The 138,115-nt window shown below is 54.5% G+C and overlaps 5 protein-coding genes across 10 annotated transcripts; 3 read left to right on the top strand and 2 right to left on the bottom strand.

Moving 5' to 3' along the window:
- Window positions 1–1,497: 1,497 nt before the first annotated feature.
- DLX4 (distal-less homeobox 4) lies at window positions 1,498–7,199 on the top strand. Its single transcript, XM_004434669.3, has 3 exons — window positions 1,498–1,992; window positions 5,378–5,574; window positions 5,979–7,199. The coding sequence occupies exons 1-3, from the start codon at window positions 1,728–1,730 to the stop codon at window positions 6,219–6,221; spliced, it is 705 nt and encodes a 234-aa protein (XP_004434726.1). The 5' UTR covers window positions 1,498–1,727; the 3' UTR covers window positions 6,222–7,199.
- Window positions 7,200–20,745: 13,546 nt separating this feature from the next.
- On the bottom strand, window positions 20,746–25,902 carry DLX3 (distal-less homeobox 3). The gene is made up of 3 exons (XM_004434670.3): window positions 25,389–25,902; window positions 24,127–24,317; window positions 20,746–22,582 (listed from the first exon to the last, which is right to left on the bottom strand). Exons 1-3 carry the CDS (start codon window positions 25,711–25,713, stop codon window positions 22,235–22,237), a joined length of 864 nt encoding a protein of 287 aa, XP_004434727.1. The 5' UTR covers window positions 25,714–25,902; the 3' UTR covers window positions 20,746–22,234.
- A 42,738-nt stretch (window positions 25,903–68,640) lies between these two features.
- On the top strand, window positions 68,641–97,047 carry ITGA3 (integrin subunit alpha 3). 3 transcript variants are annotated; one of them, XM_014790811.2, is made up of 26 exons: window positions 68,641–69,172; window positions 76,330–76,457; window positions 76,784–76,863; window positions 78,686–78,935; window positions 80,691–80,777; window positions 81,153–81,360; window positions 81,829–82,025; window positions 83,674–83,762; window positions 83,878–84,014; window positions 84,176–84,262; window positions 85,221–85,288; window positions 85,361–85,497; window positions 86,075–86,224; window positions 86,322–86,419; window positions 86,761–86,908; window positions 87,141–87,209; window positions 87,806–87,885; window positions 87,998–88,075; window positions 88,597–88,699; window positions 88,857–89,039; window positions 89,225–89,347; window positions 90,095–90,208; window positions 91,147–91,245; window positions 94,277–94,402; window positions 94,789–94,931; window positions 95,681–95,820. In XM_014790811.2, the coding sequence occupies exons 1-25, from the start codon at window positions 68,967–68,969 to the stop codon at window positions 94,897–94,899; spliced, it is 3,156 nt and encodes a 1,051-aa protein (XP_014646297.2). In that variant the 5' UTR covers window positions 68,641–68,966; the 3' UTR covers window positions 94,900–94,931; window positions 95,681–95,820. The 3 variants fall into 3 exon arrangements, with proteins under 3 accessions (XP_014646297.2, XP_087297137.1, XP_087297136.1); XM_087441011.1 differs by lacking the exon at window positions 94,789–94,931 and having other exon boundaries at window positions 95,681–97,047; XM_087441010.1 differs by lacking the exon at window positions 87,141–87,209.
- Window positions 97,048–100,985: 3,938 nt separating this feature from the next.
- PDK2 (pyruvate dehydrogenase kinase 2) lies at window positions 100,986–118,188 on the top strand. Of its 2 annotated transcripts, none has more exons than XM_004434673.2 (11): window positions 100,986–101,209; window positions 103,069–103,210; window positions 111,365–111,436; window positions 111,892–112,076; window positions 112,618–112,707; window positions 112,909–112,986; window positions 115,223–115,299; window positions 115,393–115,491; window positions 115,675–115,782; window positions 116,429–116,542; window positions 117,142–118,188. In XM_004434673.2, exons 1-11 carry the CDS (start codon window positions 101,092–101,094, stop codon window positions 117,280–117,282), a joined length of 1,224 nt encoding a protein of 407 aa, XP_004434730.1. In that variant the 5' UTR covers window positions 100,986–101,091; the 3' UTR covers window positions 117,283–118,188. The 2 variants fall into 2 exon arrangements, with proteins under 2 accessions (XP_004434730.1, XP_087297135.1); XM_087441009.1 differs by having other exon boundaries at window positions 101,134–101,209; window positions 103,112–103,210.
- A 1,563-nt stretch (window positions 118,189–119,751) lies between these two features.
- On the bottom strand, window positions 119,752–135,711 carry SAMD14 (sterile alpha motif domain containing 14). 3 transcript variants are annotated; one of them, XM_087441006.1, is made up of 11 exons: window positions 135,602–135,711; window positions 134,718–134,894; window positions 131,237–131,291; window positions 124,738–124,904; window positions 123,993–124,281; window positions 123,115–123,202; window positions 122,941–123,015; window positions 122,676–122,835; window positions 121,284–121,403; window positions 121,042–121,197; window positions 119,752–120,202 (listed from the first exon to the last, which is right to left on the bottom strand). In XM_087441006.1, exons 3-11 carry the CDS (start codon window positions 131,277–131,279, stop codon window positions 120,047–120,049), a joined length of 1,254 nt encoding a protein of 417 aa, XP_087297132.1. In that variant the 5' UTR covers window positions 131,280–131,291; window positions 134,718–134,894; window positions 135,602–135,711; the 3' UTR covers window positions 119,752–120,046. The 3 variants fall into 3 exon arrangements, with proteins under 3 accessions (XP_087297132.1, XP_087297133.1, XP_087297134.1); XM_087441007.1 differs by lacking the exon at window positions 135,602–135,711 and adding an exon at window positions 131,969–132,142 and having other exon boundaries at window positions 134,718–135,203; XM_087441008.1 differs by lacking the exons at window positions 134,718–134,894; window positions 135,602–135,711 and adding an exon at window positions 131,402–131,770.
- Window positions 135,712–138,115: the final 2,404 nt, after the last annotated feature.

Raw genomic sequence — 138,115 nt, 5'->3', positions numbered from 1 at the left:
GCTCTGATGAGAGCGCATGTGTGTGTACAAACATGAATATGCCCATCGGAGTTGCATACTCAGGTGGGAGAAGGTGCATGGGTATGCCGGGGAATCTGTGAGGACTGGTGGGTTTGGGGGTGTAACTATCTCTGTCCTAACATGAAGCAGCTTAGATGTGTGTGGACAGGTCTCTCTCATAGGGTGGGTACACATGCATAAGTGTTTATATGCTTGGATTTTTCTGTATTTTCGAGTGTGTACACCAGCAATTTGACTTGCGTAGTCGTGGGTCTGTGTACGAGCCAGGAATAGTGCTTTTATTCAGGGATATTGCTCTTCATCTCTGGGTCTGTAGACAGGTATACATCACAGCCTATACTCTTGTATTTGTAGATCCGTTCATGGAGGGATGCTAATGTGAACATTGGTGTAGACACCTGTGTGTTGGTATATGCGAGTGTATATGTTGTATTTAAGAATGGAGTCTCTGTGTAGTTGTGTACCTGTGGCCATAGATGCTTGTATACGTGGACACCTGCCCATCGAGGCCTTGGGTACCAATGTTTAGAGGCAGGTGTTGTACACAGACTGCAAAATGCCACCACTGAGACTGGCCTGCTGTATTTCCTGCGCCCTCCGCGGAGCCATCAAACTGGACTCGCCTCTCACTCCCGGATTTTGTCCCGGTTCGTCCAAGGCTTCAGCCTCACCAGGCGCCAGGAAAGGCGAGGCGCCACTTGGGCAAAAGCCCAGACGGCGTATCCCTCCTACGGCCTCGGGGGCCTGCAGGAGCCGCGGTGTCGCAACCAAACCCGGGCCCCCGCCGGAAGCGGAAGCCAGGACGGGGGGCGGTGAGGCGCAGTCACGGCGGTCGCGGCGTGCCAGGCCGAGGGCGCCCCGCGGGGGCGTGCGCGCCGCGCGCGTGCGTGGCAGGCTGGGCGCCGGGCGGTACCTCCCGGGACCGAGCGTCTGTTTACCAACAAACTGCCGGCGCTCGACAGCCACGCATTCCGACGCGCTGAATAAGCTGCGGGCACTGGCTGTCTGGCCTCGACTCTCCTGCAGCTCCGTGGCGGCAGGATCACAACCGCAGTGCAGATCCCCGAGAGCTGGAGTGCGCGACTGCAGGTTCCCCGCGTCCCCGAAGCCACAGCGCCTCCGCCGCGGCTCTGCTCCCCTCGCCCCTTGACCAGTCCAGCCCCGCCAACTCCCTCGCGCTTCTGCCGTTATGACCGAGGTTCTCAGACTGCCCCAATCGCCCTGCAACCTCGGCACCTCTCTCGGAGAGGACCCCAAGATAGCTGGGCCTGGAGCGTGCGCACCGCCCTCCTCCCATCTCCGGGTTCTGAATTTCCCTACCTCGGGCTGCCCCGCGGGGCGGGCCCCGGCACCAGGCCTCCGTGAGGTCACCGCGTGCGGTAGCCAATCCACAGCGTCTAAGTGGGCGGGGCCCCCGTCGGGTCCCAGGAACAGAACCCAAGAGCTAGAAGAGGGGGGCCCCATGGATTTAGGGGGGAGGGTAAAAGCCATGGGGGGCACCCCCCCGGAACCCCTTTCCCAGGCGCGCGCTCTCCACTGGAAGAGGCGCAGAGAGACATTTTCCCCCGGATCTTAAGTGTGGGGGAGGCTGGCTGGGGGGCTCATCTGGCCCCAGCGCCTGAGTCTCGGAAAAGAGAGAGTTGGCGGAGGGAACAGACTACGTGCCGGGCCATGGCCTAGGCTCTTTGGCCCCGGCCCCGGCCGCAATGACCTCTTTGCCTTGCCGCCTCCCTGGCCCGGACCCCTCCAAAGCCGTCTTCCCGAACATCGCCCCCGTCCCATCGGTAGTGGCTTCCTACCAGCTTGGCCTGTCCCCCGCAACCGCAGCCGCCTCCGATTTGCCCTACTCTGGGCCGTATGGCCACCTCCTGCCCTACCCCTACACCGGGCCGGCGACCCCCGGAGACTCCTACCTGCCCTGCCAGCAATCCGTGGCGCCCTCTCAGCCGTCTCAGCAGGAGCGGGAGGCAGGTAAGTCCGGCCACGGCAGCTCTTCCCACCTCCGGGGTCCTGCTCCTGTGCGCCCCTAAACTTCGTCCTCGTCTGGTTGGGCGCAGCTAGCGGGATTCAGACCTTACTCGGATTCCACTAGGATCTGGGGGTGGGGGGAGGGCGAAGGGATGGGGCGGGAGACAAGGGGGAGGGGCAGGGGCGAGTTGATCTAGGTCTCCTTTCTAGACAGACCTGGTTTCGATTTGCAGTTGTGTGAAGCCGGGCGGCAGGGCTCCCTACCCCACCCCCTGGAGCAGCGAGGTTGTGTGTACCTACGTGTAACGGAAAACTGAAACAATCCAGATGTGGGTGTGGATGGCTAGCCCCTTCCCAGGGATTCTCTCCATCGCGCACTCCTTCCCTTCCCCATGTCGCTTTTCTCTGCGTTTGTCTTGTCTCAGAAAGCAGTGTTCAAGCCAAACTGACAAATAGAAATCAGGTGCCAGCTGGAGGGCAGTAGAAGTGGGGCTTATTCGGGGTCCCTTCCCCTCTCCCCCAGACCGAACCCAAAAGTGCCTGATGGAGAGGGAAAGCTGGCCTGGCAGAATCTGGGGCTAGGAGCTCACCATCCACTGTTCTGAGAATGTAGCCACAGATGGGTCTGGCAATCTCTCATTGTAGACCTCCGGTGTTCCAGCCACAGAAGCAGGCCAACCCTGTCATCTCCACCCCTTGCCTTTGGGGTAGGTTAGGCCCCAGTTCCCATTGCCTGGAGCAACTTTGAGCTCCTGAGAAAGTGCTTACTGGAAGGCCTCAAAGAAGCCAAGGAGCTAGCCTGTCTTCCTGGTCCTGGTCCTTGCAGAGGCAGAACCCATGCAACCCTATACATACACCCATCTGTACTGGCTGGGGCTTAGACCTCCGGTCCCCTGCACTCCCTGCCCCCACCTAATTGCCCCCACAATTGTCTTTGGCACAGTTTCCTCCAAGGGTGCACATCCACTGAGGGACTTCTCCCTCCTTTCCCCTGTTACTCCACTGCGACACGTGACCTTATAAACATCAGAGCCAGAATTGACCCTAGAGATTTGGGAGCTCAACCTCCTTGATGTACAGATGGGCAAACTGAGGCCCAAAGAAAGGGTGTGCATGGGTCAAAGACGCAGCCTGTTTTCCAGGCTCTTGGCCCTTGCATATTGACTTTCACTGCATGGGACCAGAAAAGAGGATTTTAGGATACTTTCTCAGAGCCTCCAAAATTTAACTGCCTTCGGTGCCAGAACTGGGGCTGCCTCTCCTGGCTGCTGGGTCTATCGTTGGAGTTGGGAGGGGGGGTTTCTACAAATGATCTAGTTTCTACAAATGAATCCCTTGGACTCTTCCCTTCAGTATATGCCAGTATGGGACGTGTGTGTGTAGTGGGATGGGAATAAGATAACCTTGTCTTTGAGAGAATTGTTAAGTGGGGTTGGAATTTGCCGTTCTGTCTTCCACACTCCTTGCCTTCCCTTTGCTTGGTCTAAGGACAAGGGAGTGGAGAGTTCTTTACGGAAATTCCCCGGATCCAACGAAAACCGCTGTGTCCTTAGACTAGATTGTAGCATTTTTCTACTGAAACTGGTGGGTTTGGCCCACTCTAGGTTGAATGATGGTGGTATGAGGGCTTGGGGTCCTCCTTTTCCCCCACTCTATGTCCACCACCGCCTCAGGGAGAGGTTTGGCTCCAGGTGAGCTGGGTGCCCCCACCGCAGTGAGCCTGCGAATGCGGACGTGCCTCGAGGGAGGCCCTCAGGCTGCATAATGGGGACCAAGGCAGATCCAGTTTGACTGGCCGCACCTGGTGTGGAGAAAGACAGATGTCGGGGAAGGAACTTGGAGGGGTTTGGTGGGAGAGTTAGGGGCGGAGGGCTGGGAGAGTTCAGTCGCCCGGGCTGCCTCCCCGCTCTCTCTGCGTCACCGTCCGCAGCGCGTGGTCCACGCAGCCAGAGAGGCGCGGGTGGTCGCTCCGCTGCCAGCCCGGGGCTGTGAGCAGTAGGGTCGAAGCAGGGGAGGCCGGACAGGCGCGGGCGGGAGCGGAAACCCAACGGTTTTTCTGGGAATTGGCTGAGGCGGGGGTCGAAGGGGGTGGATCTGAGAGGCCCGAAGCGCCGGAGGCCACGGGTGAGGGATGCGGGGGAGGTGAGGGCAACTGGTCACCGCAGCCGGCCACGGGCGGGGACCCTGACATGTGTGGAGTGAGCCCCGTGAGAGGAAGAAGGCAGAGGGCAGGTGGGGGACGCGGGCCGACACCAGCCCCGTCTGGGCACCCGGGCCAAGCGCTCTCGGCTGGTGTGGCCCTGCAGACCCGTGTGGAATGCGGCGAACATTGCCCTAAACCCGGGGGCATTTCGGCCGCTTGCTCCACCTCTATCCTACCATCTGCATGGAATGGTCTCGGGTGTCCTGGTAGCGAGCGTGGCACAGGTTGGGGCTGCCCCGATTGGAAGAGAGGAACCTCTCGCACCACCCCCCCTTTGCAATCTGGGGCCAGGCTGTTCCGTGGCCGAGATTCCTTGAGAGGCTGGGCCCAGGGGCAAGAGGTGACCAGATCTCCAGCGGCGGCACCACAGCGGGATCCAGGAGCGGCCCGAGGGCCTGCGCTGCTGCTCTCCAAACCCGGGTCACCATCCCTGCTAGCCGGGGACCGCTCTGTGAGTGCGGCCGGGCGGAGGGGGCTGCCCCACACTGAGCCGGCTTTTAGGTTCCCTGAAAGCCGTCTCCCCCCGCCAGCCGGCCACGGGGGAGATAAGAGATGGTCGCTTTCCTTGCAGGGTGTGCGTCAGGAGAGGGGCGGCCCCTTAGAGTTAGCGAGGCGATGGCAAACCCTGGGGGCACTGTCCACGCTCTGACGCTGGGAGGGGTGCTCATCTTGGTGTTCAAGGCCCGCTCAGCCCGGGCCCGCCGATTCACCCCTCTTCCGGCAGCGGGGAAGCTGCCTCGCAAACACTGTCTAGGGCCTCTGAGCATTGCTTTTGAGTTCCCTGCGCCTGGAATGCCCTTCCCCCGTCACCTCCAGGCCTCTGTCCAGCCCCGGACCAAGCCTTTCTGTCCCGCCCCACCCCTAGCTGGCGCCGCCGCACCCTCCTGAACTCTGACCTCCTGCCTCAGGCGCCGCCCGTACCCTCACTCCGGCCCTTGGTGCTTCCTTCCTAGGGTCGCAGGACCCATGAGAGTGGGAGCTCCCTGAGGGCAAGAACTGCGTCTCGTACCACGTGGCGCGCGGTGGACGTGGGGTTCGAAAGGCGCGGGAGCGCGGGGTAGAGAAAGGCCGAGCCAGGTGCCTGCGCTTTTTGCTAATCCGAGGCCGCCATGCAAACGAGATGCAAATGAGCCTGTGAAACTGCGCGTCCGACCCCCTCACACGCCGTCTTGTGCCGCCCCCCAGGCTCCGAGAAGCCGCCACTGTCCCCGGAGCCCTCGGAGCGGCGCCTGCAGGCCCCGACCAAAAAGCTCCGCAAGCCGAGGACCATCTACTCGAGCCTGCAGCTGCAGCAGCTGAACCAGCGTTTCCAGCACACGCAGTACCTGGCGCTGCCCGAGAGGGCTCAGCTGGCCGCGCAGCTGGGCCTCACCCAGACGCAGGTGTGAGACCCATCCTTCCTGCCCGCTCACCGACCCCACGTGTGCTCTCTGGGAACCCACCCCCCGGTGTGAACGACTGATGAGTCCCCTAGCCCTGCTGTCACAGTTCTCCAGGGTGTGTTCATAGCTGGCCCTCAGTAAGCTGGGGGAATGTGTTAAAAGGTGTGTGTGTGTGGGGGGGGTGCAATCCAGGTAGAGGAGGGTACCCAGATTGGAAACACTGTGTCCTAGCTCAGAGGCAGGAACTGGGTGCTTCAGGGTCTCTGGAGGACCGCAGCAGATGTTCCCAACCTCTGCTCTTCTCCTGGAACTGCTCCCTACCCCTGGGTCCCTTTCCCTCCGTCATACTCTTCCACACATATACTTCTTCTGATCTTCCATTCTTTCCCCTCTTCTCCCCAAAGGTAAAGATCTGGTTTCAGAACAAACGCTCCAAATACAAGAAGCTCCTGAAGCAGAACTCTGGGGGACAGGAAGGGGACTTCCCTGGGAGGCCCCCCGCCCTGTCTCCCTGCTCCCCACCCCTTCCATCCCTCTGGGATCTACCCAAGGCAGGGGCCCTGCCCCCCGGTGGCTATGGCAACAGCTTTGGAGCCTGGTATCAGCATCACTCCCCAGATGTCCTGGCTCCACCTCAGATGATGTGAGTCTGGGGAAGGGCGAGTTGGGCCCCCAGCCCTCCTACAAAAGCCCAGGACCCAGCCCACCTGCACCCCTTCTGGGCTGGGAGGAAACCAGCTCCAGATGGGTTTTCTCAGGAGGATGAGGAGCTAGAGAAAAGGGATGGGGTGGAGTCCTGTCCGCCTTGCCCGGTAACCCAAACAGCCTAATCAATGACTTCGGTCTTAACCACTGCCCCCACCGTTACCATGGACTGGACACCTTCCCTCCAGCTGGTCAAGGCTCTGGAGAGAGAGTCATTGGCTGCACTTCAACCTGTTCCCAGGACCCCTAGCCTTGCCACCCCTTCTGTGAATGGACTGCAGTCCCACCATAGTCTGGGGTCAAACCAGCAAGAAACACTGTTTTTTTTTCTCTTCGTGTGCCTTGGGCCTTGCCCAACCCATTGGCGAGCAAAAGCAGAAGTGAAGTGGACGTCCAGAGTCTTCCAGTTGACCACCAGTGGGTCCCACCCACCGACTTTTCTTGGAGGTCAGCCCATTATCCCCATAATTGATATACCTGCTCACCGTCTTGTGAGGTAGCAGGGATGCCGAAAATGTGGAGTTTTGTGGACCTATGGGTAATTTATGCTCTCTTCCTAAAAAAGCCCTCTTTTCCCCATGTCTACACACTTTTGAGTAGATAATGGATCCAATTATCATATAATTCAACCAGTATTTATTAAGAGCCTGTTCCCCACCCCTAATACCTAACAAAACCACAAGCACAGGCTCGGAAACCCAGTAGGGTAACACTTTGGGGAGAATGGGGACAAATGGGCTTTCTGGATGAGTGTAGATGGAGACACCTCCAAATAGATAGCGTGGGCCTGGCAATTCATCTCCTAACAGCTGTCTCTGTCCAAAGGAACTGCTCATATTTATAACCAGTCTGACTAGCATCCCCCCAAGATCTTACCATCCCCCATACCATGAGCTTCCAGAGATTAAAGTTTGTACAAAAACCTGTGCCCTGGCTGTGAGGTGTGTTTCCTGACTTCTGGGGCCAGTTGCTCATCTCTCTCTTCTCTCCCGTCTGACTCTTCCAGCATTGAGCTAGAGGTACTGGACCCCAGTTTTGCCTCTACCACTAACTAGTTATCTGGTTCTAGTTCTGGAATGTTCTAAAAACATCCATGTTTTCATATGCTCCACTGTGAAACTGGAAGATGCTGATGCTGGGAATGATCCTCACCAGCAGAGTCTCTCCTGACCCAGTCCTGGAGGAGCCGGGCACCTCACAGCTCCTCTGCCTCACCTGGAGCCCAGGGAGAGCCCTTGCTCACTTTGGGAGAGGACATGACCACTGGGCCAGTCCAGTCCTCCCCTGGGAGAAGTGTGCTCCTTGGGGTGGAATGGCCCAGCCCACCTAGGGGAAGGGGAAAGGGGAGGAGAAGAAAACTCCAGAAGGAACTGGACTTCTTCTCCATCCAACAAACATTTGTAGAGCCTCTGCTTTGTGTTAGATCCTGGGGATACCAAGGTGACGGAGGCAGACCCTGCGGGCTGATGGGGGAGCCAGACAAATGGCCAGATGCTTGTGTGGTGGGTGCTGGGCTGAGGGAAGTACAGAGGGCAGTACGGGCACAGTCAGGGGCTCCATCTCAGGTTCATGGCCACTGCACCCCACCCCACCGCACACAGCACCCCATGACAGGGGTGCCGAGAACAAGGGCTGCGAATAATTCAGGAATGCAGCCCAGCGTGGCACAAGGGGTTGGGGGAGGGGCCTCCAATTCCTGGCAAAAAGCTCCCAAATGGAGCATCCCTCTTACTGCCTAAACCTCTTCCCAGGCACTGCCATCTCAGGCCTGCCCCAGTCTGAAAAGCCCACTCAGGCACTTGGAGCCAACCCCGCTGGCCAGAGAGAGGCCACAAATGGAGTGATATATAGGGCTGGGGGTGGGGTGGTGGTGGTGAAATTCAGTGGAAGCCCCCCACCTCGAAGGAGGCCTGCAATCAGTCCTTCCCAGGCCCCATTCTGGGTCAGTGGCCACACCCTCTGCCCAAAACACACAGGGAGGGTTCTCCTGGGGATGGCAAATGGCACGACGACGTGGGCCAAAGCAAAGATCCCAGAGCAGTGAAGAAGGAGGGCGCCAAGAGGAGAAACACCCTCCTCTTCCCCTTCCTCCCCTCCAGTGCCATCCCCTGCCCCTACTCCCTGACCCCCGACACCCGACCCTCTGTGGCCCAGGCCCCAGAGCTCTCCTCTGGGTCTTCTCTGAGGCCACAGGCCCTGAGGGTGGCTGTTCCCTCCCACTGCAGGTTGCACACTCCTCTTTCCACAGACCCGAGATAAGATCTACCGCCCCATCTCGGAAAGCCTCCAAAGGCGAGATTAATTGGACAGCCCAACACTAGTCGCATCGTTAAAACAACAGCCCAGGTTGTAAAGTTAAGTAGCAGGAGTGTAATTACTCTCCCAGCCAGAGGCCAGCTGAGCTGACAGCACACCCCTTCCCTACCCCCATCCCTCTGCCCTTTCCAGGGCAAACGGGAGTCCTTTTCCACTTGAGAGCTGGTCCAGTTTCCCTGGGCTCCTGGGTGAGGATGGGACTGGAACCCCAGTGGAGCAGGTGTCCCGTCCCCCTCCCTCAAACCATCTGAGCTGTAGAAGGGGAACCTGTGGTTTCGTCCCATGAGGATGCCCCTCTGGGAAAACTGGGTCAAGAAGGGAATGGTTAAGAATGGGGGCCTTGGCATCCCAAGGTAGTCCCAGCTCTGCTGTGTGACTTTTGGCAAGCTGCTTAACCTCTCTCTGAGCCTCGTTTTTCTCCTCCTAAGATGGGAATACTAATAGGACCTGCTTCACAGTGTGGTTGTGATGATGAAATGAGATAGCGCTTGTAACATGTTTGACACAGTGCCTGGAACATAGTAAGCCCTTAGTAAATGGCATTTCTGGCTTCTGTAGGATTATCCGGGGGGAGAGGTCACAGCGAGGGTGAGTTCATACTGCCACCGCCATCCATTCACCTCTGCCTCTGGCCCACCTGCCTCTGAGGGTAGGAGAAGGAATGGGGCTGGAGACTGGAGAACTCCACACTCCCCTGGGCACCACCATTTGAGAGCAGGACCTAAAGGCAAGGGGCCGCAGCCCTGGGCATCTGAAATCAGCTGAGACTGGAAAAAGGAGACGGGGTCCGGGGCACATTCTCCTCCCCACAAGGGTCTCAGCCACAGGAAAGCTCACTTGGGGCTTCCCTTCCCTCTCCCCATATGCTATTTTAAGACATGCCCCCCATTTTCTCCCCCAACAAAATGAGATTCAATTAATTCAATTAAAGCAATTTTGGGAGCAGCTCCTGAAGGCTTTCAATGTGAGATAATTACAAGTAATTTGCTGCTGTGAAGAGGAAAAGGGCGCACGGGGTCTGGGGGGAAAGGAGGTAGCCCCCTCCCCACCAAAGGCACACAGACCTAGAGGGATTCCACACTGCAATCTTAACTGCCCTCCCATTGGCCAAATTACTTGCAGGTGGGAAGAGGGAGAATGTAGTGGTGGGAGGGGGCTGGGAAGACCCTGAGTGACAGACTGCCCCTCCCCCACCCCCACCCCCAAATACACGGTGCAAGGTAGGGGTGGGGAGCTGGTTGTTCCCCCTACAAAATGTCTGCACAGCCCTAGCAGCTGATTACTCAGCTCCAAACCTCATTTGGACTTTAGATGCCTGAACTTGCCTCTGGGATTGGATCCAGAGTCAATGGAATGTTATCTGGGTAGCTGAGGCCTGTGTAGACGGGGCCTTGGAGATCAAGGATTTCCCCAAACTTATAAGGGATGTAGATAGAGAGGAGAAAGGCCAGAGAAGGTGGACACTGACTTCCTGCTTCCAAAGAGGTGGTGATACACCCACTCTCTCTCCTCCCCTGATCCCATGCTTTCTGGTTCTGCCCGATGTCTGATCTCAATTCTTCCCCTTGTAATGGTGGCAAATCTCCTCTCAGCTTTCTGTCCTCAGGGCCGCTGAAGCCTCTTCCTTCAGAAAAGCATCCTGCAGGTGTTTCCCACCCCCAATTCGCCTGAGATAAACCTTTCCTTACTGGGGCTCATTTGGCCTGAGAGGAGGGGCAGGGGGAGTGATGGTGCTGAGAGGGAGACAGGCAGAAGCTAGCAGGCAGAGGCTGAGACAGAGGTGTGGGGATGGGCTCAGACCTCTGCAAACACCCCTCCAAACCCTGCCCACAAGGCTTTCAAGGGACTAGGATCCCCCTTTGTGTGGAAGCCCCTATTCTAGGAGGTGAGTAATGTTTTAACAATTATGGTGGAAAAGAAAAAGTCACTGACCCCAAAGTATTTTTTTCATATCTTCCCTTCTCTCCCATCTGTCCTTGCATCTCCCATTCCAAGGAGGGGTGAAGAAGAGGGGCACCTTCAGCTCTGGGTTCTCCCCACTCCAGCCCTCGCCCCACCCCTTCTCTGAGTAGCATGGCTGTTGGACCTGGGAGCCAGTGAGTCCCTGGGCCACTTCCGTCTCTCTTCTTCCAAGACAGAAAGCTTAGAGAGGGAAAATTGGCCGCCTCTCCAGGCCTCCCCTTCCCCCTTTCCTGGCCAGCTCAGGTGGGTTCCAAAGAGGGAAATTAAAGACCCTTCCACCCCAAACCTCAAAATACAAAGGCCCCAGACAAATGCATGGAGGCAGGCAGATGCAGGGACCCGGGCACAGGACCCGGTAAGTGCACACACATTTCCACAGAAGAAGTTGGACGCACAGGCAGGCAGACACACACAACAGCATACACGGAGTGGGCAGAGCCGCACAGATAGACACATTTGAGCACACGTGCATGAAGCCTTCCCATGGCTGTACATGGACCTATACAGAGAAATACACTCACAGGTTATATACTCACAGAGAGGAGCACAACACACAGGAATGCACCAAGAAGATGCACAGGGACTTAAACACATGCGGAAACAGACTGAAACATACCCAGAAATACACAGACCAGCTTCCCTGTGTGTGAGTGTGTGAGTGTGTGTGTGTGTGTGTGTGTGTCAGGGGAGGACAGGTCCCTTTCTCTCTATCCCGTTCTTCTCCTGCCCCTTCTCATTCCCACCCTTTTTCCTGGCTCTCCATCTCCTATTTTCTGGGAATGTTTCCCTGGTGAGCGGTTGGGGAGGGAGACTGAATGGACACAGAAACCCGGTAATTGTGTTATGACTTTATTTTCTTTGTTCATTGAAGCCTTGCATCCTTTTCCTGGGCTCTAGCAAAAGCTCCTGTCCCAGCCTCTCCTGGCATGTCCCATGGCTCCCAGAAGTGGCCATCGATTCCAGCCCTGGCACAGGAACTTGAAGGCTGTCTTCTCAGATGTCTCCACTGATCCCTCTGCTCCCCTGCCCAGACAGCAACTCTGGCATCAGGGAGGGAGGGCGGGGGGCCTGAGATCACAGGGTAGTGAGGAGAGCACTGCTCTTCTACTGCTTGCTGTGTGACCTTGGGCAAGTTACTACCCTCTCTGAAGCTCGGATAATTTCTCTTGCCAAATCCCCTGTGTGTGTGTGTGTGTGTGTCTGTGTGTATGGGTAGGGGTTGATATGTGTCCACCACCACTATCTACTCCAGTTTTTGGCTTTGTAAGGCAGAGCCTGTCCCCCATCAGATTGGAGGCCCCCTGAGTACAGGGCTTTGCTTCCCCCATCAGGGCACATGCAGTCTGCAGCTCTTTCCAACCCCATAGCTTGATGACTCTCAGTACTCAACCCCACTGGCATCCTGGGGGACATGTCTGGCCAGCCTAAAAAAGGAAAGGGGTTGGCCCCAAGCATCCTCCAAACATGAAGGTTTCTGATTCAGCTCCTCACAGTGCCAGGCCTTCAGCCTCTGTGGCCCAAAAATGGAGCGATGACTTCATTTCCAGGGGAGGGTGCCACTCTCTGTGGAATATATGTGGAATATATTCCTCTCAGCTTCATGTGAACCATCCCCTTTCAGAGTTTGGTTGAATTTGGGGTCAGATGGAAGGAAGACCCTTTGGCCAGCCTGAGGAATGCCACTGGCCTGTGGACCCCACTCTCTTACCCTCCTCGCTTCAAGCTGACGGATAACATACAGGCCAAATCCTGAGGGCCAGAGCATGGCATCCGGACTATCCCCCTCAGATCACGAGGCTCCCCGGGGGGTGTCATTCTTCCCCGACTCTGCTCAGGAAACTGCTTGGCCAAGAAGCCAGCCTCCTTGATCACTTTCTCTGTCCTGTTTTGCCTGATCCCCTCAGGACTCGTATTCCTCCCTCAGACTGGAGGTTGCCGGAGAGCAGGGCACTGGCCTCCTCTCTCAGACTCGGGGCTCCCCCCTCAGTGGTTCCTTCCTCGGCCTGATCACCCCTCCCCCAACTCTGGGGCTCCCACTCTCTATGGGGTGGAGGGCTTCAGTGTGTGGGGTTGGACAGAGGACTAAGAGTGGATGGGGGCATGTGACCCTTGCCCAGGTCCCACCCTGCCCACTGCCCACCGTGCCCGCCACAGAGCCACTAGCCCACTCCTTTCAGGCTGGACCCAGGAGCGGCTGTCTCTGTCTCTGCAAGCTGGGGCCTGCTGCAAACTCCTCCTCCCAGCCCTGGAGCCACCGGGAATTCTTTGCTCCAACAGATCCTGGGGGAAGCCAGACTGCGGGAGGTTCCTGACATGTCTCTGCTGGGCTCCTGTCACATTCCCCAAGCCCAGGGGGATCAGCTGGATCCACCAGTGCAGGCTTCTTCCACCCCGGTGACCTCCTCAGTCCTCCTACCTCCCTCTCCAAGGCCAGAATCTGGGACTCACCCCTGGCTTTGGGTCCCTCCCACTCCCAGCCCCTTGGCAGCCCCATCTGAACAATAAGCATTATTCCCTCTGGTCCCTTGAAAAATAAAATTTGTCTCCTCCTCCAGGGAGACTCATGGAGTGTCTAGAAGGCAGACACGCAGCTGAGAGGCCTTGGGCAAGTCACTTTACCTTTCTGGGTCTTTATTTCCTCTTCTATGCCTTGGGGATAATGATTATAGTATCTCAGAAGGTCGCGGAGACAGAGAGAGTGCACCCTCGGTAAATTGTGAAAGACACTAGGTATGCCAGGGGGTGTGGTGCCTTATCCCTTCACCCTGGCCATACCAATTTGGTCCTGAAAGTGTCCCTCTTCCTCCATCCACCTAAATTCTCTTCTGACGCACCAGCTTATCACACAATGGTGAAGAGTATAGTTCCATCCTCAGGAACACAAAATAATAAAGAGCAAGATGCCTGAGTTCAAGTCCAACTCTATAACCTCAGGCAAGTTTCCTAACCTCTCTGTACCTCACCTTCCTCATCTGGGAAACAAAGATAATGATAGCATGGGCTTCACAAGGTTGTTGTAAGGACCACATGAGTTACAACGCAAAAGGCACTATAATCCAAGAAGGATTCAGCAAGGATTAGTTATTATTATTATCTATGACTGCCAAGCAAGAAAAACCTTTTCTGTCCATGAGGGATCTTGCCCAAGTATCCCTGTTCCTCTCTTCGTCTCCACCTGCGAGCAGAACCCTAGTCTGTCTGTCCTCCCCGGACACCCAGCAGTGTGAGTGATGGGCTGGATAGAAGCTGCTTTGTGAAGAGGGGAGGAAGTTGTGCAGAAGGCTGGCTAAAGGATGAGGATGTCTGATTGTGCTCCCAGGACAGCCCTCTGGGCGCCCCAGGTGAGAAGGCGCCTGAAAAGGTGAGACCATCCAGCATCTGCCTCCGTCAGAGCTAATGCAGAGGCAGACGAGGCCCTGGACTGCCACATTCATGAAAGGTTACCCCTCCTGTAACCCCAGAGTCCCTCCCCATAGGCTAAAAAGCAGAGATAAAACCATTTTTTTTTTTTTTACTGATATTAGATTGTATGCCCAGAAAATTCAAGAGACTCTAGGGGGAGAAAACAACCTTCCAGAATTAAGAAAATTTTGGTATAGTGGCTGGATATAAGATAAATATAAGACACTAGTAGCTGTTCTCTAGTCTAGCAATAAATAAGAAAAAATATTCCTTTTATAATGGAAACACAAAATAATAAAATACTGTAAGTATGTAGATGTGGAGAGCAGCTCTTTAACTGATTAGTAACTAAAGAGATTAATCCCTGCCCTCTTCCCTTCTGCTGGTGCTAAGGCCCAGCACATGGTCCATTACATCTAAAGCATGGCAGACTTAGGTTGGAATCAAGAAAGCACTTTCCCAGTAGAAGGAGGGATTCTCAGTGTGAGACATCCTCCTACAGAGAAGGAAGGGTCAACTCTGGGCCCATTGAGGGTGTGTAGAGCTCCCTAGGCCAACTGAGGAGTGTCCTGACCGCACACAGGCTGGTTTCATCTAAAACTGACAGCATAGTTTGTTGAGCTCCCATCACTGTGCCAAGCTTTGTGCTAAGCCCTTTATGTGTGTTATCTCATTTAATTTCCTCAGCAGCCCTACAAGATGAGTATGATTAGCTCCATTTTATAGATGAGGGAAAGTGAGGCTCAGAGAGGGCAAGTGACTTTCTTGAGGTTACACAGCTAGTAAGTGTCAAAGTCAGGGTTTGAGCTCAGGTGTGTGCTACCTGTGCCTGTTTGGACATGTGTGTCCTAGTCTATGGAATGACAATCCTGGTGTCTCCAAGGGCACAGGGCAAGTCTAGGAACAAGAAGAAAGGCTGAGCCTGGCCCCTCCACTCTTTCTCTTCACTTCAGTCTTGGATGCCATGGTTTGGTGAGAGGTGCCCAGGCCAGGGATTCAGAAGGCTGGACCCTGCTTCAGATTCACTGGGGGACTTTAGGGGAAGCTATTGGACCTCTCTGAGCCTCAATTATGGGATAATAATGGCACTGACCTGGCCAGGCAGTTGAGAGGATTAAATGAGACAGTGCCTGTGAAAGTTCCTGGCATAGGGCTTGGCGCACAGTAGGCGCTCAGTTAGCATCTCCCCTGCCCAAGATCTTGGGAGGATCTGAGCCTGCACTTGGGAGCAATTTTCTCCCACTTCCTTTCCTTACCAGCCAGCCTCCTGCTCCCTCTGCCCTCCTGTTTCCCTCATCTTCCCCCCCCCCCACCCTCCCTTAGCCGAGGGCACGTCTCCTCCCCTCCCCTATGGGTGATTCTTGAGCTCAGGGCAGGCCTGACTGGCCCCAGGAGTGGGCGTGGGACAGTGCCACACGCATTGCATGACGTGGCCAGGCGCCCTCAGTGCGCAGGGAAGGGCGCGCTGGTGCCGTTTGCCAGGTGTAAGGTGAACTGCGGGGTGGGGGGATGCCCCCTCCCCCGCCCCAGCTAATCCTCTGGGGTGTGGAGTCTCTGTTCCCTGCTGACTCAGCAGACATTTCCAATCCTGCTCAGATTTGCCCCAGGAGACAACCCAGGAATTTGGGCCTCAAGGCCCCGCCCCCTGCCAGCCCCCTCCCCAGGTTTGCCTCTTTCCCGGGTACCTATCTTCCTGGCTGCCCTGGGCCCCTTATCCCCTCCTTCTCCCAGACTGCCCACCTTAGGCAGAGAGCAGCCACTAGATTCCAGACCCTTCCCCAGTGCTTCCAGGGCCTCTGAGCTTCCCAGGACCCTCGGGGGCTCACCAGGCCAATTCCATACCCACCCCACCCCACCCTCAGGAAGCGTCCTAAATTCAGGAGCCCGGGGACTGGGCCAATCAAAGAGCAGCAGGGTGCTCAGATCATTGGGTCCGACCCACCTGGTGTCCAGAGGACACTCTTGGTTCCACGGTACGGTGGGTCTGGCAGGCACTCACAACTCTGCCCCTCACTTGCTGGGTGACCTTGGGCACGTCACACAGTCTCTGTGGAGCTGCTTCCTGAGGGTTACATGAGATAATGGCCAGTGAGGGCGCAGTCACTGTTAGCTCCTGCAGTGGCTCAGGAGCAGTGACTGGGTGCTGGGCTTTCCCCTTGTCGTTTCATTTAAGCCCCAACAGCCGAGACAGGGCAGCAGTTACCACTTCCTCCTCAGCCTCACCGCCCCCATCTGATGGAAGTGGGATTGTGTGAGGGGGTCCAAAGCTCTCCATCAGTTCACTGATTCATTCAGGCATTCCATGTTCACTGACGGTCCTGCTACTCCAGCCCGTGCTAGGCACGCGGGGTGGGAGGGTGCCCGAGGGAGCGTGTCAGGTCCCTCATCCCTGATGCCCCCAGTTCAGATCCTCCCCAGCTCTGCCCTCAGGGACCTTGGTAAAAAAGCCTTCCCCCAGCCTTTTGCCTTGCAGCCCACAACCCTCCCCAGCGTGAACAAAAATACTCCACGTGGTCCACGCCCAGTGCTGTGAGCTGGGGACGAGGCAGAAAAGAAGGTGAGATGCGGGCTATGCCTCCACAGAGCTTAGACTGGGGGCCTGGAAAGAGTCACCCAGTTAGTAGTGACCAGCAGGGCTGAGTGACAAAGGAGAAAGATGGGGGCTGGGGACCCAGGCTGGGTGTCGGGGAAGATTTGCCTGAGGAGCTGACTCAAAGGCTTCTGCGGGAGGGGGCTGGCCCCTTCCAAGAGCTGGAGGCTGGCCTTCCTGACTCCCTGGCCCCAGCCTTCTCCATCAGCCCCCTACCTGCTCCCTCTGCCCCAAGCCCCCCCAGGGCCCCCACCAACACTGTCCTCCCACCCCCTTCCCCGCTGCCCCAGAGGAAGCATCTACAAGCACTTTTTGGCTTCTAAGCCTTCCAGTCTCAGGCTGCTGGGTGGTTGGTAAACAGCTTATTAAGGTGATTAACGCTGCAATTAAAGCTGGAAAAACAGAGGCCCGGGTGCTGGCTGAAAGCTCCCCCTTCTCCTCCCCCCTCCCTTTTCCCCTCCCCCTCCCCTCCTCTTCCATCCCCTCTGGGCTTGGTTGATGCAACTCAGCCTGACCTAGCCTCCCAGAGCCCTCACCTAGGAGCTGGGAGGCTACGCATCTGGGGTCCTGCCTCAGCTGCCCAGCACCCCCTTCCCCACGAGGTAGGGGGCTCTTCTGACTGGGGAATAAGTGATAGCGATGGTGTGCTGCTGAGGCGGATGGTATATGGAGGCTAATCCGGGTGAGGTCTCTAGGAACCCCTGGTGCCTGGGACTCCTTAAAGAGAGGGGCCTCGGGGACATGGGTAGAGACTGTCCTTCTCATCCACTTCCCCAGGTGAGAAGGGCAAGGGCTGTCTCCTCCCAGAAGTGGGGCAAGGAGCTTCCTTTTCCCAAGCTCACCGTTTCAGGGCAGCTGCCGGCACATCTGAGGGGCTGGGAACTGCCAGACCCTGGCCCTTCTCTGAGCCCAGCATCCACGGAAGGATTCAGGAGCCTTCTGGATCCACGCCTCCCCTGCCTTCAGCATCAGCTCTAGCCAACCCACAAAGATCCACGAGGCTGCTGCTCTCAGGCTCTCCCACAGCCTCCTTTCTCTCCACCCCATGAGTACTGGAAGGGGAGTTATTCCAGAGGTGGGATCTCCGGGGAGTATGTTCTCAGACCCCCAGCTCTGCCTGTCATGCTGCCATCCTTCTTTCAAGGCACAATTCAAATGCCACCTCTTCCACGAAGCCTTTCCAGATTTCCTTCCCACCCGCCACCAGCTGCCTGTGCCCTTTCCTCTGACAGCCTGTCCAGTCTTCCCTGACTGTGTCAGGTTTGCCCAGCTGGGGGCCTCTTCAAGATGGGCCCTGCTTCTGGCCTTGGAGCTCCTAGCACAGACAGGTCTGTGCCTCCCTTCCCCAGGCTTCCATCATCTCTTGTACTAGCTCCTAGAACTGCCTGGCATATGGCAGGCGCTCCATAAATATTGGTTGACTTATTCCTTTTTGGAGTGCACCTAGAGATGGGTGGATCAACCAACGCGGCAAGTACAGCCAGGAGCCTGACTTTGAATGGAAGTATGGGAGGGTGGGATGGGGCAGGAGGCGAGTTGGGGAATAAGCCCCATCTCCCCCGTCACCATCATCGACAGCGACTTTCATTAACCGAGCAGTACTCACCTTGTGCCGGGTACCTTGTTAAGCATTTTACTCCCATTATCCCATTTAATCCTCTCAACAACCCTGCTGAGTAGGTGGCATTATCCCTACGTTACAGACGAGGAAACTGAGGCTTAGAAAGGTTAAGTGACTTGCCCAAGATCACACAGTCAGTGAAGTGGTGGAGGCAAGATTCAGTCCAGGTCAGCTGACTCCAGCGTGCATTCCTGAGCGCAGCACTAAGCTTTTCCTAGGACTGGCCCTGGGGGGAAGAAGCCCAGCCCCTTCGCCCTCCACTTCCCCTCCCAGGGAAGAACCCAGGGAGGAGGGCTGGCGGCTGGGTGGGCGGAGCCGCGGTGGTTCCAGCTCTCTGACACTCTGCCCTGGGGCGTTTTAGTAAACTGAGCTACAGAAAACCCCATTAAGACCACTCATTCCCCAAACAGACCTGGGTTCAAATCCCAGCATTGCCACCTATTAGTTATGTGACCTCGAGGGAGACCAGACCTCTCTGAGCCTCAGTTTCCCCATCTGAAAAATGGTTACTATACCACCCACCTCACAGGCCGCTGTGAGGATTACATACAAAGTGCCAGGCACAGAGGAGGAGTTTAGCAAATGCCAGCTGTTACTAAGGTTTGGAGAACAGTGACCCTCAGGGCACACTGGGGTCCCCTAGCCCCCTCCTTCTTCCCTGGAGGTTGTCACAAGGCAACGGGTGTTATCAAGAAGCACCTGGCAAAGGATGGGCTCAGCAGCCCCACCCTGGCACTCTGCCAGGTCCCCCACCCAAGCTCCTGTTCTTGTGCCTGCCCCCCCCCCCCCGCTCCACCAACCAAGGCTGGTAAAGAGGATGACCTGACTGGCCTGGAGGTGAGGAGAGGAGGAAGGGGAGGTCAGGAGTGGGGCTGACCCTCACAGGAGGTCACCCGGGCAGTTAGTCCAGCCCGACAGAGCAGAGATGAGCAGGGAGGAATTAGGGAGCTTACAACATCCTTTCATCCCGCAGCAGCCCGTCCGCCAGCCTGCCCGCCCAGCCTCCCTCCTTCCTTCCTCTCTCTTTCTGCCCTTTTTTTCCCTCTCCCTCCCTTTGCTGGCAGCCCAGCCCTAATAAAATGCAGTGTCTCCAGCAAGTCTGCCCGGCTGCCGCCTCGCTGCTCCTGCCTGCACGCAGCCCTCAAACCAAACTGCTCAGCTCAGCCCCGCCTGGCAGCTGCCACTTAACCCTTGCCAGCCCGGCTGGCTGGCGTCTGTGGGCTGAAGGCCCTCCTCCCTTCCGCCTCCCTTGGGCGCGGGAGGAGGGGAAGGCCTGCCTTCTGAGAGGGAGAGGGGTGAAGTGGGGGCTGGGGGTCCCCACCGTTCTGGAGCCCTGCCCAGAGAACCCCTTGTCCGTGTGCCTGTGACTGCTGTGTAACCAGGTCCTTCTGGGAGTGTGAGACCCGCTCCTCCTGCCTTCTCATCCTTCTGCTTTGTGCCTCATCACTGGGTGAGAGGCCGACAGGGTGGGGATTATTGTCCCCATTGACAGATGAGGCAACTGAGGGCCTGACAAGGAGGCTTCAGGCCGAGCTGGGTCACCTCAGCTGCTGAATGGTGTTGCTGATTCTTAATCTAAGACTTTTTCCAGTACAGGAAGCTGCCTCTACCCCCGTGTTTGTGCGCCTGTGTGTGACGCTGGGGTGACCTTTGCAATGCGTGTTCGCGCACCTGTGTACTGGGGGCCTCTATCTCTTGGAGTGTTGTGGCCTTGGCTTTATACATTTGTGTGATGCTAAGGTGTCTCGGGTGTGTGTTAGTGTCTATGCATGTGCCTGCAGACGACGATACGCTTGCTTCAAGTGGGAGTGCACGTACGTGTGATGATGGAGAGGTGTCACCGTGTGTCTCTGCACCTGTGTGTATGAGAGAGAGGTGGCTTCACAAGCGTGTGCATGCGTTCGTGCTGTCTCCCGTCTGCACCAAGATGTGCTGCTCACACCCACCTCCATTCATTCTACCACCCCCAGCTCTCCATCTCCAAGGTCTTGGAGCTGGGCAGCTAGAAGAGGAGGATGGCTGCAATGCCGGTCCAGGCAGTCGGTGGTAGCAGCAAGGCTCTGAGTCAGGGCCCGAACCCCCTGAGAAGGTAAACGCAGCACCCCCTCATCTGTTTGCGTCCATCATCCAGCCTGGATCCCAATGGCCTGGGGTCCCTGCCAGCTGTGGGAACAGTGGTGTTCCCCCTGCCTGAGGCTCCACCCACACCCCACGCTGGAAAGGACAGACAGCAGGGTGAGGGGCCAGGGAGTGTCTGGGCGTGGAGGCAGGGGGTTTACACTCATGTGCAAGCATGTCTGCGTGTCAGCCCAAGATCAAAGAGCAGCTCTGAGGTGACCCGGCAGCCGCGGCAGTGGCGGAGGGCAGCTGGCTGGCAGGGAACGCCAAGCCGCCAAGCAGAGTGGAGTCAGGGAGGCCACGGCTGGGAGCCTCCCACTCACCCAGACCTGCCCAGGTTGGGGGCAGCCATGGGGTCAGGAGGTCCCTCCTCACCAAACACCTTCCCCAACTCCCAGGCCCTCCCCCGAGACCTGTCTGTCTCCAGCCTCCAGTTCAAAGAGCTCAGTGGTTATTTTCGTCTTTTTTATTAACTTTATATATAAAGATGGGTCCAGTAAGAAAGGAGAAATGAGAAGGCTGGGAGGGAGTGGGAGCTGGCTTCATTCCTGTCCCTTGGGGTGGGACTCTTCGAGACCTACCGTGTCTCTCCTCTCTCCTGCGCCTCCCACCAAACCCGAACCCAGCCAGAGCCCACATCCCTGTTTCTCTGAGCTTGCGACGCACAGGCAGGTACATCCAAGAGGAAAGGGCCACATAAATAGGAAACCACAGCAGGGAGGAGGCTGCTTCTCTGTTGCTCTTAAAAAAAAATACATACTATATATATAGCTACAGTCTTCTACCTCTCCTTCTCTTCGATGTTTGACCACATCAGGGGTGGAGGAAAGTTAGCTCTGGGGGGACATCTGGGCCAAGGAGGGGCAGCGCCGCCAGCCCTCCAGATAGCCACCCCCTCACCCCTGAAGGAAGCGAGTTATAACCCTCCCCTTTCTCCCCGTGCACCTCACCCGACATTCTCCATCTCGGCAGGAGCCATCTGTTTCCAAGGCCACCAGAAAGGGGATGTTTTGGGGTTTGTCTTGCCTGGTATGTCTCCTTGGAGATTTGGGAGTTGGCGCCAAAACTATCAACTTACTGGAGGAGAGGAAGAGGTGGGGGGCGCAGAGCAGAGATGCCCGCGCAGGGGAGATGGTCCTATCTGTTAACAATGCCCTTTGTTTTCCTATATTTCAACAGCTTTTAAAACAAAAGTTGTGCAAAGTCCTGTACATGGAAGAAGAAATGGGTCCTTAGGAAACTTCAGAGACCCACTCCTCCTCTCTGACCAGAGAGGGAGAGAAGAGATGGCTCCTTGAGTTCTTCCCTCTAAAGCCACAAATATGAAAAGATTCCCTCACTTGGGGGGTTTTCTTTGGTTTAACCCTCAAATCTTAAATGAGGGCTAGAAGTGCTGGGCCGGGGCTGGCTGAGGTCCCCACCCTGAGTCCCAGTCATGATGTCCAATGTCTTTTTGGCAGAGGGGATGCTCAGGAAGTGGGGAGCCACAGGTGGTTTAGGAGGAACCAGGCCTGGCAGGTCCTGGAATCCACAGTGCCTGGTGCCCCAGCCCAGGCCTGACCCGCAAACACTCCACAGTCTCCCCAATCCCCAAGTCTGGGGAACGAGGACTAAGTTTTAGAAGCTGGAAGATGATGGGCCATTTAAAGCCAATCCAGTCTTCTGGAGCAGAAAGGGAACAGCTGTCCCAGCTGGAGTGGAGTGCCCCAACATCTGGAGGGGTACCCCAGTGTCTAGGCGGGGGGAAGGAGATTCAGGGGACATCCTTGGTCCATGCAAATTTCATCTGGAAGCTCTTAGGTCCTTGGAGGAAGGGGCAAGGGAAGGGGGAATGGGGGTGCTCTTTCTCCTGTGCTCCTCGATGATTCCTGAGTGTTGGCTAGGACGGAGGCGCCTTCTGCCTGGTCCCAGGGGTCCTTCGTGGGAGGTTCAGGCCAGGTGGGTGCTCAGTACACAGCCCCAGGGTTGGGCGGGGGCCCCGGGGAGGCGTGGTGCAGGGTGGCCGGCTGAGGCGGCTGCTGCTGTAAGTGCGGTCCACTCAGGTTCTGTGTGTGGTACCAGGAGTTGGTGGGGTCATCCAGGTAGCTGGGGGAGGCACTGTACGGGATTGGCGGGGGCAGCTGACTGCGCGCGGGGGCCGGAGTGGAGTGGGAGGAGGTGTCCCAGAGGGCAGGCGATGGCGGTGAGTTGCAGGCCATGGAGTCGCTGTTGTTGGGGCTGTGCTCCAGGGGCACCTCCCCATTCTTGTAGAGCTTCTTGAATTTGGAGCGGCGGTTCTGGAACCAGATTTTCACCTGCGCCGGAGAAGAAGCGGGGAGCCAGTTAGCCTCTCAGCGTGCTGAGTGAAAACCCTGCAGGGACCCCAGCCTAGAGAGGGCAAGGCCGGCACCCAATGTCACGCAACAAGACCCAGGCAAATCCCAGGAGTCCTGACTCCCAGGCCAGCATCTTTTTTCTATCTGGGATAGAACTGTGGCTAGGAACTTTCAACCCCCTGGGTCCAAATTCCGCTCTGCTGCTTTGGGCAAGTTACTTAACCTCTCTGTTCTTGCCTGCCTCATCTGCAAAACGGGGATGATGGTAGCACTATTACCTACCTCACAGGCTCATTAGGACACTCAAATATGTTAAGACAAAGAACTTAGAACAGCCTGGTATGCAGTAAGCACTCAATAAAAGGCAGCCCGGTGGGGGCTGGGCGGTTTATGGCATTTTGTTCACACTAGAAACCCGTAAGCAGAGGCGCCCAGATACACAGAGACAAACACACACCCACATAAGCATCTCCATGTGCAAGAACGTACCCACTCATAGCCTCACACACAGACACCGGACTATAAAGATAAACACATGCACAGATACACCCAGATAAACACCCCACAAACATGAGCACCAGTGTTCACACACTCAGGCATGGAGGAGCCCTCCGGGGCTGGCTAATGGGGGTGACCTGGGGACTCAAGAGTAGATGAGCCATGATCCCCATATTTCCCTTGGGGTATCTCCCCCTCCCCCTGCTGCTCCCCACCCCATGACTGGTACAAACAATGAATCAGCTCCTCACCAGGTGACCCAGATTCCCGGCGGACCGGGCTCCACGCAGCCGCAACCCAGGCTCGCCTGTCCACACCTGTAGGGAGCCAGGCGTCCACACTCCTCCCCTGAGAAGTGACAGGCTGCTGGGGGCTTTAGGGACAGGCTGAGGGTGGGAGTGGGGCTCCCACCTCTGAGTCCCCATCCCCCTTTGGTGGGGACTCTCTCCTCTTGGCTGGGGGCAGAGGAAGGGGTGAGCATTCGGGTGCTGAGCAGGAATGCGGTGTTTTGGTACAAACACATTTTTGTACATGCATTCACCGGTCTGCACAGTCACATACACGTGCCCTCCATCTATAAACACAATGACCCTTGAAAGGTCGCACTCCTTATGTGAGCATTCCCACACGTACACCGACCCATTAGCATGTGTGCAAACACACACGTGTATGTACACCTCTGCACACACATGCCTAGCCTCGGGGGATGACACGATGTGGACTCCTGTTAAGTGAGCGACCAGCACTGTTGGGGGTCTGTGGGAGCTGGGGATCCTGGGGCAGAGGGGAGGAGGACATCTCTCCTTGTGACAGACACCCACAGCTGCACAGGTTCACAAATATGCACGCCTGTGCACGTGCTAATGTAGAGACTTCCAACAGAAGTTGAGACGTGGGGGGCTCCCCACCCACAGGCAAGAGTTTCAAGGGCTTGCAGGAACTTCAAAAGGCCAGCCAGGCTCGGCTCAGCGGCGCCTGGAGAGCCCCCACCGAAGCCTGGTGGCCCTCGCCCGCCCAGCACTGACCTGTGTCTGCGTGAGGCCCAGCTGCGCGGCGAGCTCGGCGCGCTCGGGCAGCGCCAGGTACTGGGCCTTCTGGAAGCGGCGCTGCAGGGCGGCCAGCTGGTAGCTGGAGTAGATCGTGCGCGGCTTTCGGACTTTCTTGGGCTTCCCGTTCACCATGCGCACCTCGGCTTCCGGCTCCTCCTTCACGGAAACTGCGGGCAACGCACCGGGCGGGGGGCGGCTCAACCTCGGCCTGCGACCCCGCGCACCCCAGGCCCGGCGGGACGCCCCACCCTCCAGCCCACCGACTCGCCCCGGGATTTCCCGGCTGCGCGCCCCGCCGCCGGCGCCCCGGGAGGGAGCCACGGCGACAGAGCCGACAGAGCCGGACCGGCGGCCGCCCACGACGCGGCGCTCCCAGCTCCCAGCGCCCTGCGCCCGAAGCCCGGAGCGCGGGCCCCGGCGCCAGCAACCGCCCGGCGAGGACGGCCACGGCGCGGCTCACGACGCCTTCCCGGTCCCTCCCAGCCTCGCCACCCGTCTGCTGGCCGCCGCCTTCTCACCCCCACCTTGCCGGCGGTCTCTTTTCTGGCTCTTTCCCGCCCGTTCTTCCTTCCTTCCTTGTTTTTTTTTTTTTTTTTAAACTTTTTATTTTAGAATAGTTTTAGATTTTCAGAAAAGTTGCAAGCATAGTAGAGACTCTTTCCGTCCTTCTTTCCGTCCGATCCTCTGTTCCTTTCTTCTCTCTCTCACTTTGTCTCTCCACATTTCTCTTTCGCTGCGCCTCCACTTTTCTCTTTCAGCTTCTCTACTTCTCAGTCGCTGCTTCCCTCCGTTTTCCCGTAATTCTGGGGGTCTCTCTCCATGTCCCCCTCACCATTTCCCCCCTCCCCAGCCCAGATCCAGAGGGTCCCTGGAGCCTCCAGTCCCCGCTGCCTACCCGCGAGCCCTCTGCAACCCGATGGAGGACCCCCCGCTGCAGTGCCCGCGAAAGCACCTCGGTTAGGAAGTTCCTTGACAATCCACAGCCCTCTCCTTCCTCGCCCAGCTCATCTCGATCCTCACCCGAGACCGCGGCGCACAGCACGCAGCAAACGCCTGCAGTCTCAGGACTGGAAGGTCATTTGTCCCCTCTGGGGGTCATCTAGCCCACCTTCTGTAACTCCACACAGTACATTTCTTACCCTCGACGCGTCCCTAGATTTCAGCTTCAGTTCCCCGCCTTTCTCTCCCTCGGGAACTTTCCAGCGTCTCCCACCCTCCCGCGACCCGGTGGTCCTCACCTGGGTCCTGGGCGGGCAGCGGCTGCTCCCGGTATGCTCCGTATTGCCGGTAGGAGGCTCCGTAGGTATATTCCGACTTGGGCGAGTAGGCGCCCGTGCCTGCAAGCCCATTGAGATTGAACTGGTGGTGGTAGGTGTAGGGATTCACGGTCTGGCCGTAGGGCTGGCCCGAGTAGTAGTCGTGCTGAGGAGCGCTGTAGTAGCCCAGGTCAGTGACGGAAGACTCGGGCAGTGTGGGCGAGTCCTTGGAGCCCGCATGGCAGCTAAGCGAGCTGGAGATATCGGTGAGGATGCTGCTGAGCTTGCGATCGAAGGAGCCACTCATCCTGGCGGGCGCCGCGCCACCCCGGGGCTGGCCTCGGCCGCAGAGCGGAGCGCCGAAGCGGGCAGGAGCGCCGGGGAGGCGGAGGAGACGAGGCGGGGGCGTGCGTCCGGAGGGCGAGGGGAGGGCCCGGCAGAGTCTCGGGGGAGGGGAGGCCGAGGGGCGCTTAGACCATCGTCGGCCTTCGGGCAGTCGCTGCGCGCCTCTCGTCGCGTCCCAAGCCACAGTCAAATGCTGCCAGCTCCGCCCGGCCAGCCGGTTATAGACTCAATAGTGGAGTCGCCGAGGGAGGCTCCAACACTCTGATTGGCTGCAAGTCTTGCCTTCGAGGCAAAACATGCTCTTGCGCTCTGTCGTTCTCTCTCTCTCTCTCCCCTCTCTTCCCCCCATTCTTTGTTGTTACCCAAAACACACACACACACACACACACACAGGCGCACACACACACACACACACACACAGACCCCTCATTCCTCCTCCTGTCGCTCCCTCCCCCAGCCCAGATAAACTCCCAGTGTCTCCGAAGGAAGGGGGTGGGGGAGGGTGGTTTTGCAGAGCCCTCAGGATCTGTCAGTCTGTCTGTCTCCCTGGCTGTGGGTGGGATGTGGGCTCAGGTGCAAAGGGGAAGGAGGAGAATTTGCCCATTGGGTGTTTTTGGAGGAAGGTGGTCCAAGGTGGGATGTGTGTGTGTGTGAGCCTGCGCCCTGCAAATGACAGGCAGACAAACTCGCCCAAAGTGGGGAGGACCAGGGCCCGCAAAAATGTTTTAATTTCTTTTAAAATCAAAAGTAAGGAAAAACAAAATTTTAGATTGAAGAAAATGTTTGAAAATATGATCATATATTGTCTTCGCATCAATGCACTCAAAACAATAATTTAAATTATTATTTTTTTTTAATGGAGGAAGGGACTCAGGCAAAAGTGCCTTGGGCCTATGAAAGTCATGATTGGGCCCAGGGAGGGTCCTGTTGGAGAGGGCCTGGGAGGGAAGGTGTGTGTGGATTTAGGGGCTTCTGGGGAGGGGACGGTTGCCCAGCCTGTCAGTGGTGATACTGGAGTTATCTCTGTAGCTATGTGTGTGCGGTTTCAGAGATGACCCAGGCTTGCTGGAGAGAGCAGGGGACCTGGGGTCCCCACGAGGTTGGGTGGGACACAGGCTGGCTCTCTGACTGTGTGCTTCGGTAAGTTTGCGGGCAGAGTCTGTGCATTTGGGATGGCACTCAGGGAGTGTGGGCATTTTTAAAGATCAGGTATGTGGGACGTGTGTATTCAGGGTGTGTGATGTGAGGATTTCGTGTGTTCCACAGTATATGGAGATGTATGTGAGTGCAGGAATGCGTGTGTGAGAAAGTGCAGCGGTGTGTGGGGTGTGTAAGCAGTGTGAGTGGAGGGCCCCAGGACGGTGTGTCTGTGTGTGAATGTGTAGTTGTATGCAAATGTGTATAAAACTCTCAGTACCTTCCCAATCCCCAGTAGCTGGGAACCATGATGCTCCATTGAACCCAGTCACCCCATGAAGGCCCTGAGGAAGAGGCTCCCCTCCCTGGGGACCCCCAGCTCCTAATCCTGTGTGGCCCATAAGGCCAGGCCTCTCACTCATCCACGTTGTTCCCAACGTCTAGCCCATTTCTCCATTCTACCCCCAATTCTGCTCTCCGCCTTTCCCTTGGGGGTCAGGGAGCTCCTTCAAATCTCAGTTCCTAACCCCATACCACCTTCTCACAGGCTGCCGCGTCAATTCTCTTGTTCCCTTCCCCGGCCTGGCCTGGCTACACGAGTCCCAGGACACGCAGTGCCAGCGCGCCACCTTGTGGTCACTCCTGGGATCTGCAGCCTCCCCAAGTCTCGCCACGTCCAGAAGAGGGGTCTCCTTAGTAGACTCCGTTAGGGAGAGAAGTATGCTGGGGGCTCTGTGCCCCTTTCCAAAGCCACATCCCCGGGGCAGGCTTCCAGGGATTCCAAGAGATTTTAAGAGCTGCAGTTGGCGGAGACAGAGGACCACAGTCCGCGGGCCCAGGGGCAGGAGTGCCCTCCAGGTCTGAGCGGCTCCGGGGAGGCGCGGTGTGGGAAAGGTGGGGGCGGGGGCCGGGCGAGGGGAGCGCTATCTGTCTGTCTATCTCCGCGTCCCCCCAGCGCCTATCGCCCGCCGCTCTGAGCCCGTGGCGGGGCGAGTTGCCACCCGCCCTGGTTGCCCTCTGTTCTGTTGCCAAGAGGGCGCCTAGGGAGCCCGCGGCATTGGGGGCAGGAAGGGCACTGGGCGGGCCAGCTCCCCCTCCCAGGATGGGAGCGGGAGAGACCAGCAGGGCCTGCTTTGGGGCCCCCAGCTCCCCACAGAGAAGAGACAGCGTCGGGCAAGCCACTTCTCAGGGGTTCATTTATTCATTCATCAACTGAGACCAAGAAGAGCCAGATGATTCAGAGGTGGCTGAGTCTATCATATTCCTCATGAGGTCCTCACAGAAGCCTCACTCCTTTCCCTCCTTAACCCCACCCCAACCTGCCGCTCCTGAGTAAAGTGAATGAGCACTGGACTGGGAGTCCAGAATCCTGGAATCAGGAAAGGGTGGTGGTGGTGGTGGTGGGTTACATCAGGATAATTTCTATGCTCCATTCTGCTCTGAAAATCTAAGAGTTCTAGAAGTGGACTAAAACTGCAGCAGTAGGAACTTAAGTGAGCAATTAAACAATTGTTTGGTGATGTGAGGTTAATATCTGGCCCCCACTGCAGTGCATACTCTAAGACACCAGGAGCTGTATCTATCTAGTTCGCTACTACCTTCCAGATACCTAGGGCAAATCCTGGCACACACAACCTCAGTGCTTAGGAGATGTTTGTTGAATGAATAACTGAGACTCCCTAATACTGGAGGAGGGCTGAATCATCTTGGCTCAGTATGCTTGCAGGGTTAGGAAAAGGGGAGGCATAGAGCAGGCACCAGCATCGAGCTGCCCCACTCCAGGGTAGGAGCAGGAGCGGCGTCCCAGATGGGGCCATGAGTGGCATCCAAGGGGCCCGTCAGGCCAGCAGGACTGGAGCCACCAGCTGCTGGGCGGGCACCTGCTGGCTCAGGGCGGCGAGGTTGCCGGAGGATGCAATGGGACCAGTGCCACCCACTGCACCTTGCCTGGGCCAACAAGATGAACAGGTGTCAGTCTGGCCAGAGTCCTGCCCCTGGTGGAGGGGTGATGTAGGGCAGTATGTCAGGGGCCTCTGGGAGGCTGGCAGGAGGCAGAAGGGACAGTGCTGGCCACTGCCCAGGTCACAGTCCATTGCCCACCCTCTCCTGGCACAAGAAAAAGTGCCTTGTTGAAGCTGTTCCCTGGAGCCCAAGTGTCATGCTGGCTGGGCACGGCCACAGCAACTGTGCTCACTGAGTGCTGGGTCTGAGGGGAGGAACTGTGGAGGAGGATGGAACCAGAGGGTGAGCCAGGAGCGCTGGCTTTCTCCTTTGCCTGGGGAGCTGACGCCATCTAGTGGTCAATGTGAGGAGGCCAGAGTCCAGCCCCAGTGGGGAGACCGGGGAAGCCGGCCACATGCAGGGGGCCACCATACCCAGAAGGAATATTATCTTTGTTTATTTTAGGAGCCCTACCAGTACTAAATATTCACTTTTCATCATCACTTACTCTGCAGCTGCCACCTCTCCCTCCTCCCACCCATCCTTGTCCAGCCAGTGGCTCCTTCCCTTAGGTTTCTCATTTGTAAATCAAAAAGAGGATTATTAGATGGCCTCTGAGGGCCCTTCAAGCTCTGATGTTCTATGATCCTAAATTCTAGGACTCTTGTCTCTCAAGGGGGAACTTCCCTCTACCTTCTCACCAACTCCCTTGGAGATACACCCCAGGCCGTCAACACTTTGCAGCCTGGACTTCTTCTGGAGTCCTTCATCCATCCAACAGATCTTTCCAGAGCCTCTCCTATACTGGGTGCCGGGGATGGAGTGATGAATAAGACAGGCACCATGCCCCCCTCCGTGGATCCTAAGGTCCAGCGGGGGCAGTGGACACAAAAGCAGCCAGTTTCTCTGCAGTGTGATGTGTGCTGGGATGGGGGCGGCACGTGTTGCTGTGACAGCCCAAGGAGGCCTGAACCCTGCACAGAGGCAGGAGGATATCTGAGCTGAGGCCTGAAGGATGTGTGGGACTTGGCCAGGAAAGGTGGGGATGAGGGGAAGGAGAGAGTTCCCAGCCACGGGAAAAGCCTGTGCAAAGGCTCATGGGACTGCCAGGGGCAAAGCACTGGGGGAGGGGCAGCTAAAGGTAAAGACAGAGTGGAGTCTGTGACCCAGAACACAGAAGTAGGAGAATGGAACCCTGAAGAAGGAGAATGAGCATTATCTAGAGGCTGTGGGGAACTCCTGAAAGATTTTAATCAGGAGAGAGACATGACTGGATTTTCATCCTAGAAGGGTCCCTCTGGCTGCTGTGTGGGGATGAATCAGAGGGGACAAGATTGGAGGCTGGGAGGCTACTGCAGAAGTCCAAGCAAGAAGGGAACTGGGTCTGGGTTAAGGAAGAGGCAGCCAGGGTGGAGAGAAGTGCATGGATTTGAGAGAGAATACGGAGGTCAGAGTGATAGAGTTTGGGAATGGATTGCACGTGAACGCTAAGGAAAGGAGCACAGTGGGGAGGTACCCTGAAGCTTCTGACTTGGGTAACTGAGTGGAGAGCTGAGACCATTCTCTGAGAGGGAGAGGGGGTACTTGAAGGGGAAGAGGATGTGTCCTGTTTTGTTTTGTTTTTTTAACTTTTCATTGGAGTATAACATACATGCAGAAAAGTGTGCAAATCATAATCACTGAATTTGCACAAGCCAAACACGGCTGTGTAGCTAGCACCCAGGGTGAGTACCGCGTTGAGAAGCAACATTGCTGGCACTCAGAAGCCCCCTCATGCTCCCTTCCAGTTACTACTCCTGAAGGGTAAACACTGTCTTAACTCCTGGCGCCCCGGGTCAGTTTTGCATATTTTTGACTTTTAAATAAGTGGAGGTATCTGGGGTGTGCGTATGTTCAGCTTTAGAAGATACTGCGAATAGTCCTCCGAAGTGGTTATGCCATTAGCTCAGTTTTGATCCTGTTGAGTTGGAGTGTCTTGGAGACTCAGGAGGAGCTGTCCAGCAGGCAGTTGCTACATGGATCTGAAAAATCAATAAAGAAGCTGGAATCGGAGACGTGAATTGGGGATATTGGCGTCTTGTGGTAAGTGAAGCCACGGGTGGGGGTGAGATGGTCCAGGAAGAGAGGGAGAGAAGAGGGGACCAAGGAGGGTCCCAGGGCAGCACCAGTGAGACAGTGGCCGGAGAGGCAATGCAGAGGGAGGTGGCCCTGCCGTGAGGGGGCTGGGAGAGCGTTTGAAGGAGGAGGGAGTGGTTAGTGAGGTCAAATCCCGCTGTGGACGAGCGCTCCCGGTGGGATGAGAACTGAGATATGCCCCCTGGATGACATCTCAAGGAGGCAGGCGGTGATATCAAGAGGAGCAGGTTTGGTGGAGGGGAAGCTGGAAGGCTGTTTACAGCCCCTGAGGGGCCAGTGGGAGAGGAGGAAATGGGGAGGAAAAGTGCAGGCAACTCTGTCCCATGTTTTGGCTATGAAAGGCGGGAGGGAGCAGAGAGGGCGAGAGCTGGAGGGTGTCTGGCACATTGAGAGGGGTGTGTGTGAGTGTGTGTTACAAGGCAGCAAGCCTGTTGAGATGCCGATTATAGCGGCCAGTAGAGAGGGGTTAATCAGGAGTGCCATTCCTGAGTAGGTGGGAGGGGAAGGATCTGGAGCCCTGCCCCAGGGGTTAGCCTGACAGCAGATTCCCTCTTCTGTTGAGTCAAGAGGGAAGATGAACTGATAGGAGCTGGCTCTCACCGAGCACTCACTGTGTGCCACGCACTGTTGGAAACGTTCTACACGTATGTTCATTCACACACACCCCCTCCCTATGGGGTGGGCATCTCACTTCCGCCTTTTGACAGAGGAGGAAACTGAAGCACAGAGAGGATAAGTGGTGGATTCAAGACTTAATCCCAGGCAGTCTGACTCTTATCGTCTAGGGGGTGGGCAGGTATGCTCGCAGGTTTGGGGTCCGAAGGTAATTTGATAGCGTTGGGTACTGACCCCGTAGGTGTTTGCTCTTGCAGTCTTTTTTTGTATTTTCTGGATGTTTGAAACATTTCAGAGTAAAAAGAATTGTTCGAGATATTTGGGGGTTAGTACGAATGTGTATGCAAAGTAGGTGTGAAGTTAATAGCTGAGGAGAGAGGAGGTGGTGGGACCAGAGGTTTAAGGAGAGTGGAGAACAGTGAGCAAATCTCAAGCTAGCTGTTGCCATGGGAACCGGGAGGATGATTGCCGAGGGGACATGAGAGAATTTCTGTGTGGGAGACCATGAGGTTATAGTGACCCCAGGAGGCGTGGTGGGGGCCTCCCCGGCGGTGGGCTGCTCTCCAGCTGGGCTCAGCAGCTGGCTGTGGGCAGACAGTTGGGTTGACCAGGGTGGAGGTTGGCTTGGCAAGCGAGGGAGGAGCAGACATTAGTGAGAGTTGCTCAAGTGGTTTCTAGAGGGATCTAAGTTGAGCAAGGAAAGACGTGAAGAGTAGAGTGATTGGCAGAGAAGTGGAGAAGAGGTCCAGCCTGGAGGTCCCCATGAGGTCAGGGGGAGGCAGAAGAGGATCGTGGAGGGAGCACTTTTGGGGTCAGAGAGCAGGAAGCTGCAATTTGTTCAAACTGCAGAAAACCAAGGAAAAAGAGAAAGTCTGGAATGAAGCCAGAGGGGGGAAAAACACCTTGTTTATAGAGGAACAAATATAAGAATTACATCAGACTTCTCAGAAACCATGCAAGCAAGAACAGAGTGGAGTGAAATCTTTAAAGTGTTGAAAGAAACCCAACATAGAACTCTGTATTCAGTGAAATTATCCTTCAAAAGCAGATATAAATAAATAAAGACTTTGTCAGACAAACAAAACCTGAGTGAATTTGTTGCCAGTAGACCTGGCTTGGAAGAAATGTTAAAAGAAGTTCTTCAGAGAGAAGGAAAATGATAAAGGTCAAAAACTCAAATATATGGTTTTTTTGGTGAGTAAGATTGGCCCTGAGCTAACTTCTGTTGCTAATCCTCCTCTTTTTTTTTGCTGAGGAAGATTGGCCCTGGGCTGACATCCATTCCCATCTTCTTCTACTTTATATATGGGATGTCTGCCACAGCATGGCTTGATGAGCGGTCCATAGGTCTGCGCCCAGGATCCGAACCTCCAAAGCCTGGGCCACCGAAGCGGAGCGTGTGAACTTAACCACTATGCCACTGGGCTGGCCCTGAAAAAACTCAATTCTGTATGAAAAAAAAGAGCATCAGAGAAGGAATAAATGAAGGTAAAGCAGATGTTTTATTTTCCTTGTTCTTAATTGATCTAATATAAAACTGTTCATATAATAATAGCCACAATGTATTGGGTGATTATAGCTTAGGGACCAGTGGAATGAATTATAGCAAAATTATAAGGGATACAAGGAAAGAATAGGGAATACTCTGTTATAAGGCACCTGTACAAGCCGTGAAGCAGAATAGTGTTATTTGAAAATGGACTTAGATCAGTTTAAATGTATATCACAAACTAAGGCAACCGCTAAAAACATTTTTTTTTTTTTGTGAGGAGGACTAGCCCTGAGCTAACATCTGATGCCAATCCTCCCCTTTTTTCTTGAGGAAGACTGGCCCTGAGCTAACATCCGTGCCCATCTTCCTCTACTTTATATGGGACGCCGCCACAGCATGGCCTGACAAGCGGTGCGTCGGTGTGCACTCGGGATCCGAACCTGCGAACCCCGGGCCGCCGCAGCGGAGTGCGCTCACTCAACCACTTGCGCCACTGGGCTGCCCCCCGCTAAAAACATTTTTTAAAGAAGTATAACTGATATGCTAAGAGAGAAGAGAACATGGAATCATATAAAATGTTCAACAAAAGCCAGAGAAGGTAGAAAAAGAGGGACTTATTAAAAAAAAAAGAAAAAGAAATAAAGAACAAGTAAAATAAATAGAAAACAGGCACAAATGTGGTAGATATTAATCCAGCTGTATCAATAATCATTTAAATGCGAATGGTATAAATACACCAATTAAAAGACGGAGAAAAACAGAGTGGATAAAAAACAAGTCAAGACCCAACTATGTGTTGTTTACAAGAAACCCACTTTAAATATAAAGATACAATAGATTTAAAGTGAAGGAATGGGGGCCAGCCCGGTGGCGCAAGCAGTTAAGTGTGCACGCTCCGCTGTGGTGGCCTGGGGTTCGCCGGTTCGGATCCCGGGTGCGCACAGATGCACTGCTTGGCAAGCCATGCTGTGGAGGCGTCCCATATAAAGTGGAGGAAGATGGGCATGGATGTTAGCCCAGGGCCAGTCACCGTCAACAAAAAGAGGAGGATTGGAAGATGTTAGCTCAGGGCCGATCTTCCTCACAAAATAAATACATAAATAAATAAAGTAAAGGAATGGAGAAAGATAATACTATGCTAACACGAATTAAAAGAAAGCTAGAGTCACTATATTAATTTCAGACAAAACAGACTTTAGAACAAGGAAAATTATCAGGGATAAAGAAGGGCATTATATACTGATAAAGGGGTTAATTCTCCAGACAGAAACAACAATCCTTGATGTGTATGCACCTAACAAGAGTGTCAAAATACGTGAGGTAAAAAGTAATTGAACCATAAGGAGAAATCCACTATTATAGGTGGAGACTTCAGTATACCTTCCATTAGTAATTGAGTTTGAATCCTAATGTGTTTGAAGAACAGCAAGGAGGCCAATGTGGCTGGAGAGAGAGTGAGGGAGAATGTCAGAGATGAAGTCAGAGAGGTGAGGTGGCAGGGGTGGGGGGATTATGCAGGGACTCACAGGATATCATAAGGACTTTGAATTTTACTCTAAGTGAGATGAAGGGCCCTTGCAGAACTTTGAAAAGAGGAGTGACACAATCTGACTTGTTTTTCATTAGAATGTGTCTCAGTTTGGATCTTTTCTAGTTTATTCTATTTGGAGTTCTTTGAGCTACTTGGATGTGTAGATTCTTGTCTTTCATCAAATTTGGGATATTTTTGGCTGCTGTTTCTTCAAATATTCTTTCTGTCCCCCTTCTCCTCCTGGGACTTCCATAATGCATATGTTAGTATACTTGATAGTGTCCCACAGGTCTCTTAGGCTCTGTTCATTTTTATTCATTTTTTTTCTTTCCGTCCTTCAGGCTGGATAATTTCAACGGACTTTCTTTTTTTTTTAAATTATTTTATTGAGATCATAATGGTTTATAAAATTGTGTAATTTCGGTGTACATTATTATTTATCAGTTTCTGTATAGACTGCATTGTGATCACCACCAATAGTCTAATTTTTATCCATCACCATATATATATGTGCCCCTTTACCCCTTTCACCCACCCCCACCCCTTTCCCCTCTGGTAACCACTAATCTGTTCTCTTTATCCATGTGTTTGTTTATCTTCCACATATGAGTGATCAATTGACTTTCTTTCACTCATTGACTCTTCTGTGTGCTCAAATCTACTGTTGAACACCTCTAGTGAGTTTTTCATTTCAGGTATTGTATTCAGCTCCATAATTTCTATTTGGTTCCGTTTTATAATTCCTATGTCATGATTGATATTCTCTATTTGTTCAGACACCATTCTCTTCGTTTTCTTTAGTTCTCTGTCCATGCTTTTCTTTAGCTCTTTGGGCATATTTTAAAAAAATATTTGATTTATAGTCTTTGTCTAGTAAGTCCATTGTCTGTACTTCCTTAGGGATGGTTTCTGTCAATTTCTTTTCCTGTGAATGGGTCATATTTTCTGTTTCTTTGCATGCCTTGTAGCTTTTTTGTTGAAAACTAGACATTTTGAATTTTATAATGTGGTAACTGTGGAAATCAGATTTTTCCTCTTCCCCACTGTTTGCTGTTGTTGCATGCTGAGGAATGTAGTTATCTATTTGTTTAGTGACTTTTCCAAACTGTTTTCACAGAGACAATGTTCCTTGTCATGTGTGGTCACTGAAGCTTCCACTCTAATATCTCAGTGACCAGCCAGTGACCTGATCTTAAATGCCAAAATTTAGCAGGTCCTTTTTTCATTACGCATTCCTCTGGTAGCGGTAACTTTTTTGTTAGATTTCAGAGTTCCAAAAAAGTTGATTCTGTCAATTGCCAGCTTAATGGTTGCTTCAGTGGAAGAGCTGAGTCTTGGAGCATCCAACTCAACCACTTGGATAATGTCATCCCTGACTTGTTTTTGAAGCTCACTCTCTTCAAGATATATTGTTAAGTAAAAAAAATCAAGATGGAGAGAAATGTGTATGGTATGTTTCCAGTCATCTAAAAAAGGGGGGTATATTTGCTTCTAAATAGTGAAAGGGTAAACCACAAAATTTAAAAAGAATAGTTACCCACTACACATCTATCCCTAATGAATATAGACACAAAGATCTTTATCAAAATATTAGCAAATAGAATTCAGCACTATATAAAAACAATTATACACCATGACTAGGTGGGATTTATTCCAAGGATGTAGGGATGATTAAATATTTGAAAATAAATAAGTATAATCCACCACATTAATAGGCTAAAGAATAAAAATCACATGATCATATCAATTGATGCAGAAAAAAGCATCTGACAAAATTCAACACATTCATGATGAAAATTCTCAGCAAACTAGGAGTAGAGGAATTTCCTCAATTTGATAAAGAACATCTACCAAAAATCTGTGACTAACATCATACTTAACGATGAAAGACTGCACGTCTTATCCTTAAGATCAGGAACAAAGCAAGGATGGGCCCTCCATCACTGCTACTCAACATGTTGCTGGAAGTTCTAGCCAGCTCAGTAAGGCAAGGAAAGGAATTAAAAATAGGTACATTTCAGAAAGGAAGAAATCAAGCTGTTCCGATTTGCAGATGACATGATGTTCTACAGGAAAATCTCAAGGAATCTACAAAAAAACTCCTCAAACTAATAAGTGAGTTCGGCAAGTTTGCAGGATATAAGATCAACGTATAAAAATCAACTGTATTTCTATACACTATCCATGAACATCTGGAAACTGAAATTAAAAATACAATACCATTGGGCCAGCCCGGTGGCGCCAGCGGTTAAGTGCACGCGCTCCGCTGTGGCGGCCCAGGGTTCGCTGGTTCGGATCCTGGGCACGCACCGACGCACCACTTGTCAAGCCATGCTGTGGCAGCGTCCCATATAAAGTGGAGGAAGATGGGCACGGATGTTAGCCCAGGGCCAGTCTTCCTCAGCAAAAAAAGAAGAGGATTGGCAGATGTCAGCTCAGGGCCAATCTTCCACACAAATAAAAAAAAAATACAATACCATTTACAGTTGCTCAAGAAAAAAAGAAATACTTAGGTGTAAATCTAACAAACATGTACAGGACCGCTGATGTTGTCAGCTGTGATACGTGGTTCACACTGATGGATTGTCATTATGGCATCATCCTGAGTGACAGCACCTAAGTGCAACTTCGGTGACTTGTAATTTGAGCGTTAACAGTCTGCCTTTGACTTGGCTTGTGGATTGGGATGGCACTGGTCTAATTTTTTAACACCGTGAATATTATGACCGTGTTTTCTAAGAGTTCAGATCATGAAAATGAGAATGATTATAATACAATACCAATGACATCCTGGGGGGAAAAGGCTAAATGACTGTGTCATTTGAATGACAGATGGAAGGACACGTACAACTGGGTTGGGGAGGTCAATAACCAAAACAGAGGACTGCATAAAGAATGTGGGCTTGGGCACCATGAAGAAGGGGCTCTGAAGCATATGTAGAATCGCACAAATTCAGGATGAGATAGGCAAGTACTTCTAAATCAATCAAAAGGTTTTCGTCATCCCAAAAGACACTAATCCTCAGTCAAAAATAGTGGCTGCTGAATTAGCCTGGGCCTACCACACGAAGGAGCACGCATTAGCATTATTCCCTTGATTGCTTTATGAACCTGAGCGAAGAGACATTTCCTGATTCAGAGGTTGCAACTGAAATGTCCCGTGGGCAAACAAGAGGGGAAGTTTTGATAACACACGTCTTGGCCTCTGACAGGGGAGAGCTGGTTTGGTCAGATCTTACCAATGATCATGCTTTCTGCAGTATATCATGGCCAGATCAAGGCAACGAAAAGATGTTCCCCCAGCTTTTGGGTACTTTGATTTGAAAAATGAAGTTTCAAATGGTCATCTTGTTTCCTATGAAGATTTTAGCAAATCCGCAGAAAACACAAAACACCAGTTTGTTGATATCTTATCTAAATACAAACTAGACCTTGCTCATTTATCTCACATATTCAGCAGACAGGGAAAATGTAAATTGTAGCAAGTTCCATTCAGTCTATAAACTTCTTACCAAAAAAATAGAAAAGATCTTACCTGCTAAATGGCCTGTACATCCTGTGTGCAGTGCTGCTAAAAGGGGCGCAATTTACATATCTGTGATATTGAGGCTCTTGTAATGAATGTTTTTACTCACTTTTCATTTCCCCAAAGTGTGCAGAAGCACTTAATGAGATTACGGACTTGATATAAATGGAAGGAGACTCTCCTTAGACATGGGCCTACAAGACGGCTATCAGCGTTGCTGTCTATGGCGGAGATGATAGAATGCGGACCTGCTGTGACATCATATTTATAAAGGGTGAGATAAAAAGAATGTCCTTCTCTAATTTAGAAATACATTAGAGATGAGAATGGAGAAAGTAAAACAGAAATTTACACGCTATGTCTCTGAAACTGTTTGATGACCTTTGGAGAGGCCATAAGGAGCCTAGAAAAGGATGCAATGACTGCATCTGAGTTGTTCAATGTCTGTGTAGGTTGTGAAAAAAGGACTCATACAGCAAGAAAAAAAGACTTGTATTTTGGTAATAAGATTGCTTCAGGGGCCAGCCCTGTGGTGTACTGGTTAGGTTCGTGCGCTCTGCTTCAGCGGCCCGGGGTTCGCAGGTTCGGATCCTGAGCGCAGACCTACTCACCGCTCATCAAGCTGTGCTGAGGGGGCGTCCCACATACAGCAACTAGAAAGGATGTACAACTATGACATGCAACTATCTACTGGGGCTTTGGGGAGAAAAAAGGAGGAAGATTGGCAACAGATGTTAGCTCAGGGCCAATCTTCCTCAAAAAAAAAAAAAAGAAGACTGCTTCAGAACTCAAGAAAAAAAATGTCATCAGAAAAGGACAGCAAAGTTAAATAAGACTTTCTTAATTTCTTTACTAAAATTGTAACTTATTTGAAATCTGTATTAGTCTGGGTTCTCCAGAGAAACAGGACCAATGGTAGATAGATAGATAGATAGATAGATAGATAGATAGATAGATAGATAGATGATAGATAGACAGATATAGATATTGATATAAATTTATTCATATAAGTGATTGGCTCACGTGCTTATGGAGGTTGAGAAGTCCCAATAGCTGTGGTCAGCAAGCTGAAGGCATAAGAGAGCTGATGGTATAGTTCCAGTCTGTCTCAAGACCTGAGACCCAGGAGAGCCGATGGTGTAAGTTCCAGTCTGCTATTCAGACCTTCACAGGATTGGATGAGGCCCCCCACATTGGGGAGGGCAATCTGCTTTACTCAGTCTACCAATTCAAATGTTAATCTCATTCAGAAACAGCCTCACAGACACATCCAGAATAATGTTTAATCGAATATCTGGGCACTTCATGACCAATCTGGCTGACACATAAAATTAACCATCACAGAATCCAACTTCGATTTCACAAGTCCAAATTATCTCTGTGCTTTAAAACCATTTCCCTGAGAAAGAAGTTAAGTGTCTGATGACATCAAAGTATTTAAAAATGATGGACGATGTGCAACTATGACATACAACTATCTACTGGGGCTTTGGGGAAAAAAACGGGAGGAGGATTGGCAATAGATGTTAGCTCAGAGCCGGTCTTCTTCAGCAAAAAGAGGAGGATTAGCACGGTTGTTAGCTCAGGGCTGATCTTCCTCACAAAAAAATATATATATAAAAATAAAACATAAAAATAAAAAAAATCTTCAAAAATGATGGACGTTTTAGACATGGATAGGCTATATGATGAATTTATAGATACAAAGGACCCAATTGATAAACAGCTAGTCTACCAAAACAAGCTGTAGATGCAACGTAGATGGACATCTTTTGTGTGTATGTGTGGGGAAGATCAGCCCTGAGCTAACGTCCATGCTAATCCTCCTCTTGTTGCTGAGGAAGACCGGCTCTGAGCTAACATCTATTACCAATCCTCCTCCTTTTTTGTTCCCCAAAGCCCCGGTAGATAGTTGTACGTCATAGTCGCACATCCTTCCAGTTGCTGTATGTGGGACGCAGCCTCAGCATGGCCAGAGAAGTGGTGCGTCGGTGGGCACTCGGGATCCGAACCCCGGGCCGCCAGTAGCGGAGCACGTGCACTCAACCGCTAAGCCACGGGGCCAGCCCCTAGATGGACATTTTTGAGGAGCTGTAAACTAATTTCCACAGATCTAAAAACCTGCTGTTGCCAGTAAGTAAGATCCTAAGTATTCCATGCTCAAACGTTTTTGTGGACAGGACATTTCATTCGAGGTCATTGCGTTGGACTGACATGAGGATCAGTGGGCTTCGTAAGGGCAGACTGTAGGTCAAAGCGAATTTTCCATTTGATTCTCTGCAGTTTCACTGCTATGTAAAAGAAAAAAAAAGCTGGCCTACATAAAGGCTGCAGGCAGTTCAGAGAGTATCATTGGAATAGAAAACAGGAAGATCCAAATTATCCTACCATGTCGTGGGACAGAAAGGAACTTGTCATTGCTCTTTTTAAAAATTAAATATGGGTAATACCTGTTTAATATGTCCTATTATATTTATTTTCTCCTTTTTAAGAGTCTTACATTTATGTATCTTAAGAATACACAATAATATTGGCCCACAGAATTTAAATACCAATAGTTTTAAAGAGTTAAAATAAATTTATAAAATATCAGAGGACAAAAGGAGATGTTATAAAAATGTTGTTATATTTTTCTCACACGTATTATTTGTTTAATTGGTCCTACCATCAATTAGTACTAATTGCCTCTTTTAACTAGTCCTATTTGTTTTTTTCTTTAAATAACAGCATTTATGGGCCAGAAAAGTAAATAATAGAGAATAACATATACTTTCAAATAAATACCTATTTTCGTATTTTTATGTTAGTCATAAAACCTGTATATATTATATATGATATTACTATGTTTTTATTTTTTGTCTGATATGAGCATGTCCCAGGTTGGCCCTCTGAAAAGTTGGTCACTGCAGGTGAGGGGGGTTCGCTGCCTTCTGAAAGTCAGGGCCTGGGTGGAACTCACCTCACGGAGCTCAAATGGCCTCAACCAGGTCCTCTCTGTCTGTCTGCTATCAGTGGTCCGCCGCACCCCCTACCCCGGCCCTCACCAGCCTGCACCCAGCAAGCCCAGTCAGGAAAGCGCTTCCCCAGGCACAGTCCTGGGAATGACTCTCAGCAGGTGCCCTTGGGTCTCAAGCCTGTCCCTGAACCACTTGTGTCCACAAGGAGTGGCCGAGCCTGGGTCCTGCGCTCCCCCCAGAGTTGGGGGAGTCTGGAGGGAGCCTCTCCCAAGTCTTCAAACACAAGTTGAGAGAGTGGAGAAGTGGTTCCCTAAGGGGAAACCGAGGGGCTCTTACCAGAAGAGGGAAGAGATACAGTGCAGACAGAAGCGTCCATTACCCTGTCGGCAGGGAGCCAAAGTGCTTTCCGCTAAATCGTTTTGGGCCGGATCCCTGGAGCCAAACAAACACGCATCCGTTTTATCACTTACCACATTGCAGGGAGATGGGCTATCGATGTGTCGCACCAATTGGACAGTGAGTTTCTCAAGGACGAGGACCACGTCTGATTCCTGCTCTGTCCCCAGCACCTCTCGCTTAGCCAGGCGCGTAATAGGTGCCTTGGGTCCTGCTCTGGCCTCTGTTCTCAGCTCACAATTCACACATTCCTTGCACCATCTCTTCCACTCCTATAGCCTTCAAATCTATGGCTGGCACAGACCTTCCCCCTGAGTCCAGAGCTGGGCATCCTCCTGTCTTCCGGACACTCTAACTTGGATGTCCCACAGGTGGCTCAAACTCCATCTGTTGGAAATTGAACTTACTGTCTTCACCCCTAAACATTCTCCTCCACTGCTCCCCTTCTCAGCCACGGCACCGTCAGTCACTCGGTTTCCTACACTCTCATCTGCCATAATCGGTTAATCCCCAACTGTTACTGATCCTGCCTCCCAAATACCTTCAATCCCCCCTCCCTCCCCCATCCCACTGCCCTGCCCCGCCCAGGCCTCAGCGTCCCTCCCCTGACTGTGCAACAGGCATCCTGCTGCAGGCAACCCTCAGCTTGTCCCTCCTCTAACAGTGCTCCGGCTGGCAGCCCTTCCGTACTTCACCTTCACCTTCACGCCCACACCAGCAGCGCTTCAGCCCTGCAGGCTCTGGCCCCGCTGCTCTGCCCACGCTCAGGCTCCAGCCTGCCATGAGCCTTGCATTCCTCAGGGGCCTGCCTTGGAGCACATTGCTCTCTCGGTGTCTACTCTCCTTCTTCAGGTTCTAGATCCTTCTTGCCCTTGGGGACCAAGCCTACCGCCAAGAAGCCCTCCATGATACACAGCCCAGTCCCCCAGCTGAGAGCCCTGCCTCTGGGCTCCTATGGCCCTCTGCTCTGCTCTTCCCTAGCTTCAAGCACCTGTACTCATTCATTCCTCTTCTCAGGGGTGCCTTTGATTGTATGCCCACTATTGTACTTGACAGCAGTTTGGCTTCCTGTGGTAAAGTCCCTGTGGTTAGACAGCTGGTCTCTCTACTTACCAGTCTCTCCCTCTGGTGCCCAGAGGGTGGGGATGCTGTCCCTCATCTTGGTGACTCTAGCCAGAATTTATCACGGGCTGGCTCACAGTAGGTGCTCCTCAATTGTTCAATGAATGACTCAGCAGACCAGCCACAGCAGAGGCTGGCAAACTTTGTAAAGGGCCAGATAGAAAATATTTTAGCCTTTGCAGGCCATGTGGTCTCTGTTACAAGAAAGCAGCCATAGACGATACGTAAATAAATTCATTTACACAATCAGGTGGCAGGTTGGATGTAGCTGGGGACTGTAGTTTACCAACTTCTGAATTACAGGAATCAACTTCCCCAGCATTTGGGGACAACTTCCACCCCAACTTTCATCCCCAGTGAGACCGGCTCCTGCTTTCTGTTCTGACCGGCCTCCCGTCTCAGCCAGCCCCCGTGGCCCTTCCTCCACCCTCCAGTCTCACCCTCCCGCCCCATTCCCAGGATGCGCTCCATGCCTTGTCTCCCTTTCAGGCTCAGAGCTACCTGTGGATCAGAATCCAGCCTCCTTCAGCCCAGCCCCTGGGACTCCTCATCACTCCCCAGCCCTTTGGACAAAGGAATGACAGATATTTACTATTATTAGCACTTCCTTAGCTGATCAGAAGCACTGTCATTTGCAAAGCACGTTTATGGCATTATTCTACTCTTTTGTCTGTTCCTGCCTCTCTTGCCTTTAGCTGGGCTCTCTGAGGCCTTTCACCCAGGGGCTCGGCCCTTCTGGTCCTTGCCCTGGCAGATGCATGGGGTTTCCATCAGCAGCCTTGGTCTCCTGCAAGATGGGCACTTGGAAGGGGTTAGTTGCCTCCTTAGAAAACCAGGGAGGGGTAGGAGTAGAAAAAGCATGGGAGATTTTGTTTTATGATAGGAACCGGGGAAGAGAGAAGACGACAGCCAAGGCGTTTGCACCTGCCAGCCCCATGGCCTAGGTTTGCGCTCCTGTGGTTAGGTAGGCGGTAGAACCACTCAGGTGAGAGACTTTGAGCCTCTGAGCCCAAGGGCAGCTGCTGTGGGGCCCACATGTCTCAACTGAGCACTGCTCTCGCACCCCGGGGACTGGCGGTTTGGGGAGCATTGGGAGACAGCACTGTGGGAAGGACACTGGTGTTCAGAGGCCCTCGGCTGGGGGGCTGGAGCTGGGGGAGAGAGCGGCGTGGGGGCAGCTTGGCACCTGCTGCTAAGGGCCAAGCTTGCGATCATTCATGGGCTCCCCTTTGAGGGCTCCAGAGACCCTTGCTGCCCCCAAATAAAAGTGGGGTTTTGTGACTAAGGAGGAAGGGGAGAATGGGTGTCAGGGACAGGCGACCAGTGATTTTTACCACACCTGGGATGCTCTTTACAAGGGCACAAAGAAGGGGACATCTGAGAAGTCACCGTTTGTTCCGTGGCTGGCCCTGGAGGGAGAAGAGTAGGACAGAGGGGTGAAGAGGGTGGAGGCAGCTATGAAAACTGGGCCTGTGGAAGGAGGAAAGAAATACGGTGGACGCCAGCCAGGCGTGGAGAGGCAGAGCCACAGGCACCCCCAATTATACAAATGGGGAAACCGAGGCCCAGAGAGGGGTCACAACCTGCCCAAAGTCACACGGCAATGTCTCCTGTCTCCAGGCCAGGCATTTCCCCGTATTAGATCTGCTGAGTTCACTGCAGGCCCTGGCGGGTCCCCACAGCATCCTGCTCTGTGGGGTGAGGGGCAGAGTGTGGCTCTGGGCCCCGGGTGTCCACTGGGGCTGCCCGGGCCCCTCAGAGCAGCCTGGAGTCTGCCCTCCTTCCTCTGAGGAGAAGGAGGCCAAGTGTCCTCACATGAATTGAGAGGCAAGAGCAGACGACCCCTCCTGGCACAAACCAACTAAGTTAATATGTTCAGAAGTAGGGGAAGAGACAGATAGACAGACAGATAGAATTCCTGCTAGCCCAGGGCCTAGCCTCTCCTCAGGCTGACCTTCCTGTCTGGGGGAGGGGAGGGGAGTCCTCTCATCCTCTCTCCACCTTAAGGACAAGAAGGACTAGGCAGAAAATATGAAGGTCAGACCACAGGTACGATTTTCCAAGGAGCAAAGGTGAGGGAGGAATCTCTTTCCTCAGAGGCTTTAAAGAATAAGCGAAAACTTCATGATTGTGCTGGAAAATAAGGTGGTGTGGCCGGGAGGCAGGAGGAGGGACAAGGTGGCCTCTGGATCAGTCTTAATGGTTAGAATCCCTGGTTCTGCCTTTTGGAGAAGCACGATGCTGGGCACTGACCCTGGGCTGCAGTTAGCACAATTGCCACCAGGTGGCAGGCCTGCCCATTTCTAACTGAGGAGGCGCTGGCTGCTGGGAACTCAGATTGGATTTGTTTATTCATCCATCATTTATTCATTCATGGTTTTTATTCCCCAAGCACTTGGACTCCTCATATGTGCCAGCAGGCACTGTGCTTGGGGGGAGGAGGAAACAAAAGTGGCCAAGACAAAGTCTGTGTTTTAGGCACCTAACACAACTCCTCTCTACTCAGCAGCCCGTCAAATGCCCAGACCAGGGTCTATAATCGCGGCCAGGCGTGTGTGGGGCAGGCCTACTTCAGATCTGTTCCCACTGCCACGTGGGATGGTGCCCCTTGCCCTCTGTTCTGCAGCACGAGCCAACGGGCAGTGGGCGCTGAGCGAGGTTTGGATCGCCTCCGGCCTCCGTCTCAGGTTGCCCACAGCGGGACTCAGGTACAGCCGCACAGCAGTCCCTGGGGCTGAGGTTTTCTCCATCTCTGTTCCTCCTCCAGCCAGGCCTGACCTCAAACCACCAGTCCCTCCCCTCCCCTTCCCTCTGCTCTGTTCTGGCAGCTTTTCTCAGAAATGTCCATCCAGAGAGCAGAAGGTGGGCACCCAGACAGGCCCAGGTCCTGGGCCCTTGGGGCTGCTTGTACCGCTCTGCCTTCCTCAAACCTCGCTCCTCACCCCCTCCTCTGGGCGCCCAGTGCTGGTGTTCACGTCCAGAGCACTGGGCGCCCATGTGCTGGAAGCACCCACTTCTTGGTTCTTTACTCTGTCCCCACCTGAGGTATAGCCTCGGAAGGGCAGGGACCTTGGCTTGCTCACCGTCGAAGCCCCAGGACCTTGCACAGTGCCTGACACATAGTAGGTCTCAAGAAGTATGGCTGAATCACTCAGTGGAGGTGAGTGAATACAGCTATGCAAAGGCTTTAAGGTCTTCGGAGGGAGGCCCCACGGATCCACAGGAAGGCAGGATGGGCAGGGGTAAGCTTGGACGCTAAGAGCACTCTTGAGAGAGTCCATGTGCCCAACTAACTGCCCTGAGTTGAATCTGAGGACCCCCTGGACCCACCTCAAAGAGGACCACAGGAGTCCCAGTCTGCCCCTCGTGCACTGGGACTCCAGACCCAGCAGGGGTGCGAGGGGTAGCGTCCACTGGGGTCACTCTTTGGACAGAGCCCCAGATGGCTTCCTGGGCCATCAGCCATGGAGCCCTATCCTCTGGAGCCATGCCAGCCACTGTTCTGCCTTGCTTCCGTCTCCCCTCCGCTCCTCCCCAGCTTCCCTGGTAACTGGGAACTCCCTCCCTCAGCCCAGGCCCCGTGCCTTCTGACTCACGGAGCAGCTCAGCTGGAAAGCATCTGGCTGTGCTCATGGCCCTGGCATCTGGCCTGATGGCCCTGCGTGAGGGGCACCGCTCCCTCAGACCTTCCACATAGTTCCTCCATTAGGGTTATGTCCATTGAAACCTTCCCCACCACCAAGAAAATCCCCTCTAAGTGGGGTGGCCAAGCACCCTGCCCCCAGTACTCCATGCCAGGTAGAGTGGGAGTCCCGATCTTATCAGCTCATCACATTCCAAACATTCCCTGTGGGGGGAGCAGAAGAGGAGAATGCTGCTTGACTTCAATATCCTGTGTCTCGTTTGCTCCAGATTCTCCCTCCACCCCCACTCCTGACCCAGGGCTCAGGTCCCCCATGTGCCTCCCAGGCCCTCACAAGTCAGACCCCATGTCCAGCTCCTCATCCTTTCTGGTCTCTTCTGCTCTTCTTTTCCCTCCATTTTCCCTTCTCTCTCTCAGCCTCTCCTCTCTGTCATCCCCGGAGTTTGTGGTAGGATGTGGGGGGACCAGGCTGGGGTTTTCCGCAGGGCCTTTGTCCCTGTTCTTCTAGGCATCCGAGAACTCTGGGTTTGGTCTGGCCCCAGCTCTGCACCATCTCCCTGTGTGTCTTGAGTCCAGGACGTGCTCTCTCTGGCCATGGGCTCCTCCCACCCCTTGGAGCACTGGGGTCCTGGGGTCCGAGTCCTTGGCGTCCAAGTCCCTCCCAGGCTGATAGTCCAGGTCTGTCCTGTAGGGAGTTCCCCAAAGCCTCCTTCTGACTGCACAGGACTAGAAGTGCAGGCTGGCTCCCCATCTGCCTCTCACCTCCACCAGCCCTGGACCCCTTCCTCTCTTGCTAGAGAAGGGGCTGTCTGCCCACCTTCTTTACATCTGTGGGTATTGGGCCCAGTACTTGGACAAAGTTGTCTTGTTCCTAAAACACATGCACATCCCTCTGCCCTCTGGCCACCTCCCATATTCTGACCATAGGGCAGTGGCTGAAGGGGAGCTGGGATTCAGGAACCTCAAGTTCTAATTCTGGCTCTGCCACTAACTTGCTTTGTGACCTGAGGCTAGTCACTACCCTGCTCTGAGCCTCAGTTTCCCTGAGGAATGACAGGAATGGACTGGTGGTTTCATGTTCCAGAGCTGAAAGGGAACATCCAATGACCCCCTAGATCAGACTGAAGTTTTTGTTTGTTTGTTTTTGTTTTTATATAATTTTATTTATTTATTTTTCCCCCCAAAGCCCCAGTAGATAGTTGTATGTCATAGCTGCACATCCTTCTAGTTGCTGTATGTGGGACGCAGCCTCAGCATGGCGGGAGAAGCAGTGCGTCGGTGCACGCCCGGGATCTGAACCCGGGCCGCCAGCAGCAGAGCGCATGCACTTAACCACTAAGCCACGGGGCTGGCCCGAGACTGAAGTTTTGACCAGGTTTTGATGGAGGACATGGAGGGGAGCCATCATGGAGGTGTTCACCCTTTGGAGACAAATCTGTTTTGTTTTTCAAGTGAGGAGGAGGTTACAACCATGGGTCCTCTTGCCCCAGTGTTCCCCATCCCAGACCCTCGACCATTCTCTTATCAGAAACATGTGTCCAAAAAAGTAGGACTATAAAGAGAATCTCCAGACACATACACATACACACACACACACACACAAACACACACACACTCACACACAGAACCAACATCAAGCTTAGTGGCGAAATACTGAAAGCTCTTCACCTGAGATCAGGAACCAGACAAGTTTCTCGTTGTCACCACTTCCATCCAGCACTACACCAGAGGTCCCAGACAGAGCAATAAGGCAAGAAAAATAAAAGTTATGAGAATTGTAAAGGAAGAAATAAAATGGCCGATATTTAGATAACATAATGGTACTCAGAAAAAATCCAAAAAGTATACAAACTCTTAGAATAAACAAGTGAATTTAGCAAGGTCACTGGATAGAAGATCTGTGTGAGAAATCAGATGTTCTTCAATATACTACCAATGCACAATTAGGGAAAGGAATTAAAAGACAATACCATTTATACACCATAAAAATACCTACGTAGAAACAAATCTAACCAAAAAAGTACAAGATCACTCAATACATAGGAAACTACAAAACATTTTTGAGAGGTTAAAATACCTAAATTAATGGAGGGATATACCATGTTCATGGATTGGAAGACTCACTATGTGAAGGTGTTAATCCTCCCAAAATCAACCCGTAGATTCAATGCAATCCCAATCAAAATCCTAGCAGGAATGTGTGTGTATGTGTGTGTGTGTGTGTGTGTGTGTGTATTGACAGCTTGATTTTAAAATTTATACGGAAATGCAAAAGACCAAGAATAGCCAACACACTCTTGAAGAAGAGCAAAGATGGAGAACTTCTAGGATCAGATATTAAGACAGTGTGCAAGGATAGACCAGTAAAACAAAAAAGAGAGCCCCCAAACAGATTCACACATATATGGCTACTTGATTTTTTGACACAGATGATATTGCTATGCTATACTGGGAAAATGATAGTCTTTTCAACAAATGGTGCTGGATCAATTGGACATTCATGTGGAAAAAAAGTTATTTTGATTCCTGCTTCACAACATACCAAAAATAAATTCCAGATACATTTAGATCTAAATATAAAAGGTAAAACAACCAGAAGAAAACATAGAATATCTTCATGACTTTGGGGTAGGCAAAGACTTCTTAAACAGGACACAAAAGTACTAATCATAAAGGAAAAAAGCTTGATAAATTATCCTCCATTAAAATGAAGAACGTCTGTTTATCAAAAGTCACCATTAAGAAAGTAAAAGGCAGGCTACAGAGTTGGAGAAGATATTTGCAATACAAAAGACTTGTATCCAGCATATATAAAGAGCTCTGACAAATCAATAGGAATAAGATGGACAACCCAATAGAAAATGGGCAAGAGACTTGAACAGGCACTTCACAAATAAGGCTTTCCAAAATGGCCTGTAAACATATGGGAGGGTGCTCGATATCATCAATCACCAAGGAAATGCAAAAACCTCGATGAGCTGAAATGAAAAAGACTGATGCTACTAAATATTGGCAGGGATGCGAAGCACGTAGCACTTTCACACCCAGCTGGTGGGAGTGTAAGCTGGAAAGGCCACTTTGGAAAACTTTATGGCAGCATCAACTAAAGCTGAACATATTCAGCCCCTTTGGCCCAGCAGTGCCACATCTGGGTGTGATCCAGCAGAAAAGCAGACATTATGCTCCAAAAGACATACACAAGAATGTTCACCACAACACTACTGTCAGCAGCCCCAAACAAAAAAACACAGGTCCATCGGCAGAAGAGATAAATAAAGGGTGGTACATTCAGATAATGGCATACCACGCAGCAATGTGAAGGAAGAAACTACAGCCACAAGAAACAACACAGACGAAGCTCACAAGCTTAACGTTCAGCTAAAAAAGCCAGACATGAAACATCACATACTATCTGATTCTGTTGATCGCAAGTTCAAAAACAGGCAAAACTAACCTACGGTGGTAGAAGTCAGGATGGCGGTTACCCTGGGGGAAAGCAGAGATTCAGAGGAGGCATGAGGGGGTTGGGGGATGCTGGAAATATTCTATTTCTCCATCTGGGTTCTGATTACACAGGTGTGCTCCTTTTGTGAAAAGCCACCGACTTTTCTATCTGTTACACTTCCATAAAACATTCACGTTACCATAAAATAAAATGGTCGTCCAGAGAGACTGATGAACTTGCCCAGAGTCACACAGCTCTTAGACAGGCACTTAAAAGTCCTAGGTTGTTATTCTTACTTTTTTCCTCCCTCTGTAAGGCCCTGGGCAAGTCATTTTCTCTTCTGGGGCTCAGTTTCCACCTCTATGTGAAGTGAGAAGGAAAAAAATCACGTTTGTTATTGTAACAGCTCGCAGCAGAATTCCTCTGAGGGAGAGAGCTCTGCCTGGGGAAATACTTTGCTGGGCTCTCTCTGGACATGAAAAGAAGGCTCCCAGCTAATGGCCTGGGAGCACTCTGGGTTTCAGGAGAGAGTTCTTGAAGAGAGGTGTCGGGTGGGGGACAGGGAGAGACAGAGAGACAGAGAGAGACTGAGAACCAACAAGATAAGGAAATGTGGAGCAGCCGTGAGAGGGGAGAGCGGCTGCGGTGGCTGAAGGCCCGTGTGTCTGACATTCGGGGATGCGTGGAAAAGTCGGCCTCCTCCCTCCTCCATCACCCCCACCACTCAGGAACGGCCCCCACCCTCACTGCCTTGGTAAAGAGTATTTAGGGAGAAACTAAAGGGAGAGGGAGGCTGCATTCCACACCTGGGCTGACAAAGTGCAGAGCAGACAGCCCACAGGTGACAGGCAGAGAGAACATGGAGAATTCTGCAAAAGCCAGAAATCAGAGGGAGAGGGAAGCACCCAGGACCCTCAGGGTGGGGGCTCAACCTTAAAATCACAGGATGGTTTGTTTTTGGGTTTTTTTCCTGAGCCTGGTGTTCACATCTCTCTCTCCCCCTTTGTTTTTTTTTTGCTGGGAAAGATTCTTTGCCAATCTTCCTCTCTTTTTTTTTTCCCCCTCCCCAAAGCCCCAGTACATAGTCATATACTCTAGTTGGAAGTATTTCTAGTTCTTCTGCGTGAGCCGTTGCCACAGCAGGGCTACTGACAGATGAGTTGTGTAGGTCCACGCCCAGGAACCGAACCCGGGCCACCAAAGCGGAGTGCGAACTTTAACCATCGGGCCGTCAGGGCTGGCTCTCCAGGATGATTTTCAATGTCAGAGGGGAAGGATGGGATGGGAGTTTGGAGCACCCAAGGTCCCCGGGTGACTGACCCGTGGGTTGCATGTAAAGCGAGTGGGGAGATTAGATGTGGTGCAGGGCCTGCCCCGCTCAGTGAGCTTCCCCGGAGCCCCTTCCTGCTCTGGGGCAGGGCTGCCGAAGTCAGCCCCTCTCAGCCAGCATGACACAGACACGTGGAGAACGTCAGTGGCCAAAGGCTGAGATGGCTGGAGGAGGCCGTGGAGATTCACCTCACTGACATTCAGAGGCTTGAAGGAGAGACCCCCTTCCCAACCCCCCACCCAGGCCTGTCCTTGGGTGGAAGGACTCTGACCCCCAAAAAACAAGGGGTTAAATGCAGGCTGCAGGCCCCAAGGAGAGAGTCAGCCAGCCCTGAGGAGCTGGGAACAAGTGACCTGCTGACTTCAAATTAGGGGTCAGCTCGGGGGAGCCGAGACTGAGGACAGGGTCTTCAGCTGCCCCTGGCCAGTGGGGGAGAAGGACGGTACCCGCAATATCTCATCTGCCTCTCACGATTTGGAAACTCCAATCCTCTACACTCTTTGCTCGTGCTGCTTCCCCATGGGTCTGGTTTCTACGGAGGTGCGTCGTGCAGGACGTCACTTATCATGGAGCTGTCACCAGCATGACCTCAGCTGATCAGCAGGAAAACCGCGGGAGGCAGTGTTTTACTGTCTCTATTGCACAGACGAGGCTCCAAGAGGCTCCGTCACATACCCGAGGTGCACAGCTGGGAAGGCACGGGGGTGAGGGTGTTTGGCAGTTGGGGGCCGTGGAGAAGAGGCAGCATCCTCGTGAGTTGGCAGTGGGGCAAGGAGCATGCTTTGCTTCTCTGATTAAGGAGGCTCCAGGTCAGTGTGGGGGGAGGAGGGAGCAGGGGTGGCCATAGCCCCCAAGAGAGACAAGACCTTCCTCATCAAGGCCTATCTCCAAATGCCACCTCCTCCAGCAAGCCTTCCCAGATGCCTTCATCAGAGGCTATCCCCACCTTCATCCCCGTCCCCCCAACCTTCCAGAATATAGACCACACCAGTCCCCAAACCCAAGTGGGGGGCTTGCTCTGCCTGTCTCCCCACCTAACGTTGACTGACATCTGAGCAGCAGGGATGGGGGTTCCTCTGGGTCTCCCCAAGGTGCCCAATGTGGGCTCTGTGTGGGGTAGGTGCTCACCAGCACTTTCCCGGTCAACCAGAGAGGGGTCAGCTCCACCTGGAAGACGTCCTGAGGGAGGGAGCCCTGGAGCTCGGGAGAAGCAGGAGAACCTTCCAGAGGCTGGGGGAGAAGGGGAAAAGCAGAGAGCTGGGGAGGGGTGCTCAGATCGATGAGAACCACACTTCCCACCACACACCTGATTCTAGGGTGGACCTGCCCTCCCTGTCCTGGCTGGGAACCTCCAAAAGGTGTGGAAGGACCAGCCCATTCCCCTGACCAGTCCCAGCTAGAGGAGCCCAGGTCTGGGGGAGGAGAGGCTGTGACTGGGCAGAGGGCCCCTCCTTCGCTGGAGCCCTTTTTCCAGCAGGTCTGGAGTCTCTCAGGCCGACAGCCCCTCCCACATTGGTCATGAGGCAGAATGGGGGCTCCCCAGGGGCAGATGGGGCAGCTTCCCCCACTTTCCTCAGGGCCATTTGCTGGGAAAGGGCGGCCTTGGGGGAAAAGGGAGCAGGTGTTTACCTGGTCGAGAGAGGCTTGGCTGAGATTCAAGTCTGGCTACTTAAACCACACCAAGAGGGAGAGAGATGCTGTTTGTTCCTAGGTTGCTAGGAACCTCCCAGGGCACAGGTGGGGACTGGAAGGGACAGAGAGGGCTGAGGGTTCTGGGCCCTAACACTTCAGGAGGATCCACAGCCACTTCTGGCCTAGCCCCCCTCCTCCCACCAAACCTCCTTTAGGTGGGCGGCACCTGGATTCCTGTCCCAGCCTGTCTGTGCAGAGATGAGAGATGAGGGGAGAGGGGGCGGAGAGACAGAGGGAGACAGGACAAGGGGGCAGAAGTGGGGTGATGGAGGCAGAGGAAGGGAAAAGGTAGAAGGCTCCAGAAGGGTCTTGGGCAGGGGCTCTGGGAGTGGAGCAGGGCTGCCCCATTGTCCCGGCCCAGAGGGAGTTTGCTGCACAGGGCTGGCCCTGTACACTGCCCAGAAACCATATCTTAACTTTCTGGGGGCCTGCCCCAGCCTCTCCTTGTGTGATGTGACGGTGTGCTCTGGGAGGTGGCTGCTTGTGGGCGACAGGCCCAGGGCAGCACCCCCACCCCTGTCAAGCTCTTTGATTATTTTTTCCTGTCAGCTCTGCCTCCAGGGACTGCCTTCCGCCCAGGATGTAAGGCAGGCAGCAGCTTGTCAGACCCAGCCTGGCCCTGGGGGAGCCCCTGCTCCTGGGGGGCTAGATGATCTGAGCCAGGGAGACGAGAGGGACTGCTCCCACTCCCACCCTGGGAGCCCGGGAGGCCCCCTCGCTGCCTCCAATTTCCCAACCTCTCTGCTGAGAGCAGGCGAGCTTTGGGAAGCAGCCAGATTCCTGCCAGGCGGGTGGGCTGTGGGAGGGATCAGCAGGCAGCTACTGTTCTGCATCTCCCATCCCCCACGCAGGGTGAGCCAGGCTCCTGCCTCCTCCAGCTTCCCCTCCCTGTGTCCAGGGCCTGCTTGCCCGGGTGAGACAGGAGTAATGGACACAGCCAGGGCCTGACCCAAGGGCCTTGGCTCTGGGCCCAGCACTAGGAATACTGTCCGTAAATATTTGGGGAGTGAATGGTGCCCGTCCCTCCCCACACAGCCAACTCGTTCCCGTAGCCACAGAAGGCTTGTGGGAGAAGGAAGCCATGGTGTCACATCCTCTGCCTCCAAGCTGGGATCAGCATCAAAGATCTTGGGGTACAGCCTGCTGGGCCCTCGACCAGGTCTGGCCACAGACAGGAACACCGTCTTCATTACCCAGGGCAGCACCACTTCAGCCAGCCCCCTGCCTCGAGGCTGGCCAGTGTCAACTGCAGCCCAGGGACCCCAAGCCTTCTCCCTTGGGTACAGAATCCCTTGCTGGTGGATGTTCTTTCTGAAATCCAGCTTCAGGGGCCCCTGTACTCGTATTGAGATGGAAAGGAACCCTGTCCGACCTTTGGAAAGTTAACTGTGGTCCTCACCCTGCTCTCCTGTGCCCCCTCCTGGAGAACTGTCTGCTTGCTGTCACCTTGTCTGGAAGGGCTCAGCCCTGGGTAGATGCTCCGAAACTCCTTCAGTGTCCCCTTCCCTGCCCTACCGGGAGCCTAGAGGGGGACACACAGTCCTCGACTTTCCCCCTCTCCCGTGGCCTCAGATTGAGCCAACAAGGATATCTTCGGAAGGAAGTCTCTGGACAGTTCCCACACCAGGCAGCTGGGAATTTGAGGTAGCCACAAGCCGCCTGCTACAGGTGCTCCCTGCCCTACTCCTGCGGCCTTGGAGAGGATGGGGGGCAGGAAAGCTGGAGTCAGGGCTGGGAGGAAGGCAGTCGTTTGTGCTTTTCCAATCTTGCTCCCTTGTCAACAACTTGATATCCAACCTCATTTCATGAAACTTCCTTGTCCCACTGTCTTATTGTGCAATCTTGGGCAAGCTATTGCAATTCTCCAGGGCTCAGTTTCCTCATCTGTAAAATGGGAGTAATAATAGTACCTACTTCATAGGATTGTTTTAAGGATCAGATTAGATAACGCATGCAGGGCACTTAGCACGGGATAGAGTCTACAGTAAATACTCAATAAATGTTAACCCTTATGACTAAGACTTTTAAGACTGAAAGGCCAAGTTCCCCAAGTTCTCTCAGCCCTGAGCTCTGGGGGTGCTTCTCATGGCCGGGGGGAAGGAAGGCTGTGTAGGAAATAATGTACTCGGGACCGGACAGACCCCTGCTCCAACCTGCCTGGCCCTAATCAGGCCAACCTGCTCCCACACACTGTTGCCCTCCCCACTGAGTTCTCATGAGTCCCCGGATCTGGTGCCTTCCCCCCACCCCCTCCAGCCTTGCCAGGCTGGTGCCCATCCTGCTTCCAGGAAGAGGGACATAAACACGGCTGCGATGGATAAGAGCCCCCAGCATCCTCTCCAGAAGCACCAGTGTGGTCAGGGCTCCTGTCTGGGTCTGTGAGGGTCTGGGAATTCCTAGGGCTTGGATTAGGGAGCCAAGGGTATTTGGAAGCACCCCCCCCAACCAGGAGCTGAAGAGAGAGGGGGCAGAGTGGTCCCCCAAAGGCCATGTTCAGACTCCTGCCACCCCTGCCTGCACACCTAGTAGGGGAAGTGGTGTCTCATTGTGGTTTTGATTTGCATTTCCCTGATGACTAATGATGTTGAGCATCTTTTTAAGTACTTATTGGCCATTTGTATATCTTCTTTGGAGAAAGGTCTATTCAAATGCTTTTTAACCACCTTGCTGGCACCAAGCCACTAGGCTGTCCACCTGCTTCCATTCTCCCCACTGCAGCCTGTCCTCCCTCAGTGCAGCTCTAGCCAGGCTCTTCCCCTGCTTAAACCTTCAATGGCTCCCCACTGCCTGCAGCCAAACTTGCCAAACTGTGTTCTGTGGAAAGCGTCTTGTGAGAGGTTCCCCTGAAGTTGGTTCCATGGTCAAGCTATGGTCAAAGTTTTGGGAAATGCTGCATACTCTAACCCACTCTGGGAGTTTGCCAGTGTGTGTTGGCCCGGAGCAGTGCTGAAGCAAACAATCCCCTCCTTAACCCAACATTTCCCAAATGAATTTGATGATAGATTCAGACCCCTCCTTGTATTTTCTTTTTACAGCTTTATTGAGATATAACTCACATATCATACAACTCACTCATTTAAAGTGTACAATTCAATGGTTTTTAGTATATTCACAGAATTGTGCAACCATCACTACAATCAATTTTGGAACATTTTCATCATCCCAAAAAGAAACTCCAAACCCTTTATTTATTTATCTATTTATTTATTTATTTATTTTTTGTGAGGCGATCAGCCCTATGCTAACATTTGCCAATCTTTCTCTTTTTTTTTGCTAAGGGAGACTGGCCCTGGGCTAACATCCATGCCCATCTTCTTCCACTTTATATGGGACGCCGCCACGGCATGGCTTGACAAGCAGTGCGTTGGTGCGTGCCCAGGATCCGAACCGGCGAACCCCAGGCCGCCACGGCGGAGCGCGCACACTTAACCGCTTGCGCCACCGGGCCGGCCCCACCCAAACCCTTTAGCTATCACTCCCAACCTGCCCCCCTCATTCCTCCCTCTTAACTCTAGGCAGCTACTAATCTACTTTCTGTCTCTATATTTGTGCCTGTTCTGGACACTTCATATAAACAGAATCATACTATATGCAGCCTCTTGTGACTTGCTTCTTTTACTCAGCAGGATGTTTTCAAGGCTCATCCATATTGTAACATGTATCAGTACTTCGTTCCTTTATATGGCCAAATAATAGTCCATTGTGTGGATAAACTACATTTTGTTTATCCATTCATCAGTTGATGGACATTTGGATTGGTTTTACTTTGGAGCTGTTATGAATAATGCTGCTATGAACATTCATGTACGAGTTTTGTGTGGACATATGTTTTTATTTCTTTTGGGTATATACCTTGGAATGGAATTGCTGGGCCAAATGATAACTCTATGTTTAATTGTTTAAGGAAATTCCAGACTATTTTTCAAAGCATTTGCGTTATTTTACACTCCCACCAGCAGTGCATGAGGGCTCCAATTTTTCCACATCTTTGCCAACCCTTATCTGACTTTTTAGTTCTAGCCATCCTTGTGGGTGTGAAGTGGTATCTCATTGTGGTTTTGATTTGCATTTCCCTTATGATAAGCGATGCTGAACATTTTTCACGTGCTTGTTGGCCATTTGTACATTTTCTTTGGAGAAATATCTATTCAGAGCCTTTGCCCATTTTTAAACTGAGTTATTTGTCTTTTTATTATTGAGTTGTAAGCGTTCTTTATATATTCTAGATATAGATCCCTTATCATATATATGATTTACAAATATTTTATTGCATTCTACGGGTTATCTTTTTGCTTTCTTGAAAGTGTCCTTGGAAGCACAAAAGTGTTAAATTTTGATGAAGTTCAGTGTCTTAATCCATTTGGGCTGCTGTAACAAAATACCACACACTGGGTAGCTTATAAACAACAGAAACTTATGTCGCACAGTTCTGGAGGCTAAAGTCCAAGATGAGCGTGTCAGTATAGGCAGGTGAAGGCCCTCTTCTGGGTGGCAGATTTCTTGTTGTGCCCTCACATGACGGAAGGGGCTAGGGAGTTTGTGGGACTTCTTTTATGAGGACGCTAATCCCAATCACGAGTGCCTTGCCCTCAGGGCCTAAGAACCTCCCAGAGGCCTCCCCTCCTAAAACCATTATCTTGGATTAGGATTTCAACATATGAATTTTGGGGGGACACAAACATTCAGACCGTAGCATTTAGTTTATCTATTTTTTCTTTTGTTGCTGGTGCATTGGGTGTTTTGTCTAAGAATACATTGCGCAATCCAGGACCACAAAGAATTACTGCTATGTTTTCTTCTACGAGTTTTATAGGTTGAGCTTTCGTGTTTAGGTCTTTGATCCATTTTGAGTTAATTTTTGTATATGATCTGATGTAGGGATCCAACTTCATTCAGACACGTGGATATCCAGTCCTCCTCCCCAGCCCCCATCACCTTGTATGTTTACAAAACATAGCAGCATCTCATGGAACTCTGGTGCTCCATGGAATACCAATTCGGAAATGCCAACCTACAAGATCAGGTCCGAGTTTCTTAGCCTGGCAAAGGCCTCTCACCATCTGCCTGAAACTTGCGTTTTCCCAGTTTATCTGGACTGGCCTCTTGCTGTTCCTTAGACTTGCACTGGGTTTTCCTGCCTCTGTGTCTTAGAACATGCTCCTCTGATGCTTCCTCCCACCCCTACCCTGCCCCACCCCCCCCACACACAGAAGCACGCACACACACCACCTATCTTTGCCTGATGAAATTTACTCATCCTCTAAGAGATACTAATAGCCCTAAAAGCATAAATAATAGGACATTTATTGGGCACTTGCTATGTACCAGACATTTTCCTAAGCACCTTATTTGTATAAACTCGTTTAATTCTTACACTAGCTCTGTGAGGTATGTATTCCTATTACCCCCATTTTACAGATGAGGAAATCAACACAGTTAAGGAACTTGCCCAAAACAGTTAGCAAGTGATGGAGGGAAAATTTGAACCCAGGCCATCTGACCCCAGAGTCCCTGCTCTTAACAAATTACTACCCTCCCAACAACCTTTGCTTACCACCACCACTCTGCCCACCTCTTCACTGGTACAAAAATATATTTACTGAGCTCTACTATGTATTTCACTGAAATAACAAGTTAGCAAGTGAGTAAAAGAATTAATAGAACTGCATTGTCAGAGCTGGAAGGGACCCAAGCGGCAGTGTACACTCCAGGATAACATCTTTATCTGATGGATGGGGAGGCTCTGCGACTCTTCCTGCCTCACAGGTGGGGCAGAGACAGTGTCAGGGCGTTTCGACTCCTACCCAGCAGTTTCGACAGCACGCCTTACTGCGCCTCCATCCAACACACGTTTACTAAGTCCCCTCTCTGGGCCAGGCCCCAATCTGAGCTCCGTCTGAGGCAAGGAGAACGAGACCCAGGGACCCTGTCCTGTCTCTCTCCCCAGGTACAAGGAGGCTTCGGCCTGGCAGGGCTCCTCCCGAGCTTCAAGACCCTCCTGGTTCCTCCCCTATGCAGGGACATCCCCTGGGCTCCGGTCCAGCTTTCTCTGTTCCCTTGGAGAGAGCGCCAGGACCGGGAGGCAGCAGGCGGCCAGGGGCACAGGGCGGGCCGGGAGGAAGGGCCCTGAGTCCAGTTCATTTCCTGGCATCCTTGTTTGCCGTGTGCCCCTGGCTTCTGGTGGCTGTTTCCGGCCCGCCCACAGCCTCCCTGGCTGAGTGGGCAGCTGGCCTGGAACTGGAATTCTCCCACCATCCTCGGTTTCAGATGCCTCTCAGCTGTGCCCTCCCCTCCTAGCCCAACAGACCCAGATGAGAAGCCCGCTCCCCCACCAGCTGCGGGGCGTAGGGCATGTCACTTTGCCAGTCTAGCCCTTTGTTTCCTCTTCTGAAAAAAGGGATAATGGGACTGACCTCACAGGCTTGTTGTGAAGAATAAAGGTCATGGTATACGTAAAGGGCCTGGCACAATGATGAGACTCCCAATAAAAACTGTTATCCCTTTTCTCAGCCAGCCCTCCCCATTTTCCTCCTCCAAGAAGTCTTCCAGGATGCCCACTTTCCCCTATCTCCCCATCCCTGTGTCGGGTTCCCAGTCTGAACCTTGGGGAAGGCCAACTGGGTCCTTCTGTGATGGGGACTCTATGATGTGGTTCCCCAGGTGCTGATACTTCCGCTAGCTCTTGGGTGTCCATTTCTCTGACATACACACACTCACGTCCCACGGTGAATGGGGCCCAAGGGACCCACAGGGAGACTTCTGAGTTTTTCAATGGACCAGATTCAATTTGATACACATCATTGACCTCCATTCAAAGCAGAGCACTGTAGTAAGAGCTATTGGCAGGGTGGAGAGAGAGGGGGTCAGAGGTTGCTTTTTCTGGAGGACAGGGCTGTTGGAGAGATAGCCACTGCCACCCCCACCCCATCTGAATAAAAAATAACATTTATTGAGCTATTACTACATGGCAGGCATTGTGCAAATTCTCATTTAGTCTCTGGAATGACTCTATGATTAGAATGCAATTTTTAACTCAATTTTACAGATAGAGAAACTGAGGCACAGAGAGCTTAAGCCACTTTGCTCAAGCTAAAAAGTGACATCTGGCCTAATGTGACAAATGCTCTATTGGAGGGAAAAACAGGATTATGCTGGAGCAGAAAGCATCTGTTGAGACCCAGGGAGCCTGGGAAGATGGTGGGTTTCAGCTGGCCTTGAAGGAAGGGGAGCTGTCCATGGGCTGGAGGAAGCTGGAGCATTGCTTGTAGGCAAAGGCCTCGAGAAAGAGGTGAGCAGGCATCTGGGGGATGAAGATCCGCCTGGTGGGCTGGGGCTGTGTGGGCAGAATGTGAGTGTGGAGGGCAAGGGCCAAAGATAAGCAAGGTGGTCATGAAGGACCTCAAGCCCTGGGCCGAGGAGCTGGGCTTTGGGTTTGTTTCTGCAAGGCATACAAGGTTGGACTTTGAATGAGGTCAGATCGGAGGGGAATAAGAAGGCCTCCTGAGTGACAATTGTCTAAGGGAAGAGAAGGGAAGGGTACAGTGTACGGCCCGATGCCAGGTGTTCCCCATGTATGATCTCAGTTAACCTCTCGACAGCCCCCAGAGTTGGGCATGACCATGACCTCTTTGCAAATAAACTGAGGCTCAAAGGTGACCAGAGGTGAGTTAGAGGCTAATGTGCATTGGGGTGGAGGACCCCACTGTCTGGGGTGGGCCAGGGCCCAACTATGTATGCACACTGGTGGCAAAGGTGGGTGTACAGTGCTCTGAGGTCTTCTAAGGCTGTCTGTGATTGCAGAGAGGAGGGTAGGCATGGAATGAAGTGGGGCCCCTGGGGTTGCAACTGGGGTCACCAAAAGAGCTAGAACAACAAGGGGGTTGGAAGGAAGAAAGGGCAGAGCTCAGGGGCTGGAGCCCAGGGCCAGATGGTGAGAGGCCTGTGGGAACAGGGGCCCCAGGCGGATATCTTGGGTGAGCCTGCTGTGGGCCCAGCCTGACGGCGTGGAGCCAGGCTGGCACGGCCTGATCGTCACCAAATCCAAGGCTGGCTCTCCTGGGGAAAGACCGCTAAGAATTTCCCTCTGCTGGTGGGTTTGGGGTGCACCACCTTGGGGTCCCTCCTGGGCTATCTCCATCCCTGTTCTGGGGCCTGGGGCAGATTGCCAGCCAGTCCTGCACCTCCACCTCGGAGACCTAGAGGTCCCACAGACTCACTGGCTGTCCTTGCTGCTGACTTCTCCCATGTGCCCTGCATCGCACAGCCACCAGCTCCTGCCCATGTCCCTTGCCCAAATCTCTCTCAAGTCCATCTACACCTCTAGTTTAAGGCAGACCCTCACTCCTTCTCATTTCCATCCCCGTATCGGCCCCCAATGGGTCTCCTTGACTCCTAACCAGAGGAAGCTTTTGAATCCACAAAGGCCGTCAGCTCACTCCTGGAGGTGGGGGGGGAGGGGGTTGGGGAGTGAACCCATAAGCTCCCTTCAGTTCCAAGCCAGCAAGCTGAAGTCCAAACTCCCGGCCCAAGTGCTTTCCTGAGCATGTCCCTTCTAGCCAGCTGTGCTTGGGATCACTGCCCCACCGCCCTGCCTATTGCATCTCACTGCCCCCTTGTGCCTTCCAATGCATCTGGCTGGCCTCCCCCAATCCCCACCCCGAGTTCCCTTCTTAGCAGTCGAGGTGGGCAGTGCCCTCACTCTGCCTAGGATCTACGCCTGTCAGGGGCGCTGCCCAGAGCAGTTCTGCCACTGAGGGAATGGCCTTGACATCTCCCAAGTGCCATCAGACTCCTCCCCTCAGAGGAGTCCCTGATGCCCAGGACAAGGTGGGGATGGGACCCCCCGGGGGAAAAGACCAAGACCCTGGGGGATAATTTTACAGGAAGGTGAAATCTCCTTCATCGTTGCCCCCATCACGATAACAGTTCCCATCTGGAACCCCTGCCCACCCCACCCACCCCCACTAAGTTACTCTTTGTCCCAGCTCTTCTCCCCTCCAGCACCCTTTCCCTCCCTCCCCCCGCATTCATGGCTGCCTGAGTCATTTACACCCTAGGGCCCTGGTTTCTGTGGGTGATGCCGTAACATCCTGCCCCATCCCTGCCAGGGAGCACACGTGATACCCTGCCAGGTAGGGGTCCCTGCATCTTAATAGGAAGTTTCGGGGGAGGGTTGCCAATGGTGAGAACTTCGGTGATCAGGGCTGGAAAGGTGAGGGCCATTATGAGGAAGGGCAACTTCTGCTGCCTCCCAGGTCAGATTCCAGAAGGACGCCCTGCCTTGCACAGCAGACTCGGGGTGCTGAGAGCAGGCTTGTGTCTCCCTGCATTGTAGTTTAGCTCCTTAGCTGGCGGAAACTTGCAAGCAGAGTTCAAATCGGCAGCGGTAACTGGCTCCATTGCTTTTCTTGCCGCTGGCTGCTCAGGGGTGAGGGGCTGGAGAGGCCGGCACAGGGGCGAGAGGTGGTAGGAGGCTAAAACCTGTGTTACTCAGGGCCTGGCCGTCCAGAGCGGGCGGGGAGGAGGAAGTGAGTCAGTAGGGACAGCGATTCATGCCTCAGAATTCTGACTTTCCTTTTCAAGCCACTGAGCCAAGACGTTTGTCCCAACAGGATCCCGTGGTGGGGGAGGGGCCGGGAGCAAGAGGATATTTATGAGACAGAGCTGGCCTCTCACTCCCCTCAACTGAGCTCCCTTTTTTACGGCCACAAAGAGTATGTGGCCGACTGAATTCAGCTGGACACTCGGTGGTTGAAGACCCACTGTGTGTGAGAGACTGGCACGGGTGCTGGAAATATGGGTGTAATCAACGGTGAGTTAGCAAGCCACTCCTGGGTCCCAGTTCTGTTAGTTTTGAACAAACCTGTGAGTCTGGTATGTTAATGTCCAATTTATAGTGAGAAACTGAGGCTAAGAGAGGTGAAAGGACTTGTCCGAGGTCACAGCCCTGCCAGTCTATAATCACACTACAAGTCCAGGCTACAAGTCAGTGCAAGGCCTAGAAGATTCAAGAGTGACTACGTGTATGCATGCACACGCAGAGGTGCAGGGGGCAGGAGTGAAGGAAGAAAACTCGTGAAAGATTTCAAAGAACAAGTGGATATTTTCCAAGCAGACAAGGGGGTAAAGGGCATTCCAGGCAGAGGGACCAGCATGTGCAAAGGTCAAGTGGCATGGACTGGGCCCAGTGTGTCCATGTAATCCTGCTGGGGACGAGGCACTGAGACAGAGGCTGTTACAGGGAGCAGGCTGTGGGGACGAGGGGGAGATGCTGAGCCGGTTCTGGACACTCGGAATCTGAGGAGCCTGAGGTCGGCCAGCTGGAGGTGGCTGGTGAGAGTTGGACATCAAGGCTGGAGTGTGGAGGAGCTTAGGCGGGTGTCCCCAGCATGTAGGAGAATGCTAGTGCACAGGGGATGGTCTGGGGAGACAGAGGGATGAGGACCGTGAACAGAAGCCCAGGGAGGGCTGAGGAGTCTCACCAAGGGGGCGAGGGTGCTGGGAAGGAACAGTCAGGAAGGAGGGCCAGGAGAGGGTGCAGAGGAGTTTAAATGCAGAGGGCAGTCCACAGGGTCACTGCTGCCGCCCTAGAGAGGTCAGGGGCAAAGAACCAAAGACAGCTATTGGGTCTGCCCATCAGAGGAGGCTGGTGCCCAAAGAGAGAAGGCTTCAGTGAGACGGAGGGGGCTGAAGCCAGGTTGGGGAGCTGGAAGGGGCCACAATAACGCAAGGGAAGGATCCTTACACCAGGGACAACAGACAGGTGACTCCACTCAGCAGATGTGACTTCTAAGCTGTGGTGTCCTGGAAGACGACTGGGGTGGACGGGAGGTGGTGGGTGCCTCGTGGAGGTACTCACACCCTTGCACCTTGGGAATCTCAGTATTTTCAGCTGTAAAGTGGGGGATGTCTCCACTTCATAGGGTTACTAGAAGATAACATACATAGAAGGCCAGGCACACAGCAGGTGCTCAACAAATGTTGCTCCCTTTCCACATTCAGATGTACATAAAACATTCAGAGAGATGTCATCACACAGGCAAAAGCGTGAACGCATGCACAAACCCACGTTCCAATCCACACACATGTGGGAGCTCTCCGAGGACAACCACACATGGCCCTCCACCCCTAGTGGAGTCTTTAGGGAGTTAGTAGGGGTGGGGGGCGTAGATGAAGCCCCCCACCTGTCCAGATTTCCCACCTGAGCACAGAACCCTGCCGGTAAAAAGGAATCTCCCCAGGAAATAGCAAGGGCCCTGGGGACTGGGGACTCAGCTCAGCTGGGGCTAACACATGGGCCCCCATGGCCTCTCAACCTTGAAGGGGCCACCTTGGCATGAGATCGAGAATGCTGTAGAGCCCACCAGAGCCCTAATCTCCCAGCCAGGAGGGCAGGGCATGTGCAGCAAGGCCAGGCCATGGGTGGCAGCAAAGGGATCATGAGAGGGTTGGAGGAACTAGAAAGATGGGGGTGGGGTGGGGTTGGCTGGCAGGGAAGTTTCCTGATGTTTGGGGCCTGCCTCCTCTGCTCTTTCCCTCTCCCACCCCTGGCATGCCCCACCATACCTGTACCTGAAGTCCAAGGCAAATCAGTGCCCTGGGTCCTTCTCACTCACCCTCTCCCTCCCTCCCTCTGCCCCTGTCTCTGATCAGCCCGCCTCGCTGCTTGCTCAAATTATTGTACCCAAAATGTTCTAACGCCCCTCCTGTGGCCCCACAAGCACCAGCCCTAAAATACAATGCAATGTGGGATTAGGCTGTTTAAATTTGAGAGCTTTCAGATTGTGAGGCCAGGATGAAACCCCGGCTTCCCGAGGATGCGCTGGGTCATCTTTGACACCCCCAGGGGTTCTCAGCCCTGTGCTGGTACAAAGCAGGTTGTCAATGAATGCTTGAGGCTGACAGATTCTGAGCCAGGGAAGTTGCCTGGACCAGGCGCCTGCCTTGCCAGCCCCATGTCTGGGTCACAGGAGAAAGGAAATCTGATAAACCCATTCATGCTTCACCACTCCCCCCCCCCCGCCCTCCTCCCTCCCTCTTCAGTCATTTGCATTTTCAATTCAAGTCAGAGATAGAGACCCAAGTCTCGCTTCAATAGCAGAGCTTTGATCCACTTAGTTAAACAAATATTAGGAGCCTTGGGACACAGGGATGCTGGTTGAGGAAGAATGAGGGATTTCCTCCAGCCCTTTCATTTCACAGATGGGGAAGTTGAGGTCTGGAGGAGGAAAGTAACTTGCCCAGGATGAGAGGGCAGAACATAGCCTGCATTCGCCCCCCTGGCACCACAATTCCACTCCATCGCTCTCTCTCCAGCCGCTGCCTGTGCGCATCACGCTCACACCTGACCTTCCCGTGAGAAGTGAGTGGGCAAGTGGTGCGGCCTGGGGCTCGGGGACAGCGAGATGGGGCACGTGCCGGAGGAGACAGGCAGAGGAAGGCTGGTGCAAATACACAGAAGGTGCCTTTACAGAATATTGACGTTGTCCTTGTTGCGACTGGGAAAACTTCACCTCAAACTCAGCCCCGACTCTTCTGCTTTCCTCTCTCCCAAGGCTTCCTCTCCCTAGTCCTTTCCTTCTCCCTCGTCCAGATACTCCTCCTCCAAGGAGCCTTCCTGACCCCGCAGCAGAACCCACAGTTTGCATGTTGTCGTGGTCATCTGTGGTTTGGTTCAGTGTCAAGGCTGATGACACCACACACACACCGAGAGGGTCTGGAAAGGTTTATTATTTACATAATTGAGGTCTCTAGCGGAGCAGGGCCGGCCTCTCAAGCAGGTCCGAAATGGCTTGAGAGAGCAAGGAAAGGAGGTTGCCTGGGGTTTTATTGTGGTTAGGGAGTGAGGTCGGGTGCGTACTTGTGCGGGAAGGGGTTTACATGGTTTGAATCTCCCAGGGACGCCAAAGGAGGAAGCCCAGAACCCAGGCTTTCCTGTCGGCTTGTCCAGGTGGGAGGCACAAGGGGAAGAGGGAGAGGTGACAGCTTCAAAGCTGTCAGCTGTCAAACATCAAAAAACGGACTCAGACTCCTCATCACACATGTTATTCACATGCCCTTGTTTCTCTCTCCGTGTCTACATTTCTAGGCAGGACCCTTCTGCATCGGGAAGAGTTGACATGACAAAGTCAACTGAGGGATGAGATGAGGATGCGGATGATAATGTCACTGAAACCAGAGGATTTCGAACCTTTGACATGAACTTGGGATTTCTCTTCCTGCATCTCTCCAGCCCAGAGACCCTTCAGTCTCCATGTCTCCCTCCACCCCCCTTCCATCTCCCCCAGGTTTGAAACTCCCCCACATTCCTTAGCTTGGGTCCTCCCCCTACCAGGCACCCCTGCTCCCGCGCCCACATTCCCTCTGGACACTCCCCTGGAGTGGAAAAACCATCCCTCATCCCTTTCCTGCTCCCAGCCCCGGGATCGGACATGCTGGTCATTCCTGTTTGGGATGGCCATAGAGATAACGCCTGACATGGAGCCCATCTGTCATCACAGGACTCTCAAAGCTATTTCAGGCGGGACCCTTGCCCACAGTGTGTCCACCGTGGCCCCTGAGGTCCCGGCACTGGCTGTCTCCCTTTCTTCTGGAACAAGGTGGAGGACCCAGCAGCCGCCAGAAGGAGAGCAAGGTGACCATTCAACTTCCATCCAGATCAGCTTCCTGTTCCTTGACCTCAGACATCTCCTAACCCCTGGATGCTCTGAGCCACAAGGTGGGCCATGGAGAGAGGCTGGGTGGCTCTGGAGTCACAGTTTGGGGACAAATGCTGTTGTAAAGGCAGACAGCAATGAGTGTCCTCTCCCCAAACACCACAGAGAACGCTGTTATCGCAGCTGGTTTTGTTTAGTTATGTCTGGTTGTCTCACCAACATCTGCCTAGAGTTTCTCTCTTAAAGACACAGCTGTGGTCAGTGGCTTCCAGTCCTAGCTCTGCCTCCTGTGAGCTGCGTGACCTTGGACATCCAGGTTCCCTCATAAGTCAAGTGGGGATGATAATCCTGACCTCACAGGGAGGCCGGGAGGATGAAATGAGAGTCTGCACATGAAATGATTCATAAGCTGTAAAATTTAGCTCAAGTCCCTTCCCAGGCTCTGAATCTAAATTTGTACGCCTAATTCTTTGTTCTTTTCCTTAACAAGGGCTCCAAATTGTACAAGTTTCAGGCCTCACCAAACCTAGATCTGCGCTGAGTATTGCACAAATGTTAATTATTAGCATAAGTGGTCAAGGAGGGCCCTAGATGGGGGCTGGCCCAGTGGCGTAGCAGTTAAATTCACGCGTTCAGCTTCGGCGGCCTGGAGTTCACCGGTTCGGATCCTGGGCGCAGACCTACTCACCGCTTATCAAGCCATGCTGAGGCGTCTTCTATGTCCCACATAGAAGAGCTACAACTCTACAACTATGTACTGGGGCTTTGGGGAGAAAAAAGAAAAAAGAGGAGGATTGGCAATAGATGTTAGCACAAGGCCAATCTTCCTCAAAAAAAAAGAAAAAAGAAGAAGAAGGGCCCTGGGGTCAGATAACACAGGATTAAAATCCGAGCTGTGTGGCTTTCACCAAGTTGCTTAACCTCCCTGAGCTTCAGTTTTCTCATCTTAAAACAGAGATAACACTTCAAAGATTGTTATGAGGATTTAACTTAATATATTTGTAAAGCACTTAGCATAGTTGCTGCTGCATAAGCACTTACTAAATGGTAGTTTTCTTCTTCTTATAAACTCTCAGAGATAGGAGCTCAAAACTGAACTCCAAGGGAGTGAACGCTGAGGGCTGAACTGCTGGACCTAAATAAGAAAGCTCCTTCAGCCTAGAGAAAAGGGGAAATGAGTCTTTGTGCTACAATAAGGGAAACTTGAGGTAGAGTAAAGTAAGTACATAGTGACCTCTTGAAGGTCCCTTTCAGTTCTCGTCTTCTGCGGATAACCAGAACTTTGGGCCACGCCCACCTTCCTCCACCTGGTGCCACCGACTACACACCTGCGGGGGCTGCCGTCACCGCCCTGTCTCCAAACACTCAGTCTGAGCCTGGGTGGGAGGAGGGGACCTTTGAAATTTTGCTGTGCTGGGCCCGGAAGGCAAGAGTGGAGAAGAAATGGGTCCAGTCTGGGCCCAGCTCCCTGGCCAGGCAGTGCACTCTGAGAGGCGACTCATTTCCACATCAACAGATACCAGAAGGCACAGCCCTTTGGGAAAACCGGTGTCTTGTTGCTAATTACAATTAGCGATGCTTGATTACTACCACTGCTAAATATCAGCCTGGCTTTGCTGAGGGACCATTCCCAGCTTGGATCAGAGTGGGTTGGGGCGGGTGGTCAAGAGAAAGAAATCTCGACAAGGGCAGTGAAGGGGCCGACCGCGAGGAAAAACGCCCAGAGATGGCCAGCCGCCTCTCAGGGACTCACAGCGCGGCAGAGGCGAGTCAGGCGTTCCAGCCAGCGGCGCGCGGGTGTAGGTCCTAGATGCGCCAACGGCGGGGCTCTCCGGCGCGGCCGGCAGAAGTGGCCGCGCCTGGAACGGCCTTTCCAGCAGCAGTAGTAGCCGCAGCAAAGCGGCCGGACAAATCCCACCCACGGCCCCGCCCGTCCAATCCATCTTGCTCGAGAGGCAACGCTTCTGGGGAGAAGCAAGGGGCGGGGAGGGGAAATCCAAGCCTTTTGGGGCTCCCGGCAGGTGTTTGGGGGGGAGGGCGGAGTCGGGTTAGGGAGCATGAGGAGGGAGGGGCAGTGCTGCCCCTTTAAGAGGCGGCGGCGGAGCCGGGACCTTTTCCCTTTCCCCGGAAGGAAAGCGGAGCTTGGGCTGGGCGCGCAAGGTGGGGAGGTGCGGGTCTGGGCGTGGGGAGGCGGGGCGCGGGGGGGGGACCCCTCCCTCGCGTCCTCCTTGCGGTCTACCGGTCTGCCTGCTGAGATCCGCCGCCGAGCCCGGATCGAAGGCGGCAGTGAGGCCAAGGGGGCGCGGCCGGGACGAGCTGGGGTGCAGGGTGCCCCGGGCGGAGGGGCGGTGACCCTGCAGCAGGGCAGGCGGGAGAATAGACCGCGGACCTCCAAGGGGGGGATCTGAGAGCGCAGACCCGGAGCGGACGTGAAGCTGACTAGGGCTAGGGGCTAAAAACGGATCAGCGCGGCGGGGCTCAAAGACGCGGCCGGCCCGTGTGTTCTGCGGGGGCGCGGGGAGCAGGTGAACAGGTCCTCATTCCCAGCTCCACGCCCTCACGCGTTCTTGCCCGGGTCCCCGCTCCCGCCCGCAGCCATGGGCCCCGGCCCCCGCCACGGCTCCCGCGTGCAGCACCCGATGCTCTGCGCGCTCGCCTTGATGGTGGCCGCCGGCGGCCGCGTCACCTCCGCCTTCAACCTGGACACCCGATTCCTGGTGGTGAAGGAGGCCGGGAACCCCGGCAGCCTCTTTGGCTACTCGGTCGCCCTCCATCGGCAGACGGAGCGGCAGCAGCGCTACCTGTAAGTGTGGCTGGCGGGGTTGGGGTGGGAGACAGAGAGAATGTGTGTGCAGGGTGTGGATCCGGAGCAGAGTCGCAGCCCCGGGCCCGCTGGCTTCCGGGCCCGCTGGCTTCCAGGCCCGCGGGCCGCCGGCTCTTGTGAGCGAGGATTAAGGGGGCGGGGACCCGGGCAGCTCGCTTGCTGCCGAGGCTTGGCGGGAAGTGGAGGGATTGGGTGTGGGATGGTGGGCAGTAATCACTGGCAAGTGCTGACCCGGGCAGTACCTGTCTAGACGCAGCCTCTCAGCTCTTTAAACCTCTCTTGAGAGCAGAAGTGGGGTCGCCGTTTCCTGAGCCCCCTCCCATTCTGTGAACCCAGTGTCTACCAAACCCCTCTTCTCTCCGAGCTGGGAGCTGGAGAAAACTGTAAGATAAACACCTAGTGGGTCCGCCTTCCCCCTTTCCTGGGGAGAACCTATAGGCATATGCATTTAGCCCACCCCTGCCTTTACACCTTGAATTTAGTCTGCGGCCATGCCAGCCACACCCCATGCAGAGCCAGACTGGAGGGCCTTCTCAGCTGCTTGGCGGTTGAGGGTGAAGTGATGGGTGAGTCCCCGTGTTTGGAGCTGTCCAGGCGCCCCCTCTGACCCCTGGAGGATGAGGGAGTAGAAGAGAGAGGAGGGGCTTTCCCAACTCCTGCCCCAGCAGCCCCCAGCAGTGCAGCCCTCCCACCAGTCTTCTTCCCTGCATTCCACAGATTCATGTTGAATCTTCGACCCTGAGTGTGTTTGTTTTGGTTTGAAGAGGGAAATGGTGTTTTGTTCTGTTCTCCTTCCCCAACAGCTGCAAGAAGGAAGGGGAAGAGCTAGGCACAGGGGGAGAGGGGAAGGAGATTGCATCCAGCTGCTGTGTCCCTGCCCCCCTGCCCCATACACACTCATGCCCAGAGGGGCATGTCCAGGTTTCAGAGGTTTCTCTGCTAGGGGCTCAGTGTGCTGAGGTTGGCAGTTGGGGGAAGAGGGCAGCTGGGGGAGGTGAGGCTGCCCCAGGAGGGAAGGTGGTTAGGACAGGTTAGGCAGGCTCCATCTACCTCTTTGGGCTGAGTGAACTACCAGACATCAACCCCCACCTGGTGTCTAACCCTGCCTAGCAAGAGGACGTGGTCAGATAAATGGTGTGTTGAAACCTTTCCCAACTCTGGCTGGGGCCTGCAGAAACTTGAGGAAGCTTGGAATGTCCAAAGTCCAAACTCTGCCCCAGCCTTGGCCCCTGCTCCGCTGGCCCAGCCCCTGCCCAGTCTACCTACCTACTTGGCCTCAGTTCCATCTAGCTTCCACAGAGGCTAGGGCCACCACACTCTTGCCAGCCTGACCCATCAGCTGGCGTCTGGCCTTGGTCAACCCTGCATCTTTTGGAGACCCTAGGTGACCACCAGCACAAGTTTCTATACTGGTGCTCTTTCTGCCCCATTCCAGAAAAAGATCTTCAGATTTTCAGTGCTGAATCTGCATGATATAAGGCAACATAGTGTAAAGAGATCAGAAAAGCAGAGTAAATAGTGGAAAGCTGGAGTAAATAATGGATTCTGCAATCCCCCCGCTCCCCGCCTTTGCTATGTGACCTTGAGCAAGATATTTCCTTTCTCTTGGCCAGTTTTCTCCGAAGGGTTGGACCTGGATCTATATGCTCCTTCCCACCTCTGGTGGCCTATGAGAGGCAACTTGGCATCGTGGAGAGAGAAGAGGCTCCAGAGTCCCATTGCTAGTCTCCCATCTTGGATCTGTCACTAATACTTGCGTCTTAATTGCCTCACATGTCGGGGAGTGCAACACGCCTTCTTCATGTGGCGGCAGTGGGGCTTGAATAAGTAATGTGTGTAAAATGCTCTGCATGTGCCTACTTCTCCAAGGAGCAGCTGAGGGCTCTGGTGCTAAAGCCAGGACCTGGATCCACTCTCGCTACCCATGGGCCTCCCCCAAGATGGCTGAGCAGAGGAGTTCTACTTTTCTTCCTGGGCAGCTAGAGATGGCATTAGGCCTGCTAAGAGCCCAGAAGGTTCTAAAACTACTGAACCTCAGAGAGGCAGGTAGTTCTAGATGGAGTTCTGGGTCATTCTCTTGGGTATCATCAGTCTTTCCCAGGGATGGTTCTATATCTTATCTCCTCATCTCACTGAATCCTGCCCCTTGGCCCTTTGGGAGAGCCAGCTGGGCCAGCTGGGCTTAGCTGCAGCCAGCTGTGTAGCCAGATGTGAACAGCTGCCTGAGTACACAGCTCGGGGGAACCAGCAAGTCAAGTTGTGGTCTTATATTCTGTTAGCCTCAAAGTCTCTCTGGAAAAGGTAGAGGGTTCATGGTGCTGAACAAACTCTGAGCCTGGAGTTCACAGAAGGTTGTCAGGAGATGCAGGGCCCCCTGAAACTACATGCAAAATCTTGTTTGTTTGTGCATTGTTCTGGGGGAGAGGGGAGGAGAGCATAGCTTTCATCATATTGTCAAAGAAGGCCTTATTCCAGAAATGGTTAAAAACCCAGGTGTGGACCCTCTTTGTTCCCCATCCCCTACATCTCTGGACTGGGGTTCCCTGCCCACAATATCGGAGGCTCACTCTAACCCAGGCCCCAATTTCCCGGTCTTTATAAGTGAGGGGTGAGGAGCAGGGCAGAGGACCAAGGTGCTTTGGGCTTCTTGATGAGATGCATGAGGACCCCTGGGGAAGAGAGGGACTGTTTCTCTGGGAGATGGTCACCGACCCCCCGGCCCCCAGCACCTGCTCTGTCATTCCCTCCTGGGACTTCAGGTGTCCTGGTCTGGCCTGACCTTGTGGGCTATGGGAGACACCTCTGGGGCCCCCTCTCCCTTTCACCCTTACCTGGAAATGAGGGTGTCTGGAAGCCTGGGGCGGAGGTGGCTGCGGCTCCTGGAAGATGAGGTCATATCTGAGGTAGGCAGGAACCAGGCTTACCTGCTGTGCTCTCCTAAAACATGTTTCCCTGGGCAGGGCAGGCGCCTGGCAGCCTCCAAGGCTCGTGCCAGAGGAAATGGGCATAGCAGTTGTGGCTGCAGGCGGAAGGCCTGCATGTGTAGTGTCCTTTTCCTCTGGCTCTCTCCAATGACCAGTCCAGGCCAAGGAGCTTTAAGTTGGGCAGGAGGTAGGAGAAGCCTGATCTTGTAGAAAAAGAAGTGAAAGGGACTTGTTCAGAACTAAACAAAGGGGGAAGAGGATGTCCATTGCAGTAAGAGGGAGTGAGGTTAGATAACATGAAGAACACCCTAAGGGATCAAATATGAAAAAAATACTAAGGAGCCAGGGAGAGGGAGAAGAAATAAGAAAAACAGCCTTTTTCTTTTGTATCGCAAGCTTGGGCCAAGGCCTCTTTCTCTCGCCCTCTCTCATTCTCTCGCTTCCTCCAGCTTGTTGCTCTGCTTCTAGGGCTGAGTCACCAAGGGGAGAGGGGGCTGGGTGGGCAGCGTGAGAAGTAGGGAGGACGGAGAGGGCTGCAGTTTCAGCTACCACAGGAGCAGCCTCTGGGGAGATGGCTAGTTTGGGCAGCAGGATTGGCACAGAGCTAGGATCCAGGCATCTGAGAGGGGCCCCCACCAGCACCCCGAGGCTCAGAGCTGGAGCGGCCCCTCCCCAACCTGCTTCCCAGCCTGAGGTGGGGGAGTAAGGCATGGGGGCCCGCTGGCCTGAGCGCTGGGCCCTCTGGGCCCAACCAAGTTAACTGAAATCTTCCCGCTGGAGCCACCCCAGCACCTCCCTGAGGAGTCTGGGAAGTTGAATCTTACAGGCTGTTTCTCTGAGCATTAACCCACCCCAGGGGGCCTCTTCTCTTTGGGGTGAGCCAACCTGGTGCCCTGACACCCCTGGCCCCCATTCCCACCCTCCTCCGACTACTGCTTTCTACTTGGCTGTTCCATTAGCTTTGAACTGCCCCGGGAAGAGGGATGGGGCAGGGGTGAGGAAGTACTTTTCTGGAACTTGGAGCTCAGGGGGCTCCCCAGAGGCCAGGAGGGCTGTTTGGCTGGAGGCAAAAGAGAGGATGAAGAGGCAGCTGTTGAGAGTCCTTGAGAGGTCATTTCACCCATCCCCCTACCTCCCAGAGGGGTTCCCTACCCGCCCCCAGCCCAGCTTCAAGAGCTAGGCAAAGTATCCCACCTAGCCTCCCCATTCTGACTGCTGCTAGGAGGGTGGGCTCCGTGGTGGTCTGGGAGGGGTCAGCTTTTGGACTGTCTGATCTGGACCAGACCCAATGGCAGAGAGCAGATGTGCTCATCTGCATATCAATTTACATTGCATTTGAATACCAGTGAGGTCTCTCTCACCCTCTGGATTCCCCCACACCTGGCTGTGGCTGGAAGCTGGACCTGGTTCTCTGCACACCCGCCTTCCCCCATCCACTCGCAGTCCTCTGGCTGTGGACCCATTGGATCCCAGGCTGGGAGCCAGAGGGCCTTAAAGGGCCTCTGAGCAGGCCAAGTAGGAGCTAAAAATACTCCAGAGGGGTTGGTGGGGGCTCCCTGTGGAATCTCTGGGGAGGGAGGGGCCTGGGATGTGGGGCTGGGATTAGGGCACTGGCCCTGCCTCCCCATCCATCAGTGGGTATGTGTGGTGCGAGGGCCGAGAGAGTATAGATGCTAAGGGGATTTATTTCAATCCAGTTGTGACTCATGCCCAGCTCTGCCTGTTCGGTAGTTACCCAAGGAGGCTAAGAGGAAGGATCCTTCAGCCAACTCCCTCTGAGATGAGGGACCTGGGAGGGCACGGCCACCTCTTGCCCTGACAACTTGGGCAGGGCAGCAACACCTCCATTGCGCTGTGCGCCCTGGAATGCAACCTGGGCTCCCCAGAGACCCCTCGCCCACTGAGGCCTGGACCTACCCCTTCAAGGCATTGTAGCCAACCCCCAGCCTCCACCTCCAGCCAAATCTGAGCTCCCACCCTAGAATGACTCTACCTGCCAGTGCCCCAACCCCACCTTAGTGATCCCCTGGTATACTTAGGCCATAGAAGTGCTACTTATGTCCCATCATCTGCTCCCTCTGAACACTGAACTAGTCTGCTATTTGCCCTCTGCTGCAGGTTCCCTAACCTGGTGGGGCAGAAATTCCTGGGTGCCTGGAGGGAGGCCTGGGAGTGTGCTAGGGCCAGTTGTGGTGCTACAAGAAATCAGAACGACAGTGCTCACGTTGGCCATGGCTTCATAGTCAGAAAGGCATTTTGAAGAATGAAGCCATTTGTTCCCCTACCAACTCCAGAGGCTGGCAGGACCGCTGCTGTCCCCATTTTACAGATGAGGCATTCACAGCTCAGAGAGAGAAAGGCAATTGCCCTTTTAGGCAGAACAAACCCTATAACCAGGCGCTTAGGCTCACCTGTCAGGCGCACCAGGGACGGACGTCCACCGGTGGTCAGGCAGCGGACTCACCAAGCACCCTCCCCAGCCCAGACAGAGGGTGACTAACCGGCCTGGCTGCCACACTGGCCCCCTGCCAGCCTTCCTGCTGGCACTCCTAGCACTGCTCTGCGTGGAGAAGCTGCACCCCTGCCCCCAGGAACACTTCCCCAGGGTGAGGTCTGTGCTGAGCTGGGAGGTGCAGGCAGAGGTCCCACCCCACTCCCGGAACCCTCAGGCAGTGCATTCCTGACACCCAGTGGGCGGAGGCACCCCAGGCCCCGGCATGCCCAGGCCCTGCCCTGCCCACTCCCTGCAATGCTCCCTCACAGGTCCCAGGCCGGAGCTGCAGGTGGGGCCACTGCTCTGCACTTTCAGACTCTGGCAGGAGGCCCAGAGCCCAGGTTCTGAGCTGGGAGCCTCAGGGTGATAGTGTTGCTGGGGCCAGACGGAGGGGTACCTAGGAGGTGCCTGCCACCAGGAGGCTGGGTCCATCTGCATCGAGGAGGAGGTCCTGGCAGAACATCCAGAGGCTGCAGGGAGATGATGCCGGGAGAGCACGGGGTAGAGCTAGGTTCTCAAATTAGAATGCATGGTATTTGGGGATGCATGTTAAATATGCAGGTTCCAGGGCTCCCCCCACAGATTTGATTCAGATGGTCTGTGATGGGCTGAGGAATTTGCCTTTTTAACAAATATCCCAGGGATTTCTGATGCTGGTGGTCCAAGGACTGTGTTTTGAGATATTTCAAGGCTGATAACGTGCCCTCCTGTCCTCTAGTCACCTCTCTCAAATGGGATGGGTTGCCAGGGCCCTAAGCACCCTTGTAGGACTTGCAGTCGGTGTCCCTAAAGATGGGCCAGCTGGGAGCAAGGCAATAGTCTTTGCCCATCCCCACTCTCGTGCCCGCCCTCCTGGAACTCTGCCTGAGGGCCGCATTGTGCAGTGTCAGGTACCCAGCCCCGCCCCATTCCTTATGTGCCTATCTCAAGGTGGTGGCAGGGGGTAAACATCACCCAGGTCACTTAGGGACCCAGGCCTCCTAGATCTAAGTCCTCAGATGGCTTAGAGAGGAAGGACCCAGGCCCCCAACAACCCACTCCACCCCACCCATCAGACGTTCTCCCCTTGGGCTCCCCAGAGGTGGGAACCTGTGCCAGGATTCCTCCAGTCTTGCTCTCTTCTGGTCTACCTGCATCTCAGAGGCCAAAGCATTCCTTCCAAAACCCAGATCTGCCCGTGTCACTCCCTTGCTTCACATCCTTCTGTGGCTCCCCAAGGCCCTTCCCACCCTGCCCTCTCATCCCTCCCCACATTCCTGGACTCCAGTGGCACCTTGACTCAGATCCCTGAGTCACCCTGCTTGCTTATGCTTCTCGCCCCTTGCACATGCCGTATTTTTGCCCGAAGTGCCCTTCTTCCCCTTCTTCACCTGGTGAGCCCTGGTCATTATCCTCAGACTCAGACTGGGTCCCCTCTTTTGTGGGCCTCCCTCACTGCCCCCCATGCTGAATCTGGGCTGGATTGCTCCCTACTTTCCTCTCATGAGGCACTGACTGCAGGGGTCAGCTTCCTCGCCTGCCTTCCCCTACATTGGGCACTCCTGGTGGGCAGGGGCTGCAATCTGTTCATCATCTCCTGACCCCAGAGCCTGGCACAGAGCCTGACACACAGCCTGGCCCAGAGCAGATGCTCAGTAAATGCATGTTGAACAGCAAGTTGTTTGAAGTGGGCTTTGGAGAGTCTGAGCCCGGGTTCCCCTACCTCCTTGCCCCCCCAGGCTCCTGGCTGGTGCCCCCCGGGACCTCGCCATGCCTGATGGCTATACCAACCGGACCGGTGCCGTGTACCTGTGCCCACTCACTGCCCAGAAGGACGACTGTGAGCGGATGGACATCGTGGAGAAAAGTGAGGGGAAAGCGCTGGGAATGAGTGCCAGGTCGGGAGCCTCGTAGACGGGGTAGCACAGAGAGAATGACCTGGAGGAGATATCAGGCTTGCCTGGGCAGTTTCTAGTCACTTCTTGTCCAGCTGGGAAGACGGAGCCCTAGAGGAGAGTGGGATCATATGGGATTTTGGGAGCTCAGACGAACGGTGGGCTGGAGAAGGGGAGAAGGGAGGGCTGCCCTGCTGGTGGAGGGTCCAAGGGGGACCAACCCCTGCCCTCTGGGGGCTCTGGGCACTGGCAGGACGGGGTGAGGTACCCTGGCTCATGATCCCTCCCATGCCCACAGGTGACCCTCGCCATCACATTATTGAGGACATGTGGCTTGGAGTGACTGTGGCCAGCCAGGGCCCTGCAGGCAGAGTCCTGGTGAGTGGGCACTCACTGTCAGCTCTCCCCTGTCAGCCATCTCCTTCATCTCCCAGGAGCTGGCGAGGGAAGCAGAGGGCAGGAGAGGGGTCCTCAGTGTGTGAGCTGGGACCTTGCAAATGTCCATTTCCGTGGCTGTCTGTCTCCACGGGTATGTGTGTCCCTCGATCCTGCACTTGTGGGGGGGTTCTAGCACATTCCCAAGGCCCGGCATGGCCTGTGTTCTGTCTGAATCACCCACTTCCTCCCTGCCCCGCGCCCCCCCTCCCCCTGGCTGCTCACCCTGCGTGGGAACAGCTGAGGGAGCTGGAGGAGGAAAGGGCAGAAAGAGCCTCGGGCGTGCGGCCTGGGCCCGCTCCTTCCTGGGAGGCTGGCTGGCGGAAGAGGCCCAGCCCTGCTGACCCCAGCTTACCCGGCTTGGGTTTGGGGGCCACTCCCTGCTGTCAGTTGTCACCCCCTTCCCGCATTTTTCAGTGCCAGCCCCTGGGGTCTCAATTGTCCCAGATATACAACTTTTTTTTCATTTATTGAATTGATGTAAAATTTACATATAGCAAAATGTACAGATTTTAAATTTCAACAAGTTTTGAGAAATTATGCACCTGTGTAGCCAACGCCCATTAAAGAAATAGCATATTTACATCACTCCAGAAAGTGTGCCCCCTTCCAATCAATCGTCACCCCCATAGCCATCACTGTTGTGACTTCTGTCACATTTGAACACTGTTTTAAGTTCCAGGTTTATGTCAGTTCACTGAAACACCTTTTCTAGAGCCCTGTGATGGATGGTGTGAGTCTAGGATTCCACTGAAGGCAGTTCTAGATCCTTCCACAGTTGTCTGCTCGCCTACCGTTCATTCAACAAGTTTTTTGTGAGCACCTACTGTATGCCACACACCTACTGTGTGCCACACATTTTTCTTGAGCACCTACCATGTGCCACGCACTGTGCTAGCACTCAAAACTGAAAAGTGACTGAGGACAGGCTCGGCCCAGGGCTAGTGGAGCTCACAGTTGGAAGGGAAACAAGAAGCAAGCCAACAAGAACTCAGCCTGGTTCTGGGTTTTGCCTGGCTCCGGGCTGTTTTACAAACACCCTATTCTGATAGATTTGCCCAATAACTATTTATCAAGACCTCCAGTATGTCGGAGAAGCTACGAGAGGCAGCGCAGCCTAGTGCTAATGGAGCTGACAGCCTTGCTTTGAATATTCTCTGCCTCTCTCTAGATGTGAGAGTTTAGACAGAGACATAGTTCTCTGGGCCTCAGTTTCCCTATCTAAAATGGGGAAAATAATTGTCCCTACTCCATAGGGTTGTTAGGAGGCTTAAAAGAGTTAATATGTGAAGAGCTTAGGACAGTGTCTGGCATATAGTAAGCACTCAGTAAGTGTTAGCTGCTGCTATTATTATTGTTGTTGTTGTTATTTTAATAACAGTCTTTTCATTAAGAGGGCAGGGTCCTCTGGGGACAGCAGAGAAGCAAGTCCCTTAATCTGCTCTGTTTCTAACTCTTTTTAGACCCGAGAGCCTGAACCCCACATCCCCTCATCCTTTCCCCTTTTCCTTTTCCAAAGATCTCTAAGCCACTCTCGAATCTAATACTTTCTGGCGTTCCAAAAAGTGTTCCCAACCTTCAGAGCAGATTTCTGAATTCTGGAAAGGAGATGCAGGTCCAGGCATCACTGTGGGAAGATAGAAAAGCCAGGAGACCCCTTTCAACTCCTCTCCCGCAGAGCCAGAGGTGCACAGGGCCAAGGAGACAGCTGGCCCTAGGTGCCTGCTGCGGGCTCAGGCTGTATGTGTTGGGGTGGGGTCCCCAGGTCTGTGCCCACCGCTACACCCAGGTCCTGTGGTCGGGGTTGGAGGATCAGCGGCGCATGGTGGGCAAGTGCTATGTGCGGGGCAACGACCTGGAGCTGGACCCCACTGACGACTGGCAGACCTACCACAACGAGATGTGCAACAGCAACACCGACTACCTGGAGACGGGCATGTGCCAGCTGGGCACCAGTGGTGGCTTCACCCAAAATACCGTGTACTTTGGCGCTCCTGGTGCTTACAACTGGAAAGGTGGGGACCATGGGGGAAGGGAGGAGCAGGGACCACCACCCTAGTTAGCCACTGGGACGACCTGCCCAGACCCTCCACACCAGAGGGCAAAGGAGACAGGACCCCTTTGCCAATATCAGCAATCGCCACAACCTCTACTATTTGAAAGCACTTACCATGTGCCAGAGCCAGCCCTGGTGGTCTAGTGGTTAAGATTTGGCGCTCTCACCACTGTAGCCCAGGTTTGTTTCCCAGTCAGGGAACCACATTAACTGTCTGTCGGTTGTCGTACTGTGGCGGCTGCATGTTGCTGTGATGCTGGAAGCTATGCCACTGGTATTTCAAATACTAGCAGGGTCACCTGTGGTGGACAGGTTTCAGCGGAGCGTCTAGACTAAGACAGACTAGGAAGAAGGACCTGGCCACCCACTTCCAAAAAAATTGGCTGTGAAACCCTATGAAGAGCAGCGGAGCATTGTCTGATAGAGCACCAGAAGATGAGAGGGTGGCACAAAAAGACAGGGCAGGGGTCAGCTCAGCTGTACACAGGGTCGCTAGGCGTTGGAATCGACTTGACAGCACTAACAACAACAACAAACTATGTGCCAGAGGCTTTACACGTATTATCTTAATTAATCTTAAAATACTCTACGAGGCAAGTGTTATTATACCCATTTTACAAAAAACTGAGCCTCAGAGAAGTGAAGCAAATCACCCAAGGCCAACAGTAAGTTATGAAACCCGAATTGGAATGCAGCTCCATCTGACTCCCGTGTAACAATTTAAAAACTTATTAAAAAAATAAAACATATTTCTGGTACAACTACTAAATGGCACAGTAGGATTTGGTACAATAAAAAATAAAAGTGCCCCCGCTTTTCCACCCATCTCCCTTGTCCCGTTTCCCAGTGATGACCGCTACGTGTCTCATGGATCCTCTAGACTTATTTTAGAATATATAGATATCTTTTCAAAAAACACACGCAAGCAGCATCACACTAAACATACTGTTCTGCTCCTTTCTCTTTTCACTTATCCGTAAATTGTGTGCAGTGTTTCATGTCAATACAGTCTTTTGGGGGGCTACAGAGTATTTCCTTGTATCAAGACCCAAACTTGTGACTGCCACGCCACACCCCGCCTCTCAGGTATCTGATGGCTCACGCCCCCTCCCTCTCTGCCTCTCTCCACCACACAGGTTGCAGCAATAGTGACCCCTCGCCCCTTACTGCACTCTTACTGTTGCAGAATCAACAGGCGGAGGGAGCCCCGAATCTCCGCCTCTTGACCAACAGGTAGCCCGGGGCACAGTCACAGCTCTGGGCTCACCTGAGGCTCCTCTGGTCATGCATCCCACCCCCTGGTCCTTTAGAACTATGGCAGGGCTGCAGGTACTCTCCGGCAGCAGCCCCAGGGAGCAGGGGACAGGTAGGCAGCCTGACTTTGGGGGCAGGACCAGGAGGAGATAATGGCGTGGAGTCTGGCCTCAGTGTCTAGAGTGGGGGAAACATTGTCAGCGTCCAGGAGCCTGGATGACCAATTCCAGCTATGTCTCTACAACTGGCTCCCCATCCCTGAGCCTCACTTTTCTCATCTGCAAAATGGAAGCCATCATGCTACCTCACAGAGTTGTTAAAATAAAGAGGAAGTGACCTGCAAATGGCAAAGCGCTCACAAATAAAAGGGGTTATCCTTATCCTTATCTGGGGCGGGGGCCTGGACATGGTGGAGGAAAGGAGTGGTGACTTATACCCCCCTCCCCAAATCCTTGTGAAGGAAACAGCTACATGATTCAGCGGAAGGACTGGGATTTGTCCGAATATAGTTACAAGGACCCCGAGGGCCAAGGAAACCTCTATATTGGTGAGTCCAGTTGTGGTGGCTCATTGGGTGGTAGAGGAGGAAGGGGGCTCAGTCCCTGGCACGCTGGCGCTCTCACCTCCGGTGCCTGCTGGAAGGGTGAGGCCAGGGTGCAGGTGTGACTAGTGGCATTTAGTTCAACTAGCACACACTTACTGAGCATCACTTGTATGCACCCAAAATGCAAAGTCCCTACCCTCATGGAACTCACAGGCCACTGTGCAGGCAGGACTGGGGGCTGGGCATCCAGGGTCCCCTTTCTTGACTAACTTGGAATAGAGAAATAGCTAATGGAGGGGAGGGCCTGGGGGGATGAGCCCAGAGTAGAAGAGGACAGAGTTACTTAGGCCTTGATTGACCTCCTTCCCCCCATCCCAGGGTACACGGTGCAGGTGGGCAGCGCCATCCTGCATCCCACGGACATCACCATTGTGACGGGGGCCCCGCGGCACCGACATATGGGTGCTGTCTTCTTGCTGAGCCAGGAGGCAGGCGGAGACCTGCGGAGGAGGCAGGTGCTGGAGGGCACGCAGGTGGGCGCCTATTTTGGCAGCGCCATTGCCCTGGCAGACCTGAACAATGATGGGTGAGAATCCAGGGACATTCTCTGGGGCCAGGAGAATGGTGAGGTGGGTGGGCTTGCCCAGGCCAGGGCAGAGAAACGGAGGTTTGCAACTGTGCATTTGTTTGCATGCTGTTTGCAGGGATTTGCAAGTCAATTTTGCATGTTGATTTGCAATCAGACTTTATGGGATTCTGGGTATTTGCTTGTCAATTGCATGACACCTGCATCTCCTTGTCTATGCCTGTCATTATGGCTCAGGGGATGTGGGCTGTTCGGGTGTGATCTGTGCCTGCATGGCTTCTCCATGATATGTATTTTCTATTAGATGGGTCATGTTGGCATTTCCATGTCCCTCCCATGACCTATGGCCAGAGATACCATTTGTACAGCCGTGTGCCCTGGCACAATTGTGCCTGCTAAACAAGAGTTACACTGCATATTGGGGGCTGACCCCACACTCCCATTTCCCCCTCCTTCTCTCCTGTGCAGGTGGCAGGACCTCCTGGTGGGTGCTCCCTACTACTTTGAGCGGAAAGAGGAGGTAGGGGGTGCCATCTATGTCTTCATGAACCAGGCAGGCACCTCCTTCCCTGCCCACCCCTCCCTCCTTCTTCACGGCCCCAGTCGCTCCGCCTTCGGCTTCTCCGTGGCCAGCATTGGTGACATCAACCAGGACGGATTCCAGGGTATGAGCCAGCACTCCTGCCCCAGCACACCCACTGACTGAGTGCCAGCTGCATACCAGGGTTGACAGGGCCCGAAGGGGAGACAGGATGGGGCCCAGGCCTGGGGAGCTCACAGCAGTACTAGAGAGAGGAGGTGCAGAGGGAGCCAGCAGAGGCGAGCTCAGTGGACCTCCCGGAGGAGCAGACTACCACTGGGCATTGAAGGCTGGGCTGAGTGTGCACAGTGGAGGGGAACAGAAGGGGTGCAACATGAGTGTGGGATACTCACCTGGCATGCCCAAATCTAGCAGGTGTGGGGTGTTCATGTCAGAGATGAGGCTGGACAGGTGGGGTGGGGGTGGGGGTGGATGCTTTGAAAGCCAGGCAGAAGAACTGGGGCTTTTTATTTGGTTAATGGTAGAGGGGTGTCCAGGGAAGGTTTGGGGGCAGGGGTGTGATATGATACCTTGGTACCTGGTACCTGGAAAGATGATCTGGAGGGAGATGCGGGAAGGATGAAAGGGGGCAAAGCTGGGGGTGTTAAGGTCAAGAATGTAGTATATCAGGTGTGGGGTGTTAAGAGTTGGGATGAGGTGGGAACCCCAGAATAGGGGATGTCACCAGTGTTCTGCAAAACTTGGGGACCAACCAGACCTGGGGTGTCAAGGAGAGGGACAGATTAAGGTGTTGAGCCTGGTTGCCATGGGAGCATCTGGCTTAACTGGAAACCACTGGAAGCTCTGACAACCTCAATTTCCCGGAACATATCTGAGGACCAAAAGGAAGGCAGAGGAGCCTCTAAAAAGCCAAAATATATGCTAGAAACTTCCGTTAACGTAGCCCTAGCATTTCCTGATAGAAGAGTCATCCAGTTTCCACTCAGGACATACTTACTCTTCCTTTACATACTTTTCCAACAAGCTGGGCCTTATCAGATCAAAAGCAGCAACTAGAAGGGGTTCAGTAAAGTTTAAGAAGATAAGAAAACATCTGAGGTTTATTTGTGGAAATAGTGGTCAGAATTTAAAAAGTCTTAACATTTTAACAAGTAAAGTTCATTACAGTGTTGTCATTAAAATCCCGGCCCCCGGCGTTAGACCTGGGCTCCAATGTCCTCTTCTCTACTCATTGGCTGTGCGACTGGGGTTTTCTGAGTCTGTTTCCTCATCTATAAAGTGGCGACAGTAGTACCTACCCCAGCACTCTTGTGAGGGTTAAATGAGATGAGTGCTTGACAAGTACCTGGTAGAGTCGCCAAGGGGACACCTGCTTTTGTGACCCTGCTGGTAAATGTCATCAGAAGAAGCAGGTGTCTGGAGGGGAGGTTGGTGGGGAGATGGAAGGCACTGTAAAAAGGGAAAACAAACACCAGCCTGTTGTCAGGAATCTGGAGTTTAGGCCTGCCTGGGACATTAACTTGCTGTGTGACTCTGGGTAAGTCACTTCCCTCTCCTGAACCTACTTTCCGACATATAAAAGGAGACAGTTGGGCTTGTGATTCAGTTTCAGTTTCAGTCCTGAGCTGCAGAGCTCTGTTCCCTGATGCTCTGAGCACATGCCTGGCAGGGTGAGGTCAATGCCGTGCTGGGCTCTGTGGCCTGGAGCACAGGCTTGGAGAGACGTGGGGCCCGTAGTACCCGGGGTGACCCCTCCTGCCTCTCTTCCCCAGACATTGCTGTGGGAGCCCCGTTCGAGGGCTTGGGCACAGTGTACATCTACCACAGCAGCTCCAGGGGGCTCCTCAGACAGCCCCAGCAGGTACGGATAGACAGGGACTGAGGGGGCCTTCCCCCCTTTCCCTCACCCACCCCCTCCCTATTGCCCCTGGGCCCCCTACCCCAGAGCCTGTCCCGACGCTTCCCTTTGCCCCCAGATAATCCACGGAGAGAAGCTGGGACTGCCTGGTTTGGCCACCTTCGGCTACTCCCTGAGTGGGCAGATGGACGTGGATGAGAATTTCTACCCGGACCTGCTGGTGGGGAGCCTGTCAGACCGCATCGTGCTGCTGCGGTGAGCCAGGGCGATGGCGAATAGGGGCCTTTGTCTTCGCCGGCCCTGTCTGCATGGAGCCCCATACCTGTCTACATTTGGCACCAGGTCCACAAAAGCCTGAGCCCCAGCCTGGCCTGGGGCAGGCAGAAGGCACTGATATCTGCATGTTTGCTCTGCAGGGCCCGGCCTGTCATCAACATCCTCCACAGGACCTTGGTGGCCAGGCCATCTGTGCTGGACCCTGCACTCTGCACAGCCACCTCCTGGTGAGACTCTCAGCCCCTGCTCTGCCCACCCACTCCTCCTTATCATGGGCAGGCCGGGAGGGGGCCCTGGCTCCCAAACCCCTCCCCTGGTAACTCCTAATCATTAGAGGGTTGATTACTGGGGTAAGCATTGCCCTCCCTACCCAACCTCATTAAAAAGCAAAATTCCTTGCATGAGGTAGCAGATGAACTGGGGGGCAGTAGGCATGGTAGTTTGGAGTGGGAGCTCTAGATGGCCTGGTTCAAATCCCGGCTATGCCCACTGCAGTAGTCAGGGCGGGCTCTGGGGAGTGAGATCCTGGAGGAAGAGGGAAGAGGGAGACACGTAGGTGGACAGATGTGGGGAAGGAGAGAGAGCCATCTTGAGCAAACTATTAATCTCTCTGAGTCTCAGATTCCTTGCCTATAAAACAAGTTAATAATAATAACCAATTCACGAGGTTGTTGTGAAAATTAAATGAGATAATATATAAAAAGCCCTCAGCACGGCGCCCTGTACCTGGTAAGCGCTCAAAAAATGTTAGTTGCTAAGATGGTGACGATAATGATGGTGATGACCCCACATCTTCGTGTGAATGAGGATATTGGATCAGAAGGCAAAGAGAGACAGAGCAGGGAAGCAGGGGAGTGGGTGGTGGAAGGAGAGCTGGACTGGGGATCCTGCACTAGACTGGGCTGTGCCAATGACTGACTAAGACTTCAGGCAATGCCTTCTGCTCTCAGGGCGTCAGTTTCCCCACTGGTGACTTCTAACCTTGTTTTCTATGGCTCTAATGGAAGTGGAGAAGGAAGGGGCCAGGGACACCCCAGACCCGCTCTGTAGACCCCCCAGTTTTGCCCTACCTTTCCCCTGAAGGGCCCTGTTTCCCCTTGCCCAGGAAAGGGGCGAGAGCTAGGGCCTGGAGACCTGGGCCCCACCATGACCAGGTCCTTCTGTATGTCCCTCGCCCCCTAACAGTGTGCAGGTGGAGCTGTGCTTTGCTTACAACCAGAGTGCCGGGAACCCCAACTACAGGCGAAACATCAGTGAGTGCTGGGGTGCAAGGCGAGGGGGGCGTGCTCACCCAGCCACTTGCTGACCGCCCTGTCCACCTGCAGCCCTGGCCTACACTCTGGAGGCTGACCGGGACCGCCGCCCACCCCGGCTTCGCTTTGCGCGCAGCCAGTCAGCTGTCTTCCACGGCTTCTTCTCCATGCCGGAGATGCGCTGCCAGACGCTGGAGCTGCTCCTGATGGTGAGGGAGGGGCGGGGGGCAGGACACAGGCTCCAAGATCCCCCAGAGTCTCTCCAGGTCAAGGGTGAGGCACTGGGGTCTCCCCACAGACAGGAGGGGGAGGTCGGTGTGGAAGGCCACAGGTCTGTAAGGGGGTACAGTGCACAGCACCCAGCAATGGTAGAGGAGAGATAGAGACCCTCGGAGTGGGGATAAGGGCCAAAGGGCTTGTCACCTCTGCGAAAGTGAGGAGTGTGGGACTCTTGGCTCAGCTCAGCTCTGGGGCAAAGGGGTCCGTGAGTGGGAGGCATGTTCAGCCCCCCTCTGAGACATCAGGGTGGAAAGGGAGAGGTCAACTTGGGGCCCAGGGGGATGGAGGCTCAACTCTCCCTCCAGAGGGATCTTTGGAGAGGAGGAGGCCCATCTCCCAGCTTGTGGATCAAGGTGGTAGAAAGGGAGTCAATTTGGTGGTTGGACCAGAGGGAGTTCAGCCTTACTGCAGGGTTTTCAGGGTAAAGGGGCCTCAGCTCCTCCCTGGGGGGTTCAACTTGTGGAGGAGAGCAGTGCAGAGCTGGGCTCAGCTTGCCCTCCTTCCCAGGACAACGTCCGCGACAAACTCCGTCCCATCATCATCTCCATGAACTACTCTTTACCTTTGCGGATGCCCGAGCGCCCCCGGCTCGGGCTGCGGTCCCTGGACGCCTACCCGGTCCTCAACCAGGCGCAGGCTCTGGAGAACCACACCGAGGTGGGTGGGGCCGGGGCCGGAAGGGCGGGGACCGGGAGGGCTGTGGGGAGGGAGAGCGCTGTGGGTGGTGGGCCCCTCACGCCTCAGTCGCCCGCAGGTCCAGTTCCAGAAGGAGTGCGGGCAGGACAACAAGTGCGACAGCAACTTGCAGATGCGGGCTGCCTTCGTGTCGGAGCAGGGGCAGTGGCTGAGCAGGTGCGCTCTGGGCCGCGCCGATTGGCCGAGGGTGGGGCGGACTTCATTGGCTAACGGGATTGGAGGGGCGGGGCCTATTGGTCAGGGGGATCAGAGAGACCCAGTAAGATCTGAGGGGAGGGGCCTCAGAGAGAGGCGAATCTGAGAGGAAGGACTTTAATCCGCCAGATTAATCCGTGGGAAAAAAAGGGGCTTTTTTCTCCAGTGAGCATAGAGGGCGGGGCCTGTCTGTACCAAGAAGGGCTTTCTTCACCTAGTCATCCCAAGGGGTGGGGCCTGAGTGACCTGGGGAGGGCCTGAGGGCGGGGCTTGCGCTCAGTCCGGGGCTCCTCCCCCCTCAGGCTCCAGTACAGCAGAGACCTCCGGAGACTGCTCCTGAGCATCGACGTGACCAACACCCGGAGCCGGGAGCGGGCTGGGGAAGACGCCCACGAGGCGCTGCTCACCCTGGTGGTGCCTCCCGCCCTGCTGCTGTCCTCAGTGCGCCCCGTGAGTGCCCTCCGCCCGGCTCAGAGCCCAATTAGGGCTCCAGCGTACTTGCCTCCTTATGTGCATGGCGTTTACATGTGCTATCATTTGCCGTGTGTTCCCCCTCCTCTGGGCTGGGCCTCCTCAGGTGCCTGCAGCGTCTTGAGACCGGTCTTGAGACCCTGTGTCACAGGGGAGGGGCGGGAGAAGCCCTACCCTGACCACCCAGACGTGGTTCGTCTTCTTTCCTCAGCCTGGGGCCTGCCAGGCCAACGAGAGCATCGTTTGCGAGCTGGGGAACCCCTTCAAAGGGAACCAGAGGGTGAGCACTGGCCACACTCTCCCAGCCCTGTGGGTCCCAGGCTGCTCCTCTGATGAGCTCCTTATCCTTCTTGCTTCTGACTGCCTGCTTCCTGGCCTTCCTTGAAGCAGAGAGCTGGAGTAGGGGAGGAGGAGATACAGTAGAGGGTGGAGAGACCCAGAGACTGAGAAAACTGGGGCCGCTAGGGGAGCCATGCACCAAGCTAGAGCAGGTGGAGAAGAGGAAACCAGTCTTGCTGAGCGCGTGCTCTGTGCCAGGCCCCAAGCCCAACACTTCTCTTCTTTTGTGTGATATAATTCTCACAACCTTCTGAGGAGGTAGATGCTGATTTACAGAAAGGAAACACAGGCTTAGAAAGTTCCAGTAACTTGCTCAGGGTCGTGACACTCAAAAGTAGCAGAGATGTCACTGATGGAGAAAAAAGGTAAAGGGAAGCAAAGATGAGGCTAGGAAGGTGAAGGAGTGGAAGTGGGTGAGGAAGTGGAGAAGCCCAGAGAACCAGCTCCTTAGCATAGAGTTCAACCCCTCGCTCCCCCATGGCATCACTCCTGCCGGGCCTGAAACGCACCTCTCTGCCGCCCTGACCCTCATGGCAGATGGAGCTGCTCATCGCCTTCGAGGTCATCGGGGTGACCCTGCACACAAGGGAACTCCAAGCACAGCTGCAGCTCTCCACGTGAGTGACCTCGAGAAGCCGGTCAGTGTCAGGGTTGAGGTGCCCTGGGGCCTCCCCCAGCCCCAGCCCCTGCTGATGCATCTCCTCCCCTACCCCTGCATTCCCTCTCTAGGTCAAGTCACCAGGACGACCTGTGGCCTGTGACCCTGACTCTGCCAGTGGACTACACGCTCCGGGCCTCGCTCAGCATGTGGGTACCACTCCCCCACCAGCCTGCTGTGGCTGAGCTAGGGTCTCCCTGTCCCCAAGGTGTCTCCCAAGCTCCTCTGACACACCTCTCTTGGCCTGGTATCCTCAGGCCTCCACTTCCTCTGGGTCATCCTTTCCCTGAACAGCAACAATCACCATCATTATTGTTATTACCAGGTAGCAGTGGAGGAATCGGCACCCCAGGGGCTAAGGTGTTGGTGTGGCCCTATCATTTCTTGACAGCTCATTGTGCTAAGGATTTTATATGCATCATCTCACTGATTGCTTGCAACAGCCCCATGACGTAGAAACTATTAAGAACTGCACTTTCTGATGAGGAAACTGAGGCGCAGAGAGGATAAATAACTTGCTTGAGGCCACACAGCTAGTATGTGGCAGAGCTGGGATTTGTCTCAGGTCTGCCTGATGTGGGAGGAGCTGTAGTTAACCAACCTCGGTGCTTACCCCCTCTGCCAGGGCCCCTCTCGTCCCCTGTGACTCCAGCGTCTTTCTTACCCCTAGGGTGAGTCACCGGCTACAAAGCTTCTTTGGGGGGACAGTGATGGGCGAGTCTGGCATGAAAACTGTGGAGGATGTGGGAAGCCCTCTCAAGTATGAGTTCCAGGTAAGGAGGCCTCTGGGACCCTGGGCTGGGGACTCTTGGGAAGGGTGATGGAGGGTTTTTTTCTGGGTCTGGGGTCTGAGGGTGTGAGGGTTGGGGGTTGGTGAGACGGAGGTGATCTTGCAGGAGACAATGGCCATGACACCCCTTGTGCCTACAGGTGGGCTCAATGGGGGACGGGCTGACAGCCCTGGGGACCTTGGTCCTAGGGCTGGAGTGGCCCTATGAAGTCATCAATGGCAAATGGCTGCTGTACCCCACTGCAATCACCGTCCATGGCAATGGGTCCTGGCCCTGCCGGCCACCCGGAGACCTCGTCAACCCTCTCAACCTCACTCTCTCTGTAAGGACACCATCAGGGGTCTTTCAGTTGTGTCTCTTTTGCATGCTGCAGGGCAGAAAGGCCAGTGTCTTCCCCTCCCTCCCCTCGTGCACCTTTGGGAGCCTGCCTCTCCCCCTGCCCTTTCTTCCTCTCCCTCCCTCTGCTCCCTCTCCTTCCTCCCAGCAAATCTCCTCTTCCCTCTTCAGGTCCTTGGGGACAGGCCGCCATCTCCACAGCGCAGGCGGCGACAGCTGGACCCAGGGGGAGGCCAGGGACCCCCACCTGTCACTCTGGCTGCTGCCAAAAAAGCCAAGTCTGAGACCCTGCTGGTGAGTGGCCATGTTAGGGTTGGAGAAGGCTGTGCCCACACACGCGGGGGCACGCGAAGCAAGGGAGATAGGCGCTACTCACCAGGAGACCCCAGTCTGATGAGGTGATGTGGCCCCTGCCCCCAGGCAGAGGGGGGGTACTCGTCTCCTGTCCTCAAAGGGCACCCCACTGCCCTTGCACTTGGGGAGCAGCCAATACAGTGGACCAAAGGAAGAGACACTGGCTCTGTTCCCGGCAGCCCCAACCTGTTGGGAGCGATAGAGCTGCTCAAAGCCTTGGACGTCAGGGCTGGGGAGTGGGGAGAGGCAGGATGAAGGTGGGACAGGGAGACGGGGGTGGTACAGGTCACCCTCTGTTGGAAGGGAGAGAGAACAGGCCTGGAAAGAAATTGAGGCCTAGCTGGGTGGAGAGGCAGGAAGTGGTGTCCCAGGTGGAGGGAGCTGGCATGAACAAAGGCTCAGTGTGGGAGGGGACTGGGAAGGGGGCGTTGGGGATTGGGCCCCATTTCCATGAGCAAGGATCAGATTTCATGTTATCCATGTCCCTATTTACTTGGCCCAAAGAATGTGCCTTAAACATGAGTGTGGGGGTGAGGGGGAGCATGCATGAGTGAAGGGATGATGTCAGGCCCCTTTGGGTCAGCCATGGGTGGGACAGAGCCAGGGGTGAGTCGAAGGTAGGGGGTGAAGCATGAAGAATCTGGAGACCCAGACTGTCTCATGTCCTGTGTTCCCTACCCACCTCAGAGCTGTGGCAGTGCCCACACCCGCTGTGTATGGCTGGAGTGCCCCATTCCTGATGCCCCTGTCATCACCAACGTGACAGTGCAGGCACGAGTGTGGAACAGCACCTTCATCGAGGTCAGTGCCTGGGTCTGGAGGTCTCCACTGCCACCGCCCCGGACGGGGAGAGTGACAGGGAGAGGGTGAGGCCAGGGTGCATGTGTGTTCATGTGTGTGTGTCTGTGACAGCATCATGTTTTATGTGTGACAGGTTGTATACCTGTCACTGTGTGCTGTGTCAGTGTTGATTTGTATGTCTGTGTGTGGATATGATGTAATGTTTGTCTCCAGCCAAAATGACCTCTCATGTGTCCATTATTCTGTCACGTATCCATTAGTTTCCCGCCTCCAGGCCTTGGCCCGGCCGTTCCTTCCTCCTGGCATGCCAGCTCCCCCTTTGTCATCTCTGCAGTAAACTGCTATTCAATCTTCAAGGTCTCCTTTAGACACTTCACCACCAGTGAGGTCTTTTCTGACTTTTCCAGCTGAAAATGCCCTCTCCTGCTCTGGACACCCACAGAACTTTGTCAGAAACCTTGCATGCCACTTATCACGCTCTACTCTGGCTTGCAGTTACTCACATGCCAGCCTTCTCATGCCACCTAGACCAAACCTTTTCTGTAAAGGACTAGATTATAAATCTTTTCAGCTTTGTGGGCCATACAGTTTCTGTTGCAACTACTCGGTTCTGCCATTGTAGCACAAAGCTGTCACCAATGAATGGGCGTGGCTGTGGCCCCAAATATTTGATTTACCAAAGCAGGTGATGGGCCAGATTTAGCCCAGATCTGACCTAGACTGTGACCTTCATTGTCTCTGCTGTCCCCAGCATCCGGCACAGGACCTGATGCACAAATGAATGAATGATGTGCGTCTGTGTGTGGAGGAGAGGCCTGGCTGTCAGATCATTGGGGTGCTGCCTAAGGATGCTGTGTGGTGGGGGCCTGCTTAAAGTCAGGAGGGAGGCTCAGAGGGGCTTCTGCGGCTTCTTTTGACCCACCCCTTCCCCACTCCAGGATTACAGAGACTTTGACCGAGTCAGGGTAGCCAGCTGGGCTACCCTGTTCCTCCGAACCAGCAACCCCTCCATCAACATGGAGAACAAGACCGTGCCGGTGAGTGAGCTTGTTAACGAGCAGCATTGCCCGGCCAGGGCATGGGAGCGATGGACATCTTTTCAGAGCACTTTCACACACTTGAGCTATGTGGTTCTCAATCTTGGCAGCACATTGGAATCCTCTGGAGGACGTCTGGTGTCTGCACTGCACCCCTAAGCAATGAAATCTGAGTCTGTGGGGCTGGGACCCCGGGTATGTTTAAACATCCCCCCACCGGTGAGTCTAATGTGCAGCCAGAGTTGAGAATCTCTGCTTTAGCTTATTTGACCCGCACAACATCTCGGTGAAGATGTTCCATCTCCTTATAAAGACTGGAAAAGAAAGTTCCCAAACTTGATTCTGAGTTACATCTGGAAGAGTAAATATGACAAAATTGCTGATAATTTGTTGTGAAAAGGATATAAGTGGAGATATATAGGAGACAAGTGGAGGGTTGGTTAATTACATTATAGTACATTTTCTAGAATAAATTAAGATAGTGGAGGAAGGGCCAGGAAGATCAATGGAACAGAATAGAAATTTATTTTATTATACAGATGGCATTTTTAATCCATGGAGAAAGTTGTTAAGTAGTGTGAGGAAAACACATTTGGAAAGTAAAGACAAACCATAAACAAAAATACATTTGAGTTACATTAAATATTTAAATATGGGAAATAAAACCTAATATACCAGAAGAAAATTCAGAAAATAATTCAATAAGAATCTTTAATTATGGGAAGAGGGAGTTATTTTATTAAACCCAGAAGTCACAAAGGAAAAATTTGACAAATTAGACTCTGTGAAATTTTAAATCTTCGAAAGAGCAAAAGAGATGGTAAAGAAAGTAAAAGGGCAGTTGATAACACAATAGTGCATCACTTAATGATGGGAATATGCTTTGAGAAATGTGTCATTAGGTGATTTTGTTGTTGTGCAAACATCATAGAGTGTACTTACTAGATGGTCTAGCCTACCACACACCTAGGTTATAGGGCACTAATCTTATGGGACCACCATCGTATATGCAGTCCGTTGTTGACCGAAACGTCATTATGTGGCATGTGACTGTCACTTTTTAAAAAGTTTACAGCATATATGACAAAGTATTGATATATATATACATGTATATATTTTTTTCTTTCTGCTGGGGAAGATTCGCCCTAAGCTAACATCTGTGCCAATCTTCCTCTATTTTGTATATGGGTCGCCGTCACAGCATGGCCGCTGACGAGTGGTGCAGGTCCACGCCTGGGAACCAAACCTCGGCCACCAAAGCAGAGCATGCCGAACTTAGGCCATGGGGCCGGCCCATTGATATACATTTTTTTTAATACATAAGGATAAAGGGCAGCATAAAGACAAATACGTAGTGTACATAGGGTGATATACAAATGTGCAACTCAATAGTAAAGAATTAAAAATAACAGCAACAAGATTTTTTTTTCCTATCAGATTGGAAAATATTAAAAAGAACAGTGCTGTCTGGTGCTGATGAGGTAGAAGGAAATGCTATTGATTGGCGTATAAATTGATAGATTCTTTTTTGAGATGAATTTGTCAATATCTATTAAAATTTTAAGTGCATATTTCCTTTGATTGAGCACATGATAATATATCTTAGGGAGCTAATAGGACAAGTATGCAAAGATAAATATATGGTTTTAAAAAATAAAGCATTGTTTACAATGACATAAAATTGGAAACAATCTGAATGTTTTTCAGTAGGAGATTGGTTCAATAAATCATGGTACATTTCCTACAATGACTATGCAGTCGTTAGAAGAGATTAGATAGATCTTTATTGATTGACATTGAAAGATGATGATATCAAGTGAGAAAGGAAGCAGGTCTCAGAAGAGTGTGTGCAGCACACATGGATCACATTTATGTGGAAGAAAAGAGCATAGATGTTTAACATATGCATTAAAAAACATGGAAAGAGATTCACCAGAATGTTGAAGATAGTTATTTCTAGGGAGTAAAATTACTAGGAACCTTTAATTTTCATTATATCATCTGTATTTAAAAAAAATAATGATCAGGGGTCAGCCTGGTGGCATAGTGGTTAAGTTTGTATGCTCCGCTTCAGTGGCCCAAGGTTCATGGGTTTGGATCCCAGGTGCAAACCTACACAGCGCTCGTCAAGCCATGCTGTAGGGGTGTCCCACATACAAAATAGAGGAAGATTGGCACAGATGTTAGCTCAGGGACAATCTTCCTCACCAAAAAAAAATAATAATAATCAAAATAATTTTTTAAGAAATAATAATCATGTATAGTCAGAAAAAATGTTTTCTATATATAAAATATGTATTATATAATTTTATAATATAAAATAATATATAAATATATGTATTAAAAATATATATGTATCCATTGTCGGGGAAGAAAAAGAATGGTACTATACACTATGCATTCTTCGTTTTTTTGTAAATATTTATGGAGTGCTTGCTGTGTACCAGATAATGGTTCAAAGCAATTTACTCATGTTAAACACATGTCATCCTCTCCAGCAACCTATAAGGTAGGTCTTGTTATCATAATCCCCATTTTACAGATGAACAATAGAGAGGTTAAGTAACTTGCCCAAGGTCACACAGCTAGTGAATAGCACAGCTGAGACTTCAACCCAGGTAGTCTGGCTCCAGAACTCCTGCTTTTGGCCACTCTGCTATACTCTGAGGTAGGAATTATGATCCCCTGATCAGAGAGCATGAAATGGAGAGGCGAAATTGGTCCAAGGTCACACAACTCGTCAGGGATGGAGTTGGTTCCTAAGCCCAGATATGTGGGTCATAAACCCAGACTCTAGGCTGCCTCTTAGATCTGAGGCTGCTCCTTTGGAGCCAGGTCTACACCCACGTGAAACCAGAGGATGGATGGATCTTCTGCTGTCAGTGGCAGGCAGGGGCTTTTTCCAGTCCCTGAGTGCCCCCTACTGGCAGTGGGTCCAACAGCAGGGTCCTGGGCCCAGCTGGGACAGGAAGAATGAGCATGGGGCCTAAGGGTGCAGACACAGGGCTGAGCCTCTTCTCTCCCCGTCCAGTTCTCCGTGGACATTGACTCTGACCTGGTGGAGGAGCTGCCGGCCGAGATCGAGCTGTGGCTCGTGCTTGTGGCCGTGAGTGCCGGGCTGCTGCTCCTGGGGCTGATCATCCTCTTGCTGTGGAAGGTTAGGATGCCCACCCACCACCCACCGGGACTCCCTCTCCAGGACCTCCTGCCAGCAGACCCTCACCAACTCTCCCTTCATCCCATTCCTCACTTCAATCTCACCCCACCCTTCCCCCATGTCCTCCCCACCTTCTCCCCAGCTTCCAGTCTCACCCCCTGCCCTGTCCTCACCTCACCCACCAGGATGCTCCTGCCTGGGTTAATGGGGGGACCTGCAAGCCGGAAAGGGGGACCCAGGAGCTCTGGCTTCTGGTCACACCGCCAGGCTGGGGCAGGAACCCAGGCCTCCAGGCCCCCCAGCCCTAAGCCTTAGTCCATGAGTGCTGCTGGCAAGGACCCCCCAGCTCCCCCTGATGGCCCCTCCCCACCTCCTCCCCTCCGCAGTGCGGCTTCTTCAAGCGAGCCCGCACTCGCGCCCTGTATGAAGCTAAGAGGCAGAAGGCGGAGATGAAGAGCCAGCCGTCAGAGACAGAGAGGCTGACCGACGACTACTGAGGGGGGCAGCCCCCCGCCCCTGGCCCACCCGGGTAACGCGGCCTCCGGGCCCTCTTCCCCGAGCCCCCCAGCCAGCCGGGGCCTCTGACTCTGTCCTATCTGCTCCTCTTCCTTTATGGGCCCTCTCTACACCTCACTCTGTGCCCAGCACCACCCCAAAGCGCAGGCCACTCTGTCTGTGTCCCCTCCTCGCCCTGGGAGAGCTTGGGGTGTCTGCTTTCACCAGTCCCCCCACTGAGCCCCTCAAGGACTTGGGACCCAAAGAGGGAGCCCTAAAACCTTTCCCATGACCACTTTGCTTTCTGGGGATTCGAAAAGGGGCAAGACCAAGGCCTGGCCCCATCTCTGTAGGACAAAGACAAGTTTCCAGAATGATTCTACACCCCCATTCCCAGCTCCAGGGAAGGAGGGGACTAGTAGAGTCCTTCCTGCGGGGAGCCAGCACTTTCCTCCTGGAGCGCCCTCTGGGGGACACACTGATCCCTCCCAACAGTGTCCTCAGGGTGGACCAGCACCCTGCCTGGCATTCCGTCAGCAATCTCGGCGACTGCCCTGCTGTCTCCATCTGCCTCCCTCTCCTCTCTGACTTCCTCAGCTCCTCCTTCCTCTGGGGCCTGGGGTGGGGAACCCCGTCCTCCCTGTCTCAGTGCAGGGAGATGGTGTGTGTTTGGGACACAGGTCCTGGCTGACCTCTGTGTGGGGGAGGAAGGCGCTGGCCACATCTTCCCGGTGGCTCAAAAGCTGGATGCTGATGCCCTTCCTCTTCTCCCCCCAACTCCAGTGTGACTTCTTTAAGCGGACCCGCTATTACCGGATCATGCCCAAGTACCACGCGGTGCGGATCCGGGAGGAGGAGCGCTACCCACCTCCAGGGAGCACCCCGCTCACCAAGAAGCACTGGGTCACCAGCTGGCAGACTCGGGACCGATACTACTGACGTCCTCCCTGATCTCACCCCCGCTCCCCCAGCGCCCCCTTCTTCTATTTATCATAAGTTATGCCCCGACAGTCCACAGGGGCCTCTGCCTTTGGCCGGCACCAGTAGGCTCCAACACGCACACCTCTTCAAGTGCATGCAGTACTGTCTGGCCACAGGCCTCTCCCTGCAGGAGGGCTGGGGCCGTGGACCTTGCAATGCCGAGCACACCGCAGCCCTGTGCCTGGACACATGGGGACACATGGATCCCACTGCTTGTGCACTGTGCTGGTGCACCACGGATGGTGCATGGACATGCGTGTCCCGCCTCTGCCTGTGCCAAAACCAAGCCAAAGGGCCTCTGCCGGAGCCATGAGGAAAAGGTCCCCAACGTGGTGACACTTCCCCGTTCACACTGGACCCATCTTGAGCCACAGTCACTGGATTGACTCTGCTCTCGAGATTAAAACTACTGACAAGGAGCAGCCCACGGGGCCCCCAGCTGCAGCTCCAGGCACCCATGCCAGAGAGCAGGGGGCCTGCCTGAGGCTGTCCACAGGGACGTTTCTGGACCTGGGCATGCTCAGACCCAAGAGCGGAATGAACTAGAAAGAACGTCCCCAGGATGGCTTTCTTTCATGGATCTCTGCGTAGCCTCTTTCCTTGTCCATAGCCTGCACTAGCAGGGAATGCAGCGTGAGGGACAGGCACTAGACAGCCTGGACGCACCACGCTGGGACTGCCCTGGGAGCGCGGTGGAATCCTCGAAAAAGGAGGGGACCAGTCCTGGGCCAAGGAGATGCTGGAAGGATGCAGAGGAGATCCCACTTACCACCACTACCATCCCAGCCTCTGAAGGCCTGGAGAGACCGCCGCAAGACCACAGAGGGAGCGACGCTTGAATGTAGAACAGGGAGGGAGTCCTGCCCCTGCCCCAGTGGCCAGACCCCACTCTGCCCCCACTACCCATTGGGGGGAGGCTAGAAGTGGAGTTCTTGGCTGTCCTTGGCTTTCAGAGCCAACCTGGCTCTGCCTCTTCCACCATGGGCTGAGTCCTGAGGCCCATTCTAGAAGCTGAGGCTGGTTCCAGAAACCTCTCCTGACCCCTGCCTGTTGGCAGGCCCTTTCCCCGGCCCCGACGAGTTCCACGGTACTGTAGCAGGGGAGCTCTCTCCCACCTTGTGCCTTCTTTGTATATAGGCTTCTCACGGCAACCAATAAACGGCTCCCGGTTTATACATGCGGCATCTGCCTCCCTCCACCCCCAGCCCTTACCAACCCCAGTGCGGTCTGATGGATAATGATATTATCTAGCTGACCCCCAGGTGGACAAAGCCAGGTGCAGGGGTCTTAGAGGTTGGGAGGGTGAAGATCTATGGAGACACCTGCTCTCAGGGATGCCCTGGTCTAAGGGATGGTCATAGACGCATAACTGAGATCCGGAACATAAAGTCAGGGAAAAGCCCTGAGCAGACTGCATGGACTCCAGCATGGCTTCTTGGTGGACAGTGCGCTGGCCCTGGGGAGGGAGGAGTGGGTAGAGGTGGTGGTGGGCAGGGTCTGGAAGAGGCAGGACCTACTTTGCTGTGGAAACGAGTAGACCTGGATAATGGAGGGAGGCTGGGTGAGAGGGTGCAGAGCCAAGAGCCCTCATCAGGTGGCTGAATTCCGATAAGAACCTGCTTTTCTGCCTCAACTTCCCCACCACCACCCCTAGGCACCAGGATGAGTAGATCAGAAGGTGAACCAGTGACCCAAGGCTGGAAAGACTGAAAGTCACAGTATCCATTCCCCAGCCTCCGGGCAGGGGTACCTGGAGCCCTTGTCTCATGGCAGTCCCTCCAGCAGTGCTCCAGTACTGGGCCCCCAGCACTGGATCAAGCCCTCCACTTCCCCCTCCCTGCTAAGGCTGTCCCCTCCACACAGGCCTGGGGGAATGAAGCAAGGCTGCTCTCCCCTTGATTTCTTTGTCCTAAATTGTGGTCTAGGTCCTTCTGTCTCCAAGCCTGTGACCTTTGGCAAGACTTTGCTGAAGGCTGGAAATACTATCCAGAGAGGCCTGGAGGCAAATCCTCCTACCCTGAGAGCCCACAGGCCCAGGCCGTTCTCCCGGGAGCTCCTCCTTTCTGCCTGAGTGTCTCCAGCCTGCCTCCTTGTGGCAGCTGTCTGCCCTCTACCAGAGCGCACCTCACACAGAGTCCTGGGCCCAGCACCCCTCCCCACACCACCGCCCCTTCACTTTCTGAGCTGGGATTTGCCCCTTCCCAGGTTGATTGACAGTGGAATGTCGAGTTCCTCCAAGAAAACCCCAGCCCCTACCCAGAGCTCTCAGAACCAGTAATCGGAGACCCCAGTTTGTTTTCCAGAATCTGGGTTATTCACTCAGTCAGGAATAACACCACTTGTGAGCTGGCAAAGCCCAGCTCAGGTTGAGCGGAGTTCAGTCAGCTCAGTCCTGTTCTTTGCAGCCACTTCCTACCTAAGAAAAAGGTGGGATCTACACATCCCTCTGGCGGGCTTCACAGGTCCAGCCCCCAGTCGTGTGTGTGTGTGCGCGTGTGCGAGCATGAGTGTGTGTCAGACTCTGTGTTTGGATGGGAACACACAGGCACACATACACGCGGGAGAATAGTAGTCATTTTCAGGACTGGTGCAGCTATACTTATATGAAAGAAACATAATGCCAGAGATGCAGCAATGCCTACTTTTTATAACAAAACCCTCTCAATGCCAAGCTTCCTGAGCTCCTTGGAGGGTCTCAGCTCTTGGAGCACTAACAGGACCCATCAAGGTGATTTTCCCCCTTCTGGGCACCTGGCCGGATTGTACTTCCTGGGCCCTCCTGGTTGGGTGAGGTCATGGGATTAGTTGTGAGCAGGAGGGAAGTGGCTCACCCCTGGGCTGAGGCAGTTAATTGCCGGGCGAGACTCTCCCAGTTCTGCTTTCCCCACCTCTGCTTCTGTGGAAGCCTGTGTGGAGATAAAGCTTGTGTCAGTCTGAATCCCTGAGAGCCCCCGTGATGTACAAGTAGTGGGAAATCTGGAGACTGGGGGGTTTTGTTAGCTCAACATCACCTAATCTAGCTTGACTGATATGCCACACCACGCCACTCCCATTACCACCCCGCAGCAGTCTCTGCAGAAGGAATTTTGATCAAGTACAGAGCCCACCTTACAGAAGCCCAGCTCTAAGCTGAGGATCATGGGAAATCTCTTTTCCCCTCCTATGCCTAGCCTTAGAGCTTATGGCCTTTTCCTTGTTACTTTAATTGTGAAAATAATAGTAATAGCTGCCATTTATTGATTATTTAGTATGTGCCAGGCACAGGGCTAGGCTTTTTACGTATGTATACCGTATACTCTTCCAGGCACTCACCAACATCATCAGCGACCTAACTGCTAGGCCGATCGATGTTTGGTGGTCCACTCTGATACCTTGGTGGCATGTCTCTCTGCCGACCCCACCCTCTTCTTTCACCCGCTTCTCTCTTCCACGTGCCCGGTGCTGGAGATAGAGGAGTGAATAAGACCGACACAGCCCTGCCCTCTGGAGCCTCAAGTCTAGTGAGGCAGACAGAGAAGTCAGCAGAGGATTACCACTTAGTGTGATAAGACCTAAAATGATGCTAGGCTCAGAAGGTCTAAGGAGCCTTTGGAGGGAGCCCATAACCCAGCCTGGCAGGGTCAGGGACCTGAAGAATGGGTAGGTGAAGGTGAGAAGAAAGAAGGATCCAGACAGAAGAGACAGCATCTGCAACGGCTTGGAGATTGGAGGCTGGTTCAAGGTAGTAGACAAGTATGCCTGGGAGTTGAGCAGGGCTTGTGCAGAGATGAGGCTGGAGAGTTAAGCCAAGCAGATCATGTGGAAACTGAAAAGGCTCCAGGAAGAAGTGGAGACCCACTGAAAGGCTGTGAGCAAGGGAAGTAACAAGTTCAGATCTGCAGGTGAGAATGATCCCTGAGCCTCAGTTCCCTCCTGTATAAAATGGGGATAATAATGGTACAATAGAGCTGTCTGGAGAATTAAATAATTCATGAAACCAGCACCTGGCACATAGGTTAATATTCATTCAGCCAAGTATCCCTTCCATTGTGAAGCCTTGTACAAGCTCCATGTTGGCTATAATCACATTTTCTTAGAACTATTTAATTATTTACTTATGCAGCTATCTCCCAAACTGAGAAATGAAATGATCGAGGGGGAAAGATCACGTCTTAACCCTGTCTGTGTTTCCTGTTCCCAGCACAAAACCTGGCATGTATTAGGCACTTGGTAAGTGCGGGCCAAGGACTCAAGTGCAAAGAGCAAAAACTTCAAAGGGGCGAGACAGAGGACAGGACATACCTCGTTCGACCACAAGAGGGCGCGCTACGTTCCTACGGGAGAGCCGGAGCTGCCGGGGAAAAGCGGGCTCGGCCTCCAGCACAAATCACCGTCTAGGAACTTTCTCCAAGGAAGCTCAGTGCAGAGAAGGTGGTTTTCTCAGGTCAATGAGCTAAAGAATAATAAAATAAAAGTGTTTTGAAAACTACTCTTGTAGCACTGATGGTGGCGGCAGCCTCCACAGCCATTAGTGGTTAGTTAGGGTTTTGCAAAGTGCCGCCTTTTCCTGAGCCGGTTGGATCCTTGTGGAAGTGGGTGAGCTGCACGTCTCTATGAGGAATTAGCACAGGCTTGCATCCTGATCCCGAAGTTTGCAAACATTCACAGACCGAGTCACTATCGTTCGGACTGGGAACCCACCCGCCCCCTGAGGGAGAGCAGGGAGGGATCAGGACAGATGAAACAGGTGCCTTTGGGAGGAGGGAGATTCGTGGACAATTTCAGGGAAGGCAAGTGAAGGAGACTCGGGGAGGAGCGGGGAGAGGAAGGAGTGGAAGAGGCAGAGGCATAGCGGGCCTCCGGGGAGGGAAGGGTTAACCCGGGGTCAGCCAGGAGGAGGCAGGGGCGGAGTGACCGCTGGGAGGCGGGCTCTCGGCGCGGCCTCTAGAAAACAACAGGCCGCCGGGGCAAACACTGGGTTAAGGGGGCGGGCCTAGGGTGGAAGCCACGTGCCGAGGCGAGACGCTATTGGCTCTCCCGGAGTTGTTTGTGAGCGGCCATTGGCGACGTCGGGGCGGCGCGACGAGCTGATTGGCTGGGGCCTGGAGGGCCGCTGGGGCCGGGGAGGGGAGGAGGCGGCCGGGCCGCATCTCTGGGCCGGGCTGGGCCGAGCCGAGCGCCAGCGCTGCCCGCGCGGGGACGGGACCCCGAACCCGAGCCCGGCCGCCGCCACCATGCGCTGGGTCCGCGCGCTGCTGAAGAATGCGTCTCTGGCAGGGGCGCCCAAGTACATCGAGCACTTCAGCAAGTTCTCCCCGTCCCCGCTGTCCATGAAGCAGTTTCTGGACTTCGGTACGGAGAGGGCGGGAGGCGGCTGGCCACGGGGGCCGCGGGGGGCTGGGTGGGGTGAAGGACGGGTCCGTTAATGAAGGATTAATGCGGAGGGGGAGAGGCCCTGAGTGACAGGGAAGGGGGCTTGGAGGGTCCAGGCAGGAACAGGTTAACGGGGAGGAAGGGCCAGCCGGGCCTGAAAGGGTTAAGGTACCCCGGCGGGAGAGATTCTCACTGGACTGTTATGGGAAGTGGGGGCACTGAGAAGGAGGAGTCCAAGGTGTCTCCCTGAGCTTTGCCAGGGGTCTTGGAGAGTAAAGGGCAGTGAGGCTGTGCTGTTAGGGCAGGACGGGAGTAGGGTGTATCCAGTCATAAAAGGTTAATGGGGCTTGTCCTGATGACTCTAAGAGTGGGAGATAGAGAGGAAAGGGGGGGGTGGGGGGGATGCTGGTGGGAGTAACAAGGCAGGGTTGGGAGGTGCAGCCATCTGGAAGGAAACCTGGTTTGGGCACTAAGGGGTCAATTGGGGAAGGGGGCTCTTTCCGAAGATGCCAACAGGAGAGAGGCCCCTGACCAGTATACCTCCACGCACTGAAGGAGCTGGCCCCCAGCTGTCTCAGTGGACAAGGACACTTGAAGATCAAATCTGCTCCGGCCCGGCCGCCTGTCCCTAGCTGGTCAGGGTCTGGGGCACCATGAGGTGGAGTCAGGCTTGTACCCACTCTTGGCTGCCCCTGGGTTCCTGGGCCTGGATTGCCCACGACCAGCGTTGTGGGGGTGGCTCTGGAGCAGGAGCAGGCTGTGCCAACGTGGTGACTGAAACAGGCATTGTGTGGGCCCTGTCTGTCCACACGATATTTCCATGGTGCCAGCTGGGGATTAGGAGGGGGTGTCCAGGTCTCTCAAGAGGAGTGGAGACAGTGTCTGGCTCAGGTTACAGCTGCGTCACTGAGGGGAGGGGGCGGGGAGGTGGCAGCCAGGACACAAGGCCCCTGCTCCCCATGACTTTTCTGCCTGCCCCCCTGCCCTGTTTGAGCCGCCCCCAAGTAGGAAAGCCTCGTGGGCCCACTCCCAGCTGTCAGCAGGTGTCCAATCCAGACTGGACCTCAATTACAGAAATATCACAGCTGAGTGGGGCTCACAGTAGAGTTTGGTCCACATGTAGTACAGTGGGGGAAACTGAGACGTTCAGAAGGATGGTGACGTGCCCTGAGTGACAGAGTTGGAAGTAGAACCTGGACTAGAACCTAGGTCTTCTGACTCTAGACTGTGGCCTTATTCAGTCCTCCACCCTCTGTTCATCTGAAGCCAGACCAGGGACCAAGGTATTTGCGTTCCCATCCTTGGGTGGGCCCTGTTTGCCTCACAAGTGGACATTAATGCAGGGGCAACTCTACAGTGGGCATCAAGACCGGACTGGGTGAAGAGGGCCTGGGCCAGAGATGACGCTGGGACCCTGCAGCTGCAGTGGTCCAGGCATAGCTCCCCTCAGCCAGGGCCCAGCCTTGGGAAGGGATGGATTCCCCAGGCTCCTCTGCCCACCTGGATCAACCCCCGCAAAACAAGTTCTGCTAGGAGGAAAAGAAAGAGAAGAAGTGAGGTAACTTGGGCCACAGGCAGCCCCAGGTGGGCCTGGGAGTGGCCCTGTCCCCTGTGCTTGAAGGCAAGCAGGGTTCAGCTGGGGTGGGGAGAGGACGCAGGCTCTCAGAGGGTTAGGGGGCTTGGAGGTCAGAACACTGTAGGGGATTAGGATGGTTGACCTGCTCTGTGCCCCTGGTCACTTCACATTCCCCGAGCCCTCAGGAGGTGAAGGATTTAGTCGACCTGAGATGTGGCTCTGATGGTTGGTGGCTCTGTAGGCTCACCTCTCTCTCCACCAGGGTCCAGCAATGCCTGTGAGAAAACCTCATTCACCTTCCTCAGGCAGGAGCTGCCTGTGCGCCTGGCCAACATCATGAAGGAGATCAACCTGCTTCCCGACCGAGTGCTGAGCACCCCCTCGGTGCAGCTGGTGCAGAGCTGGTGAGCCCCTGGCTGGGTCCCCACACCTCTCCCTCCATTGCCGGATGCCACTGGGCTCAGAGGTGGAGTCTCCGTGCTCCCAGCAGCCTTGAGGGAGGTGGGGACAGAGGGGAAGCAAGGGGCTCCGAGAGGCCTGGGAGATGCCCAAGGTCAAGTGGAATGCTAGGCCAAAGAGGGACTAAGATCAGCTCCTGGCCTCCATGTCTGTGGGACAGCCCTGCACTTACCACCCTCCTTTCTCTGGAAACCCAGGATCCACCCAGAAAATTGTTGTCACAGCCAAAACCCCAAATCAGGCTAATGTCTGCATTCGCCACCAGCTCTGGTCCTGAAAACCCTTTACCTGTTGGGCAGTATTTACCTGGGGTGACTTAGTGGGGAACAGAGAAACAAGGAAGAAGCAAATCTTCAAATTATATAATCCAAGCTACAGGTCAGACTGTTTTAGATGTTGGAAAACACTCAAATAGACAGAGAGATGGCACAGTGCCTACCCCAAAGAGCTTTGGAGGGGCAGAGACCAAAAGTTTACCAAAAGCACAGAGCAGCAGTAGCAGAGGGAAATGCTCAGTTAAAGTTCACTCAAGACCTCTGTCCCCGGTTAAGTAATGGATAACGTTAGCCAGTGGCTGGGCACAGGAAGAATAAACAAGAGTTTGCTCTGTAACTGGGCATGTCAATGGCTAATCATGGTCGGTCTTCAGTGGCACCTATGCAGAAATCTTTTGCACGTTCTTCGGCTGTGGGACGTGTGGCTGTGGTTTCGTGTCGGGTTCAGGAGCTGCATCCACACCTGCCTTGAGCCCAGCACCATGCTAGGTGCAGGGAAAGAGCAGCTGCCCCAGGGAGCCCATGATCTCGTGCGGAGAATGAAAGAGGGCGAACTAAGTGCTGCATAGATAGTGGGTGGAGCAATGAGCAGCTGAAGAGTTCATTTTACTTAAATTAAGAATCAAAACATTATTGAAAAGTAAAATTGTTTGGGGTTTTGTCCCCTCATTGCGGAAGTATAACGTGTTCACTTTGATGTTTGGGAAACACAGAAAAGTAGATAGAAGAGAATGCCAACCACTACCCTCCCCCCATAACCGAACACTGTTAAGGCTTCGTAAGGTTTTATTGGTGCTGTTCCAGCACTTTTTCTATTCATAGATATACATATGCATGACTTATTCTAATTAAATGAGATATGGGAAGGAAAGTGTTTCAGACACAAAGCGAGGCACATAATCGGTGCACAATGCATGTTAGTTGCATCAGAAAGTTGTGGGTGGGGCTGGCCAGGTGGCGTAAGCGGTTAAGTGCACGCGCTCCGCTGCGGCAGCCCGGGGTTCACCGGTTCGGATTCCAGGCGCACACCAATGCACTGCTTGGCAAGCCATGCTGTGGCAGCGTCCCATGTAAAGTGGAGGAAGATGGGCACGGATGTTAGCCCAGGGCCAGTCTTCCTCAGCGAAAAAAAAAAAAAGAGGAGGATTGGCAGATGTTAGCACAGGGCTGATCTCACAAAAAAAAAAGAGTGGGGAAGTTGAAATGGACGCATGGAGGAGGTGACATGTCCCTGGGCCTTACAGGGTGCCTAGGTGAGCCTGGACCTAGAAAGAAGGGAAGGGCATTCCAGGCCAAAGGAACTGCTTGTGCCAAGGTGTGGAGGCAGGCAAGGGCCCGGCTGGGGCATCCGAGAACTGGCTTCGTGGATATAGTGCTATTAGTTTAAGCTGTGAAGGTGGGAGCGGGGACGGAGGGCAGAGCCTGATTTCATGTAGCCCAATCAGGTCATCCCTTGCTGGGCCTTGTCCCTCAGAGGTCCAGGGCCTCTGAGCCAACCAGCATTTCCTGCCATGGAGCGGTGTGGAAGTCATGGGGAGGAGACAGAAGGTGCCATCTGTTGTCTTAGCCCCTCCTCCGGCTCTGTCCGGCTGATTGACCTGGCTGCCTCTCCAGCTCTTCCCTGACTCCAAGACAGGGCTTTCCAGGCCCCTCCCTGCACATTGTGTTCCTAAGAGAGCCCGGGGATGTGGGCAGGGCGGGCAGGGAGCGGAACTGCTGTGACGCCCCCGGGCCTCCTAAGGGTCCCTTCCTGCAGATCAGTTACACATGTGGGAGCATGGCCTGGCTTATTCTTCACTCAAAGCTTGTAAGTAATGTCAAGCAACAGCAGGAGGGAGTGAAGTTAGACAAGAAAGAACACTTCCCAGTGGATGATTCAGCTTAAAAGAAAGCCGACCAAGGGTTTTCTAGAGCATCCTGACATGCTGAAGAGACACCCTATTGAGACTGTTTCCAGAGAATGGGCATCGGCTGCAGCAGGGGGGATGGAGGTCTGAAGGCAGGAAGAACTTCCTGACAGGGACGAGATGAAGAGTACAGATCTCTTTCTCTGGGAGAATCCCCCTTGCCAGCTTAGATGATGGAGGCAGTGGCGGGGTTTGCACAAGAGGATGGGACTACCTACTGGGGAGCGTGGCAGGAGAGCCACCAGCCTCAGAGTCTGATGAGTCAGGAGCAAAACCTCCCCTTTGGAAAACAGCGAAGTCCGGGACAAATGCTCTCAGTAGTAGTGGTCATAGGTAATATGTGGTGACACTCATGGAATTCCTACTCAGCTGGGGAGAGGCTCTAGGCAAGAGTCACAGCGGGCAAGTTGAGAGTCTCTGGTTCTAAATAAACCTGCTACATTATTCCCATTGGACAGACTTGGCATGGTGGGGCTCCGTGTTGGAAGTGGCTGGAAGGTCGCGGAAGCCCTGGGCGTGGCATCAGAATTCGTGACCTTGAGGCTTGGCTTTGCTGCCTGCTGGACAGTTGATCCCTAGCAAACCCTCTGGCCTCTCTGAGTCTCCCTTCCTCACCTGTAAAACGGGGACCCGGTCTGTTTCTAAGGGTCACATGCCACGGCTAGATGTGAAAGCATGTGGAACTCTGCAAACACAAGCGATGTCCCCAAGCTTCGGGGCAGCAGCACCTCCAGGCCAAGGATGATGCGACTGTGGTGGAGGTTCTCTTAGACACTGTATCCTAACAGTGGTGACAATGACGAGAGCAGACATACTCGCAGGGCCTGCTGTGCATTGGGCGCTGTTCTAAATGTGTCCACATATTAACTCATTTCACCTTCACCACAACCTGATGAAGCAGGCCTTGTTATTATCCTCATTTATAGATGAAGAAACTGAGGTTCAGAGAGGTTAAGAAACTTGTCTGAGGTCACTCAGTCAGTCAGTGAGAGAGCTGGGCTTCCAGCTCTCCAGGCTGTGTGATCTGGAGGCTGCGTTCTTGGAGGGAGAGGAAAGTGCTGGGCCGTGGCCTGGAGTCAGAGATTTCGAAGCTCCCAGTGCAGGTCAATGGGAAAGTAGGATGCACCTTACAGAAACGTGATGGCTGGTGTTGCTGAGCACAGAAGGGGTAACCTTGACTCCTCAGCAGAGAAAGAGCCTGAGGGAGGGTGTGGAGTTGGTGGGGATGTGCTTCCAGAAAACGGAGGGTTAAAGATTTTTTTTCTTTTTTTTTTAAATTTTTCCCCCCAAAGCCCCAGTAGATAGTTGTATGTCATAGCTGCACATCCTTCTAGTTGCTGTATGTGGGACACGGCCTCAGCATGGCCAGAGAAGCGGTGCGTCGGTGCGCGCCCGGGATCTGAACCCGGGCCGCCAGCAGCGGAGCGCGCGCACTTAACCGCTAAGCCACGGGGCCGGCCCCAGAAAACGGAGAGTTAAATGAGAGTTGCAGAGTAGAATCAAATGACAGTGAGTCCCTCCAGTCACTACAGAGTCTTTGTGGGGGTTATAGGGAAGGGGGTGGGAGGCGAGATGCCGGCACCTTCTCATGAACCTCCCTTGCCTGTCAGCAAGGAGTGTGGACCCCCACCCAGCCTGTGCCCCCCCCCCGCCTCCCCCGGCAGGAGCCAGTCCTCACCCTTGAGAAGAGTGACCACCACCACAGCAGTGGCTCCGGCACCCAGGACCTGCTCCGGGCCAGGCACAGGCTGGGGCTTCAGCCAAATGCACCCATCAAATCCCTCAGCCACCCCTGCAGGATCAGAGTAGAGACTCGACCTGTGTCATATCCTCTAAGCTGCACCACAGCCCCACAGAGTGCTCCCTGCTGTGAACCCATTTTACAGACGGGGACCTGAACCGCTCAGTGGCCTCTTTAGGGCACAGCCAGCAACAGGGCCCAAGTCTGCCTGGCTCAGGGCCCACGGCCACCACCCCTCCACAGAGGGGCTTCCAGACGCAGGACACATCTGTCACCTCTCCCCTCCTCATACACCATCACCTTGTTCACACCTCTTGTCCCCAGCAGCTGTCCCACTAGTGCATGGTACGCACACACTCACACACCCACAGGCGCACAGACTTAGACATACTCCCCCACTCGCTCAGCGCTGCCTCCTGCTCCCACATCAGCCTGCCCCTCCTCCCCCCACCACCCTCACACTCGTTCCGACACACACACACAAATACATACGTCCTCTGCCTCTCCTCACATTCCACCCCTCCTGCCTCCCAAATCCAGGGCTCTGGACTGGCTAGAAAGCCCCACAAGGCAGCTTTGGGACCTCCACATTACCTTGGGCCAGGGGAGGAAGCTCCCAATCTCACCAAGGGAGTCTGGGGCGGCCTTGCTTACTGCTGAGGTCGGCAGGCCCAGGCCTTCCGTCGGGCGTTATGTTGGGCCCCCACTGCCTGTTCTGCCTGGGAGCCAAGGAGGGCGAGTAAACCTGGAAGGGACGCATCTGTCATTGCACTGCTGCTTTCAAGCCTCCTGTGTCTAAGCCCAGTTCTTTCTCCGGCCCTCAAAGGCATGGGCAGCCCAGGGGCCAGCGTCGCTCCATCCCCAGTGTCTCTCCCTTTAGGAAGATCTGACCCAAGGGTGAGATCTGGCGTGCCAGGCCTCGGGGCGCTTCAGGGCAGGGCCAGGGTCCTCTGGGAAAAGCCCTTCTCATTTTCTCCTCTCCCTTCCCAGAGTACACCCAGGCTGCTCCCTGAAGGAACGGCCCTGCAAGGGTGGCAGGCAGGGATTCTGACCCTGCCTCACAGCTCAGGAGACTGAGGCCTGAGGCTGCAGCTCTCCCCACACCTGTGCTGGCAGGTGCCACCCATTATCAGTCCATCCTGGTGCCCTTTGCTCTGCTTCATTCATGTGACCAGACCCCGTTTCTGCCCTCTAGGGTTCATTAGGCAGCCACAGAGGGCAGTGCCAACGGTTAGAGCACTGACCTTACCCCTGGGCGCTGGGATTCTGACTGTGCCCGGCTCCTGGCCAAGCACAGGCCAAGCCTGTCAGGGCCTCCTAGCTCCGACCCTCTCTCTCATTGCCTGCCCCCCGGGTCTTGGGAAGGGGTTCCAGGGCCCCTCTTCTCCAGCTGGTCTCCTCCCTTTCCTCTCTCTACCTCCCCCCCACTCCCCAATTCCCTCTCCCTCCAGGAATCATATGAGCATGAAGCCTTATCCTGGGCATCGTCAGGGGACAAGGGATTTGCAGTCACACAGTCCTGCGAGAGAGAATCCCAGCTCTGCATGTTAACTTCCTCATCTGTAAAATGGGTGTAGCAGCAGCGCCCACCTCACAGGGTAATTGTGGAGGCTAAAGTCAGGGAGGAGGTTAGTGCAGAGCAGAGCCCTGGCACAAGGCTGGCGCCCAGTAAATGCTGGCTGTTGTCATCAACATCAGGAGCATCACTGTTAGGACCAGTGTAGACGGTGAGCACTTGGCCATGTGGTGTAGACTTGGAGTCAGACAGACCTGGGTTAGAATCCCAGTGCCACTGCTTACTGTATGGCCCGGAGTATATCACCTGCCCTCTCTGAGCTGGTTCCCTTGTCTGCAAAAGGGCAAAATACTGCATGCTCATCAAGGCTGCTGGGAGATGAGAGACCTTGTGTAGACTCAGCACAGGTGGCATTAACGGTCACTGCGTAAGTGTCAGCTGTTATTATTCTCCAGGGAGACTGAGGTGAGGCCTTAGAAGGGCCGCTCTGGTTGTCTGCTGGGTCTGCAGGGATGGCGAGGCAGACTTGGGGGAGCTGATCTTGTCTGTTGTCTCCCCCTGCCCCCCCGTCAGTGATTACACCGTCTCGCGCGGGCACTGGGCTGGGCCTGGGTGGGGAGGGCAGGCAGGGAGCACCGGGCTGGGACAGCCCCATTCCTTCCATCAAAACATGGTGTGATTCAGATCCTACGCCAGTACAACCAGGAGGAGGGTGTCACGTGTCCCCTGGGGGGCTCAGCTGCTGACTGTGTTTGAGCCACTATGCGTAACAAGAGCAAGCATCTAGAGGGTGCTCACTGTGGGCCTGGCACTGTGCTGATTGTCACATTTAATCCTCAACAAAAGGCAGTAATAGCAGTAGGTACAACCCCCCCCCCCCATTTTCCTGATGAGGAAACTCAGGTCCAGAGAGGTTCCATGACTTCCCCAGGGCCACCCAGCTTGAAGTAGAAAAGCCGGGACTGGGACTCAGCAGGGCCGGCTCCAGAGCTGTCTCTCTCACCCACTTCTCTCCTGTCGGAAGCAGGATGAGGAAGAGCAGCGGTTGGTGGGGAAGGGAGAAGGGCGTTCCGTCAGAGGGAGCGGCAGGAGCAGTGGGAGTGAGCGTCTCCATTGGTCTCAGCCTGTGTAGTGGCAGCGCTGGAGACCCGAGTCTTCATTATAGCACTGCCCGGTGTGGGATTGCTTCAGGCCCCCTTTGAGGAGCCTATGAAATGGGGCTGATTCCTGCTCTTCCTACCTGTCAAGGTCAAAGCACTGTGTACACAGGAATGCTCCTACCGTGGTGGGGCCTTTTCTAAAGAGACTGTTAGGCCCCAGGGCCCTCCCACCTCAGGGCTCTTGGCAGCCCCTCCTTCCTGCCGGCTGGAAGTGTTTCCACGAGAGAGGGCTCAGCTCTCCATCCTTCCCCGGGAGAACAGGCCGCAGGCTGGGCATGTTAGCAGGGAAACAGTGGGCATCCTGGCTCACAGGGGCAGGGACAGTGGCTCCAGGTTGGCACCATCTACTGCCACGGGAGGGTGTGACTCCCTTGCCGAAGCTGGCCTCCTGCTGCCCCAAGTTCAGGGCTTCCCAAGGCTCCCTTTCTTACCCAGCTCTTTGCTAGGTCCTGGGGAAACCGCCCTCCCGACCAAGCCTGCAGATGGGGGTAAGAGGGGGGCTGCCGCTTCTGCTGGCCCCTTCAGAGTGGAGTGAGCTCTCCAGGCACTCCGTGGGCTCCAGCCCCACCAGGGACAGAGCTGGGCATGCCCACGTCGCCCCTGGGTCCCTCACTCCCACCGTTTAAAATCCTGTTCCCGGGGCCGGCCCCATGGCATAGCAGTTAAGTGCTTGAGCTCCACTGCTGGTGGCCCAGGTTCGGATCCCGGGCACGCACCAATCCACCACTTGTCAGGCCATGCTGTGGCGGCATCCCATATAGAGTAGAGGAATGTGGGCACGGATGTTAGCCCAGGGCCAGTCTTCCTTAGCAAAAAGAGGAGGATTGGCATGGATGTTAGCTCAGGGCTGATCTTCCTCACCAAAAAAAAAAAAAAAAAAGGATAAAATCCCATTCCCTAGGCACACTGCACAGCTTCCTGTGTCCAACCCAGACCCGCCCAACCCAGCATCGGGGGTGTGAGACTATCATCTTCCTCACTGAGCCCCTGCTCTGTGAGGGCCCAGGGCTGACCACTCTGCCGGCTGTGCCCCGTGGGATGCAACAGCAGCCCTGTGGGGCAAATATTAGGATCTGTTTCCAGGAAGGGGCTCAGGGAGGTTAAGTGACTTGCCCCAGCGTCTCTCACTGTGGCCCTTGGTCAAGTCTCCACTCATAGGTCTGGGCCTTAGTCTCCTAATCCGTGAGATCCCCTGGATGGATGATCTCCAAGCCCCTTCTGAGACTACTGTTCTTGGATTCCAAAACAAAGGTGCTCTAAGGAGACCAACAAATTAGAGATTTTCTTGCATAACTTACTGTGTTGTCAGGGAGACTCAACATACAGATGAAACGGAATGAGAAAAACTGATGCAGCTTGTCAACCGGTGCAGCTCTGTGTGGTGCCCACAGGAGGGGCAGAACAAGAATGAGGGCAGCCGAGTCAAGTGGGAAGGGGGCCTGGCCCGGCCCGGCCCGGAGCTGAGGCAGTGTCCCCCCCACCCCCACTCTTTGCATACAGGTATGTCCAGAGTCTCCTGGACATCATGGAGTTCCTGGACAAGGACCCCGAGGACCATCATACCCTGAGCCAGTGAGTGAGGGCCCTGGCTGGGGGCAGGAGGGCAGGTGCAAGCAAGGGGCATGTGGGGTCATAGTCCTGGGGCAAAAATGCCAGTAGGATGGAAGAAATGACCCCTGCCCTCAGGGATATCCAGTCTGAGGGAGCAGAGTGAATCTGCTTCAGGGAGCCTCAAGTCTGATGGGAGAGGCACAGCCTCCATTCTCAGGGAGGCCCCTGTCCTTGTGCCCTGAGTCTGATGGAGGGATCTAGGCCCTGCCCCTGGGGAGCTCCCAGGCCGTCAGGCAGGGGTGGGAGATTCAGGGTGGGCTTCAGGAGGAGTGAGGAAGGCACTGTGTGTCTGTCATCGGGTTGGGAAGAGTTGAGTCGGGGAAGACACGTGGAGAGGAGGTCAGAAGCGAGGGAGAGTCTGAGCATGTCCCCAGGGCTGGGACAGGGTTGGGGCTAACATCTGCCCTTCCCTGCAGGTTCACTGATGCCCTGGTCACCATCCGGAACCGCCACAATGATGTGGTGCCCACCATGGCACAGGGTGTGCTGGAGTACAAGGACACCTACGGCGACGACCCTGTCTCCAACCAGAACATCCAGTACTTCCTGGACCGCTTCTACCTCAGCCGCATCTCCATCCGCATGCTCATCAACCAGCACAGTGAGCAGGGGCCCCGGAGTGGGGGTGTAGGGGGGTTGGTGGCGACACCGAAATGGATTGTTTGAAATGTTTACAGAACGCAAAATTATGTCACCTCTTTAAAAAGTGTTCAGTATAGTAGTCATAAAAACTCTCATTACATTGGGAAACAGCTTGTTGTTTAAGTTTTCTTATTCCAGGAGTATTCATTATGATTGTTGAGAAATCATAGCCAATCAAAAATTAAATGGTTCCTTACACTCAGATAATTTCAAAAGCGAGATGGTAAAAATTATTTTTAAACGGTATAGCAAGAGAAAAGAATAAATGTAAGTGGGATCTGATGTGGGACGAGCCCTCTGAGAAGAATGCTTCAGTCCTGCAAAGGTCCAAAAATGGCCTGAGCCAGGGATAGAGGGGTCAAGGGTCAAGGGAGGGAGGGCACGAGGCGGGGGAGGGGCACAACTTTAGGGTTAGACATAATATGGGGGTGGAGAGCTGGAGAGCCCCAGGGAAGAGGGAGAGCTGGGGCAGGCCAACAGCCCCCCCCCCCTGCCCGCAGCCCTGATCTTTGACGGCAGCACCAACCCAGCCCACCCCAAACACATCGGCAGCATTGACCCCAACTGCAACGTCTCCGAGGTGGTGAAAGGTAAGCGTCCCCACCGTGCCTGGCCCACAGAGGAGCCCCGTGACCCCTCCAAGCTTCCCTGGCCAGAGGGTGACCCATTCTCTGGTGGGTGGGGGCCACATCCCCGTGGGTTTAATGCTGGTGATGCCCCATGTCGGTGCCAAGAGGACTGCTTGCTAGGTGGGCCACCCCATCCCCTGAATGGCCCCTCTCTTCTTTCAGATGCCTACGACATGGCCAAGCTCCTGTGTGACAAGTATTACATGGCCTCACCTGACCTGGAGATCCAGGAGATCAATGGTGAGTGAGCGGGGCTGTGTGTGTGTCTGTCTGTCTATCTGTCTGTCTGTCGAAGGGCTGGGGACATGGGAGAGGAAGGTGAGATAGGAAATCAGGAAATGAACTGTTATCTGGATGGGGGAGAAGCAGAGCTATTGTTGTTGTATTATTATTATTATTATTAATTTAATAAATATTTATTAAGCAGTAAATACATAAGGGAAAGTCTGTTCTCATGGAGCTTACATTCTTGGTGCTGAAGAGGTTGGGGAATGGGGCCTTTAACCAATGAACAAATAAACAAGATAATTTCAGATCGTGATGAGTGACAGGAAGGAAATAAAATGGGGTCACATAACAGGGATGGGGAGGAGCAGTATATTACGTGGGATATCAGTTTGGCTGCTTTCCCAGAATCCAAGTAACAGGGGCTTAATTAAGAGAGAGGTTTCCCTCTCTGCAGCCCCTGGGCAGAGTGGTCAAAGCTGGCTACCCACCCTCACGTCTCAGTTCCAGCCTGGAGAAGGGGAAAGAGGATGCGGAAGGCAGGGTCCAGGAGTTGAACACTTCCTAAGTGTTCCTGGCCACCTAAGTCACCTGGCCACCCCCAGACACAAGGGAGGCTGGGAATTTAGTCTCTAGTGGGCAGCCATGTGCCTAGTTAAAACTTCAGGGGAGGGAGGTGTCTATTACTAAAAGAAGAAGGGGTGATGGATACAAGAGTCTGGCTACAGGGGTCCGATTTTGGATGGGCTAGTCAAGGACCGGAAGGACTGGTGTGGTGGGGCTGGGAGATTGGAGGGGTGATGGGTTGGAGAGAGAGGCTGGGGCATGCAGGGCTTGTGGGCCATGGATAGGAGCTGGGCTTTTGAGTGCGGTGCGAAGCCATTGGACGGTTTGAAGCACAGTGACGACAGAGTGCAACTTACATTCTAAAGATATTTAGAGGTTGGAGGAGGCGGGAGAGGACACAAGAAGACCAGTTGGAGGTTATTGTAGGAATCCAGGCAAGGGGAGGGAAAGGCAGCAGAGATGGAAAGAAGGGGGTGGATTTGATAAATATCTTGGAGGTAGAGGTGTCAGGACTTGCTGATGAGCTGGGGTGTAAGGGAAAGGAGGATCGGAGACCTGGGAGTCACCTCGACCCTCTCCCTCCCCCACCTGCTGCTCAGCACCCCCAGCCTGTGTGCTAGAAACCCAAGGTGTTTCATGCCTCTGTACTTGGCAGTCACCCTGCCCACGTCCTAATTTTCCCTTAAGGCCCAGTTCAAGTCCAGCTCCTCCAAAACATCTTCCCAGACCTCCCAGACAAGATAGTTAGGCACCCACCTGCCCCAGGTGTACCTCTGTATTGCACTGTTTGAATTACTTGGGGGCAGAGACTAAAGGGCAGAGACAAGCCACTGTGCTTCAGTATCCCCAGAGTCAAGCCCAGGGCCTGGCACACAGCTCTGGGTACAACACTGAATGTGAAAGTCAGTTCTGTGTCTCTGTCTGGATTTGAATTTCCAAGAGGATAGGGCTGAATCTTATTCATCTTTATGTCCCCCTACCCAGCACGGGACCTGAGATTCCTTCATTCATTGATCTAGTGTATGTTTATTGGGCTCCTGCTACATGCAAAGCTCTGTGCCAGGCACTAGGAAAAGGCACGCAGTCCCTACCACAAAGAAACTCTCTAAGCTAGAGTGATTTCTTGGGGAGCAGGATGCTGGTGTCAGAATCATCTGGGAAGCACCCTTCTCCCCTCCCCCTTGGGTGAAAATCTCTCCAGGGGATTCTGTAACCAGGTGAATGCTAGTAGGCTGGATATAGGCCGGATAGATACTATTTGAATGGATGAATAAGTTTAGACAAACGGTGGATGAATGGAAGGATGGGATGGACATTGGAGAGATGTACTCTATGAATGAATGGATAGATGGCAAGGATAGATGTTTGAACAGATGCATAGATTGAAGGACAGTTGGATGGTTGAATGGACACTGGATGGATGTAGAGGAATTAATGGATGCTGGATGGATGGACAGATGGATACTGTATAATGGATGAATTCTATATGGATAGATAGATGGTTGAATGGACACTGAATGAATGAGTCATAGATGGATGAACGAATGCTGGATGAATGGATGAGCAGATGGATGGACAGTAGATAGGTAGTAGAGTGCTGGGTGCTAGAAGCTGTGTGAATGAATGTTAAATTGTGGTGACCTCTTGACCATTTCCTGATCTTTGCTCTTGACTTCCCTGGCAGCATCCAACTCAAAACAGCCAATTCACATGGTCTATGTCCCCTCCCACCTCTACCACATGCTTTTTGAACTCTTCAAGGTGAGGAGGCTGAGAGAGGGCCCTTTGTGGGGGGGCGGGGAGCCGTTACGGCTAGGCTTCTCTCTCTCATCTCTTACCTCTTTCCCTCCACAGAATGCCATGCGAGCCACTGTGGAAAGCCACGAATCCAGCCTCACTCTCCCACCTATCAAAGTCATGGTGGCTTTGGGCGAGGAAGATCTGTCCATCAAAGTATGTGACCCTTGACTTTGGGGGCCAGAGAGCAATGGGGTGGGGACTTCCCTTCTGCCAGGAAGTGGGCTTGGGAAAGACCCTGGGGATGGGGAAGACCCTGAGAAGGTCAGGGGTGTCAAGGGGTGAGGGAGTGTGGAAAACTGCGGTCTGAGAGCCCCTGACATGTCCCATCTCCCCCAGATGAGTGACCGAGGAGGGGGTGTCCCCTTGAGGAAGATTGAGCGACTCTTCAGCTACATGTACTCCACAGCACCCACCCCCCAGCTCGGCACTGGGGGAACCCCGTTGGTGAGATGGCTTCACTCCATTCCCCCTCGTACCTCCTGAAGGATGCCTGTGTGTCTTTTCATCTCTTCTCATCGAATTGTCACTCTTCCCCATCTCTCACTTCCTTGTCTCCTGCGGTCTCTCCATTCTTGTGTGGCTGTGTGTGATGTCACTTCTTCCGAGTCTGGGCCTCCCTGCTCCTCCCGTCTCTCCCCAGCCTGCACCCACCTACCTATCTGTGAGTGTCTGTCTGTCACCTTTCCTCAGTTCTCCCTCTCCCTCCTCCCAAACTTACTGCCTTTCTCCTGGAGTTGTTCACCCTACCAACACCTCCCTGTCCATTCCCAGCGGAGTAGGCAGGGCTGGGTTTGGGAAATTGAGATTCTCAGGAGCCCGGTGACCTGCCCAGACCCTCTGGCCACCAGGGTCGAGCTCCTCTCCCTGCCCCACTTACTACCCCCACCCCCGTGCCTGCTCAGCCTTCCTCCCTCATCCCACACCCCATGTTGCCTTAGAGCCTTCCCTTTCTCACATCCCCCCCAACCCCAGTTCTGGGGATCCCCCTGACAACCCCAGCTCAGCACTCCTCACTTAGCACATGGGTCCCTGCAGCTCCAGGAGGCCAGCACCAGCCTCCTCAGTGTCCCCCCTTCCTGCCCCCTTGCAGGCTGGCTTCGGGTACGGGCTCCCCATTTCCCGCCTCTACGCCAAATACTTCCAGGGGGACCTGCAGCTCTTCTCCATGGAGGGCTTTGGGACCGACGCTGTCATCTATCTCAAGGTGAGGGCCCTGCCTGCAGATCCCGGCTAGGGGTTTGCTGACAGGTCAGCAGGACTGGCCTGCTGTTAGGTTTCCTTTCCATCCCTCCAGTCCTTCCCTGATTCCAGACTTGGAGAATCAGAGCAAAGCTAGTTTCGCCCCCTCCAGACACTCCCACCGTGGTAGGCAATTTCGGGGGGTCCATGCCCGTGAATAAGACCCCTTTCCTGGGGACCCTTGATTTGTTAGACCCAGAAGGAAGCAGGGGAACCACAGAGATCTTGTCATTCAGCTCAGGGGGAGACTGAGGCCCAGAGTTGGTAACCTTGTTCAAGGTCACACTGCCCGGCTCCTCTCTCTCCCTCCTGACCCTGTGAGTGAGCAGCCATCTTGAATGGGAGGAACAAGATATGGGAGGGACAGACCCTTTCCTGGGTCTTCCTGGGCAGAGGTTACTTGTCTCAGCCAGCGTCTGGCACCTGGCTGGGCTGACTCAGACATGGGGTGGGACATGTGGCCACAATCAGTGGCCACCACCGCCCACCTTGGGGCAGGGGTGGTCTGCTGAGGAGTGGGCAAGGTGCAGGGAGGCAGGAGAGGCTGACCCTGATGCTCTCCAGGCCCTGTCCACGGACTCGGTGGAGCGTCTGCCTGTGTACAACAAGTCCGCCTGGCGCCACTACCAGACCATCCAGGAGGCCGGCGACTGGTGTGTGCCCAGCACGGAGCCCAAGAACACGTCCACGTACCGTGTCACCTAGGGGCCACCCCACTCATCTGCACCTGACAGCATGGACTGCGGTCTCTGGGACCGGCCACCACGCCACGGTGACCCTCCCCAACCCCCCGATGACCAGCTTCTGTCTCTATGAAAATCACGGCGGTGACCCATCTGTGGTGGCCCCTAAGTGCCAATTTCTGTCTCCATGGAGACCCCAACTGGTCTCCCTGGTGTCCAGTCTCTGGGCGATGCCTGAGTATTGGGGGATGTGTCCACCCTGATGGGGTGTCCCAGAGATACGTTTCCTCTCTGAGACCAGGACTGCCACTTTTCTGCCAGGGGTCCTGGGTCCCCCTCACTGCCCTCCACAGCCCTGGCCTTCCAAGTGGACGCCCCCTGCTTGCCTTAGTCCCCTAGCCCACACAGGCACCCTGGCCCTGGTCTGGGGTCAGTGTTAGGAATGGCCGGGTGCCCCCCCAGATCTGGGGTAGTGGGTGGGAAAGGGGATGCACCCTTGGACCCCTCATTGGGGACCTGGTCCTGCAGTCTCTCCCTCCACTCTGAACTTTAAGGTCAAGGTTGGGAGGGAGGGAGTTCTCATCTGGGGCTCCCCCCTAAAGTGGAGGAACCTGGGAGGACCCAGAGGTTCGAAGCCCCTAAGGTGGCCCCAGCAATGTTTCTGCCACCTCCCCTGCCCTTCTCTGGCATGTCCTCACGTGCACACACCCACACGGTCCGCCTGAGCTCCGGACCCCAACTCCCACTGTGCCCGACACGTGTGTGCGTGGGTGGCTCTCTCCCTAGAATGCTCTATGTACATAGCTAGTTTTATAGCCCTGAATGTCCCCCCTGCCCCTTAGCACACAGGGGGTTAAAGTGTGTGCTCCTCCGAGTGGCTGTGATGGTGACAGTGACATCCACAGTAAAGAGAGCGAATGAGACTGCGGCCTGGCTGCTTTCCTGGGGTGAGGGGGATCCACACATACAAATGCATGCAGACTGCAGTCCCTGTGCCCAACGTATGACACTCTTGGGACACCCACCCAGCTCAGGACATGGTCCAGTGTGTACCACGAGTACACCACCAGGCAAAGCCATCCATTGGTGTCAGAACACCTGACAGCACAGCACCTGGTGACAGATGTGTCACCAACCACACTTTGGGCACAGCAGAGCCTCCTGACCCAGCCCAGCCCCCCAAGTGGGGCAGGCAGACAGGTCACTGGTACATCATTAGTGTTTATTGAAGTAAATTGAGTACCACCTCTCCCCTTCACATGCAGGTGGGCACCCATGTGGCCCCTGACAGCTTCAAGGTCCTGGGTGCCTTCCAGCCTCCCACGGTATCCCCACCAGGCTCAGGTGGTGCCAGTGCCCCCATATCTCACTTTCCCTCTGAAGCCCCTCTCCCAGCACATATAGGAGAGGAGTAAAGGGCTGAGTCCCAGGAGCAGGGCCTTAGCCATACCAGGGTGGCCCTCAAGCTACAACCCCTGGGCAGGAATGAAGGGAATCAGCATGCATTGGGTCCTGTCCACGGCTCCCGGCAGATGGGAGGAGGGGGAAGGGGACTTCTAAGCAGAGGCCCCCTGGCCCCATCGGTAGCTCTGGCCAGTGCTCCAGAAGCTGGGCTAGCTGCTGGCCAGCCCGTAACCTGAACACCCCCTCCCTACAGGGACAGATGCTGTCCCTCCGTGGGCTGCTGGGAGAGATTCCGCCCCCACCCGGCGGGCTGGCCTCACCCCTCTTTGAGGCCCAGGGAACCAGAGCCTGCACTGCCTGTCAGTTCTGGAGCCCACTGAGGCCCCACCGGGTCCACGGCAGATGAGCCAGAGCTGATGAACTCTTCCCATCTAGCAGCTTCCAGGGGACCTCCTAGATTTTTGCCTCTCTGCCTGGCTGGCATGGGGATTCACCATTCAGTACCACCTAGGCATTGATAGTGGGTGTCCTCTGTCTCTACCAGCTCCCAAGTTTGCTCTGTCCCCAGAAGGCTCAGGTGCCCTCTGAGGGAGCAGCAAGAGGAGAAGTGGGCCCTGGGCTGGAGAGCAGGTCAAAGGCCAGACCTTGAAGGGGCCCCAGGAGGGACACACCTGTATGGATGTCATCTCACCACTGGGACTCAGAAGACAGGACCAGAAAGGAGGTTTCCATCCTCCCTCCCTTCTAAAGGATTGCATGAGATAACCATGCTGCTTTCTCCACTCTCCTGTTGAGGAATGCAGACTGGGAGTCTACCCTGAGTGCAATTTGCTGCAGTGCCCACCAGCCTCCCTGGGGAGCAGAACAGAGCTCTCCCAACACACAGCCACCTTGGAGAGCTGGAGAGGAACAACTGTATCCATGTACTGCCGATATGCTCAGCTTCTTCTGAGCTGGGACCCTGGCCCCGTCTCAGGGCCTCTGGAAGGCAGGCAGGCATCCTAGCTCACTGCTGGCCCCAGCACCACCAGGGCCCCAGGGCAGAGGGTCAGACTGACCCAGGCGCCTCTGGGTTTCCAGACTTGCTTCAGCCCTGGCCTCTTGGCCCTCCTCCCATAACCTGCCACCTCCCCCAGGAACTCTGCCAAACAAGTCCTTGAAATCGGATTTATTTCTGGGCCCTCTCCCTGGGCTCTCCCTTTCTGGGGGATCTGGGTCCAGACAGAGTGACAGGGTGAGAGGGCGTGTACCTCCTGAGAGCGTGGGGCCAGGCCAGCCCAAGCTTGGCGCCCAGGCCCCGCCTCCCCGTGAGGCCTGTGCCCATGGAGCCCACGGCCGCCCGAGTCCGGGTGCCTGGGTGCCAGCGCCTGCCCCGCCCGCCCCTAGCTCTTCTTGGCCTCCTGCTCCCTGCGCCGGAGCTTCTCTCGCTGCCGCGCAGCCTTCTCCTGGGCCTTGCGCTCTTTCTCCGCGGCCGCTGCCAGCTCCTTCAACTTCCGCTTCACTAGCGCCCGGTCATGCGAGTTGCTGAGCCCCAGGCTCTGGGGGAGGAATTGAGGGTAAGGGAAAGAGCCCGGAACCACCACCCCAGCCAACCTGATCCCCGGTTCTTTGTGCCCCAGGTGTTCTCTCTCTGGAGCTCTGCGCATCCTCCCTGAACTGTGACCTCCCTCCACCTCCCACTTGCGATGGATCAGACCATCAGGGCAAGAATTTGGAATGGGAGTGGTTGGGAGACAGGGTGGAAGGTAGCAGGCCCTTTGCCCTCTCCCCACATACACACAATCTTGGCTTCCATTCCTCCACTCAGGATTTCAGCCTTGGCGTGACCCTACCCAACCCCCTGAGGCCCAGAGATGGGGAGCAACTTGCCCAAGGTCACACAGCTAATCAGTGGCAGAGGCCCCTCCCACTCCAGAGACTGCCTGGGGGACTCTCGTCACCACCCCTTCCCCGCAACTCAGCAGAGGGTAGGAAATACCAGAAACCTCCCAGGACAGCTGTTAGAGGCTCCCCTGACCTCCCCCCCACCCCACCAGCTTCTAAGACTGAAAATCAGACAAGGCGATCAGGGGAGAGACCTGGCTTCCCATCGTACCAGGAGACTCATTAGAGTCAGGAGTCAGATAATATGCTAGTCCTAGAGGTCAAGGTCAACCTGGAGACTTGGGCTGGAGCTTGAAGGTCAAACCAAAGAATTGGGCTCGAGTTTCAAGTCAGACTGGGGACCTGTGCTAGAGTGCAAAGACTAGGCCGAGGACCTTGCCTGAAGGTCAGAGGTCAGGGCAGTGGCTCCAGAAGGAGTGAAAAGGTCCAGATGAGGGGCTCCCAGTCCTTGAAGGTTGCCAGCCTGGGGCGTGGCCCTTCTGCTCTGACCCACCTTCAGTTTGCTTCCATCCAGCTGCAGTAGCTGCGGCCCGTCCACCTGCCGCGCGGCAAACTCGGCGGCATACTGCTCCAGGTTGAGGCTGTGCAGCCACTGGCCCACCTGCTGACTGGTCCAGTGGTGGACGGCGGGGAGAGGTTCATCCAGGAACTGGGGCAGAGACCAAGGAGTGTGAGGGGGAAGATGTGGCCTGTGGCCTGCACAGCCGGCAGAGTCAGAGGCCCGGGCTCGCTCACCTCATCCGAAGATTGGGACAGCGTGTGGTAGGGGTAGGAACACTTGGCCTCCTGCCGGGAACCGCTGGGGATCTTGGGGCTGCTGCTGGGGGGTGTGGAGTCATCACTCAGGGTGGATTCCTAGACAGTAGGAGAGCGTGCCGCTGAGGACAGAGCTCACCCCCAAGCCCGAGGGAGTTCCCCAACCCACCACCTCCAACCAGATGGAGATGAAGTCCGGGACTGGGCACCAGGAGTTGCTCAGTGCACCCTATGCATGAGCCAGGAGCTGGGCAGGCACATATGACGTGGTGACTCGTGTGAGGCATCAGGATCTGAGGCCTCTGGGAGGACGTGGGGCTAGAACTGAGCCAGGTGGAATAGTTAGCAGGAATGGAAGAGGTCTCAGACTACGTGTTGCTTCCTACAGGCAGTCAACCAGGATTCCCCCAGGCTGGGTCAGGTGTCCCTACCTTGTACCTCCCCACCATGGCCTCTAGCACCTTGGCTTGTAAGTGCCTAGTTGGAGGTCCTTATCCTCGCTGCACTGTGAGCTCTGTGAGGGCCTGGGCTGTGTCTGTTCACTGTGGTATCCCCACAAAAGGGAAGGAAGAAAGGGAGGGCATGCCAGGAGGGAGGAAGGAAAGAAGTCTCAGATCAGAAGGGACCACTTCTCCCCTGAATTCCCAGCTTCCTGATCTCCTCTGCCCCAGCTGCACATGAAGAACAGAACCACAGAACAAGCACTGGGCTTGGGGTCATAAAACCTGGCAAGTAAATCCATGCAAGTCTACAGGCAAGTCCCTTCTCTCTGGGCCTTCATTTGCCCATCTGAGCAATGGGGGTAAGCATGCCTGCCCTCCCCACTTCACTGAGCCTTCGTGAGAGAAAAGCAAAAATGCACCTTTGGAGCTTTGTCAACTGTAGAGCGCTGTGTGAAGGTAAGCAGATCCTCATTGTTGCTTCTGTTACTCAGTCTCACTTCTCCCAAGGGTTTCTGAGCCCTAACTAGGTTGGGGTCTTATTCATCTCTATATCCCCCAAGGCTTACCCCAGCAGACAGGTAGCCCAGCTCCTATGACAGGACATGGGGTTAGAACTGAGCCAGGCAGAATAGTCAGCAGGAATGAGGAGACCTCAGGCTGGGTATACACCAGGGGAATCAGTGTGCAGTGATGTGTGTTGAATGGATGAAGCAGGGAATGAATCGACTACTCAGAACATGAATGAGTGAACCAGTGAACGCATGAACCCAGGGAATGGATGGATGAATGAATCACTGACTGGCTCCATGGATGGACAAATGGACGCCAGGAACGCCTGCCTGGATCCCAGCCCGAGCCAAGGTGAAGTATGACTTCATGTCACCTGAGTCTGGGGGCCAGTATGGGGGCGAGTTGGCCATGGACTCACCTGGGAAGCTGACTTCTTGGGGCTGAATCCCTCGTGTTTAGGGGAGCAGGCGGGGGAGGTGGTGCTGCCGGAAGATGCTGAGCCCTTGCCGCTGTCTGTGAACCAGGAAAAGGGCAGGAACGGGGAGCCCCCTGACCTGCCGGACCCCTCCACTGACTCCCTGTGGAGAGAGCGCCCTGCATGGGTGTGGGCACTGAGGGGAGGGCCGGGGCCCACAGGGAGCAATGGGCAGAAGCTGTGCTGAGGTGCTGTGGGTGCCTCTTACCTGCTGCCCACGGACAGGCGGTTGCTACCCTTCTCCTTCCGGCTCTTGCTCGTGGATGCTCGGCGTAAGGTGACCCTGTGGGGAGGGCAGGGGGGAGTGGGGCAGTGATGCCCACTGGGCTACCCCTTACCCCGACAGCTCCAAGTCTTTGGTTCTGGCCCCTCCTCCACTCACCCCAGGTCTAGGAACTTTCGGCGGGTCTTCTTATCCAGGCCAATGGTGGGGCTGGCAGGCTCAGGTGGACTGGCATCCCGGCTGTCATCTTTTGGGGAAGAGAGGGAAGGAAATAGCCTGTATGGTGGCTTGCCTGCCTCCTTCAGCTGACAGTGTGAGGTGGTAGAAATTCTCTTGCTTAGAATCAGGCAACCTGGCTCTGGTGCCCTTCACTAGCTGTGTGACCTAGGACAAGTCACTTTACCTCTCTGAGCTTCCTTCATCTCAAATATGGAATGACACTTGACTATTTCATAGGACCTAATGGGATGTTTATGAAAGCCTTATACAAACCGTATAAGGTACCTGAAAAGGTAGGGACCACTACTATTTACTGTTAATTTTATCTTGACCAACTTCTAACCAGCCTTCCAATCTTGGCTCACATGGGACTTCCTCAGAGAAGCCTTCCAGGGTGCTCCCAAACTGAGTCCTTGCATCCTGATATATGCTCTCCCGCCATCATGCACATTTCCCTCATAGCACTGATTACAGCTTGTAACTACACGTTTAATTAACGGATGATTTGATGGCTTCCCCCCTAAAAAGTAAGGAATTACTTGATTGTTTCTCCGCGAAGCTACAAGCCCCAATGAGGACAAGGACCACATCTGTTTGCTCACTTGTGTGTCCCAGTGCCCAAGAGTGTCTGGCACATAGTAGGCGCTCAGTAGATGAATGAACGAGCCGCGGTGATTACTCCCATCCCCCACCTCCCCCCAAGCCACCCTGTCCCTCTTGGTCCAGCCCTGCCCCTCGGCGCCCACCGGAGGGATCCGGAGGGGCCGCTGCGGTCCCGGCGCGCACCAGCAGGGGGCGCCGCGCCGGCCGCCGCTCACCTTCGCTGTGTGGCTCTGCGCGCGGGTGGCGGCGCACGAAGCTGGGTGAGCTGTCCGAGGAGGGCGCGGAGCGCGGCGGCGAGCTGGAGGCGGCGGCCAGGCCCTCGTGCGAGGCGGCGTTGTGCAGGGGCCGGTACCGTGTGAGCGGCGAGGGCGGCGGCTCGTCCTCGTCCAGGCTGCGCCGCAACCCCGGAGGATCCAGGCAGAAAGAGCCCCCCGCCGGGGACCCGGGGCCCGAGTGCAAAGGCGAGCGCAGCCGGTGCAGAGGGCTCCCGCAGCCGTCGTTCACCTGGAGGAGGGGTCAGCCGCTCACCGCCAACCCTCCTCCTCCCTTCCCGGAGCGGCTGGGAGCCGGTTTCACCCTGTACACTGCGAGGGAGCCTCCGAGGCGGGCAGCCTGGACTCCTGGGTCCTTCTGGGGCCTGGAGGAGGGTTTCCCGTGCCTGTGGGCCGAGGGGTGGCCGGGCTTTCCGTCACATAGACTGGGGTTGAATCTCACTTCCTTCACTTACTAACTGTGTGACTTTGTTGCTGAACCTCTCAGAGCCCGTTTCCTCATCTGCAAGATGGGGATGATAATACCTTCCTTGGAAGGATGAAATGAGCCAGAAGTGAAGCGGCTAATATTTGTGAGCATTATTGTCAGAAATCTGGGGGTGTGGTTTCCCTGAAAGAGCGGTTTGGAGGGCTTATCCAGGGGCTGGAAGGGTGGGTGGGGACGTGTGATTGCCTGGGTTGCCCCAACCTTGCCTCCGGGCCCATCGGAGCCTTCACCATCCTCTGCAGAGCTGGCACTGTCCCGAAGCCTTGAGCGAGAGGGCCGGTGTCTCCGGCCCTTGGCCAGTAGTTGGGCCCGGGCCTTGTGTAAACTGCTGTCCAGTCTGACGGTCTCTGGCACAGCCAAGTCCAGGTCTGCAAACCGGGTGGAGGGGGCAGAGACCAGACACATGAGGACAGCAAGCCCAGAGGCTCACCTCAAGTGGGCACGTGCACTCACACCCCAGACGTTCAACAAATGTTTCTGAGTGCCAGGCACTGGGAGTACAGACGATGGAAAACAGGGTCTCTCCGTCTCCGGGGGAGCCAGACATGTGAGTCCGTGAATACAGCAGTGTGATGGAACCTCTCCCAGGCACAGAGGAGGACTGGACGGCCCTGTTTGGATGGGTTGGTGGAGGAAGCACCAAAGCTGGGTCTTAGGGTCTCAGTGGGAGTTTACAAGCTGGTTTATGCAATGCGGGGGTGGGGGGGATGAGGGGTGTGGAGCACCTCCAGGGCAATTGGAGGGTAGGTTTGGGGAGGTGGCGGTGGGGGATGAGGCTGGAGAGATGGTGGTGATAATGGCTACCACCGAAGAAGTGCCTACTATGCGCCAGAATGTACATACATTACCTCATCTACTCAGAACAAACCAGCAGGCTAGGGACAGCTATTATGCACATTTTACAGCTGAGCAAATTGAGGCTCAGAGAGGTTAAGTCTCTCGACTGAAGCCACCAGCCAGCAATGGTCCGGGATTTGAGCCTGGCTAGTCTGGCTCCAGAGACTGGCCCTGCTGGGGACTTGCTGTGCCATGCTCAGTGCTGCACTCAGAGAGAGCACTGCTGAGCATCTAGAGGGCTCGCAGTTGAACTGGAGCAGAAGGATCCCCCACAAGCCGGTGGCAGCAGCAGGGAGGAAAGCCCACAGTCCCCTGAAACCTGTCTCTCCTGTCCTGGCACAGGGCTAGGTCCCGGATGAGGACATGGAGGAAAAGCAGGCAAACCCAGCGCATCCTGCATAAAACCTGTTGCTCCTAGTTTCACTTTTCATTCACTCCACCTGAGAATGCAGCCCTCACTCTGCAGCATCCCCAGGGCTTGGCACAGGGGTCTCCAGGCAGAACAGGTTCCTCCCAGACCTCAGGATGGGTTAAGACCTCTCTTCCCCCCTCCACCCCCCATGATCTCAGGGACCCCCATCACCTGCTCCTCTTTCTCTTATCTGCAGACACCCCTTAAGCCACCCCAGTGGCTCTCCTGGCTTAACCACCACCTATGTCTATTTCCAGCCCTGACCCCTCCCCTGAAGTCCCAGCCCGGCCACCTCAGCACCTGCCAGGGAACTTGCCATGTCAAAGGCACTCAAACTCAACCCACCAAAACGAACCCACCACCTTGCCTCAAACTGGCTTCTCCTCTGTTCCCTGGCTCAGTGAAAGGCCCCATCATCCACCCGGTCACCCCGTTCAGACAGCTCCGAGCTGCCCTTCCTCCTGAGCCCCAGACCCAGTTGGTAATTCACATGTCCAGCTGCCTACTTGACACCTCCACTTGGATGTCCAATGGGCATCTTCAACATAGGTGTCAAACTGGCCTCCTGACCTCCCGGCCCCCCAGGCTGCTCCTCCAGTCTGCCCACCTTGGTGAATGGCAGCTCCATCCCTCCAGCTGCTCAGGACAGACCCCGGGAGTCAGCCCTGACTCCTCTCTTTCCCTCCCACCCTACAAACCGATCCATCCACAATTCCTGTTAGCTCTACTTTCGAAATGTATCTAGACGTACTGAAATATTTATGGGGAAATGATACGATGTTTTGGATTAGGTTCAAAATAATCCAGGGGAATAGGAGTGGAGAGTCGAGGGGGTAGAGGTGAAACAAGGCTGGCCATGAGTTGATGGTTGAGGCTGAGTGATGAGTACATGAGCACGTGATGGAGAACATTGTGCTATTCCCTCTACTTTTGATTTCCCACAATAAAATATTGTTTATAAATGTCTGTGTACACACACACACACACACATGCCTACATACGGAGAGAAAGGAGAGAGAGCAGAAGAGTAAGGCAGGAGAGGAGAGGAAGGAAGGGGAGGAGCGAGGATGGAAGGCAGGGGAGGGGAGGAGAGGGAGAACTCACAGCCTCCGGGTCTAGGTCACCATCACCATCACCTCTTGCCTCGATTATTACAAAAGCCTCCCAGCTGGTCTTCCCTCCTCCCCCCTTTCCCATTTACAGTCTATTTTCAACACAGCAGCCAGAGTGATCCTGATAAAATGTGTCAGCTCCTGTCACTCCTCTGCTCAGAGCCCTCCAGTGACTTCCATCCCACACAGAAGAGAGCCAGAGTTCCCCCAGTGGCCTTCCAGGCTCAGTCTGTGCTCCCCCTACCACTGAGCTTCTACTTCTCTGTCTCTCTCTCTCCTGGCTCTTCCTCACACAAGCCTAGCCTGCACCGCAGGGCCTTTGCACTCCCTCTTCCCTTTTCCCGCAAAGCACTTGCCACAGATTTCTGCATGGTTCTCTCCCTCACCTCCTTCAGGTCTTTGGTTAAGTGCTTTCTCTCACTGAGACCCTCCCCAACACCCAATTTGTCATACCCCCTGAGCCCCACCCCTACTTATTTCCTGTATCATTTATCATTCTCTGGCATACTACGTATTCTACTTATTTAGTTTACTGTCTGTCTCCACCCATTAGAATGTCAGCTCCTCAAGGGCAGATGTTTCTCTATTCTGTTCACTGTGCTCACACAGGCATCGCATGGTGCCTGGCACATAGTAGGTGCTTAGTAAATATTATTTTAATGAAAGAACACAGTTCTGTTGACCTGGCTTCCTCACCCCCTGGGACCTGGCCTCTCCTCTTGGTCGGGACTGAACTGCCTTAGCTCAGGCCTTCACTAGCTGCCCACTCCCCCGCCACGCCATCCCAGAGCATGGCCTCAGTATCCATCCATGCTCAGCTCCCTGCCTGGAGTCTGCCTTCCTCCTCACTCTGCACAAGCTGGAAGAAACTTGATAAATCACACTTCTGACTGTGGCCCATACACTCCAGTTTTTGAAACCCGGTGGCGGGGGAGGGGGTCCCAAAGCCAACAACATAAAGTCCATGCCCCTCAGCCCTCCATTCAAGGCCTGAGGGGCCCAGCCCACCCCTCCTGTGTTCCCACATTCCATCCTCCACACAGCACAGCACAGCATGCTCTTATACAGCACCGTGGTTAGGAGCATAGGCCCTGGAGCCCGATGGCCTGGGCGGGCTGAATCCAGATCTGCCACCGCCTGGCTGGCTGGCTGGCCCTGGACAAGTTACTTACATTTAGGTATCGGCTTCCTCATCTGTAAAATGGGGTCATATTAGCAGTATCTTCCTTATAGGGTTGTCGTGAGCACTAAATAAGATCATGCATACAAAGTGCTTCACCATAACGCCTGAGACTTATACGTGCTCACAAGCACTGCTGTTGGTGTGTCAGTGGGAACAGTACTAACCCGCAGGTACTGATACCTGGATACCTGGAGACCCGCCTGCACCCTTGTTGCCCTCCTCCCGCCCTGTGCCCATGCTGCTCTCTCTGCTCCATCACTCCCCACCCCTCCTTTGTCTGGCTGTCAGCTCCAGTACATCACCTCCCCGCACTCTGGACAGCCGCACCTCTTCAGCCTCGGCACTATGATCTGGTCAGGAATGCATGTCCCATGCGGGTCTGCACACGGCAGAGGGTGAAGCCCTGCACTGTGCACTGTGTTCCACGAGAGCCTGGTGCAGGGCCTGGCAGAGAGGAGGTGCTCAGTCATGTTTGACGAATTGAAGGACCAGTGCATAGAGATGGACTCGAGACACACGCGGTGCTGATGCCCCCATTCCATCACATCCCACATTTTAATTCTCTCATGGCTCTCCTCACCATCTGATATGTTCCTTCTTTAGTTATGTGTGCTTTAAGATCCATCCCTCTGCACTGGAAGTCAAGCTCCATGAAGACAGTGACTGTATCTGGCCTGTTCTGTGCTGTCTCCCCAGGGTCTAGAACAAAGCCCGGCACAGAGCTGGAGCTCAGGAATATTGTGGAATGGATAAAAGAGATAGGGAGTGACCGGGGGCTACTGCTTTAGATGAGGTGGCCAGGCTGAGGTCTGGGTGGCAGTGAAGAGCCAAGGTTGTAGAAAGAACAATCTCCCCTTCTAAGGAGAGGAGATGGTGAGGCCTTGGGCTTGGAGTGTCTGAGGATCCCCATGCGCAGTGCAGCCGGCAAGGAGAGGGGGCTGGCCCTGCTGGAGGGGGCCAGTGGACTCGGAGAGGCTGCTGTAGTCGTCCAGGGACCTCTAGCGGTGGCTTGGAAGGGGAGAGGGCCTGTCAGAGGACTGCTGTCTTGGCCCCTGGCTCCACACCACTGCTCTGGTCCCCGAGCTGCCGCTGCTTCACTTCTGGTGTTTGCAGGCCCTGGGGCTGAGCCGGGGGAGGGAGCCCTCTGTCCCCTGCTCCCAGACACAGAATCTCCAGGCACTGCCTGGAAGCGGCAAGGATTGGGGACTGAACCACAGAATAATAATAGCTCATCCTTACTGAGCTCTCACTGTTCTAGGCACTGTTCTAAGTGCCTAGAACATTTAAACCTCCCTACAACGCTGGAGGAAGACTCCAGGAATCCCCAGGGCAGCCTTAATTTGCTTGAGGGCATATGGCTGGTGAAGAGCAGGCCAGGGTTACAGGCAGTCTGGCTCCGGAGGCTCAATTTGTACCTACCAAGCCCACTATACTTCCTCTGAGGCAGAGATGGGAGCGACTTGTGAGTCCACCCTTCATTTTACAGGTGGGGAAACTGAGGCTCAGAAAGGTTTGGCCCAGAGAACAGAGGGAGTTAAGACAACATCCAGGCCTCCCAGCTCCCAGGCCAGTGCTCTTGCTGCTGGGGGAGCAGGGTAGCTGATGAGCATCCTCTCCCCCTCTGGCACTCAGCTGGTGCCCAGCCACCCTGGGCCAGGGAGAAAGGCCCTTTACTCCTGACTCTGGGCCACATCAAGACCATGGTCATCTTACCTTGGAGGTTCTAGGTAGCAAAGGGGCCCCTCTAAGGGGCTTGTGGATTTTTAAGACAAGGTGGGGCCAGCCTCTTCTCTGATCTCTTGCTCTACCATGCCCCCTCACCTCCTTCCATCCCTCCCTCCAGGGATCTCTCTCTCTGCCCTTCTCCCTTTCTCCCTCTCTCTCTACCCCCCAGCGGGAGTTTGCCCAGCCCAGGGCAGTGGGAAGTCATGAATATTTAATTGCCTTTTGCATCAGGAAGCAGGCAAGGCAGCCAGCTACCTCAGCAGGTCTGGGGGAAGGAAAACAGGAAGGGTGGGGGAGTGGAGGCTGAGAAGCCCAGGGAAGGGGGAGCTCATCTGTCAGGCCAGGGGTCAGGCCACCTGGGTGGAGATGGAAATGCCCAGGGTCTGAGGCCCAGAGGCAGTTTGGGGTGAGGGGTGGGGGGACATCCTGGAGGCAAACCCTCCACTCCACACCAGGGATGCCAGGGCAGGAAGCGGTTCCTGGCATTATCAGGGCATGAGGGGGGGCAGGGGAGAATGAGGTGAGCAGGGGAGGGGGAGGAGGAGAGGGGAGGGAAGGTAGAGATGAGGAGGAGGCAAGGAGTAGAAACTGGGAGCCCCTCAAGGCTATACACACAAATGTGAGAGCCCTGAAGGCTGCGCACATGTGACAGGCCTCAGCCGGCTTCTCTCTTTCTCTACCTCTGGCTCCGTGTTCCTCCACGGCCTTTGCTCACTGATTCCTCCACCGAGTCCAGCTGGGAAATAGCCTTTCCACCCAATGCATGCTGGGAGCTCTACCCTGTTGGGTGGGGTAGTCTTTCTCCAATTCACGCAACAGAAAGATTGCAGGGGGTAAATAATGGTGCAGGTGGTGTGTGCATGCACCCCAGTGTGTACCTGCACCCCAGTGTGTCCACAGGGGTCCAGCCTGGGAGTACTGAGGCTGAGTGTGTTATACATTTGATTTCCGTGCACCTCCATCCTTATTTATGTGACTTGGAGGTAATGTGTGTCACCTGTGCTGGGGGACACAGGTGTGTGGCATAGTGACTGAGAGCAGGGAGTTAGGCAGTCTGGCGCTCTAGTCCCAGGTCTGCCACCAACCTGCCGTGTGATCTTTAAAGCAAGTCACTTCACCACTCTGTGCCCTAGGCTCCTTGTCTGTAAAGTGGGCACACTTCTTAGCATTATTGCGAGGATTAAATGATACCGTGCATGTGAGATGGGGGTGCTAGCCGAGGACGTGGCATGAGACAAACACTTAATAAGTGGGGACCCTTATTATTATTGTTGTAATTGGCATGTCCACTCAGATAGTAGTGACAAAGAATCATGCTGTAAGGTCACAACACACACACACACACACACACACACACAAGTCCCCAAGGAACACCCCCCACCCCCCAATGCCAAGTGGCCTTGGCTAGAGATAGAGCTAAACAGAACTTACCAAAAACCTCATCCGCGGGTTCTCGGAGCTTTGAAGAAGCCATGGCTCAAGAGAGCTGGGGACGACAAGTGAGGAGAGGAAAAAAGACCATGGATTAAAGGTTCAGGTTGGTGGAGGCAGGGGAGCTGCCAATGGCTACCTGCTCCTGGCCTTCTGGCCCCTCACCTTCCCTTACAACTCTTCCTCTGGCCCCCTGAAAGAGAAGTCATCTGAACCAGACCCCACATTGCCGGGGTTGGGGCAGGAGGCAGGAGCAGAAGGGCAGAGGCAGAAGCACATCCAGGGTGCAGACCCAGGCTGAGTCACGCAGTCTTGGTCTGAGCTGATCTGCCTCCACACGGGTCACTGAACTTCTCCCCTTCACTGTCTTGGGCCTTTCCATCATGAGCATTCCCTAAAAACTTTAATCATCATAAATTGTCCAACATCAAATCTGGGAGAAATCTTGGAGATTATTAAATTCAATGATCTCATTCTACAAATAAAGAAACAGAGGGGAGAATGACTGGTCTAAGATCACATAACAAGTTAATGGCAAAATCAGGACCAGAACCCAGGTTCTTCCATCCATCCACCTACCTCCCTCCCTACTTCCCCACCCACTTACTTGCCCATCCATCCATTCATTTATTCACCCATACATCCAACATCCACCCCCATCCATCGACCCATCCATCTTCCCATCCATCACCCAGTCCTGCTTCCCCCACACCCCATCATGGTTGCGCTCACCACCTGTCTTCCTGAACATGAGCTGTTCAGGAAGCTGGCACCATCAGCAGGGCCGCTGTTCTTGACAAACTCACAGTTCTCACAGTTCTAGACAGACTCACAGATGCAGGAGGGTATGAGGAGTACTCAGCAGAACAGTGGACAGCCAGATCTCTATGATGCGTCAAGTATGTTCTGGGAAGAAGTGTGGATGGGTAGAGTTTGGTTTGGTTTGGTTTTGTGGGAAGCAAGAAGGTAGGGCAGGTTATATATTCAGGATATATGTGCCTGAAACAATGGGGGCAGGCTTCCTAGCAGATGTAGGATAGCAGCAGCCCTAAACCAAGGCCTGGGCATTAGAGGGACAGGGGAATACTGGATAAGGGCAGAGGGAGGAAGCTCAGGGGCAGGTGCATACTGCATGGCTGGGACACGATCTCCAGTTACTTCTAACACTCAGGTCCCCATGAGAAGGGCAGGGCACTGGGCTAGACCATACGTTTGACAGGTGTAGGAAAGCTAGGGATTTTTTTTTTCCCTGCTGGAGTCTTTTCCAGCTCTTTTATTCTGTTACTACAGAGACATCATCTCACTGTGAGCTGGCCAGGCTTGGGATTCTTAGGGTCCCCGCTTTACGGATGGAAAACTGATGCAGGAGATAAGAGGCAGAACTCAACCTTGACCAGTCTCCTGCCCCTCAGCCCTACCCTGGGTAATGATCTGCAGTTTTGTAGGGTGCTCCTGAGGAAAGGGTAGAGGGAGGCGAACTGGTCCATACTGGCTAGGACTGGAGAAGCTTCAAAACCACCTCCACCCCAGGTTCCACGGATGCTTGGGACTGAGAGCAGGACATGAGGTGTGAGAAGGGGCCAGGGATATGGGCCCTCGAGAACCCTCCTGCCATTCTTGAACTCTGGGTGCTAGTAGCAAAGAAGTTCTAGAACCTCTCTTCCTGTCCCAGAGGGCCAAATGGGAAAGGAGGCCACCCCTAAGAATGAATGGAATTCCTTCATTCAATCACAAAGCCTCATCGGACCAGGACCCAGCTGCCACCTCCTCCAGAAAGCTGTCCTAGATAGTCCTCTCTCCTCCCATTTGTCCTCATAATTTCTAAATCAACCCCTCCCCAACCACTGGGAAACAAGGGATTTTTCATACTTCATTGATTCCCTAACTGGGCCACATCTCCCCCACATCAGATGGGAGCTCCCTGAGGAGAGGGGACAGTACTCCCCATCAGACTGAAGATAAGGACTGCCTCTCCCATCAGAATGGAGGTTCTCTGAGGACAGTGGAGGTGCCTCCTCTCTTAGACTATCTGAGAATGGAGATCCCATGCATTCTTTATTCAAGGTCCCAGTCCAGGGTGGAGACCCTCTTGTGGATGGAGTCCTCTTTCAGGCTCCCTCTGGGATGGGCTGGGGCTTCCAGCTCCCACTAGCGCCCAGTTCATCCTGATTCAGCACAAGCTGCTTTCTTTTCCTTCCTTCCACAACGAAGTCCCTGGGGTGTGTATGGGGGAATCCTCCCTACACTGCCCGATGGGGAACTCTGGGAAGCAGATCATCTAGGAGGTCACCAGGTCCCTCCCACCCAAACCCCTCCCTCCAAAACTGAGTCTTGGAAAATTACACACCGAATCCCCTCCACCATTTACACTCCTACACACACACACACACACACACACACACACGCACACACACATTCATGCACATTCAACCAGGTAACTGCCACAAGGTGGAAATGAACCTGTTCCTCTGGACACAGTCTGGGCTCTGACTCTACCAGGCCACTCCTTCCTCCCAAAGCTTCCAAGTCCCAGACCAGAGTACCAATGACCTTTGACCATTCTCTGGGAGATGGGAGAAAGGGAAGCAGGTGAGCTCAAAGCTTCCTGGGACCCAGGGGAAGGAGAAAGAGAAAGAAAGAATGCACAAGTCCTGGAGAGGGAGTGGGGAGTAGGAAGAGACAGACAGGTTGATGGAGAGTCAGTCCACAGAGCTGCAGAGAGAAGGAAGAAAGAGCAAGAAAGAGATGAGACAGAGAGTGGGGCCAGAGAAAGCAGTCGTGGGGACAGGACTCCAGCGGCCCTGAGTGAGGCCCAAAGCAGGGGTGTGAGGAGAGAAGGAGAATCGGCTGTGGGGAGAGGGGCGGCCCCCAGCGGGGCAGGCAAGAGGAAAGGGGCCCTGGAAGAGGAGAAAGAGCCCAAGAGAGAAATGCAACTGGGAAAGGCCAGGAAGGAATGGATGGGAGAGGAGGCTGCAGGTGGGGGAGGCAGTTGTGGAGCTAGAGAAAACAGCGCCCCCTCCCATAAGGCCCAGGCTTGGGGCATCCGGGAAGAGTCGGACCCCCCCCCTCCAGGCTCCACTGGAGATGTGCGTGGGGGGGAGGACAGGGTACCTACTGCACTCCCAGGGCCCCTATCCCCAGTCAGAGCCGGGTGGCTAGTTTTTCTCCAATCCATCGATCCAACTCTGCACCGGGCAAGAAGGAGTTAAGTCCTCTCCCCCTCCCCCCACAGCAGTTTTTTTAAATTAATTTCTCCTGGCGGCGGGCAGGAGGGAGAGGATTAGGGACACAATCCTATCTCCGCCCCCTCCCCTGACAGCCCAGCGTCCTAGCTCCGTGCGGCCCCCCTAGGGATAGGGGAAGAAAGGCCCTCGTCGGCTTCGTCCCATCCAACCCCACGCGGGGTCCCACCGCGAGCCCTAGTGACCCTCAGCTCCGCTTCCCCATCCACCTCAGGGTCCTTGGGGTCTCGGCCGCTCACCTCCAGCATCAGTCATCTTCAGCGTCCGGCGCCTCGGGAACCCCTCAGGCCCATGGTGCTCGGGGCTGGGGCCAGGCGGGAGAGGGGCGGGGGACCGTCACCCCGGCCGCGGGGGGCTCCAGGCTGGCTTGATCTGCTCCATCCCGGGAGGGGAGATGGGGGTCGGCGAGGAGGGCCCTGGAGCCGGAGGGAATGGTGCGGGGGGAGAGTGGGGAGAGAAGAAGGTTTGCAGGAAGCAGGAGGCGCGGGCGGGGCTGGACCAGGAGACCTGACGGGAGGATGCTCCGTGCGTGCGCGCGCGCGCGTGTATGTGTGTGTGTGCGTGTATGTGTGTGTGTGTGAGAGAGAGAGTATGTGTGAGAGAGAGAGTGTGTGTGTTTGTGTGAGAGAGAGAGAGAGAGAGAGAGAGAGAGAGAGGGAGGAGGAGAGAGAGAGAGAACACCACCTCCTCCCCGCCCCGCCCGCAGGCCCGGAGAACGCGGGGCCCCCTCCAGGCAGGCCAATATGCTTGGCGTCGCGTCCGCGGGGGCCCGCAGGGGGCCCCCGAGAGGGGCGATGCGGGGGGCGCGTGGCGGGGAGGTCCAGGCGCCGGGGAGACAAAGAGCGAGAGGGAGGGAGGGGACGGAGGCTGTAGGAGCACCGAGGAGGGAGGAGGTGCCCCGCGCCGCTGCCGGGCGAGGGGATTCTGAGTTCCCGCTACTTCTCGGCCCCGCGGGAGTCGAGGCGGGTGGGAGCAGCCGGGGAGGCGGCCCCGCCTTAGGACCCCCGGGGCTTCCGCCTCCTCTGCAAGGTCTGTGAAGGCTCCCGATTCATCCATTCCACAGACGTCCACCGAGCCGTCGAGTGCACCGAGGCCCGAGGGGGCCGCGGGGAACAGAACCCACCTGGTCCACGCCATCGGGAATCGCGTCGCTGTCCGGGGGACAGACGAGGGGAGAGGCCCTCACAAGCCTGAGTGCCGTGAGCCCTGGTTCACAGAGGACACTTCAGCGCGGGGAGAGAGCGCAGGAGGGCACCCGCCTGCCGCCTAGGGGCGGAATGAGGGGAGGTGGGGGCGATCCGAGAGGATTCCTGGAGGAGGTGATGTGTTGGCTACTCATGCAGGCCAGGGTGGGGTAGAAGCACTAGTGGGGCTAGGGTGAGGGCATGGGCAAGAGAGCAAGATGAGTGAGGCTGCCCAGGTGCAGGGGTGGAGGGAGGGCTTGCATTTCATACTAAGAGCCATAGGGGAAAAGTAACAGAGGAGGGAGGGGCTCAGAATTGCATTTTAGGAAGAACCCCTTGGCTCCTCAGTGGAGAATGGACTGGAGAGGGCAGCCTGAAGGCAGGGAGACCTCTCATGAGGCTGTGGAGAGATGTTGGCAGTGGGCATGAAGATCAAGTTGAGAACTATTCAGGATGTGGAACTGAAGAAATCAACAGGATCTGGGGACTGGCTGGACACTGAGGGAGAAGAAGAGGGCTAGGATGCCCCAGGTCTTGGCTTGGGGCCAGGAGCCCTGGAGGTGGAGCAGGCAGGGATGGGGATGGGGGGACAGTGAGATCAGACTTGGACCTGGTGAGCTGGAGGTGGTAGCAGGCCAGCTGGGGGATAACGTAATAACAACTAGCTACCATACTGTGATGGCTTAGGAGGTGCCAGGCACTGTATTGAGCACTTTTCTCAGATTATTAGTCACCCTCACAATAAACCCAAGAGGTAGGTGTTTCTATTACCCCTATTTTAAGGCAGGAAAATGGAGACTTAGAAGAATGAGTGGTTTGTTCAAGAGCAAGTGGTGAGGTTGGATTAGGGGGTCCAGAATTAGGGGGTTGGATAGGGGAGAGGTGTGCAATCTGTAGGGATGGAGTTCCCTGATGGCCTGCCCGAGTCTCTGTGGTCCCAGGTCTCTGTGGGAGGTGGCATGTTGAGCCAGGATGGTCTTGGGATTGTGAGTGAGGACAGAATTAATAATCTTTGGGGGCAGAAGGTATACAAGGAGATCTGTGGGAGTTTGGGGGTCTCTGGGTATCTTCAGAATCTGCTGGCAGCCATGGGGTACTGGCTAGACTGTGGGGGTCTGGAGAGGGGTTGTGTCTCTGGGTGACAGCCTATCAGGACTGTGTCTGGGGTCTTTAAAGAGGATGTGGTTTGCAGGCATCTGGTGAGATCTGGGTAGTAGGCTGGAATGGGGGGATTGATTATATAGCACAGGAGGGAGTGGGGAGATGATGGGTATACATCATGTCAGGGCTGGGGGGCAGGTTCTGTGGGAGGGTGTCTGCTAGGCCATGGGACCTGAGAGGACCCCTGTTCCTAGCGATGCTTAAGCTCTGGGAGTTGGAAAAAAACCCTCATCTGGTTTTCCTTCCCTATAGCAAATGTGGGGATTGTGGCAAATCCACTCAAGCTCCTAAGAACTGGGCAGGTGACAGGGTGGGGCTGAGGTGACAAGCCTCACACAGGCCTGCTCATAGCCACTTGACACCGCCCCAAACATGGACATATCCCATGGCTGAATCACATCTCATGCTTCAGAAACTCGAAGCAAAGTTGCGATACCCCTCAATACACTCCAGCTTAGACCTGGGTGGCTACTTGGCCCACCTTTTGGAACATACAATGTGCAGGCCCCTCACCTAATGCACAGGACAGAGGGGGTTGGCAGGACCCCGCCCTGGATGCTTAGCCCCAGTCAGACCAGCAGAAGCCCTCAACACAACCCCCATGTCTGCCTCCCCACCCAGAAAAGTCCAGCCACTTCACTTCTTGGGACTTCTTGGTTAGCTTTCCTGAGCAGGACCTCAGTGACCTCTGACTCTGGAGCCATGACCTGTGACCTTGTGGTTTGGTGGTTTCTGATCTTGGGATTCAGCCACCTGGATCTGTCTTCCTAGAAGTGTCCCAAGGATGATCCACTTGGAGAAGATGCCTTGAGAGTCATGGTCACCATCCATGACCACCCAGGTTTCCAGGTGACCCTCAGGTGGGTAGCAGGACTGGACGGGTCCTACGTGGCCCTGAGGTGTATAAGTAGGATTTTTGAGGGGAAGCTATGGGAAGCCAGAATTTGGCTCGACAGGAATGAGACTGACATAGCCATCCACAAGGGAGGGGCTGGCCCAGGAGCTGACTGCCACTGGAGTTCCGGTAGAGGCCACTCATCTCAGGTGTTGTCAGGGACCCACCACGGTGACCTTAAAGGCCCTGATGTTGGGACTTCCATTCCTTAGGGCAAAAGGCAAAGGGGAAGATGAAAATCCCTTTGGCGCCAGGCCAATGAACACAAGTGTCTCGTGCTTCAGTTCTCTCACAGGTACGCACAGCAGCACCCAAAGCAATTAAAGGCTGCTGCTGGGGATGGCCACAAGCCCCCGGCCCACTCCCCCAACCCCCTCTCACCTCTCTCTGGGACTTC

This window comes from Ceratotherium simum, chromosome 16 (genome assembly GCF_057802395.1).
Source record: "Ceratotherium simum simum isolate JZ-2026a chromosome 16, ASM5780239v1, whole genome shotgun sequence".
In the NCBI taxonomy this organism is placed as follows: domain Eukaryota; kingdom Metazoa; phylum Chordata; class Mammalia; order Perissodactyla; family Rhinocerotidae; genus Ceratotherium; species Ceratotherium simum.
Note: the sequence above shows the minus strand (reverse complement) of the source record. Positions and strands in the feature narration are given on the sequence as shown.

Bases quoted from the DNA above. Each gene is read 5' to 3' on its own strand.
- DLX3 (XM_004434670.3), bottom strand. From the start codon at position 25,713: ATGAGTGGCTCCTTCGATCGCAAGCTCAGCAGCATCCTCACCGATATC. The intron at 24,318-25,388 runs GTGAGGACCACC...CGTTGCCCGCAG, and splicing joins GCTGCCCGCCCAGGACCCAG to TTTCCGTGAAGGAGGAGCCG. The intron at 22,583-24,126 runs GTCAGTGCTGGG...TCTCCGGCGCAG, and splicing joins TGGGCCTCACGCAGACACAG to GTGAAAATCTGGTTCCAGAA.
- DLX4 (XM_004434669.3), top strand. From the start codon at position 1,728: ATGACCTCTTTGCCTTGCCGCCTCCCTGGCCCGGACCCCTCCAAAGCC. The intron at 1,993-5,377 runs GTAAGTCCGGCC...GCCGCCCCCCAG, and splicing joins TCAGCAGGAGCGGGAGGCAG to GCTCCGAGAAGCCGCCACTG. The intron at 5,575-5,978 runs GTGTGAGACCCA...TTCTCCCCAAAG, and splicing joins TGGGCCTCACCCAGACGCAG to GTAAAGATCTGGTTTCAGAA.
- ITGA3 (XM_087441011.1), top strand. From the start codon at position 68,967: ATGGGCCCCGGCCCCCGCCACGGCTCCCGCGTGCAGCACCCGATGCTC. The intron at 81,361-81,828 runs GTGAGAATCCAG...TCTCCTGTGCAG, and splicing joins GCAGACCTGAACAATGATGG to GTGGCAGGACCTCCTGGTGG. The intron at 87,210-87,805 runs GTGAGCACTGGC...CCCTCATGGCAG, and splicing joins CCTTCAAAGGGAACCAGAGG to ATGGAGCTGCTCATCGCCTT.
- SAMD14 (XM_087441006.1), bottom strand. From the start codon at position 131,279: ATGGCTTCTTCAAAGCTCCGAGAACCCGCGGATGAGGTTTTTG. The intron at 124,905-131,236 runs GTAAGTTCTGTT...CCCGGTTTGCAG, and splicing joins ACCCGCGGATGAGGTTTTTG to ACCTGGACTTGGCTGTGCCA. The intron at 122,836-122,940 runs GTAAGAGGCACC...CTCTCTCCACAG, and splicing joins CGCCTGTCCGTGGGCAGCAG to GGAGTCAGTGGAGGGGTCCG.
- PDK2 (XM_004434673.2), top strand. From the start codon at position 101,092: ATGCGCTGGGTCCGCGCGCTGCTGAAGAATGCGTCTCTGGCAGGGGCG. The intron at 103,211-111,364 runs GTGAGCCCCTGG...CTTTGCATACAG, and splicing joins GTGCAGCTGGTGCAGAGCTG to GTATGTCCAGAGTCTCCTGG. The intron at 112,987-115,222 runs GTGAGTGAGCGG...CTTCCCTGGCAG, and splicing joins GGAGATCCAGGAGATCAATG to CATCCAACTCAAAACAGCCA.